Here is a 140,000-nt window from a genome sequence, read left to right as displayed (position 1 = left end):
ACACACACACACACACACACACACACACACACACACACACACACACACACACACACACACACACACACACACACACACACACACACACGTCACTTCCCAGTTCCAGAACTGTTTATTAAGCACATATTAAGGGGTCTATGTTTGAAAGCGTACAACACAGATCCCTCTGCACTGAGCTGCGGCTGCTCACCAGTCTGGCTGACTGGTCCCACTGCGGGAGTAAATCTCTGCTTATCTAGACGCCATAAGCGCGCCGGCAGACACCAGGATGGATGGCTGGCTGTCTCGGGTAGCCTTGACAGGCTTTATGGGATGTTTTGCAGTTTGTTTTATGGCCACTTAAGGTTCTGAGGCGGTCATGGCGGTGGTGGCCTGTGCGTGTGTGCGATGTCAATTAACTTTGGCTTTAACTAACATGGCTGACACTGCTTTGTGACGGTGAGGGCAAGGATGTGAGGTAAAATCCCTGTTTTATGTTAAATGTTAAATACCATCTGAATTTCCTCAGAATCTCCTGCTATTTCCAGTCTCCTGTCTTTGTTATTGTGACCCTGGCATTCTACTTTTATTTTGATCATATTATATGTGATATTATATAATATAGTATGCATATACATGATAATCATCCCCAAATTTCCATCTTGTCTTATTATTTTAATTTCATCAACATCATGATGATCCTGATAAGGATCATTCTTTGTTGTTGGAATTTACTGAATATGACTGTCGACAAAAACGGCATTTCAATGGCAACGACGATTGGTCATCTCTGTTTTTTGATGCAGTGGAGTAAAGAAACCTAATTGTAGCACACACGCACACACGTGCACACACATACTCACACAAACCCAAAAGGTTGCTTGTCAAAATACAGATTTAATATTGTGTGTGTGCTGCTTTCCGGCTCATTGTAAAACACTTAGCTACACGAGAATCAAACAGTCTGTCAGAGGGGCCCCCATAGGGCTGGGGGGGGGGGGGGGGGGGGGGGGGGGGCTAGTCGTCAAATGTCTTGCTGCGTTGCTAACGTCACATAATCACTTTCACACCCACCCACACCCAAGTTCTGTTCATTACGTAAACGTAATGTACGACTTTAAAATCAGGTGTTTTTCTCTCTCTTGTGCTGAAGCAGATCCCGGCGGGAACACACGGTGACCACCAGGCGTTGAGCTGACAGCTGGTCGGAGCCACGCATAGATAACCCACCCATCCATTCGCACACACAAAAACCAGCGATTTACCATCAAGTTATTCTCGTCTATTGGATAAAAGTAGAGACTATCAATTCAAAACTGCATGGACGCCGGTAAATTGAAAGGGTCATGTTATTATTTTATTTTATGTTTTTTAGCTGAAATCGAGGTGTTTCTCATATAGGCGCCGGATCCCCACTTGTCGAGGTGGAAACTGTGATGATGTTGGGCTAAAGGGAATCCCCCGTACTCGGAGGTGCACTGTGCTGCCCTGCAGCGAGCACTAGGAAACAGGTTTGAATGCTGCAACATGGAAAACGATTTTCTGTAAAAAAAATACTTAAGACATAAAACACTTGAACAATACGCACGCACACATACACGCACGCACACACACACACACACACAAACGCAGCCAAACAGATGATGCAATGTTATTGATGTATCCATGCATGTACACTGTAGGTGTTTGTGTGTGTGTGTGTGTGTGTGTGTCTCTGCGTGTGTGTGTGTCTCTGCGTGTGTGTGTGTGTGTGTGTGTGTGTGTGTGTGTGTGTGTGTGTGTGTGTGTGTGTGTGTGTGTGTGTGTGTGTGTGTGTGTGTGTGTGTGTGTGTGTGTGTGTGTGTGTGTGTGAGAGAGAGAGAGTGCGTGTGTACTGTCCTCTGTCCAGCCTACCTTTCATCCAGTCCACCACCTGACTCGTGCTCCATTTGCTCACCGGCTCCATCACGAGCGCCATCGAGAAAACTTTGCGAGGTCTGCCCTCAATCTGCGAGGCGTCCGAACTCAACAGATCAATCCGGGGTGACTCGGGGTCGTGTTACTGGTACAGTCCGTCCAGTGCGAGTCCACTTCCTATCGCTCCGTAACGGGAGTCTCGTCTTGTCCTACCCCCCCAACCCCACCCCCCCACCCCCCGCACCCCACGTTAGCGCAGAGCCGTTACAGCCGCGAGCAGCAGAGCGCGGGACAGCCCGGGCGCGCGTGTCGTGGAATTCGGTACATTCCTCAGCCCTAGCCAGGCTGACATGTGTCGCCTCCGTGGAGCCTCTGCTGCTGCTACTGCTGCTGCTTTCGCTCGCGCTCTGTTATTCTCTCCCCCCCCCCCCCCGCCCACTCCCTCCCTCCTCAAATCTCTCTCTCTCTCTCTCTCTCTCTCTCTCTCTCTCTCTCTCTCTCTCTCTCTCTCTCTCTCTCTCTCTCTCTCTCTCTCTCTCTCTCTCTCTCTCTCTCTCTCTCTCTCTCTCTCTCTCTCTCTCTCTCTCTCTCTCTCTCTCTCTCTCTCTCTCTCTCTCTCTCTCTCTCTCTCTCTCTCTCTCTCTCTCTCTCTCTCTCTCTCTCTCTCTCTCTCTCTGCAACAGTCCCGTGATTCCGCGAGGTGCATGCAGGTCCGTGGCACTGATGACGCTCTCGCAAAGGATGGAAAAGTCACCACCGAGAGGACCACTTCAGCATCCCCGGTGTCTTCCCTCTCTCCCCCCCCCCCCCCCTAGCAAGGAGCGAGAGGTACGATTAAATCGAGCACGCGCCCCGTGGGTGGTACTCCGCGGGAGCGTGTTTCCCCTCGTGAGTAGAAGGCGGAATAAAAAAGCATTCCCTGTTGACGGGCCATCGGGCCGTTCGTGTAGGTGTTTGCGCATATAGGCATTTGTGTGTGTGTGTGTGTGTGTGTGTGTGTGTGTGTGTGTGTGTGTGTGTGTGTGTGTGTGTGTGTGTGTGTGTGTGTGTGTGTGTGTGTGTGTGTGTGTGTGTGTGTGTGTGTGTGTGTGTGTGTGTGTGTGTGTGTGTGTGTCGGCTCTAGCCCTTTGGTAGCCTTGGGCGAGATTGAGTTTTGCGCCCCCCGTTCCCATAGCGAGTGTTGCAATTAACCGGGCAGGAACATATACCGTTCCCGGTTAATTGATATTACTACATCACTGAAGACACGTATTAACTGATTTACCTTTACTTTGCTCAGCAGTTTTTCTCCCAATTAGCTCTTCTATACTACATTGCAATTAAACAATGTTCGATGCATGGACAACAAACAGAACATTTTATTTTAAATTATTTTAAATAACTTATTGCACACTCAAATTCTCGTTGAAAATATGGATGAACTCCATAAAGTGTAACGGTGCTCATGTGAGGAATCTGAAAAAAGGTCAATATGGCTAAATATGCCCACATGAAAAAATTCTATAGTTTACTAAATAAACTATAGTATACCCTATATATACTATAGTAAAAATTGTAGTGTTTTTTAACCTTACTACTACAGTAAACTATAGTATACTACAGAAAATTCTATAGTTTACTATAGTAAATAAACTTTAGTATACCCTATATATACTATAGTAAATATTGTAGTGTTTTTTAATTAGTGTTTTTCTTTTTGTACTTTACCTAATGGATATTTTCAACTGCATCACCTTTTGTTGTTGCCATTTTTAACCATAGTGCTGTAACAATAATTCACTGCACAAACATTAGGCTTACAACCACCATTAACACAGTGTTTTCTACAGACTGCTAAAATACAAAAAAAATAGAACAAAAGTTTAACTTTCTTTAAACAGTTGATAATTTATTGTTTCTGAAATTTGGCAGCATTGTTTAGCTTTTGTCGTATAAATGCTTTTATGTTCGTATCAGTTACGTAGGTGAACTTCAACTTTGCAGCATCTGTGGGAATACACACAAACACAAACACATACACGAAAGATGAGCATGAGAATGAGGGTATCACTCAACCAATATCTTTTCTCATTTCTATATACCTACTTGTTATTTCAACAAGGTCCTGTTTGGCTAGGCCAGGTTTTCCTTCTGTGCAGCAGCTGGATGACTGGCCAGTCACTGAATGGCCTGCCATATATTCCCTGGTATACATCCCATGTAGGAGATCATTTACGAACTTCTGGGGGCTTTGGAAGGAGCAGCGCTCCACAAGTCCTTTTGGAATGACCTTTAATGCAAGTAGATAACATTACCACAAATCTACTTCAACATAGAGCAGACTAGCATCTTACGTCAATGATATATATATGCATTTAGATTGACCGAGTGTACGGCTGATGCATTTAGAAAAACAGTGCAACTGAAACTAAGTAACTTAACCTATACAAATAAAGTCAAACTGATTCTTACAGAGTGGCCCAGGGCCTCTGTTGCTGATGCTGATGATGGACCTGGTGCTGGTGATGGGTCTTCTGTTGCTGGTGGTGGAACTGCTGTTGGTGCTGGTGATAGTGTTGGTTCTGGTCTTGGTCTTGGTGTTGGTGTTGGTATTGGTGTTGTCGTTGGTCTTGGTGCTGAGCGAAGAAACTCCTCCATCTTCTGCAAAACGTCTGGCAGCACTGAGCAAAGGATTCATAATATCCTTTTAGCTAACATGTAAAACAGAAAAACCCTTGTGTAACAAAAACAACAAAGTTTTCAGCAATTGCATTACATTTCAATGTTGCTATTTTTGCCTTGAGAGAATCATTTTCCCTCTGCAGCCTGTGGTTGTTCTCCCTCAACAGCTCATAAGATGGGTGATGGCACTGAAAATAAAAATTCCATTAAAAAAACAAAACTGACTCACATACACCTGGGCAAATACAGAAGCCAGTTAGAGGGTACAAAGCTTACAGCTGATAGATTACAGGAACATATTGCTGTATCTATCCCTATACTATAGAGTTAGGAAATAAAAACTTTAATTGTAGGTAGAACATTAAGTGCAGACAGTTTATTGCATTAGTGGATCTTACTTCATTCCTGGTTTCATTAATTGAGTTCAGCTGACATGATCCTATGACAAACAGAAGATGTACATGGATTTAAGGGTTACATCAAGACTGTACAACAGAGGTCAGCAGGGGGAATGAGCCTGAGCGAGTAGACAATGCAGGCGGAACAGGAGATGACTACTCAAATCTAATCTTGTTAAAATGCTTAATAAGTTGACAGAAAGCAAAAAGTCAAAATGATCTGACAGCAGGCCAGTTGGCGACCCCATGGTGTACAATATGACAGACAACATTAGGCTACATCACATTACAATAATTCACTGATGTTAAGAAGCACTTCCACACGGTGAATATTTGTACATCACTGCACCAATACCTTGCTTTTCCAGTTCCATTAAGACGTTAAGACCTGTGTTTTTTCTCTTCTTCTTCTTACATTGACTTAACTGAGGATCCTTTAAATCATAATGAAGTTTAGTTTTTCAACAATTTTAATTTAACTCATCCACATGGCCTATAGATTACATTTCTGTAATAAAACTTTAGTTACCTACCAGCGATACTACGTCGTCGTCGTCGTCGTCGTCAGAATATCGACCATTCTTCAGTTTCTTCCTTTTCCCCTTCCCTTTCTCCTCCGGGCTCGACAGTTTGTCTCCACCATCAAGATAATGCCTCCTCTTGCAAACCAACTCCTCTCTGTTGTCTGAAAACGTCAAAATTATGACGTTTTCAAAAGTCCCATTTTTAAGTTGTTCTAATTTATTCCCCTGTAATGACAGATTCTGGAGGTTATCCAGAGCTTTAAATTCTCCATAATCTAGAACAGCGAGTTGATTGTTAAATAAAGTAAGCACTTCAAGATTTGGCATGTCTTTTTTGAAGGTGCTGTTTAAGTGACTAATACGGCTGTTTTGCAACATTAATATCTTTAAATTGACCAAATCTTTGGAAATACAATTGTTGAGAGCCAGAAGAGGATTATTGTATTTGATGGAGAATTATGAGATGGGTCATATTGGCAAAATCATCACAGTCAAGGCCATTGATGTTATTGGAGCTGAGATCCAGTGTTGAGATTAAGAGTTGGTTAGACTTTATGATTAAAACTTTAAGCTGCCAAAGAGATTGAAACGAATAGTCAGAGATTTTAGTTATCTCGTTTTCCCCTAAATCCAAAAAATACAGATTAGTACACAGGTTCAGCATGTCTGAACCTATAACTTTGATGCCGTTATTTCGGATTTCCAAAGAGCTCAGCGATGGGTTTTTGCAGGAAAGATGGATAAGATCCCGCAGGTTGTTATTCATATGGTTCAACCTCAGATACCTCAGTGAGGAGTTAATTGTCCCTAGAACTTCCTGCAGTTCATGTAATGAGGAGCGAACCACACTGATATCTAGTTTGGACACACCACCAAGGTACGATGTGTCATTCACCTCCCAGACGATACCATTCTTTAAACCATCCTCAAGGTTCAAGATTTAATAATATAAATCCAGGCCGCGCACCCCACACTACCCCCACATTTCCCGCGCCTCACATTATAGGCCACGAGCTAGGGGGCCTTACCGTGCCTTACCGTTGAGAGCTTAACAATTAACGTTTTTGAAACGAAAACGTTTACCGTGATATTTCAAATATACACACACACACACACACACACACACACACACACACACACTTGACCTTTCAGATTCTTCAGTAATAAATTTCTGCATTTTTAGCAATACTTTGCGCTTTTCATGAGCTGTCACTTTATTTGTTTCCAACCATTTACATGTTCTTAAATGGTGTGCATGTTTACATTGTTTATTCCATTTGGCTTTTGAACTTTTGTTCATATCCCTTCACTTGATTTAAGCCATATGTTTCTTTATGTCTTCATCTATGTGGCTGTATTAAAAAATATATATTTTCAACCTCACTTTATACTTATTATGAGATGGGTCATATTGGCAAAATCATCACAGTCAAGGCCATTGATGTTATTGGAGCTGAGATCCAGTGTTGAGATTAAGAGTTGGTTAGACTTTATGATTAAAACTTTAAGCTGCCAGCACTTACCACATTTTCTGCAGGAAATTCATTTTCTGGTTATTAATTATCCATCATAAAACTTGATTCTTATACAAACCATTCGATCAATATAAACTTTTATCAATGATGCTATATACATGGCAGCCCTCTAGGGGTCACTACACAGCAATGTGCACGGGCAAGGTCAGGCTTAGAAATACTCAACTTTTTACAGATGGTAAAGTTGCAGTCTTTGATTTGTGTTTTGGAAATTATGATAGTTTCCTCTTTTAAGTAAGGCCTTGATACAATAATAAGCTATAAAGTTATGCAAAAAAAACAAGTGATAACTTTGTTTGGTAGACAGACAAGTGTCACGGAAAGGCTTTGCCCACCAGATCTGTAACATATCTTGGTGGAATACAGAATGCTTAGAGAACTTCACTCTTGTCATAGTGATGGTGGTCTACATACCTTTGCATGCTAATGATTGGTAAGCACTTGAGCTAATTAACTCATCGATTGGGATTCAGAACTCCCACCCTGAAGGAGTCTTCATTGTCGAAGACAAACCTCAGGTCAGTTCACCCCAGATTTCATCAGAAGTAGAAATGCCCGACCGCACACATTGGAACACATAAGACAATGTTTACACAAATGTCGGCAATGCATACAAATACAAATCAACACCAGAGGTACCCATTAACCAGATTAAGAAGGTATTTTACAATACACCAAAAACGAACAAAGCTGGCAAGGAGAACTATTTCACTTTCCCTCCAAATACAGACCTCGGATGTCTCTAGTATAATCCCCCCCCCCCAGCATTTCTAAACCTTTTACTGGTCTGGTCTCTCTCCAGTGGGGCCGTCCTCCACGGTGAGCCGTAGATGCTCACCCATTGGGTGCTCCTGGGTGTCCAGGGCCTGCCGGAGCTTCTCCCAGAACAGGTCTGGGTGTGCGTCCGCGCGGGACCAGCTCAGGTAGGTTTTTCTCTTCAGGAGCCTCCTCATACGGTAGTACGGAGACAGCTGCTGCATGGGAATGTCCTCCAGGAACACCAGGATCAGCACGTCCTTCTGCTCGTCAAACAGACGGAAGCTGGGGAATGGAAACAGGGAGAGTTGTTTTTTCCTGTATGTGAGCTGATTATCCTTCAGGGGAAGGTTGGCCTGGGCTCATACACCTATGAAGACCTCATTGTGCCCCTGGGCACCCACCCTCACCCAGCACCACACCAACCATACCTAGTATCCACATGGTTGTATTGGTCCTTGAGTAGAAATACTTTCTGACTATACCCAAGTACTTGACTTGAATATATTTTTTGACACATTTTCAACTTGGTAAATTGTCTATGCATTGATGTAGCCAATCATTGATCAGCAAGTCAGTTATGAGAAAATAACCACGTGGCGATGTGGTGATTTAATCGTTTAACCTCCTGTGGTTCTTTTAGATTACATACATGTTGTAGACAATTGGGTGCCCTGCTCAAACAGGGTAAATGCAGGATTCTTTTCACAGACAGCACAGGCACCATGGGCAGTCAATCAGACACATTGCGGGAAGATAAGTTACAGCATCATTGTTTTGGCCACTTGTCCTTATGCACTGTATTATTGCCATACCATATTTTTCCTTATCCAAACTAACTTGGTTGGCCGGTTGCAAACATCTGGCTTAGGCCACGTTTATACATAGCAGGTTATTTAGAGAAACAAATATTCCCCCCCCCCTTCGTTTTCAAAAATAACAACTTGCACACATCGTTTTCAAAAAAATTGTTATTTACCTCAACCCGCATAAATACGCTGTCTAGCGCTATTATAACTATGCCAAACCTATGGGCGGCAGTGTAGGGAGAAGGATAAAGCCATGCAAGCTAATCAGAATCCTCTGAATCAACAACAACGAATAACACGAGGGACTTCCTGTTCCTTTCAAACAACAGTTTAATTCATTTTTCACAATTTACCGTCCCTCCATACTTCATTATAATTTGAAATTCGTCCCAGCCTTTATACCACAGATACTATAGGGTCTATAGCATCTAACTGCGTTTTCTGATTACAGTTTAATGTAACAGTAAGCTGACAACATTGCTAAATAACACCGCAACTTCAAATTAACCACACAGAGATAACCAAATTTTCTTTTTGAGATTATTCTGCGAGCCATCCGCCGTGTTGATAAACAAATAATCCCCCTAAATGGCGCAAGGTTCGTTCGTGTGGACGGACAGCGGGTACTCACATGACGTTAAGCATTTTCTGGCACATAATGTGACGCTTCAGAACCTAAAACCCTGTTTCTCCCAGTTGACATGACAACACATAACCGGCGTTATCAGAAATCTGGGATTTCGTGAAAATGAGAGGCCAAACCGCGTGGAAATATCTGAGTTTTCCCTTTGTGTAAACGGGGCCTTAGTGGTTAGAGCGTTATAGCATGTCTGTAAATGTGTCATTTAGGCTTTGGTCTGTTGCACTTTACATTTTGAGGCAGGATGTATGAGGGTCATACAATAATCCGAAGAAGTACACATCTGAAGCTGAATTAATGATCAACCATATTCTGGTCATGCATGTAAACTCCGGTTTCTTACCTGGCGACCTGGATCTCTCTGGAGCACCATTCACTCTCCAGGTAATCAGCACTGACCACACAGATGGTTTTCCGGCTGCCATAGATGGCGTCTGTTATGTTTTCCATGATTGGTTTACCTGAAAAGCATTGGTCAGTGAAAATACAAGTAAAACAACAAACAAATGTAGCTTTGTTACGTCACAACGCTACAGAATGAAGGGCTAACATCAATAATAATTTATAAGGCAACATGAATAAACTTCTTAATTGCGACAATTCCATCCACTAAGAATGCAGTTGTTCTGAAAAGTTCTTGTGTTGTCACTCTCTCGGAGCTAGAAATCCTATGAATTAGTAGGCCATGATCGCATGGTCCCGAAATACATTAATTATATCAATTTCAATCATTTAGATTAGTCCTTATTCGCAACTCTGTATAGAATATATATATATATATATATATATATATATACTTATATAGCTTTTCCAGACACGTGGGTCCATTCTCACACCAGCCAAACTGATCTTAGTGGACTAAGACCAGTTGGCTATTCAGGCATCTCAGGTCCAGCAGTCCGACCGTCATAGCAGTGCATCTTGGGTGAGACGGCACAGAGTCTGGGCCAGAATCAAACTATCTAGATACGCCCTGCTTCCTCTTTCGTTATGGTTATGAAATTCTACCGAGTTTGTGTTGGTCACTCGCCAACAGATCCCCACCTCATGAAACATGATTGAATGAAACAAATGAATCGAAAGTAAGAGAAACGCACCGTTTAGAGCCAATCAGATTTACGATATATATAAAAAGTCTGACTAGAGACAAGTGAGTCACTCAATGTTAGCCATCTTTGACCCATTCACTAGCTTAGATGCTAACGCATCTGTTTTGTTTAACACTTTACTTCTGAGGCCAACAACACTGATTTTAAATTATAAAAAAATAATTGAGGTAAGTAGATATAATGAAACCAGATTGCATTCATGATATGAGTGAGTTTTAAGTAATTTTCATAGCAGTTTTTCCTGTCGCTTGTTTCATTTGTGTCCCGTCCTCTGCATTTTAGCTGCTCAGTTGTTAGACCAAGTGCCCATCATACAGGCGCCTCTGGACGATGCCATTCCATGGTGTGAATCTCAAACACAACAAGTGTTGAACAGCCATTTCCATTGATTTGATATTAGAACTATTTCGTATTTCTTTGACATGGTCTACAGTCTGAATACTAAACTCTTAACACATTTTCTTGCTTTGATATTGATTTGAAGATGAACCTATATTATTGTTTCTCATGTTGTTAAGGCACAATTTGCTATTTATATTATTTATCCATACAACCCATAATATCTTGTGTATCAAAGATTTATTTTTCTTATTTTGAAACTTATTTTGTCTTATTTTGAAACTTACCATTGCTTATAGCTTTCTAGTTTTATGTTGCATTCATATATGTTCTTGCCCAATCATCTGTGTATAGGTCACAAATTTAAGAGACAGACAAAAAACATTGATAGTTAAAATTTAAAACCTACCAACAAATTAAGCAAATGCAGAAACCGTTGCTGTAAATTGAAACAAAACATGCAAGGACTAGGCACTGTGCCTCAAGTCTCTATGTACATGATTATCTGTCTTTGTAAATTGCTCCTGCAATACCACGCAAATACTTGTCTTTTGCCTTCAATGTGATTGTCATACACAATGTTAGAAAGGCTCAAACACAATTTAATAATCTGCACGTGTGCGGATTCAAACTAAATCAGTTGCAATTTAGTCTGTTTAGCGGCACATTGGATTTTTTTGATATTTGACATGGGGAAGAGATGAGAAGAGTGTGAATAAGTAGGATATAATCAGTGGGCATTAGGCAGGATTCTAAAATAAAATATATTTTGATTCAAAGCCAAGATTAAAAAAAAACTCATTCTGAGCCAGGAAAATCCCCCTACTAAGTTCATGAGCATATCTAATAGCATATCCACTGGCATGTACAATATATGAAATAGTGTAGGCTAGCATGCATGCTAATGGCAGTGAAGAGGATGTTCAGTATAGGGCTCCTCACCTGGCTGGAAGTCTCGGTGGTGCAGACACAGTCTCCAGCCCTGCTCGTCCTCAAGCTTGGGCAGCAGCTCCCCCAGCACCCAGCCCTCGTCGTTTGCGTTGTAGGAGACGAAGGCGTCGTATTGATGAGCACGGTTGTTCTTGTGCTTTGAGTTGTAGAGGAACGCCAGCATGAGGTAGTACCCGTAGACCAGATGCCATTGTAGGAAATGGTGGGTGAAGGCGACTGCTATGGTCATGATGACCGCGCATGCCGTGGAAATATAACAGATGAAGTCCGTGTCTACTGTACAAGAATGGACATCAATCTGCAACAGTTTTTTTCCTTTGTGGTCTGGAGGGTAGTTGCATTCAAAGTTGTACGCATCAAACACTTGTGTTTGCTTGTTCGTGATTACCCATTTGAGGAACCATGCGTTGTCACAGTTACAGGTGAAGCTATTACCCTGCATATTCAGGTAATTAAGTGCTGACAGAGACAGTATCACTTGCTCTCTAATCACAGAAAAAGAATTATTCCCCACCTGCAAGAACTCCAGCTCCGAGAAGTTAGCATGGAGCAGAAAATCTAGAGACCTCAGGTTTATATGTGAAATGTAAAGACTTTTTAGTTTTTGAATTGGGGAAAACAAATTGTCTGGAATGTCTGTTCAATAATTACCAGACAAATCAATCTTATTCAAATTAGGAGTATCGATGAAGGTGAGTGGGTGCAGGGATGTAAGCTTGTTACCCTTGATATTGAGTACCGAGAGATTTTTCAGGCCTTTCAGAAAGTTTTGAGGGAGGTTGAACCTATGGTGTCTGCGTTGAGATGAAATGAGCAATGTATCCAGGTTGGAAAGCTCAGCAAATGGTGGATAATCAATAGGCTCTTCCGATTCATATATAATGTGATTGCTCATCAAATTCAATGTCTTTAAAGCTTTCAAGTCACCAAAAGTCCCGTTTGTAATTTCAGTTATTTCATTTGATTCGAGATTAAGATATGTAAGACTGGACAGTCCAAAAAAAGTCCCATTTTTAAGTTGTTCTAATTTATTCCCCTGTAATGACAGATTCTGGAGGTTATCCAGAGCTTTAAATTCTCCATAATCTAGAACAGCGAGTTGATTGTTAAATAAAGTAAGCACTTCAAGATTTGGCATGTCTTTTTTGAAGGTGCTGTTTAAGTGACTAATACGGCTGTTTTGCAACATTAATATCTTTAAATTGACCAAATCTTTGGAAACACAATTGTTGAGAGCCAAAAGAGGATTATTGTTTAGATGGAGAATTATGAGATGGGTCATATTGGCAAAATCATCACAGTCAAGGCCATTGATGTTATTGGAGCTGAGATCCAGTGTTGAGATTCTGGTGTTCCTTATGGCATAGGGGACCGATGTGAGTTGGTTAGACTTTATGATTAAAACTTTAAGCTGCCAAAGAGATTGAAACGAATTGTCAGAGATTTTAGTTATCTCATTTTCCCCTAAATCCAAAAGATACAGATTAGTACACAGGTTCAGCATGTCTGAACCTATAACTTTGATGCCGTTATTTCGGATTTCAAAAGAGCTCAGCGATGGGTTTTTGCAGGAAAAATCGATGAGATCCTGCAGGTTGTTATTCATATGGTTCAACTTCAGATAACTCAGTGAGGAGTTAATTGTCCCTAGAACTTCCTGCAGTTCATGTAATGAGGAGCGAACCGCACTGATATCTAGTTTGGACACACCACTAAGGTACGATGTGTCATTCACCTCCCAGACAATACCATTCTTTAAACCATCCTTAAGGTTCAAGCTTTTGAGGTTGGGAAATATATCTGCAGTGAGCCTAAAGGCCATAAGCTCATTTTTAGACAAATCAAGTGTAACAAGCTCTGTAGACTTATTTGATAGCTCCCATGAATGAAAAGTGGAAATTTGGTTTGCTGTAATGTACAGGGTTTGTAAATGTGGTGTATGATGTAAGATATTTCCTAAGTTGCGCAGTTTGTTATGGCCTAGGTCCAAAAACCTAAGTTTGCTCAGAGACTTGAAAGAGGCCGGTGCTATTGTGTCGATGTTATTGAAAGTCAGACTCAATTCTGTGAGATTGACTAAGCCATCAAACATACCCTCCTCTAGCTTACAAAGCATATTGTTGTTTATAATCAACACCTCTAGAGACATTTGAACCACAAAAGTGCCAGATTCAATCTTGGAGATCAAGTTGTGTCTCAGGTCTAAGCGCAACAGATTTGATAAATTTGCCAAAGGTGTTTTATTTAGTATAGAAATTTTGTTTTGAGACAGGTCTATTATTGTGACTCTTGCTGGAATGTCCTTTGGAAATACTTTTAAACTGTTCTTCTGACAAATGGCCTGTGTGTTCAGTGTGACCAAGCAGTTCTTCAGCACGTAGCCAGTAGTGGGACAAAAATAACTGTTCAAAAATAAATATAATATTCCAAATGAACAGAAAAAAAATCCCCTTAATGGCATAGCAATTATCGTTTCCATTCCAGCACACAAAGAAATTTGTTGAATTTGCTAATTTCCAAGACAATGGATCTCAAGTCCTGCAAAGGGGATCTTTGGTTCAGTTCGTTAATTTCTTTCAGTCCAGGTTTAAACAGCCACTCCCAAAAACTGTAAAATAGACACACAAAGATAAACAGAGAGCTTTCATTACAATCTGGTATCGAAACCACTTTTCTGAGTACATGTCTAATTTGCTTCACTCTTATCTGTTAGCCCTGATGATAACAGATAAGATGCATAGACTTTTCATGTCCGGGTCGTGGTCTTCCCTTGAACAAACTAAAACAAGATTTATCTGAGTAATAATGCCTTGAGTCCCATTAATTCAGCTTGGTGCTTTGCTTACGGAGATGGTCCAGAACTAGAGAACTCAACCACATGAGAGGTCGGATCAAGATCAAAGCATCAGTTAATAGGCCTTCTCTACATTATTTTTAGTCAGCTAGTATGCCTACTTTATATATTTATTCAGGCAGTTAGAAGGCCTCATTTATCTAAAGTGACTTTCAGGTGAGGCTGAGAACCATTCAAGCATGAAATTAATATTGACACAATTCCAAAATGTGACATGTTGCACAACCAAGTTTTTTTAAAGAACAACTGAACTCTACATTCTATGATTTGATTTAATTTCAGACAAATAGCTCCTTTACGATCAATATAGGAATAACACATACTTGAAATGGTAATATATTAATTGCCTTTTTGCAGAAAAATAGGTTACTTGAGTTTTAGCTATATTGTAGTGAAACAAGTGGGTTATATTAAGTTGAATACTTACTGTATATATTTCAATGATTACAAAAAAAGGGACAATCCAAATTCCACAAAGACAAATGTTTCTCAATGTGGTCTCCTTCCCGCGTATTGTAAATCAAAATAATGTGTTACTGAAAAGCTGGTTGGAAATGGCCTTTTTGTGTTGATGACGAAGCAAAAGGAAGTGGACAAATGATGTAAGAAAAGGGGAATTTTCTATAGGGAACTGACACCATATCTTTTCCTAAATAAAATACTATAAATGACAATGTCTATATGCAACCAGGATCAATACAATGAACTCATCATCCTTGATGGTTAAACTCATTGATTTAAATGATTGATGATTAATCTAATTTGTTGTTTTGTTATGGACATTTTATTTATTAATGTTAAACATAACACTCCTCTATAATGACATACAAACAAACAATTCTAACTTACCAGTCCGCATTTGTTTGTAAGGCCCATGTGGGTAGTATATGGGCAATAAAACGGGCCCTGTATGGGATAACCACGGTTTCGATAATGGCTCCATGTCAATGGCCAATCTGGCCTTCATGCAGGACTCAACTGGCTGTTAGGTGGGGCCTAAATAGGCCACATACATGTCAGGTGTTTGTGAAATCTGAACCCAAAAGCTTCAAATTCAAATGTATTGGAAGCAGAGCAAGGCTTCAGCTCAAACAATAACAGAAATCGACCCGTTTCTCAAGAGGAAATGCAAGAACAGGAACAAAAACCAAACAAGGAAGAGCCAGGTCAGCGTTCCAAAAACAGTTGGACAAGTTGGCAGGCAAAAACAGGAAAGAGATGACTAACTAGGCGAGATAAGAAACAGCATAAAACAACCTGAGAAGGGGGCACTAACAATACAGGGGATACATTGTCTGAGTAGTAATCACACAAAGAGGAACATTTACACAGGAAAAAAGGCAGGAAACAGACAAAGGCAGAATGTTCAGGTGAGAGGTGGAGTCAGAGGCACGACAAACAGGCACATGGTGGACCAAAAACACAGAATATCCAGCAGGACGCCAAAGAGTCAATTAGTCCAAAACAGAGGTGCTGACACACAAAAGCCACCGGGGTCCCATCTTTAAGCTTCATGTCCCATTCCCACTTGTTACATGTTGCATGTTGGCTGGGAGCAATTGTTTGCCCAGTTTTTGTATTGCTGTTTAAGAGAAAATATGACCTAAAACTAATTGTTTGACATTGTTAAGATACGTCATTATTATTCAGGTTGACGTGTGGCAAGGGGGAATGGTGAGGGGTACAACAGTTTAGATCTAAAGGTAGGCATACAAGTGCCTGGTTTAAGAGGTAGCCGTGCCTTTAGTTTGTGCTAAGCATTGTTCATAATTCTCTAGATCTTCGGCGAAGCTCACGTCTCGGACTCATTGTCGTATTTAGGGAACCCAGTTTACATAAACATTACACATTTATTTTCCTTTATTTTACCATCTTCAAGGTAGCATTGCCGATATGAATAATGAACGGGAACAAGTTACCGATAACACCAAGTCTATTCCTCCATTTGAGCAATTGAAATGGGGCCATTATTGAACCTGTGGACAATCCAATGAAGGGTCAGTTTTTTCAGCCCACATACGGCCCATATGGGCCCCACATTGGCCCAGTTGGTCTGGAACTGTAGAGAATGTTCAGTAAAGGCTTCAATCTGCATTGTGTTGACTGGCCAGTGTAGAAATGCACTTATTAAAACCCGAACGAATCCAATACGAAACCACCCTCGGAGGTGGTTTCAAATCTACCCGGTTTCGTTTTGGATTCGTGTGGACGCCTGAAATCGTAAACCATGACGTAATCGCCCCACCCCTCGACCCTCTGTCTAGCCAATGACTGTTAAGCCCGCGGAGTCACAGAACTCGCAACAAAAAAGATGATGGCGGACTACAGGCTTGTAATCGTTCTGCAGCAGATCATGTCCCTTGTCGGGTTGCTAAGCCATTATTTATTGAGACTGTTGACTGACTGTTTGTTTGTGTTGTTAGTGGTTCGATGGGCAGCCTTTATGCGCATGCTCGCCTCTTCTTATTTAATCTTCTGGATTTCTGTAGCAGAAGCAGCGCCCCTTATGGGCCTGGCATGTGTACTACAGCGTTTCTACAGATCTACCCGGTTTCGCTTGACTCCGTCTTTACGGAGATACTCCGAAACCGGATAGATCGAAACCGAAACGGTTTCGGCTTCGTGTGGACGGGGCCTAAGACTGGGACCAGAAAATAATGACTTTCTCTCCATTGAAACCGATTCATATTTTTCAATCTCATAGGTCCCATGGGCTCTACCGGAAGGGGCATGACTCCCCCACTATACGATCAAAGCTGGCAAGTGGAAGTGTTTCACTTACCCTCCATAGAGACAGACCTCTGGTGTCTCTAGTAGGCTTGAGACCAATGACGATGTAAAAGCCAATAGACACATGTTGGCCCATATGCAAGCAATGCTACAGAGCACTGCTAACGAGACCAACACCAATTTAATGATAGGGCTCCTCATCTGGCTGGAGGTCTTGGTGGTGCAGACACAGTCTCCAGCCCTGCTCGTCCTCCAGCTTGGATATATACGAGAACCTGGGGGCGGGGGATCCCAACAAAATTGTTGCTCGTTACTCCACACTGCTCCTGACGAGCTGGCTATCGCCTTGCATGGTTGACACCCCCGTCAGTGTGTGATTGTGTGTATGAATGGGTGGATGTCGAGTTTTATCTATGATAGGAATATAACTCCAACGATGGATTTCAGATCCAAGTGAGCGATGCTAGATCCAAGTGAGCTCTGTCCAATATTTCATTGAGAGATCTCATTCACTCATCTAGCAGTCATTACATGGAGAATTCATCAAGCAAATGACTGGCTAAACTATTTAGAGGTGATGGTGAGGTTTAATGTGAGGTTGATATGGTTGCTGGGAGTGACCTGAGTAGAAAGATATGTGCGTCTTTACTCAGAGAACTATTTTCTTTATGGATGCATGTTCTGATTATCTGTGTAATAAACTTTGGAGATCAATAGTCGCCCTGTAAATGCTGGAAATCAATTTATTTGTATTGCTCTTAATCACATTTACAGACACAAGGGCAATGGCGGTTCTACACAGGGGCCTCCGGGAGCCTGTGCCCCTGTAGACATGTCCCTGGCATCCCCTGTGCCCCCCCCACCCCGAATAAAACAATTATGATTTTACTGATTTCATGGAACTAATGCGACGCAACGTTCTACACGGGTAAATTAGAGGGGCACAGCCAAACACTGTGGTGCTGCTGCTCGGTGAATGAGAGCTCACCGACTACTCTTGGAGAAGGGAGCCACGATTTCTCCTGTTGCAAGAGTCGAAGGTAAGCAAAACGATTTCATTTCGTAAGTGACTTGTTGTTCTTGCACATAACCGTGTTACTGTAGTTCCTCACACTGATGATAAAATAACGTTTGTAAATATCTGGTCTCAATATATTAAGAAACTTAATCATATCAAAGCAAACACATCAAAGCAGAAGCGAGTATCCAAATGTCAGTATCCTCGCCATGGTCTAGGGTGCGGAATGTTGTGATGTTAACCATGTATTTTCATCCGTTTTGGCTGTTGCATTGGGATAACAAATTCATTTGAGCAAAGGGTAGCAGGCTATCTGCCCGTGTTAAGCAGGGAGGAATGGTTATGCAACGAAATGTAATGTATGCCCCTACGTTTTCTTTCTTCTAATAGCAGCTATCGTGAAATGAGGAAAAAACAGTAGAACAGGGACGTTTTCTAAAAGGGAAGAACATAGTTTCTCCATACTGAAACTGAATGAAAAATTAGGAAATGGCACATTGTTTTGCACTTCTTCGTACCCAGGAGTTTTTTTCACATCGACACACTGTATTTGTACCCTGTACTGCATTTTTTCAGTTTGTATGGCCCTCTCTTGCACGCTTGTACAAAACAAATGTTTATATGATTTTGATGATTTAGGGCATAAGCTCCATCAATTTAAGATGGTTTGACAGAAAAATACGGACTGGTGAAGTTATAAACTCTTGTACAAATTAAATGTTTGATGATTTTAAATCAAAATAAAGTTTATAATTATGATCTTTAAAAAACATTTTTGCCAATTTTTTGTGCCCCTCTGGCTAAACACTGCCCCCTCCTTGGCCCCCTTAGTAAAATGTGTCTAGAACCGCCACTGCTCAAAGGGCTTTACAGGCCCACATTATAGGAACCTAAATACTGGCTGTCTATTAAAAACGCATACCTTAACATCTACTTAAAGGGATACTTCCCCCATTTAGAACAGGCGTTCTATCATTATAAAATCACGATTGTAATATAAATAAATATATAAATAAATATCAGTCTAAACCAGTCTCCCCTTGGCCAATTTTTTCTCATCTAATTTTCTCCCGAAATGACGTCAAATGACGGGTTTGACGTCATTTCGGGAGACACCTCTTGTCCCGCTAGAAGGGCAGAGGACTACAACACACTTTTGGTGGCAGATTTTTCCACCAATAAGGAATGAGAGGGGGCGGGAGCTCGGGTACTGAGGGGGAATGAGGGGGACGGGAGACCGACAGGTGGGCGGGGCATCGAGCGCAATGCACTGTGGTAGTTGGAGGTTTTCTTATTTTGAGCCAGAGAGACCATGAAAACACTCTTTCTGCCTTTTTTCAGGCTAGGATGAACCGATTTCAATTTTTTCTTCACATTCATAATCCATTGAATTACTTAATTCATAAAACCTTCATATTCCCACCGGTGAAGTATCTCTTTAAAGTTAAAAGTGAGTGTTACGACTACCTCAGGCTGGCTCAGAAAATAAAAAGTCTGCATTTGAATGACACATAAGCAAAAAACACTACTGTAGGCCTACTTATGAACTATACAACATATCTCCTATTTAGAGCCACATACCCCAAAATCTATTCATTCAGTATACAATTGTTCTGTTTGGGTCTGACTGGGTGTGGTTGAACTTTTCTTTTTAAAATGTAGAAAGTTATAAACAGAGGTAATTCTAGGTAATTCTATGCAATAATCGAAGTATCTAAGTACATCCTGGTAACCAGCAGGAGGGATAGATGAAGTAGAGCTAAACCAGAGCAACAGGCCCTGGATAAGATGTGGCCTCGTTGGGGCCATCACAAGTGGAACGTACAAAATCAAGTAAATAAGTCAAATAAACTCAAGTGTCATCAGATCATGTACAGTGGTGGCAAGTATTCAGTACAGGTTATTAAGTGCCATATGATATGAAGCCATCGTATTGTCCTGCCAAACTAAATGGATGAGACACTCTACCTAGTCCCAATATTTAAATATTGCTGCTGCAACTGGTTCAATATCTGAGGGGTTTTTTGACGGCGCTGTACAATGCTGAGGTTTCTGCCGTCTCTGTCTGGTCACTCTCTCTGAAAATAAGACAGAATTTCAGTCAACCTGTCAAGCAGATCCATTGGGTTGATAAAGTCCCAAAAAGTAGTTTCTATTTCCTCTTTAGAAAAACCAAGAGAAGCTTACCCAGGGACAGCATTGGGTCTCTTACTTTTGACCACAGAGTAAATGACTGCCTCTGCCTGTTCTGATTGGACACGAGAGCCAGCCAAATAACGAGGTGCTTTCTGGTTCTCTGGGAGAGAGGTGTGGATGCTGGCACAGTGAAGGTCCTCCTGCTCTTCTATTGGTTCTCTCTGTGCTCCAGGAGCCAACCGATTTGTCAGAGCTGAGGTGTTTTCATACAAAGAAACAGGAAGTTGCTGATGGAGAGCGAGGACAGAAGAGAAGATTTAGAAAACACTTTACACTTCCTGAACACAGTCCTGAAGGTCATGTGTTCTGGTTCATCTCTAGAGACCCTTGGTGGTGACTAGCAGTCCCCCCATGCAGGCTGCTGTAGGCCTCACTTCAAGACCTTCCTGCAAGGTTTCCTCTAACCGCTGAGCTCCTAAAAACGTTTTATCTTTGAACATCATATTAATTTGCTTCTATTAAACAATATTAGGAATCATTAGAATGGATCACATTAGCGCATTAAAGTATACTGTATTATCTCATATATCATTGACATATCAAATATAAAAAAGGGCTAAGAATAGACCCCTGCGGGATCCCACAATTCAACTCTCTGACTTCTGATACTATCTTTATTAACTTGCACACCATCATCTATCCATCAAACAGGATTTAAAACACTCTATTGATGTATCACTTAGCCTTAAAGGGGACATATTATGAAGACCACACTTTTCCTGGGAAAAAGCTATTGTTCCGAAGGGCCGTTTGTCCGATAAGTCAAACAAGAGGCACATATAGGCCAACGGTTCAATATGCCGAATGGGCCTACATATAAAGAGTTTTATACCTCTCTCTCTCTCTGTGACCACGGGCCAGCGGGGGGAGTGGGGAGGAGGAGAATCGTGCTGAATCTTCCTGCAGCACGGAACAGGCAAACGGCCCTAGTGTGAGTGGCCCTTAGTGTCCTCCGCAGGCTCAAAACCTGGCTCCGGTCCACAATGTCTTAAAACAGACTCACTCATGTTGCTGTCTGTCATGTCCTTCAGGATAGACTTGACTTATTGGACAAGAAGTCAATTTGCAAGCAATTTGTGGCTGCAAATGACAGCAGTAGAAAAAAAAACGGTTTTGGCTCTTTTGCCTAGGCCAGTGTTTTTCAACCTTTTGTGTGCCACGGCACGTTTGACACTGTTGGATAACACTACAGTGCTATCTAGCTTTTATTTGTATCAGAACTACAAAGTAATTGATATTTGTCAGTTCATTACATCCATTCTAATGTCGTTTTCGTTTACACACACCAATTAGTTAGTGGAAATGTGGAAGAATATCACACACTCAAGAGTATAAAAAAAAGTTGGTGTATATGTTAAAATTCTTGATCCTGTTTTTCCCTTTAACCTTAACCTTTGCCTGTGTCTGTTCATTGAGGCATAAGATACAACTAAGAAAAGAAAAGGTATTCAGAAAATACAAATTCAAATTTAGATCAATATTCTTCGGATGTTATTTATCAGTCTACAAAACTGTATGATTAGGCCTGCAATTAAAGAATTGATTTGATATGTATCAGTTCAATACTGCCATTCAAAATGTGTTTTCCTTTACAAATGTATCTTTTAAGAAGAATAAAATACATTTGTGAATGTTTTGCAGTGTAGTCCATTTATGACATATTTCTGTTCTAACCATCAATGGATCTGTCAGGTTTCCGATATGTGTCCCCTCCAATGTTAAACTCGTTTCTACGCCCCTGGTTCAGACTATAAACATTGTGAATCTGCACAAACCCTCCATACATAGAACCGTGGCGCCCTCTACTGTAATAGGCCGGTACTATACGACAATTGGGTTCATATATTTGTAAATCTGACTCTGAAAAAGTCAGTGCCTCACTTGCCACGGACCTCACCGCACGTCTCTGGTTCCTAGCTCTCTGTCGTTTGCGGAGACCTCCGGCGGCGGAGCAGCGGCAGGAGTCCAGCCGGAGGAGTCTGCATACGACCGAGAGGTCGGAACAATGGAGCGTCGGAGAAATGACATGGACCCGAAATGAAATGACAGCTGTCCCGCAAACGGCAACAATCCCTTTCTCATCCCGTATCCATCTTGACTTCAGAATCAAAGTTACTTTCCCTTCTCCACCATGGTCGAGATAACCCCCACTACGAGTCTTTGTTGTGGATGTAGCCAGTTCAGTCGCGGCGAAATGAATGAATAAAGATCGTAGGCCTAGGCCTATAGGTACACGTCAGAAGACAAAAAATCGTTTATTTTGACTGATGTGACCTAAGTTAGGCTACTACTTTACAACCTCGTTGATGACCGACATTTAGGAAAACATGTACTTTTAATTCAGCCTTGGATGAAATCGAAGCATAGTGTGTACTGAATGCATGTTGATGATGATAGGGGGTTTCACTTTATATGGGGTTATTATGGCATGACACCGGCTTCCTCCATCTTCTGCTTCACCTTATTAAATAAATCGCTGTTTCACGTTTTCCGACGTCGACAACCATTAAACATATAAAGAGATAATTAAGTGTATATATAAAGAAATAGGAATTGTTTATGTGTCTCCGGCTCAAGTCCCCCGGCCGCATCCGACGCGGGTTTACATGCAGCTAGAAACCGGGCTATGATCAAGTTATCTAGGTGTTCTTATCCGATCTCGCTTGTCCATTCATGTACCGATTTTGGTCCGACGTAGATCGGGTAAAGGTGTTACCCCCCCCCCCCCCCGTCAACAATCGCTCCGAACGCCCCCCCCCCCGTCAACAATCGTAACGAAGCCCCCTAAGAATTTCTGCTTGGGGCCCCCACACTACCTCGCATCGCCCCTGGCTGGGGGGGGGGGGGCCCACCTTGAACATCCTGCATACGGGCCCGTCGTTGCCTTGTTACGCCACTGGTCTTGTGTGTTCTTGTGTTGTTGCCTCAGGTAATTTCCTTTATGTGTCTTAGTAAAGGATGGGTTAGTAATAAAAGGCCTCCTGTGTCTCACCTCCTCCACGGTATCTGGCCTTCCTCCCTGTCCACATTCTTTTCTGGAGGCCCTCTTTCTTCTGGAGAAGAGAACAGAGAGATTAAATAACAGGAGAATATAAGGAGTGGAAAACGAGAAAGAGTGAGAATATCTCACCTCATCAAGAGGAAGACGATGAGGAGTATGGTGACCACAAAGACACCAATGGTTGTTACAGCTACCATTGCTATATGCGATGATGATATCACTGGAAAATAGTCAGTGGATTACAAACACTGAAATACAAACTCTAACATAAATAGGCCATTGTTTAACTGGGTGCCTGTGACCGGAAGGTGTGGGTGTCTTTTAAATGAAAAATTACCTTTAATAAACAAAAAGGTGGAATAAGTAAGTCCGATTGCATTATGAGCTTGGCAGTAATAGTTTCCGTCATGCTCAGATGTGATATTAGTGATGGTGTAGTTCTGTCCTGATTCTCTCACTGAGTCTTCATGTTCCCTGAACCAGGTGTAGTTAGCTGCTGGGTTGGCATCACTGCTGCAGCTCAGAGTCACTGAACTGCCCTCCTCCATTTCACCAGAGGGACTCACGGTCACTGAGGGGGTCTTTGGAAAGTCTGTAATGAAAATGATCAATTTTCATCCTTAAGTTATGAAACTGTGTAAAGCAGTTGTTCTCAAACTGTGTTACGATGCGCTATTTAGTGGTCAGCAGAGATATTTCTGTTTTCTTTTTTTATAAAATTCAAAACATAATATGAAAATACTAGTAAAAATGAAAATACATTCACTTTGAGATCATTAAAAAGGGAGTTTGAAATATGTTTTTTCCTTTCGACGATTACAAGCTAAACTGAGGGAAAGATATAAGTGCTTTCATTATGAATGGTTCAAAAACACTGTGATCGTGGGTCCAAGCGGGAATTATTTGGAAGTTAACTGCAGACAGAAGGAGAACATTAAAAAACTGTAAAAAAAAATATGAGAGTGAACAAAGCACAGCAGGTATGTGGTGGAACGTGGTCGTGTTCTTAGGAATGAATCCATGAAACCATCGCATCTCACGTCATCCTACAACCGAACACGCAGCCTTCTCAATAGTCTTATCATTTTAGAATAATTAGGCTTTTTCAAAAAAGGTTGTTTGTAAACAACCGTTTAATGTGCCCCCTGTGTGAGCTGTGCGTAGCTGAATAGGGCGGCAGGCCTACAGTACTGTATTTTGTTATATTTTATAACATCGCTCATAATCGTTGTACTCGGGGAGACTAATGTTTGCTGAGGTGGTGCCCGGAATGAAAAGTCTGAGAACCACTGTGGTATGGCATGCAACTGTGATGCCAGTATGATACAGAATAACGTTTACATTAATAAAATATATTACTTATTATTGAATAATATTTTTTTACAGGCATACAGCAATACAGGAATAACAGCTAAATATTCGGATACAGGTACGATTTTTCCATATTGGACAGATTTTGAACTCACACTGGACATCCATGAATATTGAGTTAGAGCTCAGTTGTCCATATTTGTTCTCTGCGTGACAGCGGTACATTCCTCTGTCTTCAGGGCGGACTGAGGGGAAGGTATGAGGTTGACTTGGTTCCCAGAGCAGAGGTTGGTTGTTCTTAAACCAGGTGTACTTAGCTGCTGGGTTGGCATCACTGCTGCAGCTCAGAGTCACTGAACTGCCCTCCTCTATTTCACCAGAGGGACTTGAATACACAGATGTGTGTTGAGGCCCATCTGGAGACAAATAGAGACATGTAAAAAGAGCATGCAAATTTATATTCATCGCTGATTAATGATAATGAAAATCACAATGTCGAGAAGTTTTGGGGTTTATTGCAAGATGAATTTACTGATAACGAATGTGGACTCAAGATTCAAGATTCAATAAAGATTAAATCAGATTTTTTCCATAGCTCAATCAAAACTAGACAGTATTATTGTCCAAATTCTGAAAACAGGATGCTTCCAAAGACGAGCTGTGGTCCCTGATTAATTTCAGTGAATAAACTTCATTCAACTTGAACCAGGTGGAGTTAGCTGCTGAGTTCAGCTCAGAGTCACTGAACTGCCCTCCTCTATTTCACCAGAGGGACTCAGCTTACATTTCAGTCATTATATAAAATAGCGGCAATGTGGATCCCTGTACCAATAAAGCAGGGAATGTGTGTGTGTGTCTATGTATGTATGTATGTATGTATTTATGTATGTATGTACGTATGTCTCTCTAGGACCGTTCATCAAATTGACTTCACACTTGGCTTGTGTACTGCTGAGAGCAGAGGAAGTGCAGTGTTGGCTTATTTGGACACACGAGTTGGAACTGCATTAGCGGGGCGGGGCTTCAGGGCACTGCAGTTCCCCTGGTCACTTGGATGCTGGATACACAACCGTTATATTAGTTTAACAATAATTAGAAGAGTCTCTGTATGTCTGCATGTCATTTGATCTACTTCACATGGCGCGGCGGGCGTTTTACTGTGAACACAGGACGTTCCGCGTCGAGTGTGAAGTGTGAAGTTTTTTAAAGGAGAGACTCTCGAAAAAAGTTGCAAGCCGCAATACAGGAGGCCAAGCCATCGGCCCCTCTTGGACAGGGCACGTTTTGAATGGACTCTGCACTCGTAGTTGATGGCAATATGTAGATCTGTACCCTGAAAGGTCCATTACATCTGGTATCATGTCAGTTTACCGTGGAATGGACTTACACACTAAAGGAGAGCGGAGTTCGTATCCTTCAACAGCACATGAGAAGCTGTCTCCAGACTGAATGTAGGCCCTGTAGTTCACTCCCTGTCCTACATTCTGTCCATTCCTGAACCAGATGTAGGGAGGGTCACCAGCTAGACCACATATACTGTGACACTCCAGCTCTGCCCTGGTAGGATCGGTAGGGTGAGGAAAGGACACCTTCACCTGGAGATCTGGGAGGGCGAACAAACAGACACAGACACGCACACGCACACACTGGTCATCGAGATCTCGGTGTAACAACAAGCTACTCACGATTATTCTATAACAATAATTAAGATAATACAAACTTTCTAGACCCCAGTCACACTCTCTCACACTCGCACTCTCACACACACACACACACACACACACACACACTCACACACACACCCCTCCCCCCCCCCCCCCCTACACACACAGACTCATACAAACACACCCACAAACGCACACATACACACACACTGCACCCACTGATAATCCAAGTTTACCTGTTACAGATAACTTCGCTCCAGGGTCACCAGTATATTCCCCACCTGCTTGGTTTGGTGTGAACCTAAACTTGTAGACAGCAGAGTCACTCTGTCTCAGGAGTTTGATTTTCAGGGAACATGTTCCATGACATCTGGACCTGACACATCTGACCGGTCCACAGCTGGATTCAACACGACCAGTATAGTCTGCATCGTGTTCCAGATCAACTGGCTGCTTGTTGGCTGCTTTAGTATACCACAGTGTTCTGACTGGGTTAGGGGCAGGGCGGTACTGTACGTCATCAGGGTATTCATAAGTGCAGCTGAGGTAAACCATTGCTCCCCTTAAAGCGCAGACATTACTAGATGTGTAAGTAACTCTCCAGTCACCATTACCCTGAAGCACTGTGAAAAAACAAAGACATCTCAATGAGAATAAACCTGATGAAAAGACCAGAAGATGCATAAAGAAATGGAGGCTGGTGGGTGGACCACTGAGCTGTGAGAGGAACGTTCCAGAACATCATGTGACACTAGTATAGTAGCCAGGGGAGGCTCAAGTTCAACCTCCCCCTGAATGAAATTTGTACACTACACTAACTGAACAACATACACTAACAGTAACAGTTAATGAATTATGGTAGTAGGCTGCTAGGCTGTGTTATAGAAACTTGACCTGTACTTGCCCGATGGGCAAGTGCTTTTGAACCCTTAGTGTCAACCCCTGCTATAGGCTTTGTTATTTCTTAGATGTGGAGACAAGGAATGTAGAGTTGAGGAGGAGAGGAGAGGAGACAAGGAAAGTATTGGAGACATGGAGAGGAAGTGGAATTAATGGCGAGGAGACAAGGAAAGGAGAGGAGAAGAGGAAAAGTAAAGAGGAAATTAGCAGAGCCAAGGAGGAAGAGATGAGACAAATAGAGGAAAGGAAAGGAGAGGAGACATGAAGATGAGAGAAGAAAAGGAGAGGAGAGGAAAGCAGGAGATCTATCTATATGCCACGTCTACATCATAATGTATGAAATAAATTCGGGAAAAACTTTTGACATTGATCTTTCTTCAAAAAGTGTAAAAATAACTAAATTAACCATATGATGTTGTCCGTAGTTACTGTTTGCCGAGCAACACAAAAATGGCCAACAAATCTCAAATGCAAATATATTTTCATTCAAATATGAAATATGAGTATTGTGATGTAAAAATCAACGGTTAATTCAAGAGGCTGTATACAACTTGCAAGTAAAGTGGTCGTTTCCAATGTCTTATGAACCATAACTGAAATTTACTTTTGCTTTACTATTATTCCATCTTCAACGTTCAACTAAATGTTAAAATTATAATTGAACCAACCTGGTACTGACAGAAGGAAAGTTAGAAATCCTCTTGCAGCTGATCTTAAATTCATAGCGAGTCCTCTCCTCTCACTCTGTTGTTCTGGGGACTTCTGCAGATCAAAAACACGATAAAAAAGTGAAGAAGGGAAGACTCAATTAATTAGATTAGTTAACTATATAAATAAAAGTTCAAAGTTACTTCATAGGAGGAAGCCGGTCTGACTTCTAGTCTGTGGTTCCAGTTCATGCAGTGAGCTGAACAGAAACCAGAAACATTGAAAGTCCTCCTTCCTCTTTAAACCATGATTTGCAGAAGAAGTAACAGTGTGTGAACTACTCACCTATCGTATAATAGGTGAGACCGAGAGAAGCCGAGAAGGACGTCTGTCGCCGGGTTCAAGAAGCAGTTTGACAGACGACTGCGTTAGTCTACCACAGGCTAGACTTTTTGGAGGGAAGACACCTGGAGGGCATTGGTCCCTCCCTGGCCAGTTAGTGCCGGTTTAAAACTCTGTCATCAATAGAAGACAAGTGTGTTCCATAGGGCTGTAACGATACGCGTATCAAACCGAAAATCGCGATACTCAAAGCCACGAACCTGTCTCGCGGTGTGAGAAGGCAGAAGCGCGATATGCCCTTTCTAACTCTTCGGTCAAATTGTCCGATTGAAATTTGCCATTCATTTGTCTAAATAATAGTCTGCTGACAGCCACCCCTCCTATCGATGCCGTAAATATGTGACGAGATGCCCTCTCTGTGATCACAGCTCTCCGTGGCTACGGAGGATTGCATTTCTCCACAGCCGTCGAAGTCCTCATACGATATGAACGACATTTATCCAGAGTGGGCCAAGCGCGAAAAAAAATGCCTGTGTGATCCTGTCTCTATTGTTTTGTGTGATTTGACTGGCAGTTTGTCTGCTTATAGATGATGCGGCCACCGATTATTGACAGGATGGGTACTTTATTCTACCGGACTCGTTCGCTTCTTCACTAGACACACGCGCTACCGCTCGCTCTCCTCGCTCGTCCACTCACTCGCTGACGTCACTCACACACGCATACGCACACTGCCATTCTCCCGCACACACATATGCTACTCGTAACACTATGCCTCGTTATTGCGACGTTCATGTTTTTCCTCATCTATTGAAAGTTAGGCTATTAAAAATGTTGCATTCTATACGGCCTGATTATGTCATTATTTAAGCTACATAGCCTAAGAAGCGCTAATAAGGATATTTGAATAAACCAACCAAACAGTTAAAGGGGCCCTATTATGCCTACCAGCAAAAAGCATCCTCCAACTGCAATCTTTGGTTATTTCTTTATTAATTTAGCTATACTTTAATAGTATTCTTTCGGTTCAAATCTGTTCAGTGTTCCAAATTATTTGTTATTAAATGTTACATTAAGATAATTGGTATTTAAGTGTTGTTTAAATAAAATGCTTTTTAAATTTAAAAGAATCGTGGGATGTATCGAACCGTGGGTCAAAAATCGTGATACAAACCGAATCGTGAATTTGTGTATCGTTACAGCCCTAGTGTTCCACTGTCGATTGGGTGTAAAAATCAACATCACTGCCGCCGAGTCTCTTTCATTCTTCAAACAGGCTGAAAAGAGAGGAGGATGTCAAACACCAATGGGAAGCAGAAGGATATTCAAGACATCAGGAGTCTCATTGAAAAACATGTTTGAAGGAGTGAAAACATTCTTGCAATTCTCACAAGGGGAATTCAATGAAAAGCAAGATAAGCATTGAAATGGTGTTTGGTTTCATGAAGAGGGTTGATGAGCTAGAACGACAGAATAAGGATAAGGACAAAAAAATCGTAATCATGGAGGGCAGGATCAATGATCTAAAGCAGTACTCCAGAATAAACTACACAGTAGTGATAGGGTTGAAAACAAAGCCCCAGTCCAGGGCCGGCCCTGTTCACCTGGGGGCCCTAAACAGGATCATTTTGGGGCCCTGCTTTGTGGTTGATAGAGTAATTTTGCCACAGAGAACAAGGAACAGTATGCATTCATAACCCTTAAGTTTTTTATCCGTACCTCTTTTAACGTGATTAGTCACAATTATTTTACTACTTATTAAGTATACTCACTGAAATAGTCAAAGTAAAGCATACACACTTCATATTCATATGCTCTGTAAGGTGACCTTGGGTGTCTTGAAAGGCGCCTCTAAATTAAATGTATTATTATTATTATTATTATTATTCGTCAAGCTTGACATACATAATATTGATTCTTAAAATGAAGAGGTCTAAGCACTCTGGTGTGCAGGGACGAAAGCGCAAAATAGAAGAAAGAAAACCCAGTAAAGGGGTAAGAGACCTCAGCCATTATAGTTTTAACGTCATGGTCTGTCTGTTTCCTTGTCTTGTTTTGGTGTGTTTCCTGTTTTACTTTGGTATCTGTCAAGTTTCCCTCCTGTGTGATTACTGCTCCCTCCCCTAATGTGTTTCAGCTGTTACTCGTTGCTTGCCCTGTGTTTAGTATTTAAGCCCTTGTCTTTCCTTTGTTCCTTGTCGGATCATTGTAGTTCGTGGTGAGTTGTGTCCTGTTCCCTGCGTTCCCAGCATTCCCTGCGTTACCCATGTCCTCGGTGTTCCTTGCCTTTTGCGTTAATAAATTATCCTTTACCCAAACTGTCTGCTATTGGGTCCTACCTGCCTGCCTGCCACCCGCTAACCGTGACATTCAAACTAAATAGTATTGTGCTTCACCTAATATTGCTGCCACTCAGCTATCGCTAGCTAGCGACTGTTATCCTATTTTTCTAGCTTGCTACGTGTTACTAGCAAACATAACTTCACTGATAACCTACATGAATTGTAAATGTAAAATGACCAGTGTTTTTTTATTTGGCCAGATGCACTCAGGCAATATTTGCAGAGCCCGGCACCTGCAGGAGAAAGGACACCTGATCCTTCATGTTCACCTCTCTCTGAACTTTGGTGAAACTATTACTATTGTTGCTGTTTTTACCATTAGGAAGTCTAGACGAGTCAAATTCTAATGCTATTCATTTTGGTGAATAGAAATGCCAGATACAATACATTCTTTGTAGCATTTTTGTATGTGCAATTTATTAGACTTGATCCTTTTTGCTTATTTATTAAGTTAATTTCATGTCATATATTCTTGAGCATCTTTAATTTATGTATGGGGGTTGTTTATGTATGAATTTAAGTTATTTAAAATAATTGAAAAGAAAATGTTCTGAAACTTTTCTGTTTGTTGTCCATGCATCACATATTGTTTAATTGCAACGTAGTATAGTAGAGCTATAAGTGGGTGAAAAAAATGCTAAGCAAAGTAAAGGTCAATCAGTTAATGTGTCTTCAGTGATGCTTAGTAAAGTAAAGTCAATTAACAGGGCAACGCCCCTTTCGCTATGGGAATGGGGGGGGGGGCGCAAAACTCAATCTCGTCTAGGGCTACCAAAGGGCTAGGACAGCCCTGGGGAGAGAGCGGGAGAGAGGCGATGTCGGACAGTGTGTGTGTGGGCTGTGTGGCAGTGTTGGCCGTCCACCTGAACACCGTACAGCCTCCAGCTCCCATGAACAGCCACAGATCCCAGTCACTAGAGTACTAGGTACACTCACCCAGCACCATAGCTCCCAGTCACCCGAGTGCTGGTACAATCACCCAGCACCATGGACAGCACCACAGCTCCCAGTCACCTGCACACCATTATCCCATCACGCAAGCTCATTCCCTTCATTAGTTTCACTCATTCTCCAATGGTTAAATACCAGCATTCCCCTCAGTTCCCTGCAAAGTCTTGTTGTTACTTACCTTCATGTCTGAGCTCTTGTATACCAGTGCTGGATACCCGTATGATCCCTTCCTGACCCTTTGGATTACGACGAAGATCCCCCGACCCCTGGCTGCCCCGATCGACCCCTTTGCCTGACCCTTGCAACCAGTCTGCCTTAAAGGTCCCATGACATGAAAATCTCACTTTGGGAGGTTTTCTAACATAAATATGAGTTCCCCTAGCCTGCCTATGGTCCCCCAGTGGCTAAAACTTTCGTTTGGTGTAAAACTAGCACTAGCTGTTCTGCTCGCCTTCGAAAAAACGGAGGCTCAAGCGCGCTGTTTGGAATGTCTGTGCTCATGACGTCATCAGGAATCTCAGCTCCTCCCCTTACTCTGCCTGGCCCGCCCAGAGACGTTGGCCCGCCAATGAGACTCGACCGTGCGAGCGACACATGTGTGTGTGTGAATACACACACTGTAACGCAAGTGTTTCTTGTCGGTTCTTTGACGTGTCTTGTATTTCCACAACGAGACTGTCGTGGGGGTTATCTGAGCCATGGTTGAGAAGGAATTGGGGGAAAGGAACTTTGGTTTGACTCGCTGAAGTACATGAACTGCGACATGCCGCCGGTTGCCGCGAGTCACCATCCCCCGGCGGCGGGCAGCCGGCAGCAGGCAGCGCGCGGTTCAGTCGACTTCAGGTTGATGTGAAAGTGGAAGAACCAGAGACGTCGCAGAACCCGACAAAGTCGTTTGTGATTCATAATATCGTCTGGAGGCGCACACAATATGTTATATGATATAGATATCTATGTATTATATGATATTATTTAGATATAGAGCTCCAGGACTGTAACGCAAGTGTTGTACACTTCCTTGTTATTTGGATAACCGTTCTGCTGTTGGTGTGATGGCGCATCACGTCGGACTCTCGTCTCTGGTATTTCTACAACGAGACTCGTATTGGGGGTTATCTCAGCCAAGGTTGAGAATGAATTGGGGGGAAGGAACTTTGGCTTTGACTCCCTCAAGACCATGAACCACGACAAGGAGGAGAAAGGGATCTTTGCCGGGCAGCGCTTATGCACCTCCGCCTCCGGCGGTGGTCCCTCAGCGGGGCTCAAGCGGGAGACATTCGCCGCCAACAATCCCTTTCTCCTCCATGTCGTGGTTCATGTTCTTGAGGGAGTCAAAGCCAAAGTTCCTTCCCCCCAATTCATTCATTCGTGTTATGCGCCATCACACCAACAGCAGAACGGTTATCCAAATAACAAGGAAGTGCACAACACTTGCGTTACAGTCCTGGAGCTCTATATCTAAATAATATCATATAATACATAGATATCTATATCATATAACATATTGTGTGCGCCTCCAGACGATATTATGAATCACAAACGACTTTGTCGGGTTCTGCGACGTCTCTGGTTCTTCCACTTTCACATCAACCTGAAGTCGACTGAACCGCGCGCTGCCTGCTGCCGGCTGCCCGCTGCCGGGCGATGGTGCCTCGCGGCAACCGGCGGCATGTCGCAGTTCATGTAGCCTACTTCAGCGAGTCAAACCAAAGTTCCTTTCCCCCAATTCCTTCTCAACCATGGCTCAGATAACCCCCACGACAGTCTCGTTGTGGAAATACAAGACACGTCAAAGAACCAACAAGAAACACTTGCGTTACAGTGCGTGTATTCACATTGATGTGGACGTTGAAGAACCAGGAACGTCGGAGAACCCAACGCGGTCGTTTGAGATTCATAATATCGGCTCACACAGCTTTTGGCCGTGATAATATATATTATATGATATAGATATCTGTGTAGGCTATATGATAATATTTAGATATAGAGCTCCAGGACTCCCGTGTGTTCTAGAATATTTACAGAACACGGCTAAAGGGTGTGCGCCTCGCCATTGCGATACATCCACTGTAAACAGAGCGCATGGTGGCTGCAAGCTGCTCAGGGCCACACCCCCACCCTCCTCCTTGACACGCCCACCGAAACAGCGCATTTGGGGGAAGCTCAATGTGCGACTGGCTCGGAGTGGCTGTAACTCTGCACCACGGCTGAATTTAGGGAACGTCTTTGAATACTGTGTTAGTTGCCCACTAATACCTATATTAAAGAATACATAAAATAGCATGTCATGGGACCTTTAAGTCCCGCCCCTGGGTTCAACCTGCTCCTTGTGCCTGAGTCATTGTTTCAGCAAAACACAAACAGAAGAATTACATCAGCCTTGATAAGGGGACATCAAAGAACACAAGTGTTACCTTGAGGACTCCAGTAATATTTCATTGTTTGAGTGGATCAAGCACAAGGCTCCTCTGTTCTGAAGAGAAGATGCCTAGAGAAAGATGACCTAATTAAATCATGGGAGTGCCTTCGAAATTCTAATAACAATACATAGGGGAAGGTAATGTTTAACTTACTGTGAGTATCCAATGTTTCGGCTCATTCCCTACAGCCAGAATCAGTCAATAAACAATCTATTTTGTAGAACATCAGAACAGAAATACCACTACTGTGCCTACCCTTAGTAACAAACAAATAATATAAAACGTATTATTATTTAATCGGTTCATAATGTCTTCTCATGATCCACTGTTTTATTTGAGTTTCCTGAACTTTTAAGGTTTAACATTTACATTAAAAATTAGAATATCAGTGTTAGCATCCTAGGGTTACATACATTACTCTGAAGTGGAGGAGCTGGCAGCAGGTGGAGTGGAGAAGATGGCTGAGACTGGGGGAAATTCTCTCAACCTCCAAGGTATTCTTCTTGTGTAGCTTCAGGTGATCAGTGTTGACCTTCTGGTTATTTATTCATGAACTATCCATGAGGTCAACACTTTCCCCTTCAATGTTCACTACCGTGAATTGTCCAAGAAAATCCAGATCCAGCTTTTCCCCTTTTCGTTGCTGGCTGCAAACGTTCTTCCTTCACACCATGTCCCCAGGCTGAATACTGAGGGCTTTGGCTCTTTGGTCGGGATTTCAGTCTCCCTCTGGTTCTGTCCTGAACTTTACCACATTCTGCTGGATAATGTTCAGGATTTTGTGCTGTTGATCAATTTTCATCACCCCTATTCTTCAAGTGACTGCTCCTAAAAGGACCAATCAACCTGTAAAAAAACAAACTAGTTATTGAACTTGATTTAAGTTCATAACTAAATAACAAGGGATTCAATACTTCACATAAATAGAAAATATAGAGACATTCCAGCTTACCTCATAGTTCTCCTGCACCTGAGATGGATACTTTGCTTTCCTCCCAAACATCAGGTAAAACTGAGAGAATCGTGTTGTGAGCTGCTTTTTTGAGCGCAAACCAAACAGGGTCCAGGTATCCATGTGTGTTCGGCTTTTCTCTGGCAAGCTTCCCCAGAGCTCTAGACAGTTATTATGAAAGGTTGAATGTTTACCTTTTATTTGATCACGTTAAAGGCTGTTAAAGGTAGAAATATGTGAATTTATCTAGTAAATGCACAGAGACTCCTTCTGATCCCCAAGACTTGGCACACTTCAGTGTTGGTCTGTATGGTACAGAGAAACATTAACCCCACTGTTACATTAAATACATACAACATTTTTCATTTGAACATTCAAATGTTTTCTAAAATAGTGAGGAATATACATACTTTGACAAATTATTTTCCTTCATCAGTAACGATTCTTTGTGGCATATCAAATTGATATACAAATTTAAGAATGCACTGTGTGACCTGACCAGATTTTGATTTGGGGGCATAGGCCTGTGACGATCATCATCCCTGCCGTATATGAACCTTGGTTCTTCACTCACTCATCTCCAGACCAACCAACCAACCAACCACCTACCTACCTACCTGCCACCTCCTGCATGCTCATCTGTCTCACCTGTGCACCTCTTGATTTTTCTCGAATTCCCTCAGCCTCCTTACAATAAACCTCTCATTTTTATCCAACCTCCATTGTCAGTATATTGGGTTGATTAAGTTCCAAAACATAGTCTATTATGACCACAGAGTAAAGGACCTCATCTGTCTGGTCTGATTAGACACGGGAGCTGTAACACTTTATAATAACTATCCACTAGTTAATAGATCATAAGTAAACTGTTAATTAATGAGTGAATTCTAAAGTTGCAACTATTCCTCATTTACTAACAGTTAATAAATGAGGAATAGTTGCAACTTTAGAATAACGTCCCAATAACATATATAAACTATTAACTGATACTTAACAAGTCATTAGTAAGTAATTTACTAATAGCTTGTTTATGATCTATTACTAATAGTATGGTATAGTTATAAATCATTAACATACAGTTAACAAGTCATTTATAACTCAACTAACTTTTATAAGTCACTATAACTGTTAACTAACAGTTTATTAATGATCTATTAACTATCTACAAGGCATCATTATAAATCCTTAACAAACACTGTTAACAAACACTTAACAAGTCATTAATAACTCATTCATTAACAGTTTACTTATGATCTATTAACTAGTTATAACGGATAGTTATTATAAAGTGTTACCAGCTCGGGAATGAAAAGATCCCATTTGAATGAAATAGAACCAAACAACACACCTATTTAAAGCCACGTGCCCCCCAAATCCCTTGTTCACTAGAAAACACTCCTGTTTGGGTCTCACTAATAGTCCTTTCGCACATGAACTCCGGATCATCCCCGGAGAATCGGGTCAGGAGATGATCCGGAGTGGCCCCTTCACATAGACAACACACAGCCGGATATAAGCTCCATCAGACATGTTCACACATATCGGAGATACTCCGTATACCTTCGGCGAGGGCTGGCCCCTGGGTAGAGCATGTAGGAGGCAGCATGTGATGCATTAAGTATTCAGCAGTAGTTGCAGTGTTTAATGAACAGCACATTGAAGATCGTGGGTGAGGCTTCCAACCCAGTAATGCTGACTCTTTTTGCGGTGATATATACATTGCATTTATTTACATATCCGCATGTCAACAGAAGAGTGGAAAGTAGAAAATACAGGCAAGAATAGAGAATTAGAGGAAATTCTATGTAAATAATAACATGCAATAACGTTATAGTGCAGGCAGGAGATGGCTAAGATGGTTAGCTAATCAACCAAGACAGGTATAGTCCCTAAAGACCTCCCCTAACAGGTGCAGTTAATTTAGGTAACCAGAAGGTGTTACCGTTAAGACCGCCCCTCACAGGTGCAGTACATCCTGGTAACCAGCAGGTGGTACCGTTAAGACCTCCCCTCACAGGTGCAGTACATTCAGGTACCCAGCAGGTGGGAGTGATGAAGCAGAGCTACATCCACCACAGCAAGAGGCCCTGGATAAGATGTGGCCTCGCTGGGGCCATCACAAGTGGAATAGCCTCCCGGACCACTTAAGGGCAACACAAACACTAGCCTGTGGGACAGCCTGTGGAACAGCCTCCCTGACCACTTAAGGGTAACACAAACACTAGCCTGTTTTAAGACTGGCCTAAAAACCTTTTTATTCATAAAGGCATTTCCTACTTTTTAAAAATAAAAAAAATTGTATTAGCACTCTGAGATTCTGCTAGAATGAAGAGAGCTCAACAAATAAAATGAATTATTATTATTTATTATTCACAATCAAGTAAATAAGTCAAAATAAATTCAAAAGTCATCAGATCATGTATTAACAGTGGTGGCAAGTATATGCAGCCAGCATATTGTTCTGTTAAACTAAATGGATGAGACACACAATCTACCTAGACCCACTATTTAAATCCTGCTGCCACAACTGGTTCAATCTCTGGGTTATTTTTTGACGGTGCTATACAACTCTGAGGTTTCTGCTGCCTCTGTCTGCTCACGCTCTCTGAAAAGAAGACAGTACTTCAGTGACCCTGTAAAGCAGATCCATTCGGTTGATAAGGTCCCAAAACGTAGAGTCTATTTCCTCTTTAGAAATACAGAGAGAAGCTTACCCAGGGACAGTGTTGGGTCTCTTAATGTTGACCACAGAGTAAAGGACTGCATCTGTCTGGTCTGATTTGAGACGAAAGCCAGCCGACCAGCGAGGCATTTCCTGGTTCTCTGAGAGAGAGGTGTGGATGCTGGGATAATGAAGATTATCCTGCTCTTCTATTGGTTCTCTCGGTGCTGCAGGAGCCAAGCGATTGGTCAAAGCTGAGATGTTTTCATACTCAGCAACAGAAGGTGGCTGATGGAGAGTCAGGACAGAAGAGAACATTTAGAAAACACTTTACACTTCCGGAAGACAGACCTGAAGGTCATGCGTTTCTGGTTCATTTAGAGACTCTCGTGATGAATAGTGGTCCCACCATGCAGGCTGCTGTAGGCCTCACTTCAAGTCCTTGAAGTGAGCAAAACCTACAACGGTTTAGCTCCTAAAACCGTTCCTCGCTTCTTTCAAATAATACTAGCCATCAGTACTTCAATTCACCAATCTTTTCATTATATTCACTGGCAGATGGCACTGACACGGCAAGTTTGTCTTCTAGATCTCACCCTACTTCTCACTCTTTTTAAATCTTCACCTTGATAAATCTCTTAAATCCCAGACTGATAATGAATTAAACAGAAGTTTGTGTTCTCAGATGACCCCACCATAACATAGTGTCATGTGCTATGGCAATATTCCCGCAGTGTAATTATACAAACAAGACTGCCGATCATGGGGCACTGGTTGGGTTTGGTTTGATTTCATGTTACAAAACATAAAACAGCTGAAAGTTTATCACCTCATATAGTTCAAGTTCAAGTGTTTTTATTTGTCACATACAATAAATTGAAGTGAAATGTTAAAGGGTCAATGCTCCATACTGTGCAAAAATAAATAAAAATATAAAATAAAATAAATTAGTTAATTTATTTAGATAAAATAAAAAATGTAAATAAAATCAAATTTAAAAATAAGGTGTTGAATTAAAAATTTGAATTCAAGTGTCTCACTGCCTGTGGATAAAAACTTCTCTTAAGTCTCTCAGTCCTTGAGTTAAGGCTTCGTAGGCGTCTACCCGACGGCAGCAGGGTGAAGAGGCTGGCATTGGGGTGTGTGTCATCCCTCCTGATGTTTTTTGCCCTCGACTCCACCCTCTTGTGGTAGATGTCCTTCACGTTGGGTAGGGACGCTCTGATAGTCCGCTCAGCTGAGCGCACCACCCTCTGTAGGTTGGCCTGGTCTTGAGCGGTACAGCTTCCGTACCAGACGGAGATGCATCCTGTGAGGACGCTCTCCACAGCTGAGGAGTAGAAGGTCTTCAGGATGGAAGGGGAGACCTTGAATTTCCTCAGCCTCCGGAGGAAGTACAGTCGCTGCCTAGATGACTTTGTCACATGTTGTGTGTGGAGGGTCCAGGTTAGGTCTTCAGTGATGTGCACACCCAGGTACTTAAAACTAGGAACCCTCTCCACAGGCTCCCCGTTGATGATGAGGGGGGTGAACCCGCTGTCCTGCTTCCGCCGGAAGTCCACCACCATTTCCTTTGTCTTTTTTATATTTAGGGCCAAATTGTTGGACTGACACCACAGTGCCAGGTCTGCCACTTGGTTCTGGTAGGGCTGCTCGTTGTTATCAGAGATAAGACCCAGCACCACAGTGTCGTCTGCAAATTTAATGATGGAGGTTGAACTTCCGGAGGCTGTGCAGTCATAAGTGTAGATGTTGTACAGCAGCGGGCTCAGAACACAGCCCTGGGGGGAACCGATGTTGAGGGTCAGCGGCCCAGAGGTTACACCACCCTCCACTTTCACCACCTGGGGGCGGTCAGTAAGGAAGCTGAGCACCCAGTTGCACATTTGGGTGTTGATCCCCAGCGACCTCATCTTGTCGATCAGGCGGAGGGGGACTATGGTATTGAAAGCTGAACTGTAATCAATGAACAGCATCCTCACATAGTTCCCCCCCCCACCATCCAGATGAGTAAGAGTGGTGTTTAGCAGGTTGGAGATGGCATCGTCTCTGCTTCTGTTTGCTTTGTAAGCAAACTGGAGGGGGTCGAACGAGTTTGGCAGGGAGGTGCAGATGTAATTTTTCACCAGCCTTTCAAAACATTTCATCACTGCAGAGGTCAGGGCCACTGGACGGTAATCGTTCAAACATGATGGTTTACTATTTTTGGGCACCGGTACAATGATAGACTTTTTAAAGCAAGATGGGACGACAGATATATATCATTGACCTATATCAAATATAAAACAGAGCCAATAATATATCCCTGTGGGATCCCACAAGTCAACTCTCTGAAATCCAGTCTTGGGCAAGTAACTTTAAAAAAGAAATAAGTTACAGCTAATAGTTACTTCTCCCAAAAATTACTCAATTACAAATTATAAAAGTTACTAGTTACTGTGTAAAGTAGCTATTGCGTAAATCCTCAAATGTGTCAAAGAATTTGGACCCCACCTCCACCCTCCTTTAACGGAATTTAAAATACATTTGTATGTTGAATTATTCTCTTTTGGATTATTTGGGTTTGCCATTCCTGTTTCTCATTGACTCACTTGTGTCATTATGTGTCAGACTATGGGCCCTATCTTGCATCCGGCGCAATTGACTTGATCACTAGTGCATGTGTCGTTGCTAGTTTGCAACTGCCGCAGAGCGTTCTTTTCCCTCCTGCACCACGCGTCGGTAAATTAGGGAATGATCATGCGCCCCAAGGGGCGGTTGGGCGAAAGGAAGGAGTGTTCTGGCGCAAACGTACCCTGGTTGCTATTTTGACGTTTCAGAAACCACTTGCGCCACAAACTAGGAAATACCTGGTTTAAAGTCAGTGGCGCGTTGTTCAGATGCTATTTTAAGGACGCATGCCCAATATTGCTTGTGCACCTCGCGCATACACTTTGCTTCTCTCATCTACCTAGCCACACATTCTTGGTAAATTATTTGGGAAAGAACAGCTTATACAGCGGTAATAATTTGTACTTTTAAATCAATGCATCTGCAAACACCGTACAGCAAACACATATTTTCTTGACACAGACATCGTGTACATGCCCATAACTTTTAGGATTGATGGGTATTTGATCGTGAGAAAACATTGTTTTACCGCGAGTGTAAATGAATGCGGGCGCGCGTGTGTGTATGTGTAACACACACGCGCGCACGTGTGTGCGTCCATCTGTTTAAACACACGCAAACTAAACACATAACGCAATACAGTCCATGGCAATGTATATTAACGGGGGGACACATGCATATTAGGAACACAAGTCGATAACGATAATGCATACAATACTGATAAGAAACAATGTTTATAATGTATTGCGTACATCATTAAATAGAACCACAGTTACCGCATATCATATGTTTTATCATATACGTTTTCTTTGCCGAAATGTATTTGACGACTCAGCATTTCTGAAGTTGTGGAAGAAAACCTCCACGTATGAATTCGGCCATATTATTTGGCCATAATCTAAGCCATTTGCCGTTTGAAATTCATGTGCATCTGTCTCATCGGAGACTGCAGTCGCACTGTCAAAATATCAACTCATCAGATTCAAATGCGCTCATGGCTCTTAAAGGGGATGGGAGATGGCACTCTCATTGGTTTGTTGCCCGTTACGCCCAAACCACACCTACGGATAATTAGGCTACTTCAGACCAACCCTTTTTAGATATGCGCAAGGCGCAAGTAATTTTTCGTGCCGGTAAACTAGCGAAATCGCCGTAGAACCGCCCACAAAGCTACTTGCGCTTGGTGCTTCTCACTTGCGTTTCAGACCGTTAAAATAGGGCCCTATGCGTGCTTTCGAACATGTGTTAACAACACCTGCCCAACTCTACATCTGATTGGCTTACCATGAAATTTGACTCTACCTCAGCCCATCTTAATCATTAATGTGTTTGTCTCGTGCCCACTAACCAAAGGAAAACAGTAAAGATAGAGAGATCTAGATGGTCTAATGAAAAAGACAGCTTAAATTACAGTAATGCACCAAATTTTTTGGAAGTAACGGTAACAGCGTAATAATGATGGGAAGAGTAGTCAAGAAAGGAACGCCGTTAGTAACGCCATTATTTTTAACTATGTTATTCCCATCACTGCTGACATCTTATACTATCTCTACTACCTTGCACACCATCATCTATCCGTCAAACAGGATTTAAATCAGATTTAATGTTGGACTTAGCCTTAAACATTCTAAGTGAATCAGCAAAATTATGCGGCCCAAGCCTTCTGTAGGTCTAAAAGGGCCATTCCAGTGGGATTGCTTTGAGCAGTGATTTCCGTACTGTCCCAATCCGCCTAGCAGGAAGTCCATCTGGGACAATGGCCTTGTCTAGGCTCATCGAGCGTAACAAGCTGGCAAGTTCATTATCAGCTGTTTCACCCAGCTCAAAGCCTTTTCTTCTGTCCTGGTAGAAACTCTCAATGCCAGAGTGTTCATATTTGTGGCTTATGGGCAACTCTGAGACAAAGGGAAAACCGCATTAGTGAAGAAAAGTGATGAGCCACCATTGTAATATTTACATTTATCGGGAGATGTCAGGGTGTGGTAAGCAGTAAACCTGCTCTACCTCTGAGCTACTGCGACCCGAAACTAATCCTGCCCCCTTAATGTGTGAATTTCTCAATCTTTTGGGGAGCTCTTCAAGGAACATTATACTGATTTTTCTTTGTTCCTGCAGCCCTTTCAGGATTTTTAAGGGGCCAAAAGTGATCTCTAATGCTAACGCTAAAAATTATGCTTTATCTGTACACAACAGTGTTGGCTCGTTAATCAGTTGTTGAACTCAAACAACTGAATGAACTTCACAAGGGCAACTACCAGAGAGCTTGCTGGAGTTTTCACATTTGTAACAAAATCCCCAGGTAAGATTCTTTACAGGAAGATTCAAGCTTCCTGTAAAAACATTAGGATCGCTAAGGCAAGGCAAGGCAAGGCAAGGCAAGGCAAGGCAAGGCAAGGCAAGGCAAGGCAAGGCAAGGCAAGGCAACTTTATTTATATAGCACTTTTCATACACAAGGCAGACTCAAAGTGCTTCACATATAAACATTGTCATACAATAAAATAAAATAATAATAGATAAGTAAAAGAAAAACATATGCAAAGAAATGGGTAAATTAAAAAGGCATTTTAGTATTAAAATAAAAAATAGAGGCAAAGTTAAAAAGCTTTTTAGAAAGTGCAATGTATTTAAGATTTTAGCAGAAGGCTATAGCAAACATAAAAGTCTTCAGTCTTGTTTTAAAGGTGCTCAGAGTTGGGGCAAGTCTTAAATCCTCTGGGAGTTTATTCCAGCTATTTGTTGCATAGTAACTAAATCCTGCTTTCCCATGTTTTGTGTTTACTCTGGGGATAATTAACAGATTGGTCTCAGAGGATCTTAGTGGTCTAGAAGGCTGATGTAGTGGAAGCATATCAGTTAAATATTTTGGGCCTAAACCATGTAGGGATTTATAGGTTAGCAACATGATTTTAAAATCAATTCTCTGACCTACAGGAAGCCAATGTAACGATTTCAGAATTGGTGTAATATGATCAAATTTTTTGGTCTTTGTTAGAACTCTAGCAGCAGCATTCTGAACAAGCTGAAGCTTCCTCAGAGTTTGTTTTGGGAGACCTGTGAGGAGACCATTGCAGTAATCAAGCTTACTAGTGATAAAGGCATGTACAAGTTTTTGTAAGTCTTCGGTGGACATGAGCCCTCTAAGTCTTGCTACATTTTTAAGGTGATAATATGCCGATTTTGTAACTGATTTGATGTGACTGTCAAAATGTAAATCTGAATCCATGATAAGCTAAGTAAGATAAACTCTTCCTGTTAAAATACATTATGACTGTAGCAATCGGACTCTTACCACATTTATAAGTCAGTGTGTTTGGGAGCAGTTTAGAACACTCATACTGTTTGGGAGGTCTATATCAAACTCCTACTAAAATAGGATTTGTTTAAAGCTGCAAAATGTAAATATATGTTTTATCCAGTTCAGAATTGTCCAAGCTAGGCAGAGGGTTTAACTTCACATTATTTATGAAAGAAACAGACACTAGGATGTACAGTCTCTTCTGACATCAGGTCTTGAGCAACAGAGGACGACACTTACAAAGAAATAACTAGAAGTTTCTTGTGTGGTCTTGTGTTGTGGCCTCAGGTAAGTTCCTATGTGTGTCTTAGTAAAGGATGGGTTAGTAATAAATGGCCTCCTGTGTCTCACCTCCTCCACGGTATCTGGCCTTCCTCCCTGTCCACATGCTTTTCTAGAGGCCCTCTTTCTTCTGGAGAAGAGAACAGAGAGATGAAGAAGCAACCAGAGGAGAGAAGGAATTTGAAATGAGAAACAGAGAGAATATCTCACCTCATCCAGAGGAAGATGATGAGGTGTATGGTCACCATGAAGACACCAATGGATGCTACAGCTACTATTGCTTTCTGTGATGATGAGGATGTCACTGGAATATAGTCAGTGGATCACAAACACTGATAACAAACTGCAACATAAATTGTCCAATGTTTAACTGTGTGACTGTCTGGAAGGTGTCTGTGCCTTTTAAATGAACACTTACCTTTAATAAACAAAAAGGTGGAATTATGCTGTCCAATTGCGTTATGAGCTTGGCAGTAATAGTTTCCTCCAAGATCCGAAATGATGAAAGTGAAAGTGTAGTTCTGTCCTGATAATTTCACAGAGATGTCATGTTCCTTGAACCAGGTATAGTTAGCTGCTGGGTTAGCATTACTGCTGCAGCTCAGAGTCACTGAACTGCCCTCCTCTAATTCACCTGAGGGACTCACGGTCACTGTCGGGGAATTTGGAGCGTCTGTAATGCACCCAAATGATCAATATTCATCCTCAAGTTACGAAACTGTGTATAGCATACAACTGCAATGCCAGTATAATACAGCATACTGTTTAAACTAACAAAATACAATAGTTATTAATGAGTAATAGTGTTTTACAGGCATACAGCAATACAGGAACATCAGCTAAATATTCGTATAAGCAAAAATGTTTACATATTAGACAGATTTTCAACTCACAGTGGACATCCATGAATATCGAGTTAGAGCTCAGATGTCCATATTTGTTCTCTGCATGACAGTGGTACGTTCCTCTGTCTTCAGGGTGGACTGAGGGGAAGGTATGAGGTTGACATGGTTCCCAGAGCAGAGGTTGGTTGTTCTTGAACCAGGTGTACTTAGCTGCTGGGTTGGCATCAATGCTGCAACTCAGAGTCACTGAACTGCCCTCCTCTATTTCACCAGAGGGACTTGAATACACATATGTGTGTTGAGGCCCATCTGGAGACACATAGAAAGATGTAAAAACAGCATGAACATATTTATTCATCACAGATTATTGATAACGAAAATCACAAAATGGAGAAGTTTTGGGGTTCATTGCACAATGAATTCACTGGTGACTAATTTGGACAAGATTCAATAAAGATCAAACTAGATGTAGGAGTGTAGCGCTATAGGTCAAGTTGAGGATAAAGGTGTGCCGAAATGAGGACTGGAGAACGAGGGGTTCCGGCGCTTGCGCATACCATCATTGACCACAAACGCAAACGCAAACATGAACGTGAATGTGATGCCTGGCGTGATCCTGAACTAACAATACAAAATAGTTTCATACCTTTTTAACATTTTATTAAAAAATAAATCATCGTTATTTGATCAACATCTCTTGAACCCAATTTCGAGTCGGATAACGAGACACCGGTATTCCTCCGTGTTGAGAACGTACAATCAATGGCTTGTCAATGAGACACAACCGAAACATTGAGGTTAAGCCAATACACTATCCATTCTTTCTTCTATTTTCTTACAAAAACGTGCACAAAGCAAACCGAAAAATGGCGATGTTAAGGGAAGTGGGAACCGGGAAAGATGATTGCCGGAAATGATGTAGTTAGCAGACCAATCACAGCCCTTGATGCTGCGTCGCCCTGACGCAAGGTTAAAACTTTTGGGAGGCGTATGTCAGGCCCTTGTGGTGGACGCAAGGAGGGTTGGCATGGATGTAATGGGTCCGTAAAGCCCCTTGCGTTCCGTTGACGTCCAACCATAACTTTACCTTTACCTTTACGGACACACCTGTCTGCCATGACTCACGGAGCCAAGACTTTTGTTTTTCTTCTTTTGTGTTGGGAGCTTCCCAACACATCTTATTCTTTGTGTTAAATAAACGGGCCTTTTACGGCTTTAAAGATAGAGGTGTGTCCTGATTTGGGGGAGGCGGGGCAATTACACAGCCGGGTTGTCACAGTCTGTAAGAATGTCCTCTGTATATCCCTAAGACAGGTCATCTGATCCACTTCACGCATACAGCTCGGCATGCATATTGCTGAGAGCTGAGGAAGTGAAGTGTTGACTACTCGAGAAAGCTGCAGGCATCAATACAGACGGCCAAGCAATTGGCTCGTTCTGAGCAGGCATGTTTTGAATGGGCTCTGCACTAATTCATAGTAACATGTCAGTGTATAGCGGAGTGGACTTACACACTAAAGGAGAGCGGAGACGTTCGTATCCTTCAACCGCACATGAGAAGTTGTCTCCAGACTGAATGTAGGCCCTGTAGTTCACTCCCTGTCCTAAATTCTGTCCATTCCTGAACCAGATGTAGGGAGCTAGACCACACATACTGTGACACTCCAGCTCTGCCCTGGTAGGGTCGTTAGGGTCAGGAAAGGACACCTTCACCTGGAGATCTGGGTGCGAGAACAAATTGTGCAAAATTATTCTATATAACATAGTACACAATGGACACAACCACACACACACACACACACACACACACACACACACACACACACACACACACACACACACACACACACACACACACACACACACACACACACACACACAATGTCAACACACCCACACACACATTGGTAATCCAAGTTTACCTGTAACAGATAACTTCACTTGAGGGACTGGAGTTGGTTGATTTATTGCAAACCTAAATTTGTAGACAGCAGAGTCACTATGTCTCAGGTCTCTGATACTCAGGGTACATGCTCCATGACATCTGGACCAGCACCTGATCCTTTTACAGCTGTATACAACACGACCTCTGTAGTTTGTATCGTGTTCCAGATCAACTGGCTGATACTTGTCTCCTTTAGAAAACCACAGTGTTGTGACTGTGGTAGGGCGGTACTGTACGTCGTCAGGGTAGTCAAAAGTGCAGCTGATGTCAGCCGTTGATCCTCTTAAAGCGCAGACATTACTAGATGAGTACGTAACTCTCCAGTCATCATTACCCTGAAGCACTGTGAAAAAACAAACACATCTCAATGAGAATAAACAAGACACAGAGGTTCACCTGATGAACAGATCAGAAGATACATAAAGAGATGGAGGCTGGTGGGTGGACATGGAAACTACAGATACATGCTGACCACTGTGCTGTGAGAGGAACATTCCAGAACAACGTGTGACACCAATGGAGTAGCCAAGGGGGGTATCAAGTTCAACCCCTCCCCTGAAATACCGAAATTGACACTACACTAACTGAACAACATACACTAACAGTTGAGGAATTATGGTAGTGTCGGCTGCTAGGCTGTGTTTAGTGACTATAAGCTTTGCTATAACTTAGAAGTGGGGACAAGGAATGTAGAGTAGAGGAGGAGAGGAGAGGAGGCAAGGAAAGGATTTGGGACATGGAGAGGAAGTTGGATTAGTGGCGAGGAGACAAGGTAACGAGAGGAGAAGAGTAAAGGTAGAGCAGAGAGCAGAGAAGGAAACCAGAGGAGACAAGAAGATGAGAGAAGACAAGGAGAGGAGAGGTAAGCAGGAGATAGGAGAGAGGACAGGAAATGGCATGCCGTGTCTACAATTACATTGAAAAGTAATTCCAACATCACAGCAGAAGATCGATATGCCATGTCTGAATCAACATTTACAGAATAAATAGGGGAAAACTGTGGCTTTTGACATTTATCTTTTTTGAAAAAGGGTTAAAGTAACTAAATTAACTCTCCGATGTTGTAAATATCGGTTTGCAGAGGAACACGGAAACAGTCAACAAATCTCAGATGCAAATATATATTCATTCAAATATGAAATACGAGTATTGTGATCTTAAAATCAGTTCAGTGAAGTGGTATTTTCCAATGACTAATGAACAATAACTGAAAAATACTTTTATATTTACACTATACTATTATTCTATCTTCAACGTAAATGTTCACAATGTAAATTAACCAACCTTGTACTGACAGAAGGAAAGCTAGAAATTCTCTTGCTGCTGATGTTAAATTCATAGTGAGTCCACAAAATAAAACACATCTGCAGGTCGAAAACACGATTAAAAAGTTGATAGAAGGAAAACTCTATGAATTTGATTAGATAACAATATAAATAACAGTAAAGCGTTACTGTAGAGGAGGAAGCTGGTCTGACTTCTAGTCTGTGGTTCCATTTCATGCAGTGAGCTGAACAGACACCAAACATTGACAGACTTCCTTCCTCTTCCCTCCTTGATTCACAGCAGAATGAACAGAAGGGAACTACAGGGCCTATCGTAGAAAAACGTTATTTTTTTCTTATATTTTATCTTCAGCTATTTTATTATCTCTTCTGTCCTTCTCCTTACTCTCACACACGCAGGCAGGCAGGTTAACATATGCACACACAAACACAGACAGACAGACACACACACACACACACACACACATACCATAGTGTTTCATATATTCCCCATTAGTATAGTCTGGTTCAATTCATATAACTTTATTTTTCCATTAGGAACTATATATGTGGAGGAGCAGCAGGGTGTATCCATACTCAACAGTACATACAATAAACAAACACATGCACACACGCACACACACACACACCATCAGCCCACACTAGACATGGTAGATAAAAAAAAAAATCCTTGCTAAGCCTAGTGAATAAATAGTAGTAACTCCATAGTGGAGGATAAATAAATAAAGAACAAAAAAAGATTGAAGACTAAAGGTACGGCCACACTGAACGCGTTACGTGCGTAACGCTTGATCATTGTGTGTCACAAAAATGGTTCGACGCACCTAATGGTGCGGCCACACTGAACGCGTTACGCGCGTCGGATTATGCGAGTAACGCGCCTAACCTGACGCTTGTTCATTGTGTGTCACAAAAATGGTTCAACCCGCCTACGCGTGACGCTTGCACGGAAGCACATGGCGGACATCTTACTCTTTATTCTGGGTTGAAATAGTTACATAGAAACGCCATTAAAAGTGTTTATGTAAACATTTTTAGCGAGAAATGTGCATTGTACTTTCATAAGGTTTGCACGCTAAATGTGAAGGATGTTTGGTTTGATAGTTATGACGAAGGGAAGGTAGAGGGGGCCTTACGGAAGTCTTTTATTAGTTATTTTGTTTTGGTGATGTTGAGATCAAGGCAGTTCCGCCTGCACCAGTCTGGTGGCCAGCTCAGACTCTAACTGATCTGATGAGTTGGTATTGTCCATATAAAGAATACTTGATGTATGTAATGTCTGTGTTTGTGCTTCTGCAGTCGTTGGTGTAGACTCTGGGGTGTTGATTTGACGTGTGTTGATAGAATAATGTTAGAAATAAAACTAACACCAACGACTGTCTATTATCTATAGTATAGAGATAATAGATTTATTGTGTACAGTTGAGGGGTAATCAGCTCAGACTCTATTGTTTAGAAATTTGAGGAGGAAGCTAATCGTTTCCAGTTCATCATGCAGTAAACTGAGCCAAATAAATGGAAAGAACAAACAAAGAAAAGGCATCAGAATTAACATAATGCCTGGGAACTAAGACAAAAAAGTTCATTTAGTCTAACTTAATATATATACTTGTACGTTCATGCAAACAGACTAGTAATCATTTGTTTGTACCTGACATGTTTCGACCACTTCCTGCAGTCTTCTTCAGAAGCGTCAGCTGTAAGTTAATGCCAGGAAACTACTGTGACTAGAACATTCAACAACATGTTTGTGGTTATACTACGTGCACCATAGTGTTTCATAGTTTCCTCTTAGGTCTAGTCTGGTAACTTGAGTCTTACCTCTCATAGGGTTGCTGTCCCCAGGGTGTGGTACAGCACAATTCTAATGGTTTATTCTTTTACAAAAAATGTTGTGAAGTGAAGTGATGAACATTTTATTTTTTGTCTGTTTATTATTGCATACCTAAACCCAACTCAATGTAGAAGTGTGTTATGACTAGGCCTGCCTCAGGCAAACATGACCATAGATGGAGACAACACAGTATCGTATCAGAATAAGTCGATGAAGTGAGTTTTTTTATTGATAATGTAAGCATCACGCAAGATCCAATGTGATTGGCTACTTTCAAATTCACGTCATCAATTGATTGATTAATTAATTGATTAATTGATGTCTGTGGCATGTGCCACCGCGAACACTGACATACCATGGAATATGCCGTTCAGGAACGGTAAATGCCATTCCCAACAATGGTGTATGACACCAGCACGCCCCGCCTCCTCCCTATAATTTCACGGCAAGTATTGCTGTAAATGTAAAGCTATATATATTTGGTCTTTATTGACACTATATCACAATATAACGCCGTAAATAAAGGGATTTATAAGTTTCTCTTGTCAGTTCTGTTGTTAGGATATGTGCGATCTGCTTGTTGTTGCTTTTGAAATGACAGATGCTTTTGAAAACAGCCGGACTTGCTCCGGTGACGGTCGTTAGCCTAGCCACCTAAACAGGTATGACAAATCGATAACAGAGATTTAGAGCTATAGTCTATGAATACAGAGGCAGGTCCCTATATCTACAATGGGGTGGCACTGTAGCCTATGGCTAGACATTGATACATAGTATTTCTGCCTCTGGGTCCAGTTCAGGAATGTGCTCGGCAATGTGATGGAGATGAGGCTGATGAAGAACAGCGTTCGGTGTTGGAATCTCGGACCGATTATTCGGGATCTCATGACACTCAATGAGTGGTGGGAGTGAAATGAGAACTGTGCCGTCCAGTGACTCAATTTCAAATCCTTCTGCCCTCTAGCCGGATGTTTCTATGATGCCAGAGCAAGTTCTGAGATAGTACGGGAATGGTTTGCTCTTCACACTGAACAGCCTGAAGAACTCTGGTCTTGCTAATGAGCGATTGCTCTGGTAAGTCATGATTACATAGGCTTTGATGGGCATGTCCTTTGAACGTTTGGGATAGAGCTTTGCGAGACAAATCTTTGAGCATGAGCGGCTCCACTGGCCTGGACTGCAAACTTCTGTGCAGCTTGCTCCAACGAAAGCCATAACAGGATCATCTTCTCCCTGAAGCTGCTGTCACACCGCCGCGCGGCTACTCACCGCCTCCATTCATTTCAATGAGGGAAGGGTGGCAGAGGGGAGGCGGTTACAAAAGCGGCTGAAAACCAGGAAACGGTTGCCGCCCACGTGAACACGCACAGATTTTGCCCTACCGCTCAGCTTTCCCCTTGTTGAAACGTTCGGCGGCAGACGCCAGGCGGCAGCAGCTGCAGCAGCAGCAGTAGCAGCCGCTATGGAAAACGTCTGGCCCTTCACACCGCCGCACTGAACCCTCCGGCAGCGAGGCGGTGTGCAAGCACCTTTAGATGATCTCAAATCGAATAAATGAGACACTTTACTCAGTCCCATTGTTTAAATCCTGCTGGGGCTACTGGTTCACACTCGGGGGTGTTGATTTGACGTGTGTTGATAGAATAATGTTAGAAATAAAACTAACCTTGCATCGCATGAATCATCGAGGGACTACTTTCTCAGCAGAAGCGGAATTTTACTATGCGCCGGTTAGTTTTGTAACCGAATCACGACACAAGAACCTAAACAGAGAAGCTTGGGACAGAAGCGCAATTGAACGACTAGGCAACATGGTGGTTCAGTGTGCTTTTAGAAATTGTAGAAATATACGCTACAGATGGGCACCACAAAGTTTCCACCAATTTCCAGTGCGAGATCCAGAAAGGACTCAACTGTGGCTTGTTGCTGCTGGCTTGGACATCAAAACACCGGCTCGTACATGTACGGTTCGTTGGATACAACAAATTCGTCATAATCGTCTTCAAAAGCAGATGCATCGCTAAGTCCTCCAAACGTGCCCATATCTTGTTAATTGAATACGCTAATAGAATTCCTTCGTTCACTGTACTCTGCGTTTGTAGCAATGACAGCGGCAGGTAAACAAACTAGAGCCGGTAACCAAGGTATCAGTCCGCCGCTGCCGTAGCCTACTACCATGGAGCCTACTACCAGGAATATAACACTGCTGCTGTGACCCAGCAATTCCCTCAAAATGCAATGCAAGGTTGGTTTTATTTCTAACATTATTCTATAAACAGACATTTAAATTTATAGTCTGTCGTTATAATTGATTTACCTCGGGTGTACTGTGGAGTGGGTAACACTGTTTTTAATAGCAGGCTAGCATTGCCCGTTGACGTGCGCTAGCCTAGCACGAGCGAACTCTGCAACTAGAAGGACTGAATGTGTTGAAAACTGTCTCCAGTGATAAAGAATGCCAAAGCTCACTTGGGAATCAGGCCCTATGTCCAAAATTCCGAACTACCCCTTTAAACTAGGTAACATGGTAACACAGAAGGGCCAAAACACAACTCACTCATGCAATGCCATTATCAACCACTAGACGTCTAGAGCAAAAACAAATTGTGGGGGCAGAACAAACAGACATTGCTACATAAAGTCAAATAATGTAATAATAATTAAATTGGTTCTCAAATATCTGTTGTGTTAGCTTCTCATACATAGCTTCGGTGGCACATTTTAGAGAAATTAATCAGACAAGGAGGAGACATTGGACATAAAATCTTACAATTTCTGCTTGGGCTCATACTTCTCAGATTTGTCTCATGAAAGTTTCAGACTGGTCACACATGCTTCTCTCTGCAATAACCACGACCTGACTGAGATCATTAATATACATATTCATCTCTTGATCTCTTGTCAAGCTCTGACTTATATAACCAAGAAATGAATGAGATCAGGGGAATTCAATGATGAAATCTACTGTTTATCCTACTTCTCAAACATTGATACAATAAAAATCTCAATTCTGTCCAGGTAATAAAGTCCAATAGGATATTCAGCCAGCGTATTGTCCTGTTAAACTATCTAGTCCCACTATTTAAATCTTTCTGCCACAACTGGTTCAATCTCTGGGGTGCTTTTTGAAGGTGCTGTACAACCCTGAGGTTTGTGCCGCCTCTGTCTGGTCACTCTCTGAAAAGAAGAAAGAACTTCAGTCGCCCTGTGAAACAGACTAATTGGATTGATGAAGTCCCACATCGTCGATTATGTTGCCTCTTTAGAAATACCAAGAGAAGCTTACCCACGGACAGCGTTGGGTCGTTTAATTTTTGACCTCAGAGTAAAAGACTGCATCTGTCTGGTCTGATTGGAGACGAGAGCCAACCCAACAGCGAGGCACTTCCTGGTTCTCTGAGACAGAGTGGTGGATGATCGCATAGTGAAGGTCATCCTGCACTTCTATTGGTTCTCTCTGTGCTGCAGGAACCATTCGATTGTTCAAATCTGAGAGGTTTTCATACACGGGACCAGGAAGTGGCTATCGGGGAGTGAGGTCAGAAGAGAATGTTTAGAAAACACCTAACACTTCTTGAAGACAGTCCTGAAAGTCATGTATTTCTGGTTCATCTGAGATCCTTGGTGGTTACTAGTGGTTCCACCATGCAGGTCTCTGTAGGCCTCACTTCATTCCTGCAAGGTTTCCTCCGACCGTTGCGCACTTAAAACAGTTTTATCTTTGAACAACATATCAACTTCTTTGAAACAAAATTACACATCATTACCTCCACTCTCCAATCTTCTCTTTCTACTAACTTGCAGAAGTCTCACCAGAACCCAGTTTGTCCTGTAGATCTCACCCTAGATCTCACCCTAGATGTCACCTTTTTGGCAAACGTCTCCTTATCAAGTATTTACTCTTATATCCAAGACTGATAATTAATTAAACTAAAGTTTTGTTTTGCAGATGATCACACCATAACAAAGTGTCAGGTTTCAACAAAGTGAAAGCATACAAACAATACTAATGATGAAGGAGCACGTTGATGATGATCATGGATGGAGATTAGTGCTTAAAAGTACATCATATCATATATATCATTGACATAGATCAAATATGAAACCGGGCAAAGAATAGATCCCTGGGGTATCCCACAATTCAACTTTTATATGTTTATAAACAACATGCTGCGGTCTACTGTATCAATAGCCTTCTATAGATCTAACAGGACCATTCCAGCATTGACCATTCAATAGCAGTGATTTCAGTACTGTCCCTAATCAACCTGGTAGGAAGTCCATACAGGCCAGTAGCCTTGTTTAGGCTCATGGAATGCAACAAGCTGGCAAGTTCATTATCTGATGTGCACCCAGCTCAGAGCTGTTTCTTCTGTCCTGTTAGAAACTCTCAATGATGGAGTGGCCATTTTATCCAGAGCTAATAGGCAACTCTGAGTCAAAGGACATATCTGAGTAGTGAATAGTGAAGTGCTTAGGTTGTAATTAGCAACCTTTTAATGTGAGAGAACATAGAATGCCATCAATGTTTGAAACGATTTTAGCTTTGGTATAGCTTTGTTTTGTACCATGTTTGATCCATCAACGTTTTGTATTTGCTACTACTAATCTTTTAAAAGTTTCAAATGTTGTCAGAGAACTGTCAAAAATCTGCTTGGTAATCAATTTTGCTGTCTGCCATTAAATCCTAATCTGTAAGAATCGATTTTACCAAATTGGATTAAACAGCAGACAGCAAAATTGATTACCAGAGAGATTCTCCCTTCCAGGATTGGACGGTCGAAAGAAATTAGCAGGTGACCACAAACGCCAACATTTTAAAACACATATTTTGACTTTAACCGATACCATCATATCATGATCTAGAAATTATGCTTTATCAACAATGTTGGCTCCTAAATCAGTTGATAAACCGAAACAACTGATTGACCTCAGGGCATTTCCAACGTGTGTCTAAGGCCCCGTTCACACGAAGCCGATTTCATGGCGAAACCGCAAAGGTCTTGTACGGTTCGGCCTTCCGTACACACGAAGCCGGCGAATCCGCTGACCGAAACCGCAAACTTCTGAAACCACCCTCGGAGGTAGTTTCAAATCTACCCGGTTTCGTTTTGGATTCGTGTGTACGCCTGAAACCGACTGAAACCGCAAACCATGACGTCATCGCCCCACCCCTCGACCTCCTAGCCAATGGCTCTTAAGCCCGCGGAGTCTCAGAAATCGCATGCGCATAAGGGCAGCCTTTATACGCATGCTCGCCTCTTCTTCTTATTTCATTTCTTCTGGATTTCTGTACCAGAAGCAGCGCCCCTTATGGGCCTGGAATGTGTACTACAGCGTTTCTACAGATCTACCCGGTTTCGCTTGGCTTCGTCTTTACGGAGATACTTCGAAACCGGATAGATCGAAACCGTAACGGTTTCGCCCATTTCGGCTTTGTGTGAACGGGGCCTTAATAAATGACTTCCTGTGTCTCACCTCCTCAACGGTATCTGGCCTTTCTCCCTGTCCACATGATTTTCTGGAGGCCCTCTTTCTTCTGGAGAAGAGAACAGAGATGAAGAGGCAATAGGGGAATTTAAGGAATGGAAAATTTCAATATTTCACCTCATCCAGAAGACGAGGAGGAGTAGGGTGGCCAGTAAGACACCAATCGTTGTTACAGCTACAATTGTTGTCTCTGATAATACGGATATCACTAGAACATATGACAATTATTTCAAACACTAATAACACACTGCAGTATAAGTAGCACAATGTTTAACTATATTCTTTTGACGGTATGGAAGCTGTGTGTGCCTTAAATAAACCATTACCTTTAATGAGCAAAAAAGTGGAATTATGATGTCCGATTGCATTATGAGCTTGGCAGTAATAGTTTCCTCCAAGCTCAGATGTGATATTAATGATGGTGTAGTTCTGTCCTAATTCCTTCACTGAGTCTTGATGTTCCTTGAACCAGGTATAGTTAGCTGCTGGGTTGGCATCACTGCTGCAGCTTAGTGTCACTGATCTGCCAACCTCCATTTCACCAGTTGGAAACCGGGTCACTGAGGGGGTCTTTGGAGCATCTGTCATGAACACAAAATAACAATTTATCCATCCTAAAGTTATGAGACCGAGTTTAGCAGCAACTGCAATGCCAGTATGATAAGTTAGTCAGTGTTGTTTACAGGGCCAGCAGTAATACATGAATAAGTAGTATTCATGCATTACTGTGAGGTATGAAGTTCTACATTTTACAGTAATTTTTACATATAATTCAGATATTGAACTCACACTGGACATCAAAGAATAGCGAATGAGAGCTCATATGTCCATATTGGTTCTCTGCGTGACAGAGGTATGTTCCTCCGTCTTCAGGGCGGACCGAGGGGAAGGTATGAGGTTGATTTGTTTCCCAGAGCAGAGGCTGGTTGTTCTTGAACCAGGTGTAGTTAGCTGCGGGGTTTGCATCACTGCTGCAGCTCAGAGTCACTGAAATGCCCTCCCCTATTTCAGCAGAGGGACTCACAGTCAATGAGGGGGTCTTCGGAGCGTCTGTTGACAGTTGCATCACATTAATTACATAAAATACCGGCAGTTTGGGTCCATTCATAGTAATTCAACATGTAGTTCATACACTCATGTAATTCATACATATACTGATGGAATTTCCAATACATCTGGCATCATGTCAGTTTGGAGTGGACTTACACACTGAAGGAGATCGGAGATCGGATCCTTCAACGGCACATGAGAAGCAGTCTCCAGACTGAATGTAGACCCTGTATTTCACTCCCTGTCCTACATTATGTCCATTTCTGAACCAGATGTAGGGAGTGTCACTAGCTAGATCACACATACTGTGACACTCCAGCTCTGCCCTGGTAGGATCAGTTGGGTAAGGAAAGGACACCTTCACCTGGAGGTCTGGGTGTGAGAACAAATGACACACAATTATAAAATAAACAAAGGTAACAAACACATAGGGCCCTGTCTTGCATCCGGCGCAATTGACTTACTCACTGGCGCATGTGTCGTTGCTAGTTTGCAACTGACGCAGAGCTTTCTTTTGCCTCCTGTGCCACGCGTCGGTAAATTACGGAATGATCTTGCGCGCCAAGGGGCGGCTCGGCGAAGGAGGAGGCGTGTTCTGCCGCAAACGTTCCCTGGTGCTATTTTGCAGTTCAGAAACCACTTGCGCCACAAACCAGGAAACACCTGGTTTAAAGTCAGTGGCGCGTTGTTCAGATGCTAAGGGCGCATGCATAATGTTGCTTTTGCACCTCGCGCATACACTTTGCTTCTCTCATCTACCTAGCCACACATTCTTGGTAAATTATTTGGGAAAGAACAGCTGATACAGTGGTAATAAGTTGTACTTTTAAATCAATGCATCTGCAAACACCGTACAGCAAACACATATTTTCTTGACACAGACATCGTGTACATGCCCATAACTTTTAGGATTGATGAGTATTTGATCGTGAGAAAACATTGTTTTACTGCGAGTGATTGTTAAAAAGAATGAATGAATGCGGGTGTGCATGTGTGTATGTGTAACACACCCACGCGCGCGTGTGTGCATCCATCTGTTTAAACACACGCAAACTAAACACGTAACGCATAATACAGTCCATGGCAATGTATATTAACGGGGGGACACATGCATATTAGGAACACAAGTCGATAACGATAATGCATACAATACTGATAAGAAACAATCTTTATAATGTATTGCATACATCATTAAATAGAACCACAGTTACCGCATATCATGTTATATCATATACGTTTCTTTGCCGAAATTTATTTGAGGACTCAGTATTTCTGAAGTTGTGGAAGAAAACCTTATTCCATGTGTGAATGAGGCCATATTATTTGGCCATTAACTGAGACATTTGCAGTTTGAAATTCATGTGCATCTGTCTCATCGGAGACTGCATACGCGCTGTCAAAATACGGTATCAACTCGTCAGATTCAAATGCGCTCATGGATCTTAAAGGGGACGGGAGCTGGCACTCTCATTGGTTTATTGTACGTTACGCCCAAACCACACCTACGGGTAATTAGGCTATTTCAGATCAACCCTTTTTCGATATGTGCCGGGCGCAAGAGTCATCTTATGCGCCGGTAAACTAGCGACATCGCCGTAGAACCACCCACAAAGCTACTTGCGCTTGGCGCTTCTCACTTGCGTTTCAGACCGTTAAAATAGGGCCCATAGACAGGAACTGTCAGGGCCCTCTAAGATATTCTATATATATTCTTATCTTTTTAATTTATTCTATATTTTACAATCAACACATAAGCAACTTAATGTTTGTACCCTTCGAAAGGGATGGATTGCTATTGCTGGACTAGCATATTATTGTTTTAGAGCTGGAATTGTCGTAGCTTACTTTTGCAGTGCTATAGAGAGAGAGCACACAGTAAGATAACCCAGTGGTCTCCTCTTTTCGCGATGGGGAAAGGGGTCAGAGGGGCAAGGTTCACGGTTCTCTGCACAAAAACACGCAGATTTTCACACGCATGCATACACACACTTTATGCACACACACACACCAGCACACACAAACACGCACACAGACATTCACTAGACTCATCATAGTTTACCTGTTACAGATAACGTCACTCCAGGGTCACCAGTATATTCCCCACCTGGTTGGTTTGTTGTGAACCTAACCTTGTAGACAGCAGAGTCACTCTGTCTCAGGTCGTTGATTCTCAGGGTACATGTTCCATGACATCTGGACCGGGTACATCTGTCCTCACTACAGCTGGACTCAACACGACCTGTATAGTCTGCATTGTGTTCTAGATCAACTAGCTGCTTGTTGGATACTTTCGTAAACCACAGTGTATTATCTGTGGTAGGCTGGTACTGTACATAACTGCGGAGGTAAACCATTGCTCCTCTTAAAGCGCAGACATTACTAGATGAGTAAGTAACACTCCAGTCACCATCACCATGAAGTGCTGTGAAAAAACAAAGACATCTCATTGAGAATAAACAAGACACAGAGATTCACCTGATGAACAGAGCAGAAGATACATAAAGAGATGGAGGCTGGTGGGTGGGGATGGAAACTACAGATACATGCTGACCACTGAGCTGTTACAGGAATGTTCCAGAACATCATAATATTTTTCTTTTCAAATAAGTTTTGGTATAAAGTAAAAATACTTTTTATATTTTGGAAGAATGAGTGGAAAGGAGACAAATAGAGGAGAGAAGTCAAGGAGAGGAGAGGAGGCATAAAGAGGAGATAAGACAAGGAGAATAGAGGGTAGAAGGAGAGAGGAGAGAGAACAGGAGATGTCATGCAGTGTCTACCATACAACTGAATCAGAATTCCAACATTTCAGCAGAAGATTGATATGCCATTTCTAAATCATGATGCATGTGATTCATGGGAGAAAAGCCGTAGCTTTAACAACTATGTTTTCCAAAAAATAAAAAAATAACCCTTTGATCTTGTAAATAGTTCAGGTTTGCCTAGCAACAAGCAAAGGGGCAAAAATATAAAATGCAGATATATATTCTGTAAAATAATTCAGTGTACTGTGATCCAAAACCAGTGAAGTTCTTACCCTACGATAGGCTGTTTATAACTTGAAGTTAGTGGTACTTTCCAATGACTAATGAGCCATAACTGAATAAAGTGGAGTGTTCTCCAAGTTAGTGGACTGTTTAACCAAACACATCGTTCTAGAGGGTGATTCTTTAATGTTCTATTTACTATCGAATGATAGTAAATATCTTCAACATGCTGTAAATAACCCTAACCCCCTCCTCATTCCAGGTGCTTGGTTGTCATGTTATTGAACAAAATGTTCACAATGTAAATTAACCAACCTGGTATTGACAAAAGGAGAGCTAGAAATCCTCTTGCTTCTGATCTTAAATTCATAGTGAGTCCTCTCCTTTCTCACTTTCTTGTTCTTGGAGATATTTAAACACACCAGGCAAACTTTTTGAATTAACTTTTGTATGCATAAAAGAAAATAATATACAACATCTTACTTTAGAGGAGAAAGCTGTTCTGAAAACAAGGCTGGGGTTCCAGGTCATCTTAAAGCTGGCTGAACAACCCAAAATAATTTGAAAGACTTCTTTCCTCTTTATGGATTCAAATTTGTAGACCACAGTGAACGGTCCCTTCTGTCCTTCTGCTTCCTACTCACACACACACACACACACACACACACACACACACACACACACACACACACACACACACACACACACACACACACACACACACACACACACACACACACACACACACACACACACACAAACACACACACACACTCATAAACACACACACACACACACACACTCATAAACACACACACACACACACACACACACACACACACACAGGCAAACACACACACACACACTCATAAACACACACACACACACACACACACACACACACACACACACACACACACACACACACACACACACACACACACACACACACACACACACACACACACACACACACACACACACACACACACACACACACACCCCATAGTGTTTCATAGTTTCCCATTTAGTCCAGTCTGGTAAATTGTTGACTTACTTTTCATCTTTTTTTTCAAATAGCATAGGCAAAAGTAGCATAGATTAATTATAATACTTGTAAGCTGTAGTTTTTAGCTCTAATTGAGACACACCAAAAAATGCATATTTTATCAGTCCCGGAATGTGTTTTTTTCAAATTCTTTTTTGTCTTTGTTTTACTCTGACGACTTATTTCCTTAGTTTTGTGTAAACTCAATTTTATCATTATTTATTCCCCAATGTCCTGTTTGTAATAGGAAGTCAAGTCCATCTTATTGTATAGCTCATGAACAAATTCCATCTCAAAAGGGCTTTTAGATCGAGTGCTACGAACCCCCTGAGCAGCGTGAATTGCAGAATTGAAAACATCATAGCTTTTTATTAACTGTATGTCATACTTGGAAGCTCAATCTGTAAATTTTTCGGGGGGGGGGGGCGCATGCCCCCGGACCCCCCTAGCGTTGCTGGGATACCATCTCACAGGACCACTGCACTGCTCCAAAAATATATAGGGGAAATACTGTTTATTATATTTATATTCTGTCAGTTCTCTTTAGAGAACCCGTTTTTTTATTTTAACTGACAACTTCCTTTCACTTCCTCTTTTAGTCCCCAAAGGAACAGACATTAAAAAAAGATTATTTAAAGAAGCTATTGTCTCCTATATGTTCACACCGAGAAAGAAACCACATCGAGAAACGAAACATCATCTGGTGAGATTTGGATTGGTGGGTTTTCTGAAATAAATAACAAGTAGTTTTACAATACAGCTAAAAGTGCAATCCATTATCTTTCTGCAATCAGGGAATGAACAAATTAACATTTTAATCATGGGTTCATGTTGTTCCGTTTCTATCACAGTTGGGCATGCTTTTCTTTCTTTTTTTTTTACCAAGTATTTACTTGTTAGGATTAGGAATTTTTAGGCTACAGCATAGACTTCAGTACAGGCTACCAGTGGAAAAAAAGACGAGTGATATAGTTTGCATCTTAAATATCAGATGAAGACGAAGGAGATACATATACAGCTGTATATTTATTGAAATATTGAATCACATTTATGTTATCATATTTTGTATTCATATATGACTGTGTCTATATGCAACCAGGATTTAACACAATTCGCCTATTGAAGATTAATCTGTTTATTCTGATTTGTTGTTTTATTATGGACATTTTATTACATACATATATATATATATATATATATATATATATATATATATATATATATATATATATACACATTAAAGGGTCTCTCAAAACGACGTAATAGTGTCGCTTCACCACCATGTTACATTTTTAACACAGCTTTTCGCTAGCTTCCTCTCTGGTAGAGTCGTGGAGGAAGTCTGAGGCTTTCGGATCTACTCTTGGTAATATGAGCTGCGATGCGTGGTCAGGTTTTAAGCAGTGCTGGAAGTTATAGCGTGGCTCTATGGCAGTACCGGTGTTCGGTCTCATTGGAAACATAACCTATTTAAAGGACAATTCCGGTCTAAAAATGGATTTGGGATATGTTTGGCATGTTAAAGGTTGGGTACGGAATTTGCTTTTTTGGCCATTTTTGCAAAGTTACTTGAAATCCTTATCATAACCCGCTTACAGCCACTGAGTTAGAAGTACTGACATGAAAATTAAACAAGTCAATCATCTGTGGAACGGGCAGGGCTCGAAAAACTCCAGCCAATCATTTGGATTGCCACCTCGTTGCATTGGACAGTAAGTACGTCAATCAAACGGTCGTACTGCACTCCCCCTCCCCCGCGCCCCGCGCGCGACCCCTTCGTGCAGTACTCGTGACCCAGAGCTCGTGACCCAGAGCAAGCTCCTGTTTGTTGTTATCCTGCGGTAGCTACTGGAACTAGTTAATCCACATTTGGACCTAGCAGTAGAAGACAATTTCCATGGCAGACAAGACGCCACCATCCCCACCACCACCACCACCACCACCAGCAAAGAGAAGGAAAACTCTTTTTCAGAGAGTAATTGATAATAAAAACGCTGAAAGAGAAAAACTGAAATCAAGAATAATCCTAGGCGCTGCTTTCGAACGTTGGCGGCCACTGAAGGACGAGAAGGGTCTAAAAACCGATGCTTGTGTGGCGGTTGACCAAGTTTCAAAGTTTATACCGTTTATACTCGGTAATACCGGTGTTGAGACGAGTGTATTACTCGGTGTGAAAATGTCCACAACGCAGCAACCCTAGTGAAAACCAGGACTTCCAATACAATTATATGAAACAAACATACATTTTCTAAAAATAGTAATGTGACCGTTCAATGTTTATAACATCTGGTGCAACCATAGCCGCGAGAACGTATTCTCAGCAGGGGGTGCTGGAAAAAAAAAAACTCAGCCTGCACTAGACTCGCAACTCGTCACATTGATAAAAAAGATATATAGCAGCGCAGCTCAATTACACCAGTGCATGCGCGCACAGTTGAAAATCGATCGTTGTGTTCACTTCCTTCACACCATGGTTCACATCCAGCTGCTCACAGAACAAGTTTAGCGCACCACCGCTACCCTCACACTTTTTCATATAACCTTTTTTCAGCACTAGGTCATATGAGCATTAAATAAATGCTGCGTCTCAAAATGCCTTGGACAGCAGCGAGGATGACTCGCTTTGCCACGGGCCGAAACAGTTCGGAGCGACCACAGCCAGAGCGAACACAGCGGGGCAGAGGAGTGTCAGGAATAGTCTTTGGTGTACACATCAGTACGGCCTATTTTCACTACTGTTTAGTGGCAATGCAGTGTTTTATTCTATGCCTTTTTATTTTCGTATATTATTTCAATGAATACAATTTATTTATTCATAAAAACAAGATCTGGTCTTCAAATCTTTTTTCCAAATATAGGTCGTCTTACAATGGGGTTTGTGTTTATATTCGGACCAATACGGTACAGCGGACGCTCACATGACGTTAAGCATTTCCTGGTGCATAATGTGACGCTTCAGAACCTAAAATCCCGTTTCTCCCCGTTGACACGACAACACATAACTGGCGTTTTCAGAAATCTCCACTTTGGCCGGAGTTTTTAGAAATGATCGTTTTCTGTGATAAGACAGGGCCTCGGACAGGGGGTGTTGCAGCACCCCCAAAACCCCTACTTCCCGTGGTACTGGGTGCAACTTACAGCTGAATGTAGTGCCATGTTGTTAAACGAAAACCTACGCTAGCCTGGCTCGCTCTCGCGCATCTCTGTTCGCGCTCGTGCATGATTGCGCGTCCAGGTACTTGGAATGGGTGGAGTCAGAGTCAGCGTTGAAAGAGAGGGGGTAGGACCATTTGAGTTGTGTTTTTTCAAAATCTGCTGGCGTTTCGCAAATCGCGTACCCAACCTTTAAAAGTTGGAACGTTTGTTTTGGAGCACAAAAAACGCATATAGACACATTCTTCAGTTGGCTGTTTTTAGCCGATTCTATCAAAACGCTATAAACTTGGAACGATAGGGGCATGTGTTTTGGTAAAAACTATGTATATTGTGTGTATAAAATGTCCTTTTTTGATAAACATTCTGTACACTTACAAAGTTATCAAGGCTTCTTTTTATATTTTAAGACCGGGCTAGAAGTGTCGGGCTACTTCTAGCCTTTTAAGTCGTTTAAAATTACGATTAAGTCTTTACCATAACAAATGCCCCCATCGTTCCAAATTTATAGCGTTAAAACGGCTAAAACAGCCACCTTAAGAATGCGTCTATGCACACTTTTTTGCTCGAAACGAACATTCCAACTCATTATCATACTAAACATATAGCAGATCCATTTTACACCGGATTTGTCCTTAAAGTCTCAATGAAGAGACATTGCTTTGAATGTATGTGGGATACTTCAAATGATTAACGTGGTTTTTACATTATGAAAGTTAAAAAATAATTGCACCGCAGCACCATTGTTAATCACGAACATGCTAAGAAATGCACTATGGTAGATGACTGAAACCATCTAAGAAAATAAAAAAGAGGTTCCAACCCTATTGGATAGCAATGCAAGCTCCATGATTGACCTCAGTGCTGCCTTCGGCACACTTGACTACAGAAGTATTGATCATCGTGAACACAATGTTGGCATCAAAGCTTCTACTCTTCCCTGGTTTGGATCTTGTCTTACAAATTGAACAGTATTTTTTCTTTCAATCAGAATCAAAACACTGCAACCTAAGCTTTGGTATACCTCCGTCTAATTCAAAATCCCGTCTGTTTTAGCGTGTACCGGTGACTGAGCCCGGATGCCTGGTCTGTTTGGGTGACTGTGACTGGAGGCCTGAGCCCTGTTTCAGGTAGCTGGTTTAACATACTCTGAGTTTAATCCTGCGCTCTGAGTTGGTTGACTAAGGCCCCATTTACACGAAGGGAAGACGCAGATATTGCCACGCAGTTTGGCCTCTCATTTACACGAAAACGCTGTTTTTGTCACAGAAAACGATCATTTCTAAAAACTCCGGCCAAAGTGGAGATTTCTGAAAACGCTGGTTATGTGTTGTTGTGTCAACGGGGGGAAACAGGGTTTTAGGTTCTGAAGCGTCACATTATGCGCCAGGAAATGCTTAACGTCATATGAGCGCCCTATGTTTACAGTTTGTTTGTTTCAGGAAGACGCTTGTGTTATTCGTTGTTGTTGATTCTGCGTATTCTGATTGGCTTGCATGGCTTTAATTGCGCTCAACGGCGTATTTATGCGTTTTGATGTAAACGACAACTTTTTTGAAAACGATAGTGTGCACAATGTTATTTTGGAAAACGGAGGGGGGGAAATATTCGTTTCAATAAATACCCTGCTACGTATAAACGTGGCCTAAGAGTTCAGGGTTGAAAAGCAAATCTGGGTTTTCGGTTTCAGAACAGGTGATCAGCGTTGGGTTAATCAACTAATCAAGTGTGGTCACTCTGGGGAGGGCGTGCCTGTTGACTATAAAGAGCCATCATCATTGGATCTCTGATAACATGATCAAACATGGACCAAAAGCGTAGATCCACTTACCTTTCCCCCACGGAATTGGAAATTCTAATGAACGCGTATGCCGAGCGAGAGAGAGCTTGGCAGGAAATAGCTGAACAAGTCAATGCGTGAGTAAAATAAATTAGTAAAATAAAATAAGAGGAAAGTTTAATATCTTCCACTTTTTCAATATGTACATTGTGTGTGTGTGTGTGTGTGTGTGTGTGTGTGTGTGTGTGTGTGTGTGTGTGTGTGTGTGTGTGTGTGTGTGTGTGTGTGTGTGTGTGTGTGTGTGTGTGTGTGTAATCCACTCAATGCTCCACCGCACTGAGGAATTCATACAGTGGTCAAGATTGGAGGTAAAACACACCAAATGTGCTGCGTTCTATGAGAGGAGGAGCGGTGGAAATCGGTAGTATCAAGCCAAATCCGACAGACCCCCGTCCTTCACAATAATGCAGAACCCAATCCGCGTCTACTCAAGGCATGAAACATACCCATATCTAGGCCATAAATTCAATGTCGCTGGCGACTGGGAAGAACAGGTCAAAGAGATGACTAATGACTACACTGTCAGACTCGACCTCATCGATTCATCCCCCCTCCCAATTCTAATGAAACTCCAGGCAATCAGAGAAGTCGCTCTCTCAAAAATCCAACACCTGTTTGCAAACATCCATATACCTCAGAACATTCTCACAGAGATGACAAACAAGACGGTGAGCCTGGTGAAAATGGCTTGGCTTAAACACCCACTCGACCCGTGACATCATCTTCCAAGCCCGCGGAGATGGAGGTCTCGGAGTCCCAGACATTGAGTGGGTCTACACCGCCACCAGAACCAACAACCTCCTCAAGATGCTCAACTGCGACGACGTGACGGTCCGGGAAATGGCCCGTGAATCACTCCTCCTGCATATGCAGCGACGCAAAATCCCACCTGCGAAGGAGAATGAGCGGCAATTCCTCGGATTCAAAATAAAAGATAATGGAAAACTGGACATCATAACTGCAGGCTTGGGTGTGCGGTCAGACTGGATGGATCTCAATGACCTGTGACACCGCTCAGGAATAAATCTGAAGTAGGCGGGGCCCGATGGTACACCTGTTGCACTGCACTCTGTTGTCACAGACCCGCTCATCAATGTATGCGCGACCTGTGAACAGGAAGATGGGCAACACGAGCTGTCAATCAAAACAGCGAGAGCCACAATGCTAAGAATGAAACTAGAAGAGAGTGCACAGCATTGGACTAGCTTAAGCCTGCAGGGCAAACTGGCACTGCTACCCTTTGCAAACCACTCTGTGTCCCACTCTATCCTCTCAAACACGACCATTGGAGAGGACGTCCTTATCTTTTGCATTAAGGCCCGCTTACAGGTATTGCCAACTAAATACAACCTGGCAATCTGGTATCCGTCACAACACAACCCACACTGCATCCTACATCCCACCCCAGACAATCAAGAGACAATAACTAGTATAACTAGAATTGCCTTTTTCCATCTGAGAAACATTGCAAGAATCAGACCAATGTTATCCGCAGTGGATGCGGAGACACTGATTCATGCATTTGTTTCGTCAAGACTGGACTATTGCAATGCATTGTTCTCGGGATTACCGAACTCTACCACAAAAAGTCTACAGCTGGTACACAATGCGGCAGCTAGACTGCTGACCAGAACGAGAAAGTTTGATCATATTACACCTATTCTCGCCTCTCTACACTGGCTACCAATAACTTTCAGATCAGACTTTAAGGTGCTATTGTTAACCTATAAAGCCTTGCATGGATTATCTCCATCGTACTTGAAGGACCTGATCATTCCTTATAGTCCTTCTCGGTCTCTCCGGTCTTCGGGAGCTTGCCTTCTTTCACTGCCGAAGGTTAAAAAGAAATCGGCTGGACAGAGAGCGTTTGCCTATCGAGCCCCTTTTTTATGGAATAGGCTGCCATCAGCGATCAGGGAAGCTGACTCTGTGGAGCTATTCAAAGGGAAGCTCAAAACGCACCTCTACAATCTTGCATTTGGAGTGTGAAAACAACTGATGCGAGAGTGAAGACTACTCTGTTTGCTTGTGCTTTTCTTATTACATTATACATTCCCACTATGTACTTTTCCGTTCTAATTCACTATTCTGTCTGTTCTAGCGTGTTGCGGGTACTGGACTGGATGCCTGGACTCTCCTCATGGATAACCGGCCAGAACCCCATCACTATTTTAATATGATGTGCATGTATTTACCTGTATGTCAATTGTGGCACCCATTGCACTCCTGACCATCCCTGGAAGAAGGGATCCCCTACACTGCGTTTCTTCTCAAGATTTCTTCCTTGCTGATTCAAGGGAGTTTTTTCTTGCCCGTGTGGGGGCATGGGTAAAGGGGGATGTCACAAATATTTGGCCTGTTAAGCCCTTTGAGACTGTAATGGTGATTAAGGGCTATACAAATAAAATTGAATTGAAATTGAATCCAAATTCCGCAAAAACAAATGTTTCCCGTTTATCATCAACGTGTTTAACCTTCAAGGATGATGAGGTTATTTTGTTGAATCCTGGTTGCATAAAGAAATTCATCTATATGAAACGATATGTAGTGTCAGTTCCCTTTAGATAATTACCCTTTTCTTACTTAATTTGACTACACCCTTTTGCTTCCTCATTTATAGCCCAATATATCACACAAAAAAAGCCATTGCAAACCAGCTTTTGGCAAAAACACATTATGTGAGTTGCCATACGCATCAGGAAGGAGAATACATCGAGAAACATTTGTTTTTGCGGAATTTGGATTGTTGGGTATGTAAGTGTTTAACTTAATCAAACTTTGGTTTGCACGAAAAGCTTTGTTTCACTACAATATAGTTAAAATTCTAGCATAACATACTTTTCTGCAAAAGGGAAATGAACATATTAACATTTCAATCCTATGTTTAGTTTGGACTATATTGTTACAAATTGATCATGAAAATGTAAAGGCTTTTATAATGACGATTATAATCATCATTATAAGAAACCGTTGGAGAGGAGATCAGACCAGTTAAAAATCATATATTTATATATATATATATGTGCGGTCAAGCGATTCAAATATTTAATCGTGATTAATCGCATCATTGTCATAGTTAACTCGCGATTAACCGCAATTAATCGTTTTTTTTTGGTTTACACAAGGACGCTTGCGGGTAAAAACGACAAAATATTTGATCGGAAGTGCCTTTCGTTTAGATGGTGATGCCATTTTTGGGGCCTAAAAACGCAAAAAAACTGAAACCACCCTCCAGTATTATTTGATTATTCCCATGCGTCGGACCTTCAAGCTGCTCTGGCTGCTCTAATAAAATTACAGGAGTCTTTCCACGAAATGTACAGGATATGTACAGATAGTATTACTGAACAGAGAAGGATCTTTTTTGGTTTTCGTGGCGCGGATAAGAGAAGCAGGAAGATTCTACCCATGCGCTCAGACATGGCATGCATACCCAATCGAATTACACACACTTTTGCGTCACCGTATGCACGCAGATTTCCTCCCGAAAACGCTTGTCTAAACGCAGATTAAAAAGTGAAGACGCAACGCCACTTTTGCGTCTTCTGTTCAGACCATCATCATGTAAACGTAGCCTAAATATCCCTTGATTTCGTGCAGCTAGCATTTTAGTGTGATCAGAGAGTGTTGAGAAGGACAGTAATAGAATATATTTGGTAGAAAACGTTTGACCAATGAGGAAACACTTTCCTTGCGCACGGCTTATGTTTTCTACCATGACAACCGAGCCAAGATGCAGGAACAACAGTAGTAGTATGTATGGTAAACTGCAAGTTTAGCTCAAAGGTGCGTGCTTGTAGATTAGACATGCAGTCTAACATACTTTCATGCTTTACATGGTTATAAAACGTACTGTATGTATCCCAGATCCTTTAACATAGAGGAAGGTTAAAGCATCTTTAACTCTGCTCTATTGTTTTATACTACCATTTTATATCTGCCCATTTCGCACCTTGCACTCCAAACCGTCCTTTGAATTGGTAACCCTCTCCTGTAGGGTATTCTTTCTCAAGGTTTCTTCCCTCTGGGGTTGGGGAGTTCCTTTCTTTCATTCCAGATATTTGTATACGTTTCATAATTATTTTTTTTGATAAATGTCCCTCTCTCTCGTTTCGTTCTGTGGAGCACGAAAATTGTCTGGGAAACGCTTCCATTCAAAATGCGTTGGTTTGCATTTTGTTTTGTGGAGCACAAATAATTTGTTTCAGTTATTGAGGAGGTCTGTTTAAAAAATCGGAAATATTGACACATACAGTATATAACTAGAGGGTGCACTGTACTGTCTGCGCACACCCCAACTGAAGCGTCTCTCTCTCTCTCTCTCTCTCTCTCTCTCTCTCTCTCTCTCTCTCTCTCTCTCTCTCTCTCTCTCTCTCTCTCTCTCTCTCTCTCTCTCTCTCTCTCTCTCTCTCTCTCTCTCTCTCTCTCTCTCTCTCTCTCTCTCTCTCTCTCTCTCTCCTGAGAAACACTCCGATTCAAAATACATGGGTTTACATTTCGTTCTGTGTAGCACGAAAAAGTCAGAGAAACGCTACCATTTAGAATGCATTGGTTTACATTTTGTTCTGTGTAGCACGAAACAAGTCGGACAATCGTGCTCTGGGACACGATTCAATAGATCGTGTGATACCGAGTTGTAGCCTGGCTACAAACCGGTATCTGGCTATTGCCAGACCAAGCTCAATCGTAGTAAGCACGTTGGTCTGGGGAGGCTGCTTTCATTTTCTTCAGCACAAGAGGCGTGATCGACGGGCCTATAATGAATCTGTACACAATTGGCTGCCTGCCGTCGCTTCCCTGTCGTCATTGTGTTAAACCAGCCAATAGTGCACCAGGGGGTAAAGCCAGCTTGGTGATTGGCTCCCGCAAAAGCGTATCAGAAGCAGAAAGAATTGCTCTTCTCCTCTGCAGGGCGAATTCATATCGCCGGTAGAATGGGCTGGGGGAACCCATTCTAACCGGGTTGGATATAAGACACGTGTTTTAATTCCAGAATATCAAAAGCAGATTGTAATGACCGCTGTCTGTGTACCTTTGTGTGTCTGTTTGACAGATTTTTCGGATCCCTCGGACTGAAAGAAATTAACGAACAAAATCAAAGATCCACTTGGTAGGACTGGAGATCCATTGCCTTGGAAATAACCAACATTAAGAAAGTTCTTTGTGTGCTGGAATGAAAACGGAAATGGCGATGCCAATAAGGGGAATTAGTTTGTGTTCATTTGGAATATTATGTTTCCTTTTGAATCTGAACAGTTTTATTTCTCCAGCTGCTGGTTACATACTGAAGGATTGCAGGGTCACAAGGACCACACAGGCCATCTGTCAGAAGAATAGTTTCAATGCATTTCCAAATGACATTCCACTAATAGTCACAAGTATAGACCTGTCTCAAAACAACATTTCTAAACTAAATAATGCAGATTTGAAAAATTTACCAAATCTGTTGCGCTTAAACCTGAAATGCAACTCTATCTCCATAATTGAATCTGGCACTTTTGTTGTTCAAATGTCTCTAGAGGTGTTGAATTTAAACAGAAATAGGCTTTGTAAGCTAGAGGAGGGTGTGTTTGATGGCTTAGTCAATCTCACAGAATTGCGTCTGTCTTTCAATAACATCCAAACATTAGCACCGGCCTCTTTCAAGTCTCTGAGCAAGCTTACATTTTTGGACCTAGGCCATAACAAACTGCGGAACTTAGCGAACATCTTTAATCATACACCACATTTACAAATCCTGAACATTCCAGCAAACAAAATTTGCAATTTTCATTCATGGGAGCTGTCAAATACGTCTACAGAACTTATTTCACTTGATTTGTCTCAAAATCAGCTTATGGTCTTTAGCCTCACTGCACATATCTTTCCCAACCTCAAATTATTGAACCTTGATGGTGGTATGAAGAATGGTATCGTCTGGGAGGTGAACAACACATCGTACCTTAGTGGCGTGTCCAAACTAGATATCAGTGGGGTTCACTCCTCCTTAGGATTTCAGGAAGTTCTAGAGACATTTAACTCCTCACTGATGTATCTGAAGTTAAACCATATGAATAACAACCTGCGGGTTCTCATCAAAATTTCCTGCAAAATCCCATCGCTGACCTCTCTTGAAGTCCGAAATAACAGCATCAAAGTTATTAGATCAGACATGCTGCACTTGTGTACTAATCTTAACATATTGGACTTGGGGACGAATGAGATAACTGACATCTCTGACAATTCATTTCAATCTCTTAGGAAGCTTAACATTTTAATATTGAAGTCTAACCGTCTAACATCGGTCCCCTATGCCATAAGGAAAACTGAAATCTCAAAACTGGATCTCAGCTTCAATAACATCAATGTTCTTGGCTGTTATGATTTGGCCAATATGACCTGTCTCAGAATTCTTCAGCTAAATAATAATCATCTCTTGAATCTAAAGGACTGTGTTTTAAAAGATTTGGTCAATTTAAAGCACTTATGGTTGCAAAACAACAACATTTATCAATTAAACGGTGCCTTCCAAAAAAACATGCCAAAACTCCAAGTGCTTTACTTGTTTAACAATCAACTCATAGATCTAGATCAGGGAGAATTTAAAGATTTGAATTCCCTCAAGATGCTGTCATTACAAGGAAATAAATTAAAAGAACTTAAAAAGGGGAATTTTAATGGATTGTCCAATCTTACAAATCTTAATCTTGAATCAAATGAAATAAACGAAATTCACAACGGTACTTTTAGTGACTTGAAAGCTTTGCAGAAATTGAATTTGATGACCAATCACCTTAAATATATATCGGAAGAGCCCATTGATTATCCACCATTTGCTGAGCTTTCACAACTGGAATCATTGCTTATTTCAACTCAACGCAGGCGACTTAAGAGCGCCCTACCTCAAAACTTTCTCAAAGGCCTGACAAATCTTTCGGTACTCAATATCAGAAGTATGCAACTTACATCCCTACACCCACTCACCTTCAACTATACTCCTAATTTGAATAAGCTTTATATGAGCTCAAATGATTTCACAGACCTTCCAGACAATTTATTTTCCCCGATTCAAAAACTTAAAAGTCTTTACATTTCACGGTTAAACCTGAGGTCTCTCGACTTTCTGCTCCTTGCCCACCTCACAGAGCTGGAGTTCTTGCAGGTGAGGAAGAATGCATTTTCTGTGATTAGAGAACCAGTGATGCAGTCTCTGTCAACACTTGTATACCTGGATATGCAGGGTAATAGCTTCACCTGTAACTGTGACAACGCGTGGTTCCTCCAATGGGTTAAAAACAACAAGCAAACACAAGTGTATGATGCATACAACTTTGAATGCAACTACCCTCCAAACCTTAAAGGAAGAAAATTTTTGGAGATTGACGTCCGTTCATGTACAGTAGACATGGAATTTATCTGTTATATTTCCACGGCATGCGCGGTCATCATGACCATAGCAGTCTCCTTCACCCGTCATTTCCTGCAATGGCATCTGGTCTACGCGTACTACCTCATGCTGGCATTCCTCTACAACTCAAAGCACAAGGACAAGCGTGCTTATCAATACGACGCCTTCGTCTCCTACAACGCAAACGACGAGGGCTGGGTGCTGGGGGAGCTGCTGCCCAAGCTGGAGGACGAGCAGGGCTGGAGACTGTGTCTGCACCACCGAGACTTCCAGCCAGGTGAGGAGCCCTATCCCGAACACCCTCTGCACCTCCATTAGCATACATGCTAGCCTACACTATTTCATATATCGTACATGCCAGTGGATATGCTATTAGATACAGTGGCGGCTGGTGATCAAAAATGTTGGTGGGGCACAGTAATAGACAGGGGGTCTGGGGTTCCCACCCCCAATAAAAAAAATTGAATTTAACAGATTTGATTTCCTGTATTCTGGTGCATTTTGGGGATGGCCACTACCTATTTACCTACTATTCATTCAGATTCATAGCCTACATCCTGACTTTCAGGGCCTGGACAAGCTTACACTGCATATACAGACCTACTTTATGGCAATTCCACCAGCCATTTCTATTTGACCCATTGTTGTTATTCTGATATTGAGACAAATCATGATCACTGTCCTATAGCGTCAATCTTTAGAAAGTTTGCAAAAAAGAAATTCAATTAGGTGCATTTCCATCAAGTGGTTGGAGCGGAAAACTACACACATTCCAGGGCTTGTCGTATCATTTTGATAACATCCTCTCTTAGGTCCTGATATATTGTGGAAACGCGTTGTTTTCCATCTAAAATAAAAAAAATTTCTTCGATGAAAGCAAGGAAAAGTTTTGCCTCTTCAGCGGTCCACATGCATCTATTATTATTGCAGCCTTTATAACACTGATACTCCAGGGTCTATAGCATATAACCACGTTGTCTGTTTACAGTTTAATTCATTTTTAACAATTTACCGTTTTGAAGGCTGAACAGACAATTGACTGGAATTACTTCGTAGGTGTCCATATATCAGGGATTAATGGACACGGTTTAATGAAAGGATATGCAAACATAGACATCCTATATCATAGATATATATGATATAGGATGTCTATGTATACAAATGCTTAAAATATACACAAGTTGTCGTCTGCAGGGTTGCTATGGCCGGTCGTTATGCGGAAATCTGAAGGACGTTGTCAGTCCTGTTTGTTCAATGTTCGCTACATCACAGCTGTTTCGAAAAGTGTGTTTCCATCTCCCATTTTGAGCATTTACTCTCTTTCGCATTCCTCAAAAACCAACTCAAGCGAGCGGATAAACTTTTTTGCGAATTAGAGGATTTTTGTTTGAATTTTTGTGTTTCCATCACCGTTTACTGAATCGATACCTGAAAATTTGCAAAAAATCTGGGGGATGGAAGCGCAGCTAATGTCTACTTCAAATGCATTTAGAAATATGGGACAGTTGCTTCATTTTGTTTCAAATGAAGCCGAAAGACTATATTTATATGTAACTTACTTGCTCCTTTAAATTGCTCCTTTATTGCATTGGTGGCATTGGGGGACAGGTCAATTGACTGGTCCTTACTATCAAAACCACAAATAAAATAACAAGACAAATGAATCCTATCATCCCTCCTCCCACTTCTTTTCCTCCCATTCTTCAACCTCAAATTCTTGCCTCTCCCCATCAAATTTATCCATTTCAAAATCTCATTCCTGACTTGATGCCATTTTTCGCCCTGTAAGAGTAGGAGTGGTCTGTGAAGTAACCTGTCCAACTAGAGGATTGTGGGGCTTTGTATCTTGTCTCATGTCAACTGGTTATATTCTACTCACTCGCACTCTTCTGTAGGTCCAATATAAAAAATCGAATGTGGCGCAAAACAGGGTTCTAATTTGAACAGATTTAGTTTGAATCCGCACTACTCACAGATTATTATATTATTATATATATACACCCTTTCTGACATTGTGTATTTGACCTATTTGTATTCATTCCAAGGCTGCTCTGGCTTTATATTTATAATTTCTTTGCAGATTGAAAGACAACCGCATTGCATTGTGTAGTTCAATGCAGGAGCAGTTTCAAAAGAAAGATAATCTTATTTTTTTGTACCAACAGCGACGGCTCCTGCATTTTCTTAGTTTGTTGGTAGGTTTTATATTTTATGAATCTTTCTCACAAACTTGTGACCTATACACGGATAATTGGGCAAGAACTTACATTCATGAAATATAAAACTATAAGCAATGGTTCGTTTGAACACATTCAAAGTAAATCTCTTAGATTCACAGAATATTATGATTTGTTGAAATATAAATCATTTAAACGACATTTTGCATTATTCACATGAAAACCAATTTTATACGTTTATTTTTAACTCATTATCAAAGCACGAAAATGTCACTTTAGTGTTTAGACCATAAACCAAGTCATTATATCTAGTTTTATCCACTTATTTTTAATCAGTGGTTTTGGCTTCAGAAGAAAAATGCTTACAGAACAGAAGGGCTAATGACAGTAACAATGTTACAGTCGTTAGCACGTAAACTATGGTTAAAAAATGGCTAACACTGACTGACTCAGTGGTCTCACTAATCAGACTTTTTACTTATATCGTAAGTCTGATGGAAGACGAGATCAAGAACGTGTGTTTCACTTTCTTTAGATTAATTTGTTTCAACCAATCGTGTTGCTTGAGGAAGCATTTGGTTTCTGGCCAAGGCTCTGTGCTGTCTCATCCAAGAAGCTCTGAAAGAAAAGTCGCTCTGCTGGATCTGAGCTAACTGACTAACCTACCTGATCTTAAGCAACGGCCGTTTGGCTATTGCGAGGATGGACCCACATGGCTGGAAAAGCTAAATATATTATAACAGAGTTTAGACAATGTATAATAATAATAATATAAAATAATGAATAATGTATTGTAAATAACCAATGCTTTTCAGGCAAACCAATCATGGAAAACATTACAGACTCCATCTATGGCAGCCGGAAAACCATCTGTGTGGTCAGTCGCGATTACCTGCAGAGTGAATGGTGCTCCAGAGAGATCCAGGTGGCAAGGTAAGAACCCGGAGTTTACATGCATCCATTGCCCTAGTTTACATGCATAGGGAGTGGTTTAGGGCACTTCCGGCTTATTTCTGACCAATTGGGGTATCTTTGTCGCGACTGGTTTTGGGAATCCATATTGGCTATGAATCACAGGTACTTCAAATGCAACACCTTTGGTGGAGAAATGTAGGAAGGCGGGGGGAGAAGAATATTGCTTCAAAATCTTTTTTTTCTGCTCTCTTTGTAACTCTCAAATCATATTTACACCAGCTTTAAGGCCTCAGTAGTGAGGTAAACCCATCGGGCATCTGTCACTCTATTAGACTAGCAGTCCAATTCAACAGTGGAAACATGCTCCCTGCTACAGCACTCAGCTCCATTAAAGTCCAGATGATCAGAAGGAATACTTCAGTATGGTAAGCAAGTATGGACCAATACAACCATGTGGATGCTAGGTATGGTTGGTGCAGTGTTGGGTGAGGGTGGGTGCCCAGGGGTACAATGAGGTCTTCATAGGGGCATGAGCCCAGGCCAACCTTCCCCTGAAGGTTAATCCGCTCACATTCAACCATTCTCCCTGTTTCCATTCCCCAGCTTCCGTCTGTTTGACGAGCAGAAGGACGTGCTGATCCTGGTGTTTCTGGAGGACATACCCATGCAGCAGCTGTCTCCGTACTACCGCATGAGGAGGCTCCTGAAGAGAAAAACCTACCTGAGCTGGTCCCGCGCAGACGCACACCCAGACCTGTTCTGGGAGAAGCTCCGGCAGGCCCTGGAGACACAGGAGCACCCAATGGGAGAGCATCTACGGCTCACCATTGAGGACGGACCCCCTGGAGAGAGACAAGACCAGTCAAAGTTTTAGAAATGCTGTGGGGGGGGGGGGGGGGGGTGGGGGGGAGTGAAACAGTTCCCCTTGCTGGCTTTGTTAGTTTAAACTTATTATTTTTGGCTGTGTCTTCTTATTCTAGTTATTTGTACATCTGGTGTTTCTTTTTGTATTTGTATGCATTGTGATTCTGGATCCATCGGTCTCACCAAACTATGGAAAACTAAAGGTATTTATTTACTTTGGATGTTTTCAAATTATTTAGAGATTATTCACCTGTTGTATAACGATATTGACTCTGGGACACGCACCTGCTCCTATGTAGAGTAGGCGTGGCCCATATGACGTAGTACATGCTCTGGTGGCTATGATATGAGAGCATGCTTCCGGCTTCCTCATGTGTGATGATGCTGCCATCATGTGGCCATGAGCAGTTATTACAGTTTATATGTTTGGTCCTGCTTCCCTTGTGGCTATGTGCAGTTATTACAGCTTATGTTTGGTCCTGCTCCCTTGTGGCTATGTGCAAGTATTACAGCTTAGGTGTTTATTTTCATGACACTTGCGGCACCCTGAACTCAGTGCCCACGCCCACGGTCGCCACAATATTAATAACAAAAATTTTGGAAATGAAAAATTGAAACATACATGAAGTAGATGCAGAACAGTGTTGATAGACCTTGTTCAGTGAAAGGGTGGGGAAAGAAGCTCACTTTGTGTCGGCTGGTTCGGCGAAAAGTGCCCTGCATCGCCTACCACAGCGAAGGAGGTTGAACAGTTTGTGACCAGGATGTGAGGGATCTAGGCCGATTTTTGCTGCCCTTCTCCTGACCCTAGACTGGTACAGGTCCTTGGGGGTGGGAAGGTCAACTTCAATGATTCTCTCCGCAGCCCATATTGTCCGTTGCAGTCTGGCCCTGTCCCGTTTGGTGGCTTACCAAAATCAGACAGTGATCGAGGTGCAGATGACAGACTGAATGATGGCTGAGTAGAAGTAGATGGTCAGCAGCAGATTAAACTTCCTTAGTTGTCACAGTATATCCTCTGCTTGGCCATTTTCTGGACGGAGTTAATGTGGGGACACCATTTTAGGTCCTGTGAAATGGTTGTTCCTAAAGGAATCGACAGTGGACACTGTCATTCTGGATGGTGAGGGGGAGGGGGGTTGGGGGGGGGGACTTCTCAGAAGTCCACTGTCATCTCCACAGTCTTCTTGTGGTTTAACACCAGGTGGTGCTGACTGCACCAATGGACCAGCTGTACCATCTCCTGTCTGTAAGCAGACTCAACACCATCCTGGATCAAACCAATGACGGTGGAGTCATCTGCAAATTTCAGGAGTTTAACCGACGAGTTCTTTGAGGTGTAGTCATTAGTGTAGACGGAGAAGCGCAGCGGGGAGAGGACACACTCCTGTGGGGCGCCAGTGCTGATGACCGGCTATTGGATGAGATGCTCCCAGAATGACATGATGCTGCCTGTCAATCAGGAAGGTGATGATCCATTGAAAGGTGGTGGCAGGCACTGCAAACTGGGAGAGCTACTGATGAAGGATTTCAGGGATGATGGTGTTGAACGCCGAGCTGAAGTCAACCAACAGGATCCTGGCATACGTCCCTGGGTAGTCGAGGTGGTGCAGTACGTACTGCAGTCCAGTGGCAGCTGGTGGTATTTAAAGTGAGGGAGGAAGGACTGCGCATTTGGTTGCCATTGGCCTGCTTGCACTGTTGGTGTATGGCGGCATAAGAATGTGAGAATAGTAGAAAATAGTAGGGAGGGATAGTTATGTGAATAAAATTGATACAAAGCCACCAGTGGCATCATTGTTATTTGAAAGCTGGTGGACAGCATGTCTTTGAAATGGACTACAAGGGCAGAAGGAAAGGATGCAAAGCCTATTAGTCAAATCAGGCCTACTCTTGATTTGTAAAAGTAAAAAAAAAAATCTGGGCCTATTGTTGCCCTCAATGACTGAAGTTACTGGTTTTAATTTAGCTGTTTATTTTCAGTTACAATTGTTTTAAGAAAGGATTCAAGACCAAAAGTGATGCCATTTAAAATGCTTCATGCTCTGAATCATTCACCTTTCGACACCCTTTCCACAATATCAAACAGAACGGTCTGAGTATCAAACTAGTATAAGAACAAGAACATCATTTCAAACAACCTGATCTATAGCATGGTGCCTAACAAGGAAAGCAGCATAGCAGCACCAACATGATCTTGACACTTGTCGTGTCATTTGGTTGCCCTATCAATATTTTTCACATCAGTGAAACCATGAACAGCCCAGGTTGGAGATTTGCCATTATTCATTCATAGCAAACAGGGCCAGCAATACAGTCGATTGCTAGTAATGCTACCAGTAAGCCATGAGTACCTAGAAAACCATGTAGCACCCACAACATTGACGTTGCCATTACTTTAGGTGATCTCGATTTTGGGAAATGGTCTACCTTTTTCTTTGGTCGCTAACTTAGCAATGTAACTCAATGAAAAAAATGCGTTGTGTAATAAAATATGAACAATGTCCAGTGTTTCCAATGTTTCCATTGTACACTTTATTCGCAAATGTTAGAATCTCGCTATCGTCCAGATGATTTCACCTGCTTTGCGTCTCTCCTTACGCCAGCCTTCCGAGTTGCACGTTTGACGTCACTTCCGTTCTCGGAGCATTCATAGCGTTCCTGTTTGTCTTTGTGATTGTGTCATGAAATTGGGGGGGCGTGTCTACGTTCCCCGGGTCCTACGTTCCCCGGGTCCTACGTTCCCCTCTTTGTATGAGACTGGGGAACATAGGACCCTTTTTTTTTAAAAAAGGGTCCTATGTTCCCCGGTCTGTTACTTTTTCCACCATTACTGCCAAATTCCGGCCAAGATAACCACCATTGCATGTCTTTCCCTTTTGTGGAAGAGGGAGAGACGTCGGAGAACCCGACGCAGTCTATTCACAATATTGTAATGACCACGGTAGAGGCAGTGAATGAAGTATTGATTAGACAGAGATTTATTATAAAACCGTTGGAACACACAAGGCCGGAAACCATAGCAACGCTGGTAAACAAACCCCGAGAAGCTCAATCCCTACGAGAGCTCCCCGCGCTACGGGCATCCGGAAGCGCATAGAGCTAGCTTTTTCTGCTCGCTGTTAGAGGAAACCCAAATCAACGGCAATCCCGGTCAGATCCATCCATCGTGTGTGTGTGTGTGTGTGTGTGTGTGTGTGTGTGTGTGTGTGTGTGTGTGTGTGTGTGTGTGTGTGTGTGTGTGTGTGTGTGTGTGTGTGTGTGTGTGTGTGTGTGTGTGTGTGTGTGTGCGCGACACGTCAACCTCGTCAATCCAAGTATTGTTCATGATGGAATAAAGTTCAACGGGAGACGCAGTGCCAGGCAGACGCAGGGCAAATCATGCATTTATTTTTGTCTGGTAATCTCCCTGCTTCTGAAATGAGCGAACATCTCCGTCCAGCGCTCTTCCGCCCAGTGGACAAGCGCTTTCCACTGTGCAGATTAAATCGTGCAGCAGTCCATTGTGTCATTATCCCTGCTGCGTATGCCCTCACACATTGTTGAAATCACATGCTGGATGCTTTAATCTTTCGATGTGCTTTATAGTTAACGATCAGGCTATAATAACACCACGATGGCTATGTGATCGTGGTTTTAACAAAAGGGGACGCATTCATAGTGGATGGTGGGAAACCAGGACATTTTAGCATCCCAACATGCTTTTGTTGGGACTCGGGACATGCAACTCATAATCGGGACTGTCACCAATCACCAATGACGAATGTCAGTGTAGGACACTACAGCGCATGAAACTAAGAAATAATCATATTAATTAATTAAAGTACAATGATAATAGTAGGCTAATGCAATATATATTAATGAGCTCATGTCGGAATGGCGGGACGTTTGGAAAAAAGTATAGTATCGCCACTCTGACCATGGAAAAATAAATTGTCGGAGTGGTGGGACATTTGAAAACAATGTGCCGCCACTACGACAATTAGACGTCAATGTCGGAGTGGGGGTGTGTCTGAATGGAAGGCGATCCCCACACAAATCGAGTTTACAGCTGAAACATGCACCTGCAAGGACTGGGGGGATGGGATTTTGGTCCCAATAAGTATTATTTTCATTTTGTTCACAGATCTGCAGATATGCTGATTAATGATGTTACTGTTCATTTCTGAATCGACACTGGTGCACGTATAACAGTAATAACAGAGCGCACATTCCTGCCCCAGCGTCCACTTTTGAGGAAGACTAAAGCAGCATTTTCAAGCATGTTTGCAAAGGCAAATTTCGGACTGATTGTGCGAGAAATGGACAGGAATACATCTGGTTATATGTGATGACTGGCCCATTCATAAACAACCTGCTTGGAGGAGACACAGCAACCAAAATTGGGCTAGTGCACAGAGTGAATGGAGTTGAAACATTTGAGGATGTGTTTGGAGAAATTTGACTTTTGACTGTGACCCAGTGATAATAGAGCTGCAGCCAGATGCTAGGCCTTACAGTATCGCCACACCACGCCGTATACCTTTTCCCAACCTGCCCCAAGTGGAAGAGGAACTGAAACGCATGCAGTCCTTAGGCTTCATTGAAGAGGTTAAAGAGGTTACAGACTGGTGTGCGCCGATGGTGCCGGTGATTAAAAAGAACACGAAACCGAGAATCTGTCTGGACCTAACTAAGCTTAACAAGGCTGTGAAAAGGGAGAGGTTCATGTTGCCCACACTGGAAGATGTCACACCAAACCTCTCAGGTGCAACAGTCTTCTCCACTGTTGATGCCTCAAGTGGATTTTGGCAGATACCACTAAATGGCTGCACACGACTTTCATTACACCAGTGGGTCGGTTCTGTTTCCGGAGGCTTCCCTTTGGCATTACGTCAGCAGGGAAATATTCCAGCAAAAGATGAGCACCCTGTTGAGAGATCATTCTGGCACCGTAGTGGTAATGGATGACATCCTGATTTTTGGTAAGGACCGAGAAGAGCAAGACCACAACCTCAGAGCAGTAATGCAGACGGTCAGGGCTTCAGGGGTCAAACTGAATAAAGAAAAGTGCCAGTTTGGAAAATCCGAGATCAATTATTTTGGACACATCGTTGGAAAAATGGCATCAAAACCAGCACTGAAAAAGTCAGAGCCATCTCAGATATGCCCTGTCCAACCAACATCACAGAACTACGCCAGTGCATTGGGATGATCAACTACCTGGGCCGGTTTCTCCCAGATCTTTCTTCCATCATGCACCCCATTAACATCTTATTGAAAAAGTAGACAGCGTGGTTATGGAGAAAAGCACAGGAAGAAGCTTTCAAACAGGTAAAGACTATGGTAACGACTGCACCGGTCCTGGCATATTACAACCCCTCCAAGCCAACAGTGGTTAGTACAGACGCCGGCAGCTTCGGTTTTGTTCAAGATCACTGACTGAGACAGAGCGGCGGTATTCTCAGACCGAAAAATAATGCCTTGCTTTGTTTGGGAGTACGAGTGGTTTGCGAGGTACCTACAGGGCATGGAAAAGTTCTGTTTGCAAACAGACCATAAGCCACTCGTCCCCCTAATGAACTCATACGACCCTGACAAAGCGCCTGTAAGATGTCAGTGGTTATTAATGCGTCTGATGAAGTTTAATGTTGAAGCTGTTCATGTTCCAGGGAAGCAGCTCATTGTGCCTGACACCTTGTCCCGCAACCCTCTGCAAGAATTTGGTGAGTCCGACACAGAACACGAGGTCAAAGCTTATGTAAAGAGGGTGATATTAACAAGAGTAAAGAGTAGCAGGCTATCTGCCCGTGTTAAGTAGGCAGGGATGGTTATGCATCAAAATATATTGCATGCCCCTACGTTTTTTTTCTTCTAATAGCAGCTATCGTGAAATGAGGAAAGAACAGTACAACAGGGACGTTTTTTAACATGGGTGACCACAGTATCTCCACACTGAAACTGATAAGAGAAATAGGAAATGGCACATTGTTTTGCACTTCGTTGTACCCTGGAGTTTTTTTCACATTGACAGACTGTATTTGTACCCTGTACTGTATCTATATATTTTTTTATGGCCCTACCTCTCCTGCAAGCTTGTACAGAATAAATGTTTATATGATTTTGATGATTTAGGGCATAAGCTCCATCAATTTAAGATAGTTTGACAGAAAATTGACTGGTAAAATTAAAACTCTTAAATGTTTGATGATTTTAAAGTAAAATAAAGTAATAATTATAATCTTTAAATATCATTTTTTGCCATTTTTTTGTGCCCCTCTGGTTAAACACTGACCTTTCCTTGGCCCCCCTAGTAAAATTGGTCTACAACCGCCACTAGTTCAAAGTACTTTCCTTCGAGCTTAAAGTCCGAACCTCCCGGAAACTGAGCTTTTTGAAGGAGGCATCAACCCCTCTACTAGAAGTTGCATCGACCTCTATGACCAACGTCGTTTAGACTTCTTATCAACGTAAAAAATTTGGCTGGGCAAGGAGGAGGTGAAGGGCAGTGATCCCGAAAATGGCGATAAGAGGACGGCAGGAAGGAAAGCATACGGAAGGGAGAAGCCGCGATCACGAGCCGCCAGCCAAACCAAGAAGAAGTAGAGCCATAACAACAGAGTTTTCTATGATAGGAATAAAGCTCTTATGACGATGGATTTCAGATCCAAGTGAGAGATGCTAGATCCAAGTGAGCTCCGTCCAATATTTAATTGAGAGATCTCATTCACTCATCTAGCAGTCATTACATGGAGAATTCATCAAGCAAATGACTCAACTATTTAGCAGTGATGGTGAGGTTTAATTAATGTGAGGTTGATATTGTGCTTGGAATAGAAGAATATGTGCTCCTTTCCTCAGAGAATTACTTTATTTGTGGATGCATGTTCTGATTATCTGTATAATATACTTTTGAGATCAAAAGTCTCCCTGTTAACACTGGAAATCAATTTATTTGTATTGCTCTGTATTGCTCTCACATTTACAGACTCAAAGGACTTTACAGACCCACATTATAGGAATCGAAATACTGGCTGTCTATTGAAAACTCATACCTAAACATCTAACATCTACCTCAGGCTGGCTCAGATAATAAAAAATCCCCATTAGAATGACACATAAGCAAAAAACAGTATTGTAGGCCTACTTATGAACCACCCAACATATTTCCGACTGGGTGTGGTTGAACATTTCTTTTTCAAATGTAGAAAGTTAACAGAGGCAATTCTATGCAATTCTCAGTACATCCTGGTCACAAGCAGGTGGTAGCGATGATGCAGAGCTACATCCACCAGAGCAAGAGGCCCTGGATAAGATGTGGTCTCGCTGGAGTCATCACAAGTGGAACATACACAATCAAGTAAATAAGTCAAATAAACTAAAATGCCATCAGATCATGTATTAGCCCTGGTGGCAAGTGTTATTAAGCGCCATATGATATGCAGCCAGCATATTGTCCTGTTAAACTAAACGGATGAGACACTCTACCTAGTCCCACTATTTAAATCTTGCTGCCGCAACTGGTTCAATATCAGAGTTATTTTTTGACAGTGCTGTACAACTCTGAGGTTTCTGCCGTCTCTTTCTGGTCACTCTCTCTGAAAAGAAGACAGAACTTCAGTCACCCTGTAAACAAGATCCATTGGGTTGATAAGGTCCCAAAATGTAGTGTCTATTTCCTCTTTAGAAATACCAAGAGAAGCTTACCCAGGGACAGCATTTGGTCTCTTATTTTTGACCACAGAGTAAAAGACTGCATCTGCCTGCTCTGATTGGCCAATAGAGCCAGCCAAACAGCAAGGCACTTCCTGATTCTCTGAGAGAGAGGTGTAGATGCTGGCACAGTCAAAGACATCCTGCTCTTCTATTGGTTCTCTCTGTGCTGCAGGAGCCAATCGATTGGCCAGTTCTGAGGCGTTTTCATACACAGGAACAGGAAGTAGCTGATGGAGAAAGAAGAGAACATTTAGAAAACACTTTACACTTCCTGAAGACAGTCCTGAAGGTCATGTATTTCTGGTTAATTTCTAGAGACCCTTGCAGCCCTTGCACTAGCAGTCCCCCCATGCAGGCTGCTGTAGGCCTCACTTCAAGTCCTTCCTTCAAGGTTTCCTCCAACCGCTGAGCTCCCAAAAACGTTTCATCTTTGACCAACATATTAATTTGCTTCTTTTGAACAAAAAAGGAATCATTAGATTAGATCAGATTAGTGCATGAAAGTATAGACCCCTGGGGGATCCCACAATTATCTCTCTGACATCTGATACCATCTTTATTAACTTGCAGACCATCATCTATTTGTCAAACAGGATTTAAATCCCTATTTATTGGTCACTTAGCCTTTAACAATAAGGTCTGGTCTCTTGTATTAAAAGCCTTCTGTAGATCTAACAAGGCTATTGCAGTGGGAATCAACCTAGCAGTCAGTCCATCCAGGCCAGTAGCATTGTTTAGGCTCATGGAGCGCAATGAGTGTTTATATCAGAGCTAATGGGAAACTGAGACAAAGGGAAAACCACAGCAAGAAAGTGATGAGCTACCTTTGTAATATGATACTGAATGCCATACATTTTAAAACTGACATTTTTTGATTTCATCTTTATCTGCTTCAACCCTTTCCATAATTTCCGGGGCAGATTATAATGTTCAACAACAGCATCTTTATAATATTCAGCTTTGTTATAGCTTTGTTTTATATCTTGCCTGATTTATAAAGGTTTTGCACTGATCATATTATTGCAAATGTCTGATATAAATCATAATACTTAGTGTTACGTAGTGTTTTGTTTGGCAAGCATGGATACAAATGTTAGTTAAAACTAATGAAAATTTGTCTCTATCCGATGCATCACAACATTTAGAAATGATGCTCTATCTGTACACAACCGTTTTTGGCTCCTTGATTAGTTGTTTAACTCCAAAAACTTCCAAAGTTCATCCAGTTTGCATGAAAATCCCCCTGTAAGATACACTAGCTTCCTGTAAGAATATTAGGATCAATAAGTAAGATACAATCTTCATGTAAAAATACATTATGACTGCAGCAATCAGTCTCTTCCCACTTATGAAAGTCATCATCAAGCTCTTTAGAACCCTCCTACTGTTTGGGAGGTCTATAGAAAACTAGTATTAAAATGGGATTTTTTTAAAGATGCAAAATGTAAATATAAGTTTCACCTGTTCTGAATTATCCAAAGCAGGCTGAGGGTTTAACCTCACATTATTTCTGAAAGATAGCGACAGTTACTCCTAGTCACTCCTGCTACTTGGCTAAAGCAACAGGGATGGACATTAAGGAAACAACTAGAAGTCTCTTGTGTTTTGGAGTCGGGGCATTTCCACCGTGTGTCTCAGTAAAGGATTGGTTAGTAGTAAATGGCTACCTGTGTCTCACCTCATCCACGGTATCTGGCCTTCCTGCTTTTCTGGAGGCCCTCTTTCTTCTGGAGAAGAGAACAGAGATGAAGAAGACACAGGAGAGAGAAGGAATGTGAAACGATAAAGAGAGAGGGATATATCTCTCCCTCATATCTCACCTCATGCAGAAGAAGACGAGGAGGAGTATGGTGAGCACGAATACACCAATGGTTCTTACAGCTACCGTTGCTGTATGTGATGATGATGATACTGGAAAATAGTCAGTCCATTACAAACACCGAAAAACAAAATGCAACATAAATACGCCAATGTTTAACTGTGCAATTACCTTTGATAAACAAGAAGGTGGAATTATAAAGTCCGATTGCATTATGAGCTTGGCAGTAATAGTTTCCTCCGAGATCAGATGTGATATGAGTGATGGTGTAGTTCTGTCCTGATTCTTTCACTGAGACTTCATGTTCCCTGAACCAGGTGTAGTTAGCTGCTGGGTTGGCATCACTGCTGCAGCTCAGAGTCACTGAACTGCCCACCTCCAATTCACCAGAGGGACTTGAATACACAGATGGTTGTTGAGGCCCATCTGGAGACAAATAGAGACAGGTAAAAAGAGCATGTACATTTATATTTATCCCTGATTAATGATAACAAAAAACACGTAAAAAAAAATCCTGTTCAAGTTTTTGGGTTTAGTGCACGATGAATTTACTGATGACTAATGTGGACAAGTTTCAATATTCAATAAATATCAAACTAGATGTTGTTGTAGCTCAGTCCAAATGAGGCTGGTATTATTGTCCAAAGTCTGAAAACAGGATGCTCCCAAAGACGAGCTGTGGTCCCTGATTAATTTCAGGGAATAATCTTCATTCTACTTGAACCAGGTGGAGTTAGCTGCTGTGTTGGCGGGACTGCTGCAGCTCAGAGTCACTGAACTGCCCTCTATTTCACCAGGGGGACTCAGGTTTCATTTAAGTCATTATATAAAATATCGGCAATATGGGTCCCTGTACTGATAAAGCGAGGAATGTATGTAGCTATGTGTATATGTTATATATGGTATGTACAGTATGTTTGAAATGTTATGTTTTGTTATGCATGTTATGTATGTATGTATGTATGTATGTATGTATGTATGTATGTATGTATGTATGTATGTATGTATGCATGTATGTATATGTATGTATGTATATGTATGTATATGTATCAGTGGCGGCTGGTGGTTTTTAAGGTGAGGGAGGAAGGACTGCGCATGGTTGAATTGGCCTACTTGCACTGTTAGTGGCGTAAGGTGGCATAAGACTTTGTTTCAGGGTATTGGCTGAACTACAAAATAGCAGGGAGGGATAATTATGTGAAATGATACAAATCCACCAGTGGCAGCATTTTACTTTGAAAGTTGGTGGGCAGCATGTCTTGGACTACAAGGGCAGAATGAAAGGATGCAAAGCCAATTAGTCAAATTAGGCCTACTTTTGATTTGTAAAACTTAATAAAAAATCTGGGCCCTCAAGGACTGAAGCTATTGGTAGTAATTTGGCAATGTTTATTTTCAGCTACAATTGTTTTAAGAAAAACTGGAGACACAAAACCAAAAGTGATTCCATTTAAAATGCACCATGCTCTTAATCATTCATTAATACCCTGTCCACAATATCAAACAGAATGGACAGAATAACAAACAATTACATTTGTTTCAGAATGTTGGTCATGGTGTTGAGCCAATTAGGATTTTTATTCTCTCCCATTGAACCCCATGTTATACACCAGCCGCCAACACTTTTGGGGAAATGAATGGGAGTCAATGGAGGCTGAGGGAGGAACGTCCTCCCTGAAGTAATTGCCAATAGGCGATAGGGGGTGCTAATGTCCATTCACCCAGCGAAACAAACATTACATACAAAGGCATTATTGTAGTCATATTAAAGGGCATTTATTCATTACAGTAGTCTGGATAATCTACATTTTTTATTCTCAACAATGTTAAGGAGGAACTTCCTCCTTCTCCTCACTGGAGAAGCCTCCACTGTTATGTGTATGCAAGCGCGCGTGCGTGCGTGTGTGCCCTCTGTGTATCTGTAGGACCGTATATCTGATCTACTTCATAATTGGCGTGTGTATTGCTGAGAGCTGAGGAAGTGCAGTGTTGACTTATTTGGACACACGACACGTTCAATATTACAATTACAATTAGGGCATTTCGCAGACGCTTTTATCCAAAGCGACTTACATCGGTTAATACACACACTTACACACCGACGGCAGAGTCAACCATGCAAGGCGACAGCCATCTCGTCAGGAGCATTTAGGGTTAAGTGTCTTGTTCAGGTACACATCAACACTCAGCTAGGAGGAGCTAGGAGGAGCTGGGGATCGAACTAGCAACCTTTCGGTTAAATGACAACTGCTCTACCTCCTGAGCTAAGCCGACCAATATTAACACACTTTGAACTAAACTGTGCAGCAGCGGGCGGGACTTCAGGACTCTGCAGTTCAGCAGTTCACTAGGTCAGTGTACTTGGATGCTTGATACACAACCGTTATATTAGCAGGGCTCTCAAGTTTAGAACTGAGTTCAGAGTGAGATTTTTTCGGCGGGGGGGGGATATTAACATGTGACTGCATACAAATGTGTCCAGAGACATGGTGACTAATGTATGATAGTAAGCATTATTGGCCCTTAACACTTATATTCAGAAACAACACTGCCTCAAACGGATATTGGCCTAAGCAACACCAGTAGAGGCATGTACTTTTCCCTGAAATTTTAAACGTTGCAAACGTGCAAAAACATACATTGATATTATGTGGCATTCATTCCAAAGCTTAACATATATCTGTCGCATTCCGTAGGCCAATGCTGTGGTAAAGTGTGGAAAGTATGACCAAGTTTTTACTTCTGTTCAATAGATAGAACTTTATCAATCCCCTGTAGGAGAAATTAGTCAATGTTTGTCCCAATAAAACAATAATGGTAAGAAAATAAATACAAAACATGACGGCAACTCTAAAGTCAAACCGTCCAATCTGAAGGCTCTACTTAACCTCTCCCCTACGCACTTCCACCAATGCAAAGCGAACAGAACTGAGTAGGGGAGGGTGTAGCCTAACTACGACCGGAGAAACGCAACGCAAATTCAATGTGAACATGTATGAGGCTTTGTAATAAAACACAGGACGATTTTGAAATTCCGCCCAGAAACTTTTTTTTAAAAGTGTCTCAAAAAGAGGGCATGTCCGGGCAAAAGAGGACGTCTGGTTACCTTACGTACGGGGAACCCATTTGATTCCTACCTGTTCCACTGTTAAAAAGCAGCGCAAATTGGTGGGCGCTATACTGGTAATTTCTCTGAGTGAGAAATACGAAGTGTGTTGCGTGAGCGTGTGCATGGGTTGAATTGCGCGTGTCTCAAGTCGAATGCGTGAGACTTGAGAGCCCTGTATTATTCTAACAATAATTAGAAGACTCTGTATGTCTGCATGTAATTTGATCTACTTCACATGTGGCAGGCGTATTACTGTAAACACGTGACGTGCAGTGTGTCGAGTGTGAAGTATTTTAAAGGAGACTCTCGAGAAACCTGCAGGCTGCAGTGCAAAGAAAGCTGCACTCGTTCATAGTAACATGTAGTTCTGTACCCTAAAAGGTCCATTACTTCTGGTATCATGTCAGTGTACCGTGGATGGGCTTACACACTAAAGGAGATCGGAGATTGTGTCCATCGACAGCACACGAAAAGCTGTCTGCAGATTGAATGTCGGCCCTGTAGTTCACTCCCTTTCCTACATTCTGTCCATTCCTGAACCAGATGTAGGGAGGGTCATCAGCTAGACCACATCTACTGCGACACTCCAGTTCTGCATGGGTAGGATCCGTAGGGTGAGGAAAGGACACCTTCACCTGGAGATCTTGTGTATTATTAATACACAATAGACACACACACAATACTCATTGGTCATCGAGATCTTGTTGTAACAAGTTACCCACAATTATTCTTTGAAAATAATTAAGATAACATACTAGGGCTGGGCGATATGGACAAAATCTTATATCACGATATGAGTAATTTTATATCACGATATGGATATATATCACGATATGGTATTTTTGAAGTAAATTAAAATAATAAATGGCTTAAAATAACCATACTTCACATTTGATCAGTTTTTTCTTTTATTTTGAACTTGAATTTCAATGCTTACAAAGGAGTAAGTAGCGAACAATCTGTCATTAACTGCAGTGTCATATAGTGCAAACATCATGTAAACATTGATGTTTACAAGATTGGCAGGTGAAGTTTCTTCTTCTGGGAATAGTTAAATGTCTTACAGCTAAGCACTCTGCTGCAGGGCCCCGTTGTGGCGCAACATCAGTTAACTGCAGTTCCATCCACTGCCATTTTTATTTTATTTTTTTCTCTCTCGGTATAAACGATATGGCCAAATCTCTCCCGGTAGACACTTTCATATCGTCCACGGTATGATATCGTCATATCGCCCAGCCCTATAAAATACTAGAACCCAGAGAGCCACAGACACACACACACACACACCCACACCCACACCCACATACACAAACAATATCAACAAACCAACACACTCACTGGTAATCCAAGTTTACCTTGAACAGATAACTTCACTCCAGGGTCACCAGTATATTCCCCACCTGGTTGATTTGTATTGAATCTAACCTTGTAGACAGCAGAGTCACTCTGTCTCAGGTCTCTGATTCTCATTTGACATGTTCCATAACATCTGGACCCGGTACAGCTGACTGGTACACAGCTGGATTCAACACGACCTGTATAGTCTGCATCGTGTTCCAGATAAACTGGCTGCTTGTTGGATACTTTAGTAAACCACAGTCCATTGAATTTGGTAGGGCGGTACTGTACCGGGTATTCATAAGTGCAGCTAAGGTAAACCATTTCTCCCCTTAAACCGCAGACATTACTAGATGAGTAAGTAACTCTCCATCCACCATTAACCTGAAGCGCTGTGAAAAAAGAAACATCTCAATGAGAATAAACAAGACACAGAGGTTCACCTGATGATTAGATCAGAAGTTCTCTATCGTATCGAGACCATCTCTCCACTCCGTTACATATTCTATATGTACAGGGTATAACCCCCATGTCTGCTAAGGACCGTGGATAGGCTTTAAGACACACCGGCACGCCCGGTCATGCCTAAAATCAAACTTATAAAGCACCTGTGTAGACGTACAATCAGTGATTGTTTGATCTCCACTGTGAAAGGTGTGGGGTTGTCAATTCGTTGAACATGTGTGGGTAACAGCATTGGTATCCGCTTACCTGTGTACGCTTTGGGAGTCTGCCTGCGGGCAGCCTCCTTGGATCGCGTGGCCTAACCCAGATAAGGTGAAAAGAAAGATCCTTTTTGGCTTGTTAGTGACACTGACTTATTGTACGTGCAACCCACGACTCACGCGTTGGCTTCAGGTCCCTCGCCTGGCAGTGTCTTCGGTCCACTAGAGGCGAGGCGACAAACATTTCTGTGGAGTCACAGATGTCATACCAAGGCCGGTGTCCCACTCCTTATCGGTGTGTCGCTGCTGTTGACCTCATTAGGAGCTCTCGCCTAAGCAGGCGGCGAGTGCGATTGTCCGAAAACTTTTCCATAGCCATATCTCGTTAAGTCCACTCCCTGGCTGAAAGTAGAGCTGTGAGAGCCTTCACACTGTATTTTACGTGAAACCAAAGACTCACGCACTGTGCGACGGCCTGCCGGACAGTAGGCTGTGCTTCGGCGAGCTGAAGGCAGGTGAACATTGTTCCAGCTTGCCACCAATCCCGTAAAGCCCAGCACTTTGCTCGGAACTGGGTCAGCAGCAATTTCTCAAAATGTAAACTGGGTAACTAAAAAAAATAAACCAAAATGAATAAATAATAATAAAAGTGGGTTTTCCGTGAAACGCTGCTTTTTACACCACGTGAATAAGCTATAGCAGAGCTGTGTGGCCAATTTGACTCCTCCCAGTAGTATGGAGGGCACTTCAGGCCATCTCTGGGTTGGTTGTAACCAATGCCATGCCCCACGAAGAATGTGTGTTATGTTTAGGCCACCAGCATGCAACGTTGGCCAGGGATACGCCCCAGTCGTGTATGAACTGTTTCATCATGCCGATGAATACATAGGAAGCTAGCTACCGTTTTTTCACATCAAAAGGGGAAGGGTTACCTATCTTGGAAGGGCCAGCAATAAAGAAAGGGAAAGTTTCCAGGGGCCAGGGGAGTGCTCAAGGTGTCCCTCAGTGTTCCTAGGGCACCAGTCCCTCTCAGCATGGGTCCCTCTCCTCCTCCCAGTCTTTTCTCTGACAGGGTGTATGATGGTTCTGAGGAGGAGGACTTGGATGTGGAGACAGTATTCTCTTTGGAGAGTGGGGAGTTTCCCAGTGAGCAGCCTTCCTCAGCCAACCCTTCCGGGCGAGAGCTGGCTCACCTGTTTGGGGAGATTATTGGTAGGGGAACCAAGGCCCTGAACATCGTTCTCCCCGAAAGGCGCTTCCAGCTGTGGACCAAGACCTGGCGCCACTCTCTCGCTCCCCAGGTTCATTGTTTGGGGGTCCCGCTTGACTGAACAAAGACAGTAAGGCGATTGAGAGACTGTTGGGTAAGCTGCACAGGTTCACGGCAATGTAAGCCTGACTGGCTAATACTGCGGCCATCCTGACTCTGTACACCCGCCACCTCTCTGGTCTCATGCAGAAGCGGCCGGTGGATGCCTCTCTGGCAAGAGTTCCAGTCAGCAAAGATGTGCCTGGCTTCGGTGTCCAAGGAGCAGGCAGTGGCATCAGGCATCAGTGCTTGTTGGCTCAGCTCTGGGTGGTGAGACGTCGCTGCAGAGGAGGTGTCCCTCGGTAGTCGGGGGTAGCGGGCAAGGCCCCCGCAGCACCTGCAACTCGGGCGCCGTCTCAGTCAGTAGATCAGGCCTAGGGCCTGGGAGACATCAGACACCGGCTCCAAGCGCCCTGGGGGCATGGTGAATTCCCAAGAGGTGGTCGGAGGGGGCCATCTGCTAGCAGACGGGGGCCCCCCAGACGCCCGCATTGTTCCTGACGGTTTGCGGGCCAGCCGGAGGGCTTGGCTCGCTCTGGCGGTAGACCCATGGGCGGTCTCTACCATGACTCAGGGGTACCGCCTGCAGTTCAGGCGCAGGACCAGGGTAGTGAGATCTCTGATCTTTACTACGGCGGCCAACCAACTACAAGCCCAGACTCTGCAAATGGAACCGTCTACCCTATAAGAGAAGGGGACGATCGGGGAGGTTGAGCGCTCTGACCGCCAAGCTGGGTTCTTCTCTCAATATTTCCTCATCCCAAAGAAGGATGGGGGGCTTTGCCCTATCTTAGACCACAGGGGGCTCAACAAGTACCTCCGCCCGCTAAGAAGCAGGTTCTTGACGGTTCTGCGGGTTCGGCAGAACATCAAGGCAGGGGATTGGTTCGAACCATAGATCTGAAAGATGCCTATTTTCATATTCCGATCTGACCAGGGCATTGGTATTTCCTGAGATTTGCTTTCGAGGGTCGGATCTTGCTGGGGGACGCTGAGGACAGTTTGTCTAGCCCTATAGCACTTTCTGCCGCGGCTCATGGGTCAGCATGTCATAGTCAGAACTGACAGCACAGTGACAGCTGCGTACATCAATAGGCAGGGGGGTTTGGGCTCCCCAACCCACTGCAAGCTGGCAACACCTCTGTGGCTATGGGCTCATCCACAGTTCAGTTAATTTAGGGCCGTTCATGTGCCAGGGCCCCTTAACGTGTCGGCGGACATGTTGTCCAGAGGGGGACCGAGTCCAGGAGAGTGGAGACTCCACCCCCAGGTGGTTTAGGTAATCTGTTCCCGATTTGGCAGGTCGGAGGACGTTTCTTCTCCCTGAGGAAAGACGATCCTCCCCTGGATGGGATGCACTGGCACACCCTTGGCCGCGGACACTGCTTTACGCCTTCCCCCCATTAACCCTCCTTCAAGCCCTTCTGTACAGGGTACAAATGGAGCAGGTGAGGCTAATCCTGGTTGCACCGTTTTGGCTTCACATGTCTTGGTTCTCGACGATTCCTACCCTACTAGAGGGTCAGCCATGGCTTCCTCTCAGGGGGGACCTCCTGTCTCAGGCAGGCGGGAAATTGTTCCACTCCTTCCCAGCAGGGCTTAGGCTGGTAGCCTAGCCCCCGAGAGGGGCCGCCTCCTGGCCCTAGGGATACCAGAGGCGGTGGTGCGGACGATGCAGGAGGCCTGAGCGCCATCAACTAGGGCAGCCTACACTTATCGATGGCGAGCTTTCACAGGGTGGTGCCAGGCACACCAGACAGACCCCTTCTTGGCCTCAACCCAGGACATCCTGCTCTTCCTGCAGTCACGGTTGGAGGCCCGTAAACCCGCAATCAATCTGAGAGGCATGCTAGCAGCTATCAAGGCAGTCATTATCGGAGAGTTTGCCATTAGTGAGGATGGTTGCTCCATGATCTCCTGATACCTAAGAGGGGCACGAAGGCTTAAAGCGCCCAGTAGGGGTCCTCAGGTACCACCCTGGGACTTGGATCTTGTCCTTGAGGCTCTACGGTATCCACCTATTGAGCCCCTCGGCAATGTGGACCCAAAGTGGCTCTCTCTTAAAACGGCTTTCCTCTTGGCAATCACTTCGGCTAGAAGGATAAGCGAGCTCCATGCGGTGTCCGACCAAAGGGACTGCTGTACTTTTTCTCCATAAGGGTTGAAGGTGGTTCTTCTCCCCAACCAAGCCTTCTTGCCAAGGTGCTGTCTGATTTCCAACTGTCCCTGACCATAGAGCCGCAGTGGACCAGCTAGCACTCTGCCCTGTAAGGGCCCTGTCAGAGTGTATCAGCGCACTAAGCCGCTAAGAAAGTCAGACCAGCTCTTTGTATGTTTTCACACTAGTTGTTTGGGTTCTTTCTCACTGAGTTGTGGACACCCTCCAGCAAGGTTACACCCTTTCGGGCACTCCTGCCTCCTCCAGGAATCAAGCACACTCCCGCAGCGTGTCGACTTTTTGGGCTTTGTGGCGGGAAGCCTCTCTTGCCATCATATGCTTGGCAGCCACTTGGTCCTCCCACTTCACCAGATTTTACCGTCTGAATGTGGCAGCAGGACCCTCCTTCGCGGAGCAGGTACTTGGCGTGGCTAGGACTCAGAGGTAACTCTGAGCCCTAAATTGGTCAGCCTTGCGTCTTGCGGGCTGACCTGGGCTGCTTATCTGCATAGAGTTGGCCCTTGCGCCTGGCGGGGCTATACCTGTGTTCCGGCGTTGGGTCTTGGGTCTGGCAGACCCGCCAAAGCAGCCTTCTGCCTTTCGGGCTTTGCCTTTGCGCCTTGCGGGGCATCATCCCAATTGGCATGTAAATAGTGTACATTTGTAAATAGCTCTTTGGGTTCACATGGTGTTGGGTATGCTTCACATCCCTCGGGATGAATAAAGAATCTATCTATCTATCTATCTATTTATCTATCCATCCATTAGGTGTCACCGTCTCCTGGCGGGGTGTCTTAACGAGTTACCCCGTACATATGGAATAAGTAACGGAGTGGCCTCAATACGATAGAGAATGTTTGGGTTGACATGGTAACTCTGGATCTCTGAGTGAAGACACCCTCTCTCCAATCCAGAGGCCACCCGGACACAGTACGCCCGGAAACACCGGGTGTGCCGGTGTGTCTTAAAGCCTATCCACGGTCCTTAGCAGACATGGGGATTATACCCCGTACACATGGAATATGTAACGGAGTGGAGAGTTGGTCTCTTCACTCAGAGAACCACGGTTACCACGTAACCCGAACAATACAGATGGAGGCTAGTGGGTGGAGATGGAAACTACAGATAGATGCTGATCACTGAGATGTAAGAGGAACGTTCCAGAACATCATGTGACACAAGTGGAGAAGCCGGCGGAGGCTCAAGTTCAACCCTCCCCCCCCCCCCGAAATGAAAACTTCACTAACTGAACAACATACACTGACAGTTAATGAATTATGGTAGTGTAGGCTTCTAGGTTGTCTTAAGTGATTATAGGCTTTTTTATTACTTAGATGTGGAGACAAGGAATTTAGAGTAGAGGAGGAGAGGAGATGAGAAAAGGAAAGGATTTGAGACATGGAGAGGAGGCGGGATTAGTGGTGAAAAAACAAGGTAAGGAGAGGAGAAGAGACAAATAGAGGGAGCAGTCAAGGAAATAAGAGGAGATAAAAATATGAGAGAAGAAAAGGAGGGGAGAGGAAAGCAGGTGATAGGAGATGACAGGGAATAGCATGCCGTGTCTCTTATTACACAGAAAAATTATTCCAACATTGCAGCAGAAGATTGATATACAATGTCTACATCACAATGTATAAAATAAATCGGGGAAAAGCTTTTGACATTATTTTTTTTCAAAAAATTTAAAAGTAACTAAATTAAGCCTCTGATGTGTTTGACAAGCCACACGGAAATGTCCAACAAATCTCAAATCCAAATATATTCATTCAAATATGAAATACGAGTCTTGTGATCTAAAAACCAACATAGTACATTCAAGAGACGGTATACAACAGTGAAGTGGTAATTTCCAATGACTAATGAACCACAACTGAAATATACTTTTACTGTACCATTATTCTATCTTCAACGTTCAACTAAATGTTAACAATGTAAATTAACCAACCTGGTACTGATAGAAGGACAGCTAGAAATCCTCTTGCTACTGATCTTAAATTCATAGCGAGTCCTCTCCTTTCTCACTTTGTTGTTCTGGGAGATATTTAAACACACCTGCAGGTAAAAACAGAGGAAATCAAGGAAAGCTCTTTGAATTACATTTATTTAAGCGTAACAGTTAAGAAAGTACAACATCTTACTTTAGAAGAGAAAGCTGTTCTGAAAACGAGTCTGCGGTTCCAGGTCATCTTAAAGTTAGTTGAAAAGAAACCCTAATTTTTTTAAGGACTTCCTTCCTGTTTACACCTCACACGATTATCAGAATAATGAACAAAATCCTGGTAGCTAGAAATGGCCATAGAATAACCTTCACAGGGAACGGTCTCTTCTTGTTTTATCTTCTGCTTTTTTTTTTCGACAGAGACAGAGACAGAGACAGAGACAGAGACAGAGACAGAGACAGAGACAGAGACAGACACACACACACACACACACACACACACACACACACACACACACACACACACACACACACACACACACACACACACACACACACACACACACACACACACACACACACACACACACAATAGTGTTTCACATCCCCAGGATTTGCGACCAGACAACTTTAGAGAACATCACTCACATGAGTTCTGATTAACTTTTTTCAAACAATAATTTCTCCTTTTAATTCTCGGACATTTTATTATGTAAAAAGGAAGGCTCATATTTTTCACATCAATGTGAACCATCGGATTTTCCTTTCTACAGTCACTTATTCTATGACTCGTTCTTTTCTTGATTACTTTCTGGAAATTGCTTTCCTCTCACCTCATAGGCTAGCTTCTCTAGTTGCAGGCTGGATGACTTACAACACTCACATACCAGGAAAAGGTCCATCCATACTTTACCACATCAATCCAATTATGCTTGGAAGATACAGGTTAATAAGGGTTTCTTAAGAACAATCATGTATTTACTGCTGAAATTATGAACTTGGATGTACCAAATTTGGAAAGATTTAATAGGAATTATAATAATTCTTATACTCACTTGAGAACAAGCGTTATCCTCAGAAGCAGTGTTCATAATGAATTATGAGATATTAATTAAATGTATCATAACTAATGATATTACCAGATTATTTCACTGCGTCCAAGAACCTCAGATCATATTTCCAGGGCTCTCGGGTTTAGAACCGAGTTCAGAGTGAGATTTTGTTGGCGAGAGCGCCGGCAGGGGTTTGGTTAGGGTTGTGACGGGGGTCTGATATGATAAATTAGGGTGACCTGATTGGGGGGGGGGGTATGATACAAATGTGTCAACAGACATGGTGACTAATGTATAATAATGTGCTTTATTGGCCCTTAGCAACACTTATATGCAGAAACAATGCTGCATAGGCTATTGGCCGAAGTAACACCAGTAGAGGAATATGCTTTTCCCTGGACTTTTGAATGTTGCAAACGTGCAAAAACATAATTATATATTTATGTGGCAACAATGCTCAAAATATGTCTGTGGCATTCAGTAGGCTAATACTGTGGTAAAGTGTGTAAAGTAAAGTGTGGTTCTTTCTTTCTGATGACCAAGTGTTTCTTTATGTTCAATAGATAGGCTACACCTTTATTAATCCCCCGTAGGAGAAATGTGTTAATGTTTGTCCCTATGAAACAATAACACAAAAAAAGAAATACAAAACATGAGGATAACTCTACAATCAAACCATGCAATCCGAAGGCTCTTCTTCACCACTCCCCCTTCTCACTTCCACCAATGCAAAACCAATATAACCGAGTACGGGATCAAGGGGGTAGCCTAACTAGTTTTTGAACGACCCAGAGAAACGCAACACAAATTCAATGTGAACATGTATGAGGTTTTAATAAATCCCGGACAATTTGAAATTCCGCCCGGACACATTTTTAGGTCTCAAAAAGAGGACGTCTGATGACCCTACTGTACGGGGAACCCACTTGCAAGGGCGTAGGAACCGGGGGGGACATGTCCCCACCAATTTTCGAGACAGGCAGATTTGTCCCACCCAAAAATTATACCGCAAAATATCGGATGTTTTTATTTTGAAAGCGCAACAAAGCGTCTTGTCACCGGCCCCATGAATGGTGTTGTATACCCCCCACGGAGCCTTTAAAGCCTGATTTCCACCGGGGACGTAAGCGCCGCGGTCACCGCTGATCGCTGCCACTCTAATCAATGAAACCCTTTCCACCGGGCGCGCTGCGGAGCGTCCCAGGAGCGGCACGCCGCGCCGCAGCAGTATCATTCCGTAGCACTTCTATTTTTGATGAGAGCCGTTGCTGAACCGCGTCAATTTCAACAGAGCAGATCGAGCCGGGCAGGAAGTGAAAAAGTAAAAGCCATATAGCATCTGGTCAATTTTCAAAATAAAACGCAAAAAGCTCATGTAGCCTATCACAACTTCACATCAACGTCCACTTCACATTACGTCATGACTGGTGGCACCAGGTCAGCAGTCAATCAATCAAAGGGTCTCAGAGGGTCAGCAACATGGACGACGAGAGACTGATTGTGGAAGTGGAGCAACATAAAATAATTTATGAAGGACAATGTCAGAAAGGACAAAGCCTGGCATTTAATTGCAGTAGTTTTGGGAGTGGAAGGTGAGTACATTAGGTTTAGGATTATCGCGTGATCTTGGGTGAATACGATTGACGCAGGGCAGAGTTCACAGCCGTTCCACGTCGCGTACGTCCCCGGTGGAAATTAGGTGTCAGACTGTTTGAGATGCGGGTGTCTGCAGCTAGCCACATGTTAGAGCCGTTAAGATGAAAAGACAGCAGCAGCGTAGTTTAAATGATTTCTTTCTCCAGGGGAAGAAAAAAAAGAAAGGAAATGTGAGTTGGTCATAATTTTATCCAGGAGGATAATTATATTTTCAGACTAACGTTAGAGTTATTGATGTTGTGATTCAACATCTAACTCATGCTAGGTAAAAGTTGTTATTATGAACTTTACTAGCCAACGTTGCTGGCGAAAATGTAGCAGACTTTACAGTAAAGAAAAGGACAAAAAGCGATTTGATTAAAAATGACTGTAAAAATAACATTATTTTTCATTATTTGTCCTGGATATTGTAGATGCACAGCTCAGTGAGCTATTAAACCAGGATGACTTGTTGACCTTGCAAAAGTTGAACAGAGTCACTTTCAGTGCAGCTTTCTATGTTTCGCCTGAACTACTCATTTAGCAACAGTGCAGAGGCTGCAGGGATCATTCGTGGATTGCCTGTAGAGGTACTATTTTGGCAGGTGGAAAACCTGGTCAGGTTGCTTCTGGTAGTCCCTGTTTCATCCTGTGAGGCAGAGAGAAGTTTCAGTGTCCTCCGCACTCCGCAGGCTCAAAACCTGGCTCCGGTCCACAATGTCTCAAAACAGACTCAACCATGTTGCTGTCTGTCATGTCCATCAGGATAGACCTGACTCACTGGACATGAAGTCAATTTGCGGCTGCAAATGACAGGAGGAGAAACATTTTGGCTCTTTTGCCTAGGCCAGTGTTTTTCATCCTTTTGTGTGCCACGGCACGTTTGACACTGTTGGATGACACTACAGTGCTATCTAGCTTTTATTTGTATCAAAACTACACAGTAATTTATATTTATCAGTTCATTACATCCATTCTAATGTCGTTTTTGTTTACCTTTACACACCAATTAGTTAGTGGAAATGTGGAAGAATATCACACACTCAAGAGTAAAAACAAGTTGGTGTATATGTTAAAATTCTTGAGTCTGTTTTTCCCTTTAACCTTAACCTTTGCCTGTTCACTGAGGCATAAGATACAACTAAGAAAGGAAAAGGTACTTCGAAAATACGAATTCAAATTTAGATCAATATTCTTCCCATGTTATTTATCAGTCTACAAAACGGTATGATAAGGCCTGCAATTAAAGAATTGATTTGATAGGTATCAGTTCAATACTGCCATTCAAAATGTGTTTTCCTTAACAAATGTTTTGCAGTGTAGTTCATTTATGACATATTTCTGTTCGAACCCAATATGTGTCCCCTCCAATGTTAAACTCGTTCCTACGCCCCTGCCCACTTGAATCTGACATGTTCTACTGTTATGAAAAATACATAGTGTGGCGTGTGAGCGTGTGAATGGGTTGAAATTAGGGCTGTAACGATACGCGTATCGAAACCGAAATCGCGACACTCAAAGCCACGAACCTGTCTCGCGGTGTGAGAAGGCAGAAGCGCGATACGCCCTTTCTAACTCTCCGGTCAAAATGTCAGATTGAAATGTGCTAATAATATGTCTAAATAATAGTCTGCTGACACCGCTCCTCTTATCGATGCCGCAAGTCTGCGACAAGATGCCCTCTCTGTGATGACAGCTCTCCGTGGCAACGGAGGATTGCATTTCTCCACAGCCGTCGAAGTCCTCACATGCGATATGAACGACTTTTATCCAGAGTGGGCCAAGCGCGAAAAAAATAGCCTATGTGATCCCTGTCTCTATTGTTTTGTGTGATTTCACCGGCAGTTGGTCTGCTTATAGGTCGGAATGAGGCGGCCACCGATTATTGACAGGATGGGTAATTTATTCTACCGGACTCGTTAGTTTCTTCACTAGACACACACACACGCTCTCCTCGCTCGTCCACTCACCTCGCTGATGTCACTCACACACGCACACTGCCATTCTCGCGCACACACAGACGCTACTCGTAACACAATGCCTCGTTATTGCGACGTTCATGTTAGACGTTCATGTTTTTTCCCATCTATTTGAAAGTTAGGCTATTAAACATGTTGCATTCTATACGGCCTGATTATGTCATTATTTAAGCTACATAGCCTAATAAGAAGTGCTATAGGATATTTGACCAAACCACCATACTACGTAGTTTAGGGGTTTTGCCCATCCTCCAACTGCAATCTTTGGTTATTTATTTATTAATGTAGCTATACTTTAGTAGTATTCTTTCTGTTCAAATCAGTTCAATGTTTCAAATTATTTGTTATTAAATGTTAAATTAAGTTAATTGTTATTTAAGTGTTAAATAAAATGCTTTTTAAATTTAAAAAAATCGTGGGATGTATCGAATCGTGGGTCAAAAATCGTGATACGCACCGAATCGTGATTTGGTGTATCGTTACAGCCCGAGACTTGAGAGTCCTGTATAGGCCATTATAACCACCGACCCTGCCTAGTCATAAATAAACATTGGTCACTTTGCTGATGCATTTGAATAATGATTGATGGAAATGTCCATACCACTATAAAATCGCATAGGCAAAAACAGTCTAGATTAATTATAGAACTTGTAAGCTTTATTTGCACTTTTCTTCACAGTCACGGAATGTGCTTTTTTTTTTGTTGCCCCCTCTCTCTCTCTCTCTCTCTCTCCCTCCCTCCCCCTCTCTCTCTCTCCCTCTCTCCCTCTCTCCCTCCCTCCCTCTCTCAAATACAACCTAGGCCTACATATCACGTTCACGATGAATATTGGAGAGCAAAGTGACAAAAGAGAGAGAGAGGGAGAGCGCGAGCGAGGAATAAAACTCTCCATATGTAGGCCTATTCGGCATATTGAACCGTCTGCCTAATGCCCCTCCTTTTTGAAGTCGGACCAATGGGTTCCGTTTTCGTAACATTGAACCGTCGGCATACTGGCATGTCGATCTAATGGGAAATATTTCAGACCATTGAGACGTCGGAACAATGAGGTGTCGGAATTACGGGCAGGCCCCGATTCTACAGCCCAGCAAACATTTTCTCAACCTGCATAGAGGTGAACAAGTAGACGTCGAGTCACAACGTGACTTCATTTCGTGCATGCCCGAAATCAATCAAACCAACTGAATCTTAGAGGAATGGTGATTTCAAGTAAACCTTATTTTAGAATGGTGTAACCAAATAAACAATCCCAGCAAACATTTCTGCATTCAACCAGTCTAATATACTCCTGACTTAGAACATATAGGCCTAGCCTGGGTATACCCATCACCACATCACCCCCATCCTGAAATCACTGCACTGGCTCCCTGTCTCACTCAGAATTGAGTACAAGGTCTCCCTCCTCACCCACCAGTGCCTTCACGGACTTGCCCCCCTCTACCTTCAGGAACTCCTCACCCCCCCGACAAACTCACGTACACTCCGTTCAGGATCCACTCACACCCTCCAAACCCATACGAAGCTGTGCACCATGGGTGATCGGGCCTTTTCTGCTGCTGCCCCTAGACTATGGAACGCCCTCCCTGACCACCTGAGGGCTCCACAGACTACAGCTCTTTTTAAACGGAACCTCAAAACCCATCTCTTTAAAAGAGCATTTAGCTAAACTTTCTTTGAGGTTCCCCCTTTTTAATAGTTTTTTGGTATTTTTTCTCTGAAGCACTTTGAGATTCTTGAATATAAAGTGCATTATAAATAAAATGTATTATTATTATTATTATACCCATGCTGCCTTGCATGCGATTGCTTTTCATGCTGCTAGGCAGCCTGGATTCCATGGATCCGAATTTCGCCTGAGAAAAAATAAAATAACCTGAGACGTTTCCTCTCTGAAACAGTCGTGGAGGAAGTCTGCGGCTTTCGGATCCACTCTTGGTATGGCGCTGCGATGCGTGAGCAGGTTTTGAGCAGTGCCAGAAGTTATAGCGTGGCTGTACGGCGGTGCCGGTGTTCTGTCTCATTGGAAACACAACCTACTTAAGTCTCAATGAAGAGACACTGCTTTGAATGTATGTGGGATACTTCAAATGATCAACGTGGTTTTTACATTGTGCAAAGTTTCAATAAAATTGCACCGCAGCACCATTGATATTCACGAACGTGCTAAGAAATGCACGATTGTAGACAGTGTTGGGAAAGTTCACTTTCTACGTGAACTAGTTCAAAGTTCAGTTCACAAATTTTAAAATGAACTAGCTGAGTTAAACTTTCATAATTAAAAATTTTGAACTAAGTTCACAGTTCCAAAAAATGAACTAGTTCATAGTTCTTTTTTTCAATATGTTGCTGTGAGCTATAATTTTTTCTGGTATTTTGAACATTGAGTCCACTCAAGCATCAAAATACAGTTTCAATCATCTTTTATTGCACATTTAGCGCATTTTGTAAATCCCATTGATTTCTGTGGGAAGACTCATTGCTCGTTGGCCGGAAGCGGAAAGGGGGAGTGTTCACATTTGGTTGTAGTCTTTTCGCTTGGTTCTAGCCCTACTGTTGATTCGGAGAACCGAGCGAAAAGACTACAACCAAACGTAAACAGCCCCCCTTTCCGTTTCCGGCCAACAAGCAATGACTCTAGGAGGTATTCTAGTCCGCTGAGCTATGAGCCATGTAACATAATTCACACATTCATACCAACAGGCCACATATGTCCTTGGCGACTAGAGAGGTCTCGTTCCCATCCTAGGGAGGGATCCGGCTCCTAGGGAGGCGTCCGGCCCGTACAAGAAGCCATTCATTCATGTATCAATTCTAGAGATACGAGCGGCCCAGGTGTTTGACGAACTCAGAAGTTCAGGGCCACGAAGCAAGTTGCAATGCCAACACATGGCCACAAGGGAGCAGCATGGACACATACAACATCCAGAGAGGCGGGAGTTCAGCAACATGCTTAGCCAATCAGAGCACATAACTAAGTCCATACCTGCCCAGTATTAAAGTTACAACCCATAGCCCAGGGGGCTAGAACGCTCCAGGTAACGCATCCTTCTGATGCCCTACTAAGTGTATCTCTACGCGTGCTTATACAATTCCCCTCCTTTTGCTTCATGTATTGTAGTCAAAAACATTACCAAATAAAGTGAGTTAAAGCGATCCTGACTCTGCACTTTTTTCCAAAAGAACACGGCAGCCAGAGAGATAACGTTATGGATTGTACATATTTATAATTCGAAATTCGTCTCAGCCTTTATACCACAGATACTCTAGGGTCTATAGCATATAACCCTGTTGTCTGATCAGTTTAATTCATTTTTCACAATTTAACAGATCTCCTTTTGAAGAATAATCACCGGTCCATTCATTTCAATGGGAATCGGGACGGTCTATTCTTTCAACATAGTGTACATATTAGGGGTGTAACGGTACACAAAAGTCACGGTTCGGTACGTACCTCGGTTTTTAAGTCACGGTACGGTACGCTACGGTACGGTTAGTAGTTACGGGGAATTAAAAAAAAAAAAAAAAGGAGCAATGAAAACACAAATAAACTTTGTTATGGCATTTCAGTTTCTGAATTCCCAGTGAGCTGGGTTTGTACAGCTCTTTTTTTTTTTCCACAGCAACGGTGAAAGTAACACCTGTGGATGGCGCCTTTTCAAATGCGTGTGCATGTAAAGTGCTGAGTAGACACAGGGAGCCCTATCCATAGCCGAACAGCCTGTCGGAGACCCTCTCCGTAGCTTACGTGCACATCCAATATTTTTAACTATGCGTCGAAACCATGGACCCATTGGTCGACGCAATGGAGACGGCAAGGGCTGTGATGGTCCTCTGACAAAATAATTTCCTGAATCACTTCTTCGGTTTGACTTTGTACCTTAATTACTTTGTACATTGTTTACTTTGCAGCAGGACCAATAAAACACCAAATAAGATTTGAAAAGCTTTGGAAGTGTATTTACAACACTGCTTAAATGGTTTGTAACATACATACTGTATAAGATAGATCGGGCGGCCAATTGCATTGCGTATCCGAAATCCCGACTGAGAGCTGCTGAAGGGATTACGGAGTCGGAGTAGCCGACTCGCCGAGCACAGCAGGACCAAGAAAAAAATAATAATAATAGTTTCACTTCTGACACCAATGTAGTGACCTCGCCGGTGGCATAATGATGTCGAGTCATTAGTAGTTGAAGGTAGTTTTAATGAACCAAAACCAGTCACTGAAACCCGTAACGTCATAACCTACGGCAGAAAACCGACCCAAAACAAACCCCGGTTACCCCGGCAACCCCCAACACGGTCTCACTCGCGTGCAGGCCCCCACCCTCCTGTTCTTCCAAGGCCCTCCCCCAGCTGACCTAATGATTCGCCCCCACGCTGATTGACAAGAAGAACATTCCAATACATGCACATAGAACAACTGGCATAACGGACAACGAAATATAATGCAACACATAACACACAAACTATTTAACTGTCCCAGGGTCGCTATATTACTTTGGCTAAACGGTCCGGGTGGAACTCCGGCTTCAAGTTTTAAATTCCGTATTGCAAAACAAGCCTTTAAATTCACCATATTAACGCTATGAACGCCACATTTACGAACCGCGGTACACCTCTGTAACCGCACCGAAGTGCCTGTACCGTGACGGTTCGGTACAAATACGTGTACCGTTACACCCCTAGTACATATTTATAATTTTTAATTCGTCCCAGCCTTTACACCACAGACACTATAGGGTCTATATCATATAACCCGCATTTTCTGATTACAGTTTAATGTAACAGTAAGCTGACCACACAACAACTGCAAATTAACCACAGAGATAACCATGGCAACCGGTCAAATAAATATTCTCATTCTGCGCGCGCATCGGCCGTGTTGATCAACAAATAACCCCGAATTAGGGATGGGAATTGATAAGAATTTCCCGATTCCGATTATCGATTCTCTTATCGATTCTCATTAGGTGAGAAAATAAGTACAAATGTGTTTGTTTGTATTAAATCTCTTTAATATCTGATCAGAAGTGCGTCTAGCATTAGGAAATTGTACATTTTCAAATCAATTGGTCTAGACCGAAAAACTTATGTTTGGCTTTTTAAGCCCAAATGCCATCATTATGTGCCATAAACACAGACTGAAAACAGTCAAGTAAGAGCTTGTGCCTTTTAGGGCTGTCACTTTTTCCAAAAATGAAATTCGAACGAATTTCGAATGTCCATAATTAATTCGAATACATTCGACCCCCCCCCCCATAGAACTATTAAAAAAAAACAAAAAAAAAACACGACAACGACTGTTGTCGGGTTTCTTTTTATTTCTTGTGGAAATCACGTATACCTACTGAATTCATAACAGCACAGGATAAAAACACATCTTTGATAACACATTTGTAAACACAACAAGAGGAAGCTCCGACACACAAGTGCGGCTGTCTTTTACGCATTAACAATAACTGCTCGGAGCGCGATATGCGGAGCGCATGTCGTCCATGGCACGCACAGCCTATATAAACGAACAATCTGTGAGGCCGACCTCCAACACGGCATGCTGCTCTTTTTATTCCTTACGGAAAGAAAATTACAAGTAGTCTCGCAGCTCTCCGTTACCGCTGCAGCTGCTTCTGTCAGCCGTGCTGTATAAGTCCCCAAACAGGCTGCCCATCGCGCCCAGCGCAGCAGCGGACTTTTCTCCCTGTGGTGTGCGATCAGTGTCGGTCTCCGTTTCAATGAGCTCGTGTGAGAGGCTTTCAGTCACGAGATGTTTCTGTGCAGGGGAAAGGTGGACTAACCGGGAGAAGCGGGGATCCAGGAGGGCCGCTTTATTGAGGAAAAGCCACTCGCCGCTCTCTTCTTTATAGCGCATTTTTACAGTTCGAATGGAGAATTACACTTCGAATTCGAACTTTTCACCCCACCTTCGAACGAATATTCGAACTTCGAATAAAAAGTGACAGCCCTAGTGCCTTTTGGAATGCTAACAGTGCTCATTTGCATTCAACTTGTAACAAAATTCAACTGACATAAACAAAATGAAGTATTGATTAGACAGAGATTTATTAGATGGGCCTACCTAATATCTATCTGCTTCCCTGGCAGGCGATACAGTTCAATGAAATCACGCACCACCAGACTAACCAACAGCTTCTTCCCCTGGGCCATACGTACGCTAAACAAAAAATAACCCCTGTACAATACATAGACAACCACATGAACGATCACCACTACCTCTGGACATTCCTCATTATGCTTACCTTCCTGGACCTGCTGCTATTTAGATAGATGTGGGCAGAAGGGGTTGTTGTCTGGGAGGGAGGGGAGGGTGTAGGACACTTAAATGTGCCTAAAGTGGAAGGCAGGGGGAGGGGTTATTGGGGTTATTGTTGTTATATATTTATTAATATTTCGTACTGTATTCTATTTATTCTTTTTATAAATGTATTTTAAAAAAGCACTGAACAAGATCTGCACCTTAATTTTGTTGTGTAAATACACTGTATTGAACCCAATGACAAATAAAGATTCTATTCTAATAAACCGTTGGAACACACAAGACCGGAAACCATAGCAACGCCGGTAAACAAACCCAGAGAAGCCCAATCCCTATGAGAGCTCCCCACGCTACAGCCATCCGGAGGCGCACAGAGCTGTTGGCCGTGATATTATATGTACAATTATATACAATTATATTATATACTATTATATATAGAGCTCCGGGAGTCGCAAACTGCAACAATCACTTTCTCCTCCATGCTGCAGTTCACCCCAGACTGCTTGTTTGAGTTTGACGGTTGAACGATGATTGGCTGTTACGTTACACATGTCACTCAGTTGTCACGCTGTTTTACGCTGATTGGCTCTCATCACGCGGAATTCGCGTCAAAGTTTAAATTTGTCACGGCACAACTCCTCGTGAGCGTGCTTGCCTGTGCACGGCAAAAGCAAAACTTTGAATGGGATCTTGTCGCCCCGCTGCGTTTGGTGTGAACGCACAATGTGCTTCTTCCTCGGCGGCGCCATGTTTGCTGCGTTCTGAACCAAAATAAAGCAGCGTGTGTCTGACGTCATGACGCATTTGCCGCGACCGGAACCGATAAGCGGAATCGTTAAGCAGGCTTGCTAATGATTCCAAGGAATCGGTTGACTCGGAACCGGTTCTGCACAAGAACTGGTTCTCGATTCCCATTCCTACCCCCAATTGAACGAAGTTAAACCGAGTGAGCATGCCGTTCACAGACACCAGAATGAACAAGTTCACAGTAACGTTCATCAGGCATTAATACGTTCAGTTCACGTTCGCCGAAAATATGAACGAGTTCATGAACTATCGTTCAATGAACGCCTTCAGGCACAACACTGATTGTAGATGACTGAAAACCATATGAGAAAATAAAAAAAGAGGTTCCAACCCTATTGGATAGCAACGCAAGCTCCATGATTGACCTCAGTGTACACTTGACCACAGCAGTATTCATCGTCTTGAATACAATGTTGGCATCAAAGGTTCTACCCGTCGCTGGTTTGGATCTTGTCTCACAAATTGAACAGTATTTTTTCTCTTTCAATCAGAATCTTGACATTGCAACCTAAGCTTTGGTATCCCCGTCTAATTCAAAATTCCGTCTTTTTTAGCGTGTACCGGTGACTGAGCCCGGATTCCCAGTCGGTATATAACATATCAAAAACACAGAGAAAGAGAGCCTATTAAAACGGGAGCTGACTGAATGTAGCCTGTACTCTAAAGTGAACAGGTTATTTTGTTGAATCCTGGTTGCATATGGACAGTCAATTATTCGGAAAAAAAAAGATTTGTAGCATTAGTTCTGTTATGTATGAAGCTGAAGGTGCTTCGTTCATGGTGACCACTAGGTGGCACCTCTGACTTGTATAAATTCCCGTGCACAATAAACCAGCCTTGCTGAAGTTGCAGAACAAGATACAATGTTTCCGTGTTGATCTCTGTATGGGCTGTGAAGGATAGTCACGTAAAAGATACAGGGAACATAACATAAATTGGCGATGAGGTGCGTAGTTCTGAAGACGTTTGACTGGTCATCAGAACAAAAGAAGAACCACGTTGGAAGCTAGCTAGTGAGCTAGAGTGTATCTGTTAAGAGGTGATGAGCCAATCCTCTAACGAAGAGTCCGTTATTGAAGAGAAAGCAACTGAGAGCGGACGCATCATGGCGGGAATAATTGGAAATATGGATCCTTTTGATGATACCGGTGAACAATGGGCAACGTATATTGAGCGTTTTGAACATTACATTCTGGCTAATGAGATCAGAACAGCTAAGAAAGTGCCAGTGTTGTTTAGTGTGATGGGACCAAGAACTTATGGATTACTTCGCAGTTTGGTGGCTCCTGACAAGCCTGGGGAGATGGATTATGGACGTGTTGTGGAAGTATTGCAAAACCATTTCGCTCCAAGACCGCTTGTTATAGCGGAAAGATTCCGGTTCCACAAGCGAAATCAGGGGGAAGAGGAAACCGTGGCACAGTACGTTGCTGTACTGAAAAGACTTTCGGAACATTGTGAGTTCGGTGCTTATCTTGAAGACGCACTACGGGACAGATTTGTCTGTGGACTAAAGACTGAAACAGTTCAGAAGCGCCTTTTAACCGAAAAGGATCTCACTTTTCAGAAAGCAGTGGATTATGCGGTGTCGGCAGAGACAGCCACACGCGACGTGCAGCAATTAAGCAGTTCCTTAAAGTGCATGCAATAAGTGCCAACAAAGGTGATCAATGCCGCAGGTGCGGGAAAAGGAACCATGCAGATGAAGACTGCTGGTACAAAGATCGCGACTGCTACCAGAGATCGCGACTGCTACCAGCATACCAAACAAATGTGTAAGAGTAGAGCCAGAAGCAGCCAAGCCAGAAGCAGCCAAGACAGAGAATGGAGACAGAAAGGTAATACCATGAAGCGCAGTGTGAAAGCAGAAAGAAGAGATTCATCATGTTGATGCTAGGAATGTTAGTGAAAGTGATGAGACTAAATCTGACACTGACTCTGAGTTGGGACTTTATGCCCCGTCTGAAAAAGGGAAATATTCCAGAATCTCTGTGCTGCCTAGAGTTAATGGAAAGGAAATGGAAATGGAATTGGATACTGGGGCTGCTGTGTCTTTAATTTCTGGGAACTGTATAAAAGCAAGTTAAGTAAATTACCTCTGCAACCCACTGAGATAATTCTTAAAACTTACACTGGAGAGCCATTGGCACCGGAAGGGTTGATCAAAGTACAAGTTAAGTTAAATAAGCAGTGTGCTGTTTTGCCTTTGTACATAGTGAAAGTTGATGCACCTCCACTGTTTGCAGAGAGTGGCTGAGAGTTATCAAACTGAATTGGAAAGACTTGAAGACAGTGCATGCCTTTGAGCAAAGAGAGAAAGACAGCTTGAAGATGGTGTTAAAGAGACACTCAGCTGTGTTCTCTACAGAGTTAGGCACACTGAAGCAGATTAAAGCCACACTGACTGTTAGACCTAACAGTATACCTAAATTCTGCCCCCCACGTAATGTGCCCTATGCACTTCGACCTCGAGTTGAAGCCGAGCTGAAGCGCCTAACTGAGCTTGGGGTGATCTCACCATTGGAGAATAGTGAGTGGGCCACACCTGTGGTGCCAGTTATCAAGAAAGATGGCACCGTTAGACTGTGTGGCGATTTCAAGGTCACCCTCAACCAAGCTCTCTGCGTGGATAGATACCCATTACCACGCATTGAAGACATTTTTGCCTCTCTAGCAGGAGGGCAACGCTTCAGTAAGTTAGACTTATCTAATGCATATCTGCAGATGGAGGTAGAAGAGAAGTGTAGGAAGCTGCTAACAATCTCCACACAGAAAGGGCTATTCCGCTTTAATCGCTTGCCCTTTGGAGTAGCGTCATCACCTGGCTTGTTCCAAAAGGCTATGGATCAAGTACTGCTCGGACTACCTTACACACACTGTTACCTGGACGACATCCTCATCAGTGGTCCTGATGAACAGACTCACCTCAAAGCGCTGGATTCAGTCCTAGGCAGGCTAGAGGAGTATGGCCTGCATCTCAAACAAGAGAAGTGCCAGTTTTTCCAGGAGTCTGTGGAATACTTGGGCCACATCATTGACGCAGCCGGGCTCCACAAATCACCAGAGAAAGTACGTGCTATTGTGGAAGCACCAGCACCACGTGATGTCAGCCAGCTACGTTCGTTCCTAGGAATGCTGAACTATTATGGACGCTTCATTCCTGATCTAGCCACTGTCCTTAAACCACTAAATGAACTGCTAAACAAAGGGAAGCAATGGCAGTGGACAGTAGACTGTGAATCAGCTTTCCAGAAAGCAAAAGCACTCCTAGTATCACAGGAAGTATTAACACACTACAATCCTGAGCTGCCCCTTCGCCTTGCGTGCGATGCTTCACCATATGGGGTCGGAGCTGTGCTCTCGCACGCTATGCCTGATGGAGAGGAACGACCTATAGCTTATGCTTCACGAACACTCAGTAAGGCAGAACAAAACTATGCCCAGATAGAGAGGGAGGCGCTAGCGATAGTCTTTGGAGTTCGCAAGTTCCATCAGTACCTCTATGGTAACAAGTTTACCCTACTCACTGACCATCGCCCGCTGACCTCCATCCTGAGTCCAGTGAAAAGTACACCATCAATGGCTGCAGCCCGAATGCAGCGCTGGGCACTCCTCCTATCAGCGCATGAGTATACCATCGAATACCGTAAGGGTGCACTACATGCAAATGCAGATGGACTTTCACGCTTACCACTCTCCCACACTCATAAAGAGAAGCTAGGCGCAGTAGAGGTGTTCTACAGTGAACAGGTTATTTTGTTGAATCCTGGTTGCATATGGACAGTCAATTATTCGGAAAAAAAAAGATTTGTAGCATTAGTTCTGTTATGTATGAAGCTGAAGGTGCTTCGTTCATGGTGACCACTAGGTGGCACCTCTGACTTGTATAAATTCCCGTGCACGAATAAACCAGCCTTGCTGAAGTTGCGAACAAGATACAATGTTTCCGTGTTGATCTCTGTATGGGCTGTGAAGGATAGTCACGTAAAAGATACAGGAAACATAACAAGTTCCCTTTAGGTAATTTCCCTTTTCTTACATAACATGACTACTAGCTTTTGCTTCCTCATTTCTAACCCAATGGATCACATAAAAAGGTCATTTCCAGCCAGCTTTTGGCAAAAACACCTTATTTTGAGTTCCCATATGCATCGGGAAGGAGACCGCATTGAGAAACATTTGTTTTTGCGGAATTTGGTTTGTTGGGCAAGTACATTATAATACACTTCTAAATGCTAATTTCTGTGTGTTTATTATATTATATTTCTGTGTGTTTATTATAGGCCGATATATTATATTTAGTGTGTTTATTATAACATATTACACTAAATAATGTTTTTTCTTCATTGTGTATCTGGATTTGTTTATTGTATTAACAACAAGCAATTACAAGTATTTTGTCGATTGTCAACAGTCAAGGGAACTCGCAGGGCATTATACATATAGCATGCATCCACACATTGGTTTTGAACAAAATGTGCTGAACAAGTTGGAACACTGGTACATCAACCAGGGACTCGTGATCAGTGTTGGTCAAGTTACTTGGATAAGTAATTAGTTACTGATTACTGATTACTTATCCAAGAAAGTAATCCAGTTACTTACTGATTACTTATTTTCTAATTACTAATAATTTTACTAATTACTTTACTTGGTTACCTTTCAAAAACACACTAGCTATACACAACCTGAATATGCTTTTTTAAAACTTGTTTTTATTAGTCTCAATCTTTATTAGTCTCAATCTTTCATTTCATTTAACGGTCTCTCATTTAAATAAAATCGTTTTGGTGTGTATACACACCTTCATTCGAATAGATGTAAATAAAATAATTAAAACCAAAGTCTCCATTAAAATGTACATCTTTTAACAGTTGCAGTGCAGAGAGTAATGCGTTTACCAAAACAGAAAATTCTGTTGCATGCCACATTTAGGCTGTTCTAATGTCAAAGAGTATGTGTTTGAACTGTGTGTGTGTGGAAGGATGCGTTTCTCTGAGTGTGTGGATGTGAATGTCACTGTGTTTGTGTGTATGGAGGGGACTGCCTCTATGTTTGTGTGGGATTGAGGTTTGCTTCTACGTGTATGTGATCTGTGTGTATGTATGTAGAGGGATTTGTACGGTGTGTGTGTGTGTGTGTGTGTGTGTGGTGGGTGTGGTGTGTGTGTGTGTGTGTGGTGTGTGTGTGTGTGTGTGTGGGAGGGTAGGGTGCTTCTGTATGGGTGTGTGTGTGTGTGAGGGGGGAGTGCCTTCTGTATAGGAGTGTGTGTGTGTGGGAGGGGAGTGCTTCTGTATAGGAGTGTGTGTGTGTGGAGGGGATCTGACCCCTGTCATATGTCTGCAGGTTCAGGCAAGCGGAAAAGCGTGTGTTAGTCAAGTCTCATTTTATGACAAGGCCCTATGTTTTTTTTTTTTCTTTCGGAGTGAAACAGTGGTTATACCGCATCAGCAGAAGCTTTTCCAACCTCCCAGCAGAGAGCCTGTTCCTTTTCGGGGAAAGCATGAATCCACCCAAACTGAACAGCCGTTCAACTGGTGCACTGGATGGAGTTGGAGAGTTGTACTTCATGTACATCTTTTTGAGGTTTGGGAACTGGTTTAGAATCTCAAGCTCATACCCAGACCTTAAATATCAGTTACTCTTTTTCTGCTGAGAAGCTTTCTGTGGGTTGTTCTCAAAAGCAAAAAAGTCCATTTTCTTGTTCTGCTGGGCTGGCTGGCAGTTGGGACACATTAGCATTGTCCTCTGCAGGAGCCACTTTACGAAACTCTCTTATCAGAAGCTCCTTCCCATGCTCTCTCCTACACTCATCTCTCAGCCATCGAAGGTTGAACTTGGGACAAGTGGCCGATCCTGTATCCAGTACAGGATCAAAACTAATCTCGATGGCCTGTCTTAAGTGGAGTCCTAAACAAGGGTTGTAAACCTATTGTTCTTCCAGTCACTGGAGACATCGCAAGAAGACCTCCCTACAAATTTTAACAACTACTTTGTTTCTAATTGGGGAAAATCTCGCTGCCACCATCAGACAACCCCAGGGGGGTACATTTTCAACAATACTTAACTGGCAATTACTTACACTCCTTTTTCTTGAAGCCAACAGACAGTACTGAACTTTTCGAGATAATTATGGGCTTAAAGACCTCAAATACAGCTGGTATTGATGGTATTAATTAGGGCTGTAACGATACGCGTATCAAACCGAAAATCGCGATACTCAAAGCCACGAACCTGTCTCGCGGTGTGAGAAGGCAGAAGCGGCGATATGCCCTTTCTAACTCTTCGGTCAAATTGTCCGATTGAAATTTGCTAATAATTTGTCTAAATAATAGTCTGCTGACAGCGCCCCCTCCTATCGATGCGTAAATATGTGACGAGATGCCCTCTCTGTGATCACAGCTCTCCGTGGCTACGGGAGGATTGCATTTCTCCACAGCCGTCGAGTCTCATATGCGATATAAACGACATTTATCCAGAGTGGGCCAAGCGCGAATAAAATTGCCTGTGTGATCCTGTCTCTTTGTTTTGTGTGATTTGACTGGCAGTTTGTCTGCTTATAGGTCGGAATGAAGCCGGGCCCCCGATTATTGAGCAGGATGGGTACTTATTCTACCGGACTCGGTCGCCTCTTCCTAGACACACGCGCTACCGCGCGCATCGTCCACTCACTCGCTGACGTCACTCACACCACGCATACGCACACTGCCATTCTCACCGCACACACATATGCTACTCGTAACACTATGCCTCGTTATTGCGACGTTTCATGTTAGACCGTTCATGTTTTTCCCCATCTATTGAAAGTTTAGGCTATTAAACAGGTTGCATTCTCTAACGGCCTGATTATGTCATTATTTAAGCTACATAGCCTAATAAGAAGCGCTAATAAGGATATTTGACTAAACCAACCAAACAGTTAAAGGGGCCCTATTATGCCTACTAGCTTTTGAACGTTAATTAGTAGGCCTAAGTAAGTTGGTGTCACTTATTTTTTCCCCGTGGAAGCGAACAGCTGTTGTTCCGTACCAAATCAGCTGTCCTCTGCCAGCTCAGCCCTTGCGGGAGCTTTTCAATTCATTCTGGATGTGCATCTTTTCAGGGAATTTGTACAATAATCCATAACAAATACCGAATATTGATTGTCTTATGTGTCCATATTATATCTATTATATTGACCGGGTATTCGCAAGACGCTCACGCTCTGCAGCAAGTCATAGTTGATTTGCGCGGCGCTGTACAGCGAACGTAAACAAACAACTAAGCTAAGGTTAGCATTTCACTAAGCATTTCTTTTCCTCCCGAGATCCCGCTAATGTTGGTGTCTCGCTTCTCTGCTTGGTGTCGCTTATAGTTTGATTCCCTCGCTCTGGTAACGTCACGTAGGCCCTACGTGAAACAACGAAGCTCTGAATACTGATTTAAGCTTTGAATACTAATTTTCCCAAGGAGTATTTGAATATTCGAAGCGGGACAACGTCTCAATTTGCGGGACGTGTAAAGTAATGGAAATGCGGGACTGTCCCGCACAAAGCGACACATCTGGTCACCCTTTTATCGACCACAAAAATAGACTAGGCCCAATAACACTGCCGGAACGTTAAGAACAAACGTTATTTTACGTTCCGAACAGGTTCAGGAACGATATGTTGGTGGCGGAACGCAAGAACGAAAACGTTAAATATACCGGTTCCGTTCGGAGCGGAACGATTGAAAAAAAAAATTGTTTTCAAGCCCTGCAATAAACCCCGTTTCCTTTTACCCTGTCTCTGCCTCCCTGTGTCCAGCGCTTGGGTCCCCTCGCCCCGCTCCTTAACATACTCACTTTATTGGAAGTGCAACGTCAACAATGTATCTCCTGACAATTTAAGTTTAACTTAAAAACAATTTCCTGAAATAAATAAATAATAAAGACAGTCTTTTCTGACTTCACAACATAAATACTTTTTTTTATAACATAAAATAAAGAGTCTTTCTGTTTCTGTTCCACAACATTTTGTATGTCAGTGTGTATTGGCCAATAAGATTTGTCTTGACACGATTGCGATTCAGCCTACGCATAGCTGCATAACGACAAACAAGTTCTAGAGTGGTCTTCAGAATAAATAGCATGTGTAACATAGTATATTTCGTATTCTATAAACACTACATTGACCGTAATCCTATACTTCTAACTCAGAGGCAAGAAATCAAAAAATATATTTTATTTTATAAGGAAAATGACATAATAACTGGTAAGGCATAGTGATTAGGATAAGTAACTTTAATCGTATTACTGGTTTGGAAATAATAACGCATTCGATTACTTGTTACTGAAAAAAGTGGTCAGATTAGAGTAATGCGTTACTAAGTGACGCATTACTCTAATCTGACCAGTTTTTTCTTTTTTTTGTTACTGGAATCACTGGTAATGAACGCTGTTTGTGTATCTCTGTGTGTCTGTTTTACAGATTTTTGGGATTGGTGGATTTAACCTGATCCCTTGGATTGAAAGAAATTAACGAACAAAACCAAAGATCCACTTTGTAGGACTGGAGATCCATTGTCTTGGAAATTATCAACATTAACAAACATCTTTGTGTGCTGGAATGAAAACGGAAATGGCGATGCCAAAAAGGGGAATTAGTTTGTGTTCATTTGGAATATTATATCTGAACAGTCTTATTTTTACAACTACCAGTTACGCGCTGAAAGACTGCAGGGTCACACGGCAGACGGAGGCCAACTGTCAGAAGAACAGTTTAAAAGTATTTCCAAAGGACATTCCAGCAAGATTCACAAGTATAGACCTGTCTCATAACTACATTTCTAAACTAAATAATAGTGATTTGAAAAATTTACCAAATCTGTTGCGCTTAGACCTGAAACGCAACTCTATCTCCAAAATTGAATCTGGCACTTTTGTGTGTCAAATCTCTCTAGAGGTGTTGAATTTAAACAGGAATTGGCTTTCTGTGCTAAAGGAGGGTATGTTTGATGGCTTAGTCCATCTCACAGAATTGCATCTGACTGACAATCATATTTATGTAGTTGCACCGGCCTCTTTCAAGTCTCTGAGGAAGCTTACGCTTTTAAACCTAGGTCATAACAAGCTGCGCAAACTCTGCCACTTAACAAATATCTTACAAAATTCACCACATTTACAAACCCTGAACATTAATTCAAACAAAATTCCCAAATTTAATTCATGGGAGCTGTCAAATACGTCTACAGAACTTGTTTCACTTGATTTGTCTCTAAATCATCTTAAGGTCTTTAGGGTCACTGCAGATATCTTTCCCAACCTCACAAGTTTAAAGCTTAAGGATAAGGGTAAAAGGAAAAATATCGTCTGGGAGGTGAGTGACACATCGTACCTTAGTGGTGTGTCTAAACTATATATCAGTGGGATTCACTCCTCATTACATGGAATGCTGGAAGTTCTGGAGACATTTAACTCCTCACTGATGTATCTGAAGTTAAACCATTTTAATAAAAACCTGCGGGTTCTCGTCAATATTTCCTGCAAAATGCAATTGCTGACCTATCTTAATCTCCGAAATAACTGCATCATATTTATTAGATCAGACATGCTGTCCTTGTGTACTAATCTGAATAAGCTGGACTTGGGGGAAAATAAGATATCTGACATCTCTGAAAATTCATTTCAATCTCTTTGGCAGCTTAACATTTTAATTATAAAGTCTAACCGTCTCACATCAGTTCCCCATGCCGTAAGGAAAACTCGAATCTCAAAACTGGTTCTCAGCTTCAATAACATCAATGTTCTTGGCTGTGATGATTTTGCCAATATGACCCGTCTCAGAAATCTTCAGCTCAATGATAATCGTGTCTTGGTTCTAAAGGACTGTGTTTTCAAAAATGTGGTCAATTTAAAGACCTTAATATTGCAAAACAACAACATTTATAAATTAAACAGTGCCTTCAAAGAAAACATGCCAAATCTCCAAGTGCTTGATTTGTCTAACAATCAACTCGAAGATCTAGATGTGGGAGAATTTAAAGGGTTGCATTCCCTCGAGAAACTGTCATTACAAGGAAACAAATTAAAAAAAATTAAAAAGGGGACTTTTTCTGGACTGACCAAACTTAAGTATCTTACTCTTCAATCAAATAAAATAACTGAAATTTCCAATGCTGTTTTAAAAGACTTTGAAGCTTTGAAGACATTGAATTTGATGAGCAATCACATTACATATGTATCTGAAAACCCTATTGATTATCCACCATTTGCTGAGCTTTCACAACTCCATAAATTGCTTATTTCAGCTCAAAAAGGAAATCATAAGAACAACCTTCCTCAAAACTTTCTTCAAGGCCTGACAAATCTGTCAGTACTCAATATCAAGAATGACAAGCTTACATCCCTTCACCCACACTTCTTCAACTATACTCCTAATTTAAATAAGCTTTATTTGAGCTCAAATGATTTCACAGACCTTCCCGACAATTTATTTTCCCCGATTCAAAAACTAAAAGGTCTTTATATTTCAGGAATAAACCTGAGGTCTCTAGATTTTCTGCTCCTTGCTAACCTCACAAAGCTGAAATCCTTGCAGGTGAGGAAGAATGCTTTTTCTGTGATTAGAGAGCCAGTGATGCTGTCTCTGTCAGCCCTTGAATACCTGGATTTGCAGGGTAATAGCTTCACCTGTAACTGTGACAACGCGTGGTTCCTCCAATGGGTTACAACCAACAAGCAAACACAAGTGTTTGATGCATACAACTTTGAATGCAACTACCCTCCAAACCTCAAAGGGAAAAAACTTTTGGAGATTGACATCCGTTCTTGTACAGTCGACATTGGCTTCATCTGTTATATTTCAACGGCATGCGCGGTCATCATGACCATAGCAGTCTCCTTCACCCACCATTTCCTACAATGGCATCTGGTCTACGCGTACTACCTCATGCTGGCGTTCCTCTACAACTCAAAGCACAAGAACAAGCGTGCTCATCAATACGACGCCTTCGTCTCCTACAACGCAAACGACGAGGGCTGGGTGCTGGGGGAGCTGCTGCCCAAGCTGGAGGACGAGCAGGGCTGGAGACTGTGTCTGCACCACCGAGACTTCCAGCCAGGTGAGGAGCCCTATCCTGAACACCCTCTGCACCTCCATTAGCATACATGCTAGCCTACAGTGCACTATTTCATATATCGTACATGCCAGTGGATATGCTATTAGATACAGTGGCGGCTGGTGATCAAAAATGTTGGTGGGGCACAGTAATAGACAGGGGGTCTGGGGTTCCCACCCCCAATAAAAAAAATTGAATTTAACAGATTTGATTTCCTGTATTCTGGTGCATTTTGGGGATGACCACTACCTATTTACCTACAATTCATTCAGATTCATAGCCTGACTTTCAGGGCCTGGACAAGCTTACACTGCATATACAGACCTACTTTATGGCCATTCCACCAGCCATTGCTATTTGACCCATTGTTGTTATTCTGATATTGAGACAAATCATGATCACTGTCCTATAGCGTCCATTTTTTGTGAGTCTCAATAGTCACGTTTCCATCTAAAAAGGTGAAGCGAATCTTTAGAAAGTTTGCAAAAAAGAAATTTGAATTGGGTGCATTTCCATCAAGTGGTTGGGGCGGAAAACTACACACATTCCAGGGCTTGTCGTATCCTTTTGATAACATCCTCTCTTAGGTCCTGATATATAGTGGAATTGAGTTGTTTTCCATCTAAAATAACGTTTTTTTCTTCGATGAGAGCAAGGAAAAGTTTACCTCTTCAGCGGTCCACACGTATCTATTATTATCGCAGCCTTTATACCACAGATACTCCAGAGTCTATAGCATATAACCACGTTGTCTGATTACAGTTTAATTCATTTTCCACAATGTACCAGCTCTCGTTTTGAAGACTGAACAGACAATTTGACTGGAATTACTTAGTAGGTGTCCATATATCAGGGATTAATGGACACGGTATAATTAAAGGATATGCAAACATAGACATCCTATATCATATATACATGATATAGGATGTCTATGCATACAAATGCTTAAAATATACACAAGTTGTCGGCAGGGTTGCTATGGCCGGTCGTTATGCGGAAATCAGAAGGACGTTGTCAGTCCTGTTTGTTCAATGTTTGCTACTTCACAACTGTTTCGAAAAGCGTGTTTCCATCTCCCATTTTGCGCATTTACTCTCTTTCGCATTCCTCAAAAACCAACTCAAGCGAGTGGATAAACTTTATGCGAATTAGAGGATTTTTGTGCGAATTTTTGTGTTTCCATCACCGTTTACTGAATCGATACTTCAAAATGTGCATAAAATCAGGGGGATGGAAGCGCAGCTAATGTCTACTCTACTTGTTTATATGCTACAGGCCGAAAGACTATTTATATGTAACTTACTTGCTCCTTTAAATTGCTCCTTTAATGCATTGGTGGCATTGGGGGACAGGTCAATTGACTGGTCCTTACTATCACAACCGCAAATAAAATAACAAGTCAAATTAATCCTATCATCCCTCCTCCCACTTCTTTTCCTCCCATTCTTCATCCTTAAATTCTTGCCTCTCCCCATCACATTTATACATTTAAAAATCTCATTCTTGACTTGATGCCGTTTTTCGCCTTGTAAGAGTAGGAGTGGTCTGTGAAATTACCTGTCCAACTAGAGGATTGTGGGGCTTTGTATCTTGTCTAATGCCAACTGGTTATATTCTGCTCACTCGCACTCTTCTGTATGTCCAATATAAAAAAATCGAATGTGGCGCAAAACAGGGTTCTAATTTGAACAGATTTAGTTTGAATCCGCACTACTCACAGATTATTATATTGGGTTTGACCCTTTCTGACATTGTGTATTTGACCTATTTGTATTCATCCCAAGGCTGCTCTGGCTTTATATTTATAATTTCTTTGCAGATTGAAAGACAACCGCATTGCATTGTGTAGTTCAATGCAGGAGCAGTTTCAAAAGAAAGATAATCTTATTTTTTGTACCAACAGCGACGGCTCCTGCATTTTCTTAGTTTGTTGGTAGGTTTTATATTTTATGAATCTTTCTCACAAACTTGTGACCTATACACAGATAATTGGGCAAGAACTTACATTCATGAAATATAAAACTATAAGACTATAAGCCAGGGTTTTTCAACCTTGGGGTCCCGACCCCATGTGGGGTTGCCTGGAATTTAAATAGGGTCGCCTGAAATGTCTAGTAATTGATTTAAAAAATATATATATTGATTTAAAAAATATATATATAATTTTTTTTTTAAATAAAACACTACAAATAATCGTACATAACTGTCTCCTATACTTTCATTTTCTCGAATATAAATCTAGTTCAAATAAAATGCAGCAAATATCTGAGCTGGTGCATCTTTGAGTGCCGCGATCACGTGACTGCACAGTTACTAGGGATGCACCGAATTTTCGGCCACCGGAAATTTTCGGCCAAAAATGGCTCAAAAGCGCATTTTCGGCCGAAATACTTTTATCACCGAAACAACACGGCCGAAACAGAAATTTGTGATGACGCAAACAAAAAGCGCAGCCAGCACACGCTTGTCTGGATAATCGCCAATATGTCTGCGGTGTGGAAGTTTTTCAATGTTTCTGAGAAAGACCCACATATAGCGATTTGCAAAAATTGCAATGCCTTGATTTTAATGAAGTTAGTACACAGTCATAGCCATAAATGCAATGGTACTAGGGTTGTATTACAGAGTATAAACGGTATAAACTTTGAAACTAGGTCAACCGCCATCTTCTCCGTCAACCCTCCTCTCACACTCGGTGACAGCGTCTGGCAGTGCGCCAATTCTCGGTTGCAGCGTCTTATAACTTTCTATATATAATAGTACAATATAATTTTATATATGATATCACGGCCCAAAACTCTGTGCGCCCCCGGATGGCCGTAGCGCGGGGAGATTTCGTAGGGATTGGGCTTTGCAGGGTTTATTACCGGCGTTGCTATGGTTACCGGTCTTGCGTGTTCCAACGCTTTATTAGGCCGCCTATCTATTAGGTTTGTATATTTTTTTTTTTATTAAAAAACACATCAAAAATAAAACAGTGCAAAGACAACTGCCGAACTTTAAACTTTTTTAACCTTATACCGTATACCGCGGCAACCCTCTATGGTATTAATAATTGTCATAATAATTTCTTTCGGTGTTTCGGTTTTCGGCCTTGGTTTCCTCATTTTCGGTTTTCGGTTTCGGCCAAGAATTTTCATTTCGGTGCATCCCTAACAGTTACATTACTTGGGTTCAAGCTCAAAGCTGTAAAATGTAAAAACAAACTTGCAATCAGAGTGTATAAAACAAAATGGAAAGATTCATTCCCCCGCCTGGCCCTGTCCCTCCAAAGACAGTTCCAAGAGGAACTGTGGCACAGACACTAAAGACACAGCGAACATACGATTCAGTATGGATTTACAAGTGTGATGGAATGCTACGAGGAGAAGCCGAAATGTCTGCTATGTAGTAAGGTCCTGTCTGCCGAGAGTATGAAGCCAAACAAACTCAAAAGACACTTTGAGTCACCACCCAAAGAGCAGGTCGGCAAACCAAGAGCTTTTTTCGAAAATAAATTTGCAGACCGAACAAACAGCAAGTGTAGTATTTCAAAAAGGCTGTGACTGCTAGTGAACGGGCCCTGAAAGCTTCTCTTGAGGTGAGCTATCTCATAGCTAGGAATATGAAGCCACATAGCATTGCTGAGACTTTAATATTGCAAGCTGCCATCGATATGGTGAAAACGATGTGCGGGTAGGAAGAAGCTAAAAAAATAACTAAATTGCGCCCATTGCAGGCATACTGCACCAGGTCGTAACCATAGTGAATTACATCAAGCCACATCCTCTGCGCGCACGTCTGTTTGCAACACTGTGTGCCGACAAGGGCTCTGAATATGAAAACTTACTATTTCACACAGAGGCACGGTGGTTGTCGAGAGGTTACCAGCAGAAAATGTGCCTCCTTGAATATATACCGGACATCTTTGGAAAATTGTCAATTTGGGCACTTATCCTGGCTACTCTGTAACTAAAATCTAAAAAATGTCTCTGGGGTCGCCAGAAATTGTTGATGTCAAAAAAAGGTTGGGAACCACTGCTATAAGCAAAGGTTAGTTTGAACAAATTCAAAATAAATCTCTTAGATTCAAAGAATATTATGATTTGTTGAAATATAAATAATTAAAGGGCATTTTGCATTATTCACATGAAAACCAATAATATACGTATATTTTGAACTCATTATGAAAGCACGAAAATGTCAGTTTATTGTTAGACTATAAACCAAGTCATTATATCTAGTTTCATCCACTTATATTTAATCAGTGGTTTTGGCTCCAGAAGAAAAATGCTTACAGAACAGAAGGGCTAATGACAGTAACAATGCTACAGTCGTTAGCATGTAAACTATGGTTAAAAAATGGCTAACACTGACTGACTCAGTGGTCTCACTAATTAGACTTTTTACTTTTATCGTAAATCTGATAGAAGACGAGATCAAGAACGGTGTGTTTCACTTTCTTCAGATTAATTTGTTTCAACCAATCGTGTTGCTTGAGGAAGCATGGCGTAACTCCGCCCATAACAGTTGTTGGTTTCTGGCCAAGGCTCTGTGCTGTCTCATCTAAGAAGCTCTGAAAAAAAAGTCGCTCTGCTGGATCTGAGCTAACTGACTAACCTACCTGATCTTAAGCAACGGCCGTTTGGCTATTGTGAGAATGGACCCACATGGCTGGAAAAGCTAAATATATTATAACAGAGTTTAGACAATGGATAATAATAATATAAAATAATGAATAATGTATTGTAAATAACCAATGCTTTTCAGGCAAACCAATCATGGAAAACATTACAGACTCCATCTATGGCAGCCGGAAAACCATCTGTGTGGTCAGTCGCGATTACCTTCAGAGTGAATGGTGCTCCGGAGAGATCCAGGTGGCAAGGTAAGAACCCGGAGTTTACATGCATCCATTGCCCCAGTTTACATGCAGATTTATAAAACCCTGCGTACGCACACCGTGCGCAATCTTTGCTTTATAAATCACAGAGTGCCTACAAGTGTGCGCAGCTGAATCAGCTTCACGTTCCGCCCTGTAAACGCCCTTTTTTAACCATAAATGGTCAATGCAAATGACCTCATGAATTCGATCTGCATATAAAACAGACTCGGATGCAAGTATTATGTCTTGTCGGAAACAATGGCAGAAGTACTGAGAAAAGCAAACAAGCGAAATTTCACGGAGGTTGAAGTGGAGACACTTGAAGTGGAGACACTGGGTGAGATGGAGGCCCGAAAGGTAGTTTTGTTCGGCGGTCACGGGATTGGGATCGCCAACAACAAAAAGCAGAGTGAGTGGCAACATGTTGCTGCAGCAGTGAACTCTGTCAGTAGCACGGAGCGCACAGTCCCAGAATTAAAAAAGAAGTGGTCTCACATAGAGTTACATATTTTTATGTAGCCTACCAATAAATTGTTATGGTCCCTAAATACCCTCTCCCTCCGAATCCTGCCATTTGCATGGTCCGCCAGAAGTGCCATATAGTGCAGCATTACCACGGCGCAGACCTCTGTATTTATAGGGTTACGGTAATAAGACTGACCGAGAACACCTTGGATAATCCGTTTTTAATGACCCACGTAAAATGTTCTTGAACATAACCCCTTTTTAATGCGTGATTAGTCATGAAAAGCATCAAGAGTAACAGACAGACTCTTGATGCTTGTGTGGCTTGGTTTTCCACACTTGGGATTTAATTGACATTTGATTATGTGTTTACAGTGTCACATAAAAATATTATGTTATTGACACACGTTGGACAGATGCTTTATTCCATGCAGTCGCGCCGTCAGTGGACAGTATGGAGTGACGGGATTAAATATAGAGAATTTTTTTTTATTTCTATTCTAAGGAGATGTTTCTGGAGTAATAACAGAAATAACGCAGTTGATTTAAATTATTCTGATTAGGATTTAACGCATGATACGGGTTGAAATTAAATTTATGAAGGGCGATGATAAAACATAATCGTTCTTCTCACTCTACAATTCTTCGGTCTGATTTCAGTTCACCACCACACCATCTGTGTCGCCAATTCTCCTTTTCCTCCAAACCATGCGTACGCATGGGTCAGTTTGCTTAGGGCTGCGCACATTTTCCCGTCAAGTTGTTTTTTTATAGATCACAACCTTGGCGTGGAAAGTCACGTACGCCAATTTCAGCCCCGTTTTGTGTGTACGCAACGGTTATAAATGAGACCCCAGATGATCAGAAGGAATACTTGAGTATGGTAAGCAAGTATGGACCAATACAACCATGTGGATGCTAGGTATGGTTGGTGCAGTGTTGGGTGAGGGTGGGTGCCCAGGGGCACAATGAGGTCTTCATAGGGGTATGAGCACAGGCCAACCTTCCCCTGAAGGTTAATCCGCTCAGATGATTCAACCATTCTCCCTGTTTCCATTCCCCAGCTTCCGTCTGTTTGACGAGCAGAAGGACGTGCTGATCCTGGTGTTTCTGGAGGACATACCCATGCAGCAGCTGTCTCCGTACTACCGCATGAGGAGGCTCCTGAAGAGACAAACCTACCTGAGCTGGTCCCGCGCAGACGCACACCCAGACCTGTTCTGGGAGAAGCTCCGGCAGGCCCTGGACAACCAGGAGCACCCAATGGGAGAGCATCTACGGCTCACCGTGGAGGACGGACCCCCAGGAGAGAGACCAGACAAGTCAAAGGTTTAGAAATGCTGTGGGGGGGTTTACCTTGAGACACCCTTGGTCTGTCTCTATGGAGGGAAAGTGAAACAGTTCCCCTTGCTGGCTTTGTTAGTTTAAACTCATTATTGGCTGTGTCTTCTTATTCTGGTTATTTTTACATCTGGTGTTGATTTGTTTTTGTATGCATTGTGATTCTGGATCCACCGGTCTCACCGAACTATGGAAAACTAAAGGTTTTTATTTACTTTGGATGTTTTCGAATTATTTAGAGATTATTAACCTGTTGTATAACGATATTGACTCTGGGGCACGCGCCTGCTCCGATGTAGAGTAGGCGTGGCCTATATGACGTAGTACATGCTCTGGTGGATATGATCTGAGAGCCTGCTTCCGGCTTCCTCATGTGTGATGATGCTGCCATCTTGTGGCCATGAGCAGTTATTACAGTTTATATGTTTGGTCCTGCTCCCTTGTGGCTATCTGCAAGTATTACAGCTTACGTGTTTATTTTCATGACACCTGCGGCACCCTGAACTCAGCGACCACGGTCACCACAATATTAATAACAACAATATTGGAATTGAAAAATTGAAACATACATGAAGTAGATGCAGAACAGTGTTGATAGACCTTGTTCAGTGAAAGGGTGGAGAAAGAAGCTGACTTTGTGTCGGCTGGTTCAGCGAACAGTGCCCTGCATCGCCTACCACAGCGAAGGAGGTTGAACAGTTTGTGACCAGGATGTGAGGGATCTAGGCCGATTTTGCTGCCCTTTTCCTGACCCTAGACTGGTACATGTCCTTGGTGGTGGGAAGGTCAGCTGCAATGATTCTCTCCGCAGCCCATATTGTCTGTTGCAGTCTGGCCCTGTCCCGTTCGGTGGCTTACCCAAATCAGACAGTGATCGAGGTGCAGATGACACAGTATATCCTCTGCTTGGCCATTTTCTGGACGGAGTAAATGTGGGGACACCATTTTAGGTCCTGTGAAATGGTTGTTAGTGTAGACGGAGAAGAGCAGCGGGGAGAGGACACACGCCTGTGGGGCGCCATTGCTGATGACTGTCAATCATTGCTGCCTGTCAATCAGGAAGCTGATGATCCACTGAAAGGTGGTGGCAGGCACTACAAACTGGGTGAGCTTAGGGCTGGGCGATATATCGAATATATGCAATGTATCGCGAGATGTTCTCCAGGGGATGTATAAAATGCCCATATCGCGAACATCGAATATAAATTGGGACGCAATGTTTCTTTTTGCCGCCGCCGGCATACTCGTTGTGCTTTCACGCGACGGGGCGACAAGATCTCATACAAAGTGAATGTAGAGACGCGTATCTGCCAATCAGCGTTCAACAGCGTGGCCACTGAGTGACATGTGTAACGTAACAGCCAACCAGCGTTCAACCGTCAAACTCGGTGCAGTGCAGTCCGGGGTGAACTGCAGCACGGAGGAGAAAGTGATTGTTGCCGTTTGCGACTCCCGGAGCTCTATATATAATAATATATAATATAATTGGTTATATAATATCACGGATAAAAGCTCTGTGCGCCTCCTGATGGCCGTAGCGTGGGGAGCTCTCATAGGGATTGGGCTTCTCGGGGTTTGTTTAACGCACAGCGTTCCCTTCACTCGCTATTTCCGGTGGCTCTCTAAACTCACCTCCCCCGCCCATTGCGAGTCCACGAGATTCTCATGGACGCGCGTGTGTGACGTAGTCTGGAAGGCGCGCTGCTGTAGGTGCGTGTACCTCCGACCGGTGAGTGAGAACAGCCAGAAAGAGAAAAAAGGATGGAAACTGAGGATTTGGTTTCGAAAAAGAATAGCACTGGATCCTTCGTCTGGCAGTGTATATATAATAATTATTATTCAAACTGTTAATAAATAATTAACGGTTTGAATAAATGCTGTGTTGGTAAATCTAACTTGCTGTGATTTTCCTTTTCTTATGTGCAAGTTCTAAATTGTTCCAATAGAAAGCACTGATGAGTTTAAACAATATGTTGTTTCATGTAATCTACATGCAGACTTATGTTTCAGTAATACTAGAATTATTACTGACGTAACATTATGCCAGACATGGTTGAATCGAGCATTTATGATGTGCTCTAGAGGAGATTCAAAATATATCGAGATATATATCGTGTATCGAGATATAGTAAAAAAATATTGAGATATTCATTTTGGCCCATATCGCCCAGCCCTAGGTGAGCTACTGATGAAGGATTTCAGGGATGATGGTGTTGAACGCCGAGCTGAAGTCAACCAACAGGATCCTGGCATACGTCCCTGGGTAGTCGAGGTGGTGCAGTATGTACTGCAGTCCAGTGGCAGCTGGTGGTATTTAAAGTGAGGGAGGAAGGGCTGCGCGCTTGGTTGCCATTGGCCTGCTTGCACTGTTGCGTGTATGACGGCATAAGAATGTGAGACTCAAGTTGTTTCAGGGTGTTTTGGTGAACTACAAAATAGTAGGGAGGGATAGTTATGTGAATAAAATTGATACAAAGCCCTCAGTGGCATCATTGTTATTTGAAAGCTGGTGGACAGCATGTCTTTGAAATGGACTTCAAGGGCAGAAGGAAAGGATGCAAAGCCTATTGGTCAAATCAGGCCTACTCTTGATTTGTAAAAGTAAAAAAATAAATCTGGGCCTATTGTTGCCCTCAATGACTGAAGTTACTGGTTGTAATTTAGCTATGTTTATTTTCACTTACAATTGTTTTAAGAAAGGATTCAAGACCAAAAGTGATGCCATTTAAAATGCGTCATGCACAGAATCATTCACCCTTTCGACACCCTTTCCACAATATCAAACAGAACGGTCTGAGTATCAAACTAGTAAAAGAACAAGAACATTATTTCAAACAACCTGATCTATAGCATGGTGCATAGCAAGGAAAGCAGCATAGCAGCACCAACATGATCTTGACACTTGACACTCTTGACGCAACGTTTGGTTGCCCCATCAATATTTTTCACATCGGTGAAACCATGAACAGCCCACGTTGGAGATTTACCATTAATCATTCATAGCAAACGGGGCCAGCAATACAGTCGATTGCTAGTAATGCTACCAGTAAGCCATGAGTACCTAGAAAACCATGTAACACCCACAACATTGACGTTGCGATTACTTTAGGTTTTGGTGATCTCGATTTTGGGAAATGGTCTACCTTTTTCTTTTGTGTAACTCACCAATGTAACTCAATGAATAAAATGCCTTGTGTAATAAAATATGAACAATGTCCTCTGTTTCTATTTGTCTACGTTCCCCGGGTCCTACGTTCCCCGGGTCCGCTATGTTCCCCTCTTTGTATGAGACTGGGGAACATAGGACCCTTTTTTTAAAAAGGGTCCTATGTTCCCCAGTCTTTTTCCACCATTACTGCCAAATTCCGAGATAACCAAGATAACCACCATTGCATGTCTTTACCTTTTGTGGAAGAGGGAGAGACGTCGGAGAACCCGACGCAGTCTATTCACAATATTGTAATGACCACGGAAGAGGCAGTGAATGAAGTATTGATTAGACAGATTTATTATATAGGCCTAGAGGTGTACGGTATAAACGGTGCTGAAGGTATACCGGTGTGAATTTGCGCTACGGTATGGATTTTGACGTTACCTCGGGACCGGTGTGACCGGTAGACAATGTTGTGTGTAACGCCTAACAAAGTAAGTAATGCGTTAATACAGTTCCCTAACTACTTTTTCATGTTAAAAGTAAAGTTACGAGCAACTACTGAAAATATGGTAACGAAACATAGTTCCTTTTTCAATTCGGCACCACGTAGGGATGCAAATTATCGAGTAATTCATTAATCGATAGTTGTTTCATCTTATCGATCGATGATCGATTAATTGATAAGCGGCAATTCTTCTGAGAAGCTGAATTTCCTTCTGAATGTGACACATTTAGGTGGTAATTCAACGAAGTTGTTTAGTTGTTGTACTTTAAAATACATTTACATTTAGGGCATTTAGCAGACGCTTTTATCCAAAGCTACTTACAATAAGTACATTTGTCAAAATACTTCCACATATTGTGCATTTGGCGTCTTTGTCGTCATTAACCAACTTAAAGTGGCTCCATACTGCACTCCGTTTTGCCCTCTTCATAGCTGTGTTCGAAATCGTTCCCTATACACTCGTTCCCTATTCCCTATATAGTGTACATGATATAGTGCACTATATAGGGAATAGGGAACGAGAATTCGGACACTACGCTGAACATTTCTAAACGTCATTTGCGTCAGTAAATGCGCCGGGTATTTGTGTGACGCAGACAGATGCGCCCACATCAAGTAAACAAACCGGGCACTCACGACGAAATCTGGAGGTTGTATTGATGTTGAATGTTACATTTCCTTGTTTAATTAATTTTGAATGTTAAATATTCTATGTTAAATCCCAAATAAATTGTTGACATTTCTAAACGAAAGCCGGAGACTCCATCATTAAATGTATTCGTTTTCGCGGTTATTCGGCTTCTTCTTCTCCCCTGGAAAAATACAACCGCATTGCATTGTGGTATACGGGAGTAACATGTAGGGAACATCGTATGTACCCTATTTTAAGTCCACTATATAGTGCCCTATATAGTGGACCACTGAGAATTCGAACACCCTAGAAAATGGCGTGCACCCTATTTAGTGCACTACATCCATGATAGGGAACGATTTCGAACACAGCTAGTAGTGTCCCGCTTTTCGTTTGTCTTGTTCTGCTTCGCTTGTGATCCCGCTTGTGTTCCCGCGTGTGCGTCAAGTACGTCTGGCGTCAAGCGCGCCCTCACGTGGACGGTTGGGGAATTACGGGTTAAAAATGCGATTAATTGCAAGTAATTTATTTTAATCGAGTAATCTCTTATCGACAATTAATCGATAATCGATTAATTGTTTGCATCCCTCCACGTTACTTTTCCCAGGGACAGATTGAAAGCGATACTGCCTTCTCAGGCAGTATGCTATTGCACAAGTATGCAGGTGCGCAGCAAGCGCTCCTGCGTGCTTGCGCAATAGTCCCTTCACGAGCTCTCATTCCACAACGTACGAGACAGACGCTGGTAGCGTGAAGCCGTCTCTGCAATCAGACATTGCTTCCGCAGGCATTTTGAAAGCCAGTCCTTACAACAAAATGCCAGTGGTGGAACGAGATGACAAACGTCACTGTTTACCTGTCTAAGGAAATGGCTCCCTTTCAAAATGTTGATAGAAAGGGCTTTAAAGAGATGGTCAAAACACTCGATCCCAGGTACTACGCGTTACATGCCCGCACACACTTCAGCCAAATTGAGATGCCAAAACTATACGGCAAGGTCCGCAAGCAAGTGGAGAAACAAATCCATACTATTAAACATTAGTGTTTTTCAGAGATGGAAGTAACTTGAGAAAATATTTTTAAAAAAAAAAATGCGGTTTTCCAGTATTTTACCCCTTCAGAGGCATTTATATCGAAATTAGAAGATAGAATAAACAAACCGTGATATAAATCAGATACCGTCTATTCCTCAAATCATACCGTGATATACATTTTAGTCCATACCGTACAGCCCTATATAGGCCTTAATAAACCGTTGGAACACACAAGGCCGGAAACCATAGCAACGCCAGTAAATAAACCCTGAGAGGCTCAATCGCTACGAGAGCTCCCCGCGCTACGGCCATCCGGAAGCGCACAGAGCTTTTGGCTCATATATAGAGCTCCGGGATTCGCAAACGGCAACAATCACTTTCTCCTCCATGCAGTCCGGGGTGTGGTTTACCCCGGACTGCACTGCAATGAGTTGGCCGGTTGAACACTGATTAGCTGTTACGTTACAAATGTCATTCAGTGGCCACGCTGTTGAACACTGATTGGCTGTCATCATGCGAATGTCGCGTCAAAGTTTAAATATTTTTAAAGATTGATAGATTGCGGGGAACATAGGAGAGACATTCACACACCCATAAAATATTTTTTTTGGTTTGGTGCGGTACCTTTTCACATTGCAATCGCAACAGTCTCAGAATTTGTCCACAATGCACATGTGAGCAAAGATCGATAAATCATTGAAAAAAAAGGTCTGGGGCGGGGTAAAGTGGTAAAGGTAAAAATATGGGAGAAAGCGTCTGTGAAAATAAATAATCATGGATATCCAGCGGGCTGCACTCATTGTGCTGATATTGATTTGTTTCATACAGTTGTGGACCGGTCAAACTCCTTTTCCCTCATCCTGGTGCTGAATGTGTTAAAGGCAATTTTACGTGTGTTTTCAAGCATACGTTTTATGTTGGTTTCTGTCCAATTATCCAATAGACATTCCGTCTCCTCTTTGCTCCATGCAGAGCCGCGACTTGTTTTCACCCGACGGTCCGACAATGTGCTGATAGCCTTGGGGTTACCACTAATCAAACAATATTCCCATAATGTGCGCAGCTGAGTGGGTGCCTGTTACGTCCAAAGAGGCTTTTATTTATTTTTTTATTGGATCAGACCGAGGTGCGTTCGCTTCCACATCTCAAGCGAACCGCACCAGGGTTAATTTGGAAGCAAACCGAGACCAGCACTTCAGGGAGGTCTCGGCCGGCTGATTTGGTGCGCATCAAAGTGAGGTGTTTGCATTCACACCACCGCAAACGTACCGAACCAAGGGACCAAACTCATTTAGTGCGCACTAAATGCTGTTGGTTTGAAAGCACGAATAAACTTTTGAAACAGAGAAGTATCGTCATGTAATCCATTGATTCAGGGCTCCAGAGTGCGCCTAATTTGGGCGTACATGCGCCTAGAATTCGGGGTAGTGCGACCAAATATTTTATTTGGGCGCACCGGTGCGACTGAAAATGTATCTGGTATAATTATAATTATTTTATTTTTTTACCGAGCAGTCTATTCATAATATTGTAATGACCACGGAAGAGGCAGGGAATGAAGTTTTGATTAGACAGCGATTTATTAGATACCTAATAAACCGTTTGAACACGCAAGACCGCTCACAAGATGAACGCCGGTAAACAAACCCGCGAAGCCCAATCCAGGGGCCTGTACTACGAAGCTCGATTAGAGGGTTAGCGAGGTATGTTGAGCTGAAAGCCTGGGTTAGCTGTACCATGAAAGTCGATCTCTTTAAGCGTCGCTGTATCACCATGGTGACTTACGCTCGCAACCAAACCTGGTCGGGAGCAGCTTTTCAGCGAGTCTACCCGGAGATCGGCTACTTATATCGGCGTGCGCAGCTTCCTAGCCCCTCCTCCGATAATAGCGTCACCATTTTTGGGTGTTCCCATGGACCTCGGCGCACTTATCGTACAGGCGTCTCTCCGGAGACAGAGGGTTTTTCGGGACAGAACCGATCCCTTGGCATTGTCTGACGATATTCTTTATGAGAGATACAGATTCGGCATTTATTTAAGGCATTTATTCAATGGTCAAAATATTATTAATCAATGGAGTAAATATCGACGGTGCAACCGGTGCAGCTGCCCGGTTGCCCCCCCCCCCCGTCAACAACTCAGCGCAAGGCAGGCACGGTCCTAGATCCCGGTGTGGTTTTATCAAAGAGGTGTGGTTATAATTTAAATTGTCTGTACCATATCATTTATTACTTTGATCTGGATCTCCTTATAACCTATGCTAATCTTAATGAGGATGAGGACTATTTTATTATACTTAATTTCATTATACTTCATTTCTTTTTGCGAGCTGGTGGGGCCCCATGTTGTGCAGAATGTGCCGGGTATTTTTTTCGCCCCTGCACTTCTAACAGTATGAATCCACCACTGCAGTACTATACTATAAAACACTAGCCTGCTTTGACTTGGCACTTAAGCTGACCGCCATTAGAATATTGGAGAATATATATATTTTTGCTTCCAGTAATCCATAGCTCATTGTTATTGCTTATTCACCCCTAGTGCTACACGATGCACTTTATATTAGGAACTAAATCAGCAATCAGTGGCGTAGCATAGTTGTGCTAGGCCTAGGGGCAAGATCGCACTGGGCCCCACCCCCCGACCCCCCACCAAACACACACACACACACACACACGCACACACACTAAGCCAACACAACGAGAGAACGCAAAATCATCATCAGAACCATGGACAGATGGTGCGTTCGAGTATTCTCTGCGAACCGACTCGGATCTCGGATCTGATGCCACGCCCACACTTCAAGCGTTTTATTATTTCGCTCGGTCGAGAAAACATGGACGCCACCCGGAAAGCTGTTGTCGCGGTAGCATTGGCAGAGGACCAGGCGATCCAATATAAGTAGGCTATGGGCCATAGTCAAGTCAAGTCAAGTTTATTTATATAGCACATTTAAAACAACAGTAGTTGACCAAAGTGCTGTACACAAATACAATATATTTGTGTACATAGGCAGAGATACGGACGCAGTAAGGTTTTGCAGTAATACGAGTGATTGAAATTACCATTTAAACCACCAAAGTGGTCCAAGCACAATGAAAACAGTTCATACTTCAAGTCACAATGGGCGCAGCCTTCTTGAATTCTGTCTCGGAATTTCGCTCGGTCACCACTGAGTTCAACCGAGATGGCGGGATCGCCGTCATCGGAAAAGGGGCGTGTTTGTGCGTGTCGCTAGGCAACATCCTCGGACCTCCGAGACGGATGGATATTAAAACGCACCAAGAGACTTAGCATCCCTAGATCACACGTCAAAATCCCGGAAACATTATTAGGACCACGTGCACCGTATTTGCAACACACTGCCTACTATCAAAAACAAAACATAAATACTCCATTCAGCTGACCAGACAACTACATTTCACAAACAGCGCAACTACGGCCTAATCAAAATGGCCAAAGGTAACATTTTCCTACGTGGCACAGCGGCCATAACCAATAATAAAATAACAACTGCTCTTACCCGTTCAGAAGTTAACTCTGCGTGCCTTCTGTTCAGCAAACTCGTTGATAATAGAGGTGAAATCCATTTTTCTTGCGCTTTCATTCTCGATGGAGAGTATGGCCAATACACTCAATCGCTACTGTGCCATGGCGCTCCTTAGGGAAGACTATCAATTTTAACTTGGAAAATGACCGCTCTGCCGTGGCTACTGTCACTGGTATGGTGAGGTAGGCCTACAGCAAAAACGCTGTTCAAACATTCGAATTGCGCGCATCCAGGTCTTTCTTCTCTTTACGTTTTTAGCACCACTTCTTAGCTTGCTAAACATTGCATTGGTATGGCTTAGCTTTTAACAATATGTTAGAGTTGGAGACACTAGCTGTGTTCGAAATCGTTCCCTATACACTCACTATTCCCTATATAGTGTTCATGATATAGTGCACTATATAGGGAACGAACAAACGAGAATTCGGACACTACGCTGAACATTTCTAATCGTCATGTGCGTCAGTAAATGCGCCGGGTATTTGTGTGACGCAGACAGATGCGCCCGCACTCACGAGGAAAGCTGGAGGTTGGATTGATGTTAAATGTTACATTTCCTTGTTCAAGTTTTTTTTAATTAATTTTGATTGTTAAATTTTCTATGCTAGATTCCGAATAAATTGTTGACATTTCTAAACGAGACTCCATCATTAAATGTATTCGTTTTCGCGGTTAATCAGCTTCTTCTTCTCCTTCGGAAAAATACAACCGCATTGCATTGTGGTATACGGGAGTAACGTCACGTTGATTGGTCGAACAGATTCCGAGCAGGCCCTATTCTTTTGTAAATGTTGAAAATAAAATAAAATAAATGAAGTAGCCTAAGTGCGATTGTATATACTTTTTGATTCGTGTCCAAAATATCACTACTGTAATCAAATGACATACATTAAGGAAGTGGAAGAGAAAATATATGAACCACCCTGACTGTGTTGTTATGAGAGAAGAGTCTATATAAAGCCGTCAGTTCCTTCCTAAGATCACTTGTAGATATCTTGTAGATAGCTGCGTTAACACCGCCGTCAACAACCTGAAATATCATCCAATGTCTTCAGACCAAGACAAATCTGAAAGAAATCTTTCCTACTTTAACCAGCTACTTGGTTTTGTCAATTTATAGGAACAAACCAATAACAACAAATCAATAGTGAACTCCAGCCATACTCTTCCTGCATGCTGATTCGTCACAGACACAAGAACACCCAGTTTAATGTATCTTTATAGGTGAATATATTCCTACAATTCAGGCGAAGACTTCTTGTGCCAAACAGCCAGCAGATGCTGTTTTATAGTCGACTATGTACCTGACACAGCCTCCATTTACAGTAGAAATATTTTAGACCTATTTATATGAAAGCAGATACCAACAATATCATCAATAACAGCCCTGTATATAACAACTGGTCCCTAGATGGCCCTTCCATTAAAGCTTTTCTGGTTATGGAGAAATCGATGCAGGCACTGCCCTCCGAGGTGGAATAATTCCTTCTTGCTGACCTCGTGTTGATACGCGTTAGCGCCAGCGAGTGATGAGCGTGAGAGACTCATAAATAACGCACAGCGGGGCGGGGGCTGCCCGATTTGACGCACACAAGATCAGTCGGACCGCTGTGGAGAGGTGGAGACATGAAGACTCAAATAAGGATACAAAGCAAAAAAAAAGGAACAAGAGAGAAGTCAGCTCGCTTGGCACTCTATCAGAAAAATATGTATTGCCAGGTAAGTTGGCACATATGGTGAATTTGTGCAAATGTACCTGGCAATGAATAAAAGTGGACTCGTCAAATCCTGCAAAGTACACCAGAGGGCGCCAGAGAATCTCAACCAAACATTTTTTCACTTCTCCGTTCACCTGCTGAATACTTTCACTTGTCTGATTGCAATGTTCTTGTTACTTTCCCAATCATGTAATCAGGCTTTTAATCTACACTTTTAGCATTTTCAGTTTTTCCCTCTATACCGCTATCAGTTGTTCTCTTTATTTATTTCTGGGGGGAAATGATAACGTGAACACTGAAATTAACTTCTGTCTGCCTTTTAAAGGTTTTGACTTCATTTCCTCTGCAGTGGTACTCCTTATCAATTGATCGAGGCCCCGAAAAATCCCTGATATTTCTGCTTCCCGGACGTTTTATCTGCTTCATGCTCCAACAGGAAGGCCTATGGGACTTTAGGAAATGAAGTTCAGCTTCATATCTGCTGCATCTGCCTAAACCCTACAGGGTGAGAAAATGATTTAATGTTATGTAGAGAAATTGTTTGCTCTTGTTATTTTTAAGACACCCACATGTCCAACCAGCACCTGGGAGCAAAAAAAGGTAACATCTCAAGAGCACAGATTTTAGCGTGAAGGGAAATGTGTAAACGGAAAGGCAATTTAAGTGAAACAATTCAAGCAAACTAATCTATGCCGTCTTTGTTTTATTCTGTCACTCAACCTATAATATGGAATTGGAAAAGTTTGAAACAGCATTTGTATTCATTTAAAAATAAGTAGGCCTAAGAAGAATTTGAATTTGCTGAGCGAATCAACAGGATGTCTTGCAAACCTCGTAAAAATGCTTACCAGTGAGCAGAAGAAAATACTTTTACTATAATAAGAATATGCACAATAAGTCATGGCGGCCTTGTCCTAGCTCTGGTTTTTAGTCCACTTTTGTCATCACTTGTTTTTTCAAACCCCCTGCTTTGCAGTCTTTCATTTTAAATTGTCTTGCTTTGGAATCCCCTCAGCGACCATTCATTTTCAAACTTTTGCACACAAGGTGCATTGCATTTCGGATATTTAATGTTGCTCTTGCACAGTTGTTGCCTCACTTGTTTTGTATTCTGAACTCTGTTTAGGGGTCGTAGTCAACAACTTAAAGGTATTTACTTTGCACTGCACTGGTCTGGCAACATTATGAATTCACCTGCTGTTTTAAAATGCAGTTATTTATTAATTCAATCATTCGAATGCCTTACCGAGCTTGTCCCAAAATGTCTTGGGATTCAAGTGTTAAATATATGAATTAATAAATATGTTTCTTCAGACCGTGAGGAAATGGCGACCACTGCAGCGGGAACATCTGAAGATGCCCTCGTCTAATGTCGTTGAAACCGGTCGCGGGGCACCACCGCAGCGGGGCGGTGGTGCCTCGGCGCTGCCCACTGCCCCCTGCCGAGGTAGTGGCAACTCGGCAGCGGGCAGCGGGGCTCCGGCAGGACACAATCACTGTCAACAATCACGGGCAACAGTCCCTTTCTCCTCCATGTCGCGGTTCAGTCTACTTCAGATTGATGTGGAAGTGGGAGAACAAGAGACGTTGGAGAACCCAACGCAGTCGTTTGAGATTCATAATATCGTCTGTAGGCGCACACAGCTTTTGGCCATGATAATATATTATATATTATATAGATATCTATGTATAATATGATATTATTTAGATATAGAGCTCCAGGACTCCTGCCAGAGCACCCAGAGTGTTCTCGAATATTTACAGAACATCGCCAAAAGCTGTGTGCGCCTCGCCATTGCGATACATCCACTGTAAACACGAGAGCATGTTACCGTGGCCGCAAGCTGCTCAGTGCCAAACCCCACCCCTTCACCTTGACCCGCCTCTAAAATACGGTACGTTTGTGCAAAGTTCATTGTGGGACTCGGTCGTAACGGCTTTAATTCTGCCCCAAGGCTGAATATTTGAACTTCTTCAAATACTTTACTGTATTAAGGGCCCACTAACACCTCTATGCTTCCATAAAGTAGCATGCCATAGGACCTTAACTTTTGATCTTTGGATGGCTTGATATGTACTATGATGTGTTGGGGGAGTGTTTGACATACAAGGGGGGAAACTCTCTTCTGAACTTCCGGAACAGAAGAGAACAAGGTGCTGGTGCCGTGTGCCACATGGCCATCGTCATCCGACCACCGTAAGAAGCCACTGCTGTGTGACAGCTCTCACCCCCAGCGGCTGGTGTTTGGATCAGGCCTGTGTTGCAGTCACACAGAGGACTGCGGAGCCGGCCCTTTCAAAGACAGGTTTACAAAAGGATTAGGATCTGGGAGGGAGATAGGCGCCAGCCGGGAGCGCGACGGAATGAAAGGGTTTTAGACCGAACACATTTCATATTCATTATTTGTGTTTCCTGTTCTTTAAACGCTACATTTGAGGATAGTATGGTTCAAGGTTTTACTCCAGTTCTGTACGATTTTCATTTCTGTTCCATAACTATGGGAGGTGCTGTGTCAAATGTGTACTGTTCTGCTACTGCCTGACGAATGGCGCCAGATGGTTTGGTTCAAAGAAGTTTGCTCAGTGATACCTGCAGGTTGGCTGTGGGAGTTGGGTTTTGAAGTATCTGGTTGTGTAAAACATCCTAACCATTACTTCTATAAACGCTACTGCTGTCACCACAAACACACACAAAAACAAACACACACACACACACACACACACACACACACACACACACACACACACACACACACACACTGATTCATTGGTGCAGCTTTTAGAAGTCGTGGTTGCAAACCCTAAATATATCCTACATAACAATAAAATGATTCCTGTATGGTACTGCATTTTATTGGTGTAGTAAATGTTAGGTATTCAATTCATGAACCGGTTTTTTGTTTCTGTACAATTCCCTGATAAAGCGGCCCTAGGCATAGCCATAGGTGGGGTTTATTCTCATAGCTGCCGCATATTTGTATCTGTTGAGTAGATGTGTTTGCATAAACTGTAAACAGACACAAAGCTCAACCCTAATCTCTCCAGTGTATAGGAAGGCATATACAGCAGGTGCCTGTAACCTATTAAAACCCCATTGAAAAATACCATCAAGGTTTTCTTTTATCAAATTTTTCTACTTTCTGTGTTTGGAGCTTTTGAGGAAGCCTGGAATTCAAGCATCTGAGAAGTTTTTTCAAAATACTATGAATTGAAATGCTAAACATGCATCTTTGGCCTTTAATATTGTAAATCCAATGACTTGTACTGTGGAGGAATTGT

General features: G+C 42.5%; 9 protein-coding genes across 19 annotated transcripts in view; 3 read left to right on the top strand and 6 right to left on the bottom strand.

The window, feature by feature from the left end:
- The window catches only part of cnksr2a (connector enhancer of kinase suppressor of Ras 2a), a 34,759-nt gene extending 32,811 nt beyond the window's left edge, over window positions 1-1,948 (bottom strand). The window contains exon 1 of the mRNA XM_056584788.1: window positions 1,873-1,948. Within this exon, the coding sequence (XP_056440763.1) occupies window positions 1,873-1,936 (64 nt within the window). The 5' untranslated portion in view covers window positions 1,937-1,948. The remainder of the gene's footprint in view (window positions 1-1,872) is intronic.
- A 1,646-nt stretch (window positions 1,949-3,594) lies between these two features.
- Window positions 3,595-15,268, bottom strand: LOC130376850 (toll-like receptor 13). Its single transcript, XM_056583749.1, is given in 11 exon segments — window positions 3,595-3,861; window positions 3,961-4,144; window positions 4,327-4,535; window positions 4,631-4,724; window positions 4,935-4,975; window positions 5,290-5,368; window positions 5,468-5,619; window positions 7,832-8,034; window positions 9,542-9,659; window positions 11,589-14,205; window positions 14,879-15,268. Coding segments are annotated over 10 exon segments (3,666 nt in total). The 5' UTR covers window positions 14,077-14,205; window positions 14,879-15,268; the 3' UTR covers window positions 3,595-3,763.
- A 2,312-nt stretch (window positions 15,269-17,580) lies between these two features.
- On the bottom strand, window positions 17,581-28,153 carry LOC130376861 (B-cell receptor CD22-like). The gene is made up of 10 exons (XM_056583763.1): window positions 28,123-28,153; window positions 27,940-28,033; window positions 26,608-26,994; window positions 26,095-26,310; window positions 24,863-25,123; window positions 23,734-23,988; window positions 23,526-23,616; window positions 23,388-23,448; window positions 20,387-20,622; window positions 17,581-20,277 (listed from the first exon to the last, which is right to left on the bottom strand). The coding sequence occupies exons 2-10, from the start codon at window positions 27,992-27,994 to the stop codon at window positions 20,205-20,207; spliced, it is 1,635 nt and encodes a 544-aa protein (XP_056439738.1). The 5' UTR covers window positions 27,995-28,033; window positions 28,123-28,153; the 3' UTR covers window positions 17,581-20,204.
- A 9,147-nt stretch (window positions 28,154-37,300) lies between these two features.
- Window positions 37,301-48,106, bottom strand: LOC130376862 (carcinoembryonic antigen-related cell adhesion molecule 5-like). Of its 2 annotated transcripts, XM_056583764.1 has the most exons (9): window positions 47,851-48,106; window positions 46,544-46,909; window positions 46,133-46,342; window positions 44,670-44,930; window positions 44,195-44,449; window positions 43,987-44,080; window positions 43,846-43,906; window positions 37,641-37,876; window positions 37,301-37,531 (listed from the first exon to the last, which is right to left on the bottom strand). In XM_056583764.1, the coding sequence occupies exons 1-9, from the start codon at window positions 47,903-47,905 to the stop codon at window positions 37,471-37,473; spliced, it is 1,599 nt and encodes a 532-aa protein (XP_056439739.1). In that variant the 5' UTR covers window positions 47,906-48,106; the 3' UTR covers window positions 37,301-37,470. The 2 variants fall into 2 exon arrangements, with proteins under 2 accessions (XP_056439739.1, XP_056439740.1); XM_056583765.1 differs by lacking the exons at window positions 37,301-37,531; window positions 37,641-37,876 and adding an exon at window positions 39,799-42,093.
- A 537-nt stretch (window positions 48,107-48,643) lies between these two features.
- On the bottom strand, window positions 48,644-59,834 carry LOC130376863 (B-cell receptor CD22-like). Of its 4 annotated transcripts, none has more exons than XM_056583766.1 (9): window positions 59,529-59,834; window positions 58,286-58,648; window positions 56,383-56,598; window positions 55,966-56,226; window positions 55,503-55,757; window positions 55,294-55,384; window positions 55,165-55,225; window positions 52,973-53,209; window positions 48,644-52,863 (listed from the first exon to the last, which is right to left on the bottom strand). In XM_056583766.1, the coding sequence occupies exons 1-8, from the start codon at window positions 59,581-59,583 to the stop codon at window positions 52,994-52,996; spliced, it is 1,518 nt and encodes a 505-aa protein (XP_056439741.1). In that variant the 5' UTR covers window positions 59,584-59,834; the 3' UTR covers window positions 48,644-52,863; window positions 52,973-52,993. The 4 variants fall into 4 exon arrangements, with proteins under 4 accessions (XP_056439741.1, XP_056439742.1, XP_056439743.1 ...); XM_056583767.1 differs by having other exon boundaries at window positions 59,697-59,834; XM_056583768.1 differs by lacking the exons at window positions 48,644-52,863; window positions 55,294-55,384 and having other exon boundaries at window positions 53,094-53,209.
- A 1,045-nt stretch (window positions 59,835-60,879) lies between these two features.
- Window positions 60,880-72,976, top strand: LOC130376857 (toll-like receptor 13). Its single transcript, XM_056583760.1, has 4 exons — window positions 60,880-60,979; window positions 64,471-64,544; window positions 67,356-68,004; window positions 70,308-72,976. Exon 4 carries the CDS (start codon window positions 70,428-70,430, stop codon window positions 72,957-72,959), a length of 2,532 nt encoding a protein of 843 aa, XP_056439735.1. The 5' UTR covers window positions 60,880-60,979; window positions 64,471-64,544; window positions 67,356-68,004; window positions 70,308-70,427; the 3' UTR covers window positions 72,960-72,976.
- A 2,665-nt stretch (window positions 72,977-75,641) lies between these two features.
- LOC130377632 (toll-like receptor 13) lies at window positions 75,642-76,607 on the top strand. Its single transcript, XM_056584787.1, has 2 exons — window positions 75,642-75,751; window positions 76,337-76,607. Exons 1-2 carry the CDS (start codon window positions 75,645-75,647, stop codon window positions 76,605-76,607), a joined length of 378 nt encoding a protein of 125 aa, XP_056440762.1. The 5' UTR covers window positions 75,642-75,644.
- Window positions 76,608-83,215: 6,608 nt separating this feature from the next.
- LOC130376864 (B-cell receptor CD22-like) lies at window positions 83,216-135,688 on the bottom strand. 7 transcript variants are annotated; one of them, XR_008894101.1, is made up of 9 exons: window positions 134,977-135,688; window positions 96,636-96,742; window positions 90,576-90,950; window positions 89,648-89,863; window positions 86,283-86,537; window positions 86,113-86,203; window positions 85,960-86,019; window positions 84,284-84,519; window positions 83,216-84,174 (listed from the first exon to the last, which is right to left on the bottom strand). XR_008894101.1 is itself a non-coding variant. In XM_056583770.1 (9 exons), exons 2-9 carry the CDS (start codon window positions 96,688-96,690, stop codon window positions 84,114-84,116), a joined length of 1,338 nt encoding a protein of 445 aa, XP_056439745.1. In that variant the 5' UTR covers window positions 96,691-96,742; window positions 134,977-135,688; the 3' UTR covers window positions 83,216-84,113. The 7 variants fall into 7 exon arrangements, 5 of the variants coding, with proteins under 5 accessions (XP_056439745.1, XP_056439746.1, XP_056439748.1 ...); XM_056583770.1 differs by having other exon boundaries at window positions 85,971-86,019; XM_056583771.1 differs by lacking the exon at window positions 134,977-135,688 and adding an exon at window positions 96,829-96,933 and having other exon boundaries at window positions 85,971-86,019.
- LOC130376854 (toll-like receptor 13) lies at window positions 112,337-131,617 on the top strand. The gene is made up of 5 exons (XM_056583757.1): window positions 112,337-112,400; window positions 113,807-113,966; window positions 116,831-119,462; window positions 124,209-124,326; window positions 125,853-131,617. The coding sequence occupies exons 3-5, from the start codon at window positions 116,969-116,971 to the stop codon at window positions 126,121-126,123; spliced, it is 2,883 nt and encodes a 960-aa protein (XP_056439732.1). The 5' UTR covers window positions 112,337-112,400; window positions 113,807-113,966; window positions 116,831-116,968; the 3' UTR covers window positions 126,124-131,617.
- Window positions 135,689-140,000: the final 4,312 nt, after the last annotated feature.

Source organism: Gadus chalcogrammus, chromosome 23, assembly GCF_026213295.1.
Source record: "Gadus chalcogrammus isolate NIFS_2021 chromosome 23, NIFS_Gcha_1.0, whole genome shotgun sequence".
Taxonomy (NCBI): Eukaryota; Metazoa; Chordata; class Actinopteri; order Gadiformes; family Gadidae; genus Gadus; species Gadus chalcogrammus.
This window is presented reverse-complemented; position numbering and strand designations above follow the sequence as displayed.

What these genes read in the sequence shown, in the direction of transcription:
- LOC130376861 (XM_056583763.1), bottom strand. Translation starts at nt 27,994, where the DNA reads ATGAATTTAAGATCAGCTGCAAGAGGATTTCTAACTTTCCTTCTGTCA. An exon ending in TTTCCTTCTGTCAGTACCAG is followed by an intron (nt 26,995 to 27,939) that starts GTTGGTTCAATT and finishes GTTTTTTCACAG; the next exon opens with TGCTTCAGGGTAATGGTGAC. An exon ending in GGCCAGATACCGTGGAGGAG is followed by an intron (nt 20,623 to 23,387) that starts GTGAGACACAGG and finishes GCTCTCCATCAG; the next exon opens with CAACTTCCTGTTTCTTTGTA.
- LOC130376862 (XM_056583764.1), bottom strand. Translation starts at nt 47,905, where the DNA reads ATGAATTTAACATCAGCAGCAAGAGAATTTCTAGCTTTCCTTCTGTCA. An exon ending in ATCATCTTCCTCTGGATGAG is followed by an intron (nt 43,907 to 43,986) that starts GTGAGATATTCT and finishes TCTCTTCTCCAG; the next exon opens with AAGAAAGAGGGCCTCTAGAA. An exon ending in AGACCCAACACTGTCCCTGG is followed by an intron (nt 37,532 to 37,640) that starts GTAAGCTTCTCT and finishes TCTTCTTTTCAG; the next exon opens with AGAGCGTGAGCAGACAGAGG.
- LOC130376863 (XM_056583766.1), bottom strand. Translation starts at nt 59,583, where the DNA reads ATGAATTTAAGATCAGAAGCAAGAGGATTTCTAGCTCTCCTTTTGTCA. An exon ending in TCTCCTTTTGTCAATACCAG is followed by an intron (nt 58,649 to 59,528) that starts GTTGGTTAATTT and finishes GTTTTTTCACAG; the next exon opens with CACTTCATGGTGATGGTGAC. An exon ending in AGTGACGTTATCTGTAACAG is followed by an intron (nt 56,599 to 58,285) that starts GTAAACTATGAT and finishes TCTCACACCCAG; the next exon opens with ACCTCCAGGTGAAGGTGTCC.
- LOC130376857 (XM_056583760.1), top strand. Translation starts at nt 70,428, where the DNA reads ATGAAAACGGAAATGGCGATGCCAATAAGGGGAATTAGTTTGTGTTCA.
- LOC130377632 (XM_056584787.1), top strand. Translation starts at nt 75,645, where the DNA reads ATGGAAAACATTACAGACTCCATCTATGGCAGCCGGAAAACCATCTGT. An exon ending in AGAGAGATCCAGGTGGCAAG is followed by an intron (nt 75,752 to 76,336) that starts GTAAGAACCCGG and finishes TCCATTCCCCAG; the next exon opens with CTTCCGTCTGTTTGACGAGC.
- LOC130376864 (XM_056583770.1), bottom strand. Translation starts at nt 96,690, where the DNA reads ATGAATTTAAGATCAGTAGCAAGAGGATTTCTAGCTGTCCTTCTATCA. An exon ending in TGTCCTTCTATCAGTACCAG is followed by an intron (nt 90,951 to 96,635) that starts GTTGGTTAATTT and finishes CTTTTTTCACAG; the next exon opens with CGCTTCAGGTTAATGGTGGA. An exon ending in TCTCCGATCTCCTTTAGTGT is followed by an intron (nt 86,538 to 89,647) that starts GTAAGCCCATCC and finishes ATTTGTCTCCAG; the next exon opens with ATGGGCCTCAACAACCATCT.
- LOC130376854 (XM_056583757.1), top strand. Translation starts at nt 116,969, where the DNA reads ATGAAAACGGAAATGGCGATGCCAAAAAGGGGAATTAGTTTGTGTTCA. An exon ending in CCACCGAGACTTCCAGCCAG is followed by an intron (nt 119,463 to 124,208) that starts GTGAGGAGCCCT and finishes AATGCTTTTCAG; the next exon opens with GCAAACCAATCATGGAAAAC. An exon ending in GGAGAGATCCAGGTGGCAAG is followed by an intron (nt 124,327 to 125,852) that starts GTAAGAACCCGG and finishes TCCATTCCCCAG; the next exon opens with CTTCCGTCTGTTTGACGAGC.